The sequence below is a fragment of the Urocitellus parryii genome, chromosome 2 (assembly GCF_045843805.1).
Source record: "Urocitellus parryii isolate mUroPar1 chromosome 2, mUroPar1.hap1, whole genome shotgun sequence".
In the NCBI taxonomy this organism is placed as follows: Eukaryota; Metazoa; Chordata; class Mammalia; order Rodentia; family Sciuridae; genus Urocitellus; species Urocitellus parryii.
The window spans coordinates 123,498,506-123,642,684 of NC_135532.1; the positions used below are offsets into that span (position 1 = coordinate 123,498,506).

The 144,179-nt window shown below is 32.0% G+C and overlaps 1 long non-coding RNA gene across 1 annotated transcript; it reads right to left on the reverse strand.

Annotated features, from left to right (window-relative positions):
• Positions 1–35,156: 35,156 nt before the first annotated feature.
• Positions 35,157–111,914, reverse strand: LOC144250841 (uncharacterized). The gene is made up of 3 exons (XR_013342593.1): positions 111,859–111,914; positions 67,978–68,017; positions 35,157–35,278 (listed from the first exon to the last, which is right to left on the reverse strand). It is a non-coding gene; the product is annotated as an uncharacterized LOC144250841 (long non-coding RNA).
• Positions 111,915–144,179: the final 32,265 nt, after the last annotated feature.

The window sequence follows — 144,179 nt, forward strand, 5'->3', positions numbered from 1 at the left end:
CATTGTTTCCTAGAGGCAGTTGTGGATAAATATGTGGATGTGCTTTCTTAAGCACCTGTGGATGTACTTCCAGAAGTTCGATAGAAAAATTCATGCAGTACATCTTGTACCCAAGGCCATGTCAAAATGTAGGAACTTCACAGTTTTTAAGATCTGTTATGCCTTCATCAGTTATCTTTAACAATCAACTGCATCGTTTTGTGACCTTTACAGATCCAGCTGTAATAAGCTCCTGATTCTCTATACTAAAATTCTCATTCATTTCCCTAACCAAATTCTGACCAATTCCAAAAGTGACTCCAGAAAATAGAAGCTCAAGTTCTAGAATCTGCAACTTGTTCTCTGTTCTGAAAGATTTGAAGGCAGTAGTACTTGCATTGATAATGGAAAACAAGACTCTGGTATTTAGTGGCATTCACTAGCAACACTCTCTTAAACACGCACAGTGAGATGCCTACAATTAAGTACTTGCAGAAGCAAGGTAGTGTGAGACCTTCTGGATCATGAAGTGAACAAGAGGGAAAACAAAGAATTTAAGAACTCTGGGTTTGGGGTTTTTGTAATTTAAACCCTTGAATATTTTGCATGGAAAAAAATTAACAAACATGAAATTTTAAATTCTCAGCTCATGGATGGAGAGTTTTTTCTGATTACCCAGAGAAATCCCTAATTTCCTAAAGTTACAAGGCTGAGTTTTCTGATGCTAGATAAATTTGATCCAACCTTAGGCTAAACATCACTATGTATAAGTTTAATTTATGGCCTCCATAGATATTTTAAATTAAAGCAACCTTGTTGATCAGGAGAGATTTAGACTTGGAATTACAATGTGGACATATGAGTGGGTTCTGATGAATATTATGATCTTGAACTTACCCTTGAGTTTAATTAGCCAAAAGAAGTAGCCATTCTTCCCCAGTCTAAATTAGCTAGTCTTGCTTTATATCCCCATAATAATCTGACCTAACACATTAGCCTTTCCAGTAGATGCAAATTTTCAGTCTAACATTATTTTTGCCCACTTTTGGACTCATAACTAGATTCAAATTCCAACAGACCCAAAAGAATGACTACAAAAATTAACCTGATGGAATGCATCATATACACTGAAGAATGGTAGGTGGTTTTTTTTTTTTTTTCAGATATATCAGCACAGGCCTGATAAATATAAGTGAGAATAATTTCTCAGTGTATTATACCAAGAATGAAAAATAATTTATTGTTTGAACTGGTTGAATTTATTGATAATGGGACTTTCGTGGTTTGAATGTGTCCTCTAGAGTTGATGTGTTGAAAACTTATTCACTAATTAAGTGTTAATCACCAATTAAGAGAAGTTTGTATTGACTGTTGTTCGCTACAAGATAAAGATAAGAGCCAAAGATACTGTCATTGCAAGAGCCATCAGACTTGACTGTGATTATAAAATTCAGTGTTATAGGTATTTGTTAACCATCAGAAACAACTTGAGCTTGATCATTGTAATGGGCAATAAGTCTAGCACTCTAGCAGTAATCAGAATATTTTGACTCATGGAGATCTTTGGTAGTAGATAACTTCAGATTTGAAACAGATGAGCATTTTACTAAAATCAAGTGAGAAAATGTTGTGACTTACCCAATTCCCAGACTTGAGCAAATTCACTGACCTAGATTAAGAAAAGTGATTCAACTTGATTATTGGTTCAATTCTGAGTTTGTACTTCTATGTTAGCTTTAAAGACACCTACTCCAATTACAACCCTCTGTGGAAAACATGAATGCCTAAAGGAAATTTAGGGTCAATAGTTTGTTTTTTAAAGGAAGTTTCACATTTTGTACATTCTCATCTCTTTCATCTGAAGCTGATATCATTCTTGGAAATTGAAATCCCATCCTCGTTCCCCATGTTGAAGATTAAATACCCAAGAAATGCAGAGGCAAGCATAGAAAGCAAGTTTTATTTAAGAAAGAGAAAGAGACAGAGATAGCATACTTCTCCAGAGAGAAAGACTGGGCCCAGTGCTGAATGTCCAAGGGAGTGGCTGTGTCTTGCCTTTTTATAGATCTTAGATTTCCTCTTCCTCTCTCCTCTTTCTATCCTGCTTATGGACCCAAAGGCAGTAAAAGATCACCCTAGGTGTAATCCTTAGCAGATCCTTGTTGTTGGGAGGAGCTATTCCCCATTAACAACAGGTTGAGCAGGGAAGTGCAAGAAGGAGTTTGCAAACTCTGTTCCTTTCCTTGATAATTAGCCCTCATCTTTTAGACCCATCATTTACTATCTATGCTGACCTCTTGTCCTTTGCCCCTGTCTCAAAACTACTATCATGGCAATATCTGACTTAAAAAAAAATGGTGTAATTTATAGTTGAGAAGCTATGTGCTTTGTTAAAACCCCAAGGATTATATTACTAAATAAAATAAAAGAAAAATGGGTAATAAAGGAAAAATAGTAGCATCTACTGCAACTTTTATAGTACCCTTTTTAAAATTATTTTGGACTGAAATTAATATAGGTTAGCAGCTTTTTTTTTTCCTCCAGTAATACTTCCTGTTTCTGCCTGATTAATATGGGAAATACATTTAGAATTCCAAATACCAAATATTAAAAGATACACATTCTTTGCAAGCATATTCACAATATTTCCTAAAATTAACCATGATTTTTGCCATAAAGCAACTCAGTAAACATCAGAGGAATAAAATGATAGAAACTAATCTGTTTGATCATAATGAAAGAAGCTAAAAATCAATAATAAGAGATGATTGAACAAAAATATATTTTTTTCAAATTTAAAATCACCACACTTGAAAGAATAGCATGGTTCTAGAATAAAGAACAATGCCAACGATTCAGAAATATGCCTCATATCTAGCTAATGCAGCACCTTATAATACTGTTTGTATAAGGAGAGATGGAATTCTGAAGATAATGAGGTAGGTGCTCATCTAAGAAATTGGGAATAAACAAAAATAAAAGGTCAGTATGAACTTTGGTGTTGTATGATGAAGGATTTTCTTCAGTATGCTTTTATTCTTATTAATTTTTAAATAAAACAGCAAAGACAATACATACTATCTGACTTATTTTTTAATCATATCCCAAAATTTACATGCCTAAGTCTGAGCTACAGCCTACTGATCTCTTTGTTATCTTCATTTCAGCAAAGTTTAACTCTTTACTTCCAGGCACTCATGACAAAAATTTGAGTGAATAAATTGAGTTCTTTTCTCCTTCTTCATAGTTGATACACAGACAATATTTTCTTTTCTGACTTTTCATAAATACAGAATCTAGTCATTTTTCAATGCTTACATAAAAGTAACCAAGTACTAAGAAGAGCATTACCATTAATGTTTCAAATCTGAGTGTAATAACATGGAAGCAAAGCTCCACATACTGTGTGATCTCATTTATATTGAGAAACCAGCCTCTACCTCAGAGCAAAGCCTGTCCAAGGAAGGGGGCGTGACCCTTGTCCTTGGAAAAACCCACAGAGCACTCCTAGGCACATAAGCACCCTGCTGAGTTGTTTGTCTACAAATAATAGGAGAGATCTGTGGTGCCAGGTGTCCCTGACTCAGTTAGGCTAGATGAGGACCCATGGCAACCCTCCTAGCAACTTCCAATCAGCATGAGACAGGGAAAATACCTGGGATGCCAAATGACCCCTCAGTAGTTTATGGTGGTTGATAACATGTTGGGAAACCATGTAGTTTAGCACGTACACCCCTCCTGGCTTAAACTAATCAGCTCAAACAAATGCCCCTCTTGTACTAACCAATCACTCCTACCCAACGTGTTCCCTCCAGTGAATGTACTAATCAATGTTAAGAGTTGTTGTTTGACTTTCCTGCAATGTGAAATGTTTTGCTGTGTGATGTTCTGACACATAGAGTATCCCCCAAAAACCTATAAAATCTCACTGAACAAAGGACTTGGACTCACTCCCTGAGACCGCTGTGTCGGAAACAGTTGTGAGTCCAGGCTACAGCTTGCAATAAAGAATCTTGTGTGATTGCATCGGATTCGGCTCCTGGAGGTCTATTGGGGTCCCAGGAATCTAGCATTACAATAAATGTCTTAGAATTTGTGTGTGTAAAAACAAATTAGAATAATGTTTTTTAGTCAGAACAGTAACAGACAGGGTCATGAAGAAACTTTTGGGTTAGAGACATTTTATACGTATTGATAGAGTGTAGGCTATATGAATATACACATTACTGAAAACTCAGCGAACTGTCCTGTTAAGATTTTTTAACTTCACTATATCTAATTTTACCCAACACAATGGAAACAAGTGTGTTCCTAATAAGAAGGTTTGCTTTTTATGGTGGACAGCATAAGCATTTTTAAACCTACCATTTGCTGAGCAAATGAGTAAAGATGTGGAGAATAAAAAATTTCTCATTGTGATGGAAAGAGTTAAAAAATAGGGAAGGTCGAAGGCTAGAAGGAAATCTGTATTTCTTTGTATTTCATTGCAACTGGAGTTATCATTACAGACTTATGGTATGCATGCATGCTGTGTGTGTGTGTGTGTGTGTGTGTTCTCTATTTCTTACTACCTTTATTTCCTGAAGAAGCCTAAAAACAATCTTTGCCAATGACACTTGAGCATCCAGTTCTTGGTTTCTAAATATAATTCTCCACCAAAATGAACCAAGAAATAGCTGATATGGGTTATGTGTATATGGTAAAATAAAAGCTGAGCCTGGTGATTGTTTATGCACTGAAAATAAGGAAGCACATAAAAGATTATAAATATATGTTCAAAGGACACAGGACTAAGCTTACAGGTACTTCTGCTGGGCAATTTTGGGGAAATTCAAGCAGCACTATTAATATCCAAATAATCATTCACTGAATAAAATATAAATTCACAATATCATACAGGTAGCATAAATATACAAGTAGTATGAAAAAGAAAGGTATTTTTTATAGTAGAATGGAAACTAATAAGTGTAATAGAAATGTTGAAGTCAGAAAATAAGAAAGCGAAAATATTCAGTGATTTCTGGCTGCAAATTCTTTTAACTTTTGTTTATCATGAAAAATTTTTATTTTGTTGTCATACCTGAAGCTTAATTTTGCTGGATACAAAATTCTTGGTTGGCATCCATTGTCTTTCAGTGTTTGAAATACGTTGTTCCAGGATCTTCTCCCTTTCAGTGTCTGTGATGAAAAATCCGTTGTTAACCTCGTTGGTTTACCCCTGAATGTAATCTGCCTCCTTTCTCTTGTAGCTTTTAATATTTTCTCTTTGTTCTGTTTAGGGAGGAAGAGCATGAGAAGAAGATCACCATTAAACAGGGTCCAGAGGGGGGAGGGAAAGAGAGAGAGAAGGGAAATTGCATGGTAAATGAAGGAGACCCTCAGGGTTATACAAAATTACATATAAGAGGAAGTGAGGGGAAAGGGGAAAAAAAACAAGAGAGAGAAATGAATTACAGTAGATGGGGTAGAGAGAGAAGATGGACGGAGGGGAGGGGAGGGGGTATAGTAGAGGATAGGAAGGGCACCAGAATACAACAGATACTAGTATGGCAGTATGTAAAAAAGTGGATGTGGAACTGATGTGAATCTGCAGTATGTATACGGGGTAAAAATGGGAGTTCATAATCTGCTTGAATCAAATGTATGAAATATGATATGTCAAGAGCTTTATAATGTTTTGAACAACTAATAATAAAAAAGAATCAAAAATAAAAATATTTAAAAAAAGCAAAGAAAGAAAAAAAAAGATTCAGTGAAACTCTGATGAGAAATACAGTACTGAAATATTCTTATAGTTCTTTCCAGGAAGTGACTTTTAAAAACAACAATGTCAGAGAGAAACTTGAAAGATACTGCTTGAAGTGATTAATGTCATCATCTATAATGGAAATCATATGCTTTCTGAAATGACGCATGGGGGAGGGTATAATATTTAAGTGGTAACCATGTCCCAAATGCATAAGCTAAATGCAGTCATGAAGAAACATCAAAGAACATAAAGTACGAAATGTTCTACCAACCAACCTACATTCTGCAAAAATATTAAAATGAATAAATAAATGCTGAGAGACAAATCTAAGCTAAAAAATCCTGAAGAGATATGAAAATAAAATGCAATGTGGGATCTCAGATTAGATACTGATGAAAGATACATTAAGTACTGGCTGATCTTAGATAGTTTTGTTATATTACTACATTTTGGTTTTTAATAATTGTATTGTGATTAAGATTCCTAGGAAATCAATCATTAATTATTTGAAGTAAATATTATTAATACTTTGTATTTTTTTCATACCAGGGGTGGAACCTAAGGGTGCTAAACTGTTGAGTCACATCCCCAGCACCCCCTTCTTTTTTTTTTTTTTTTTTTGTATTTCTTAGTTTCATAGAGTCTTGCTAAGTTGTTTGGGCCTCCTGGAGTTGCTGAGGCTGAATTTTCCATTCTCTTGCCTCAGACTCTCCGCTCACTGTGAATAACAGGCATATACCACTGCCTCTGGCAATACTTGCATTTTTATTATCAAACTATTCATATGATAACATACTGTAGAGAGTAATAAATGGAGAAAATATTAAAAATTGGTGAGTTTGTTTAAAAAGGTTTTTGTAAGTTCTTTGTATTATTCTTGAAAATTTTCCATAAATTTGAAATCATGTTGTTTTAGAGTGATTCAGAGAACATTATCCTAAAAAATACAGAGATGATTATTAAAAATGGTTTGATGTCATCAAAGTAACCTGATAGATCTAACATTAGATTAGTGGAAAGAAGGCAGGTGTGTGAATAACAATCAATTAAAAATAGCAATATGAATAAAACTCATAATGCTTTGAATAGAAACAAATTAAAAGATTATTATGTACAGGTCAAGCTCAGTTAAGAATCTTAAGTACAGAAATGTTTATTATTCATGTAAAAACATGTATCAAAGTAATAATTGTGAAAGTGGATGACAAAACTGATTAAATAAATCAGAATAAACATGTATGCAGAAAGAGGTCTGAGGTTAGAGAATGAAGAAGGAAAGTAAAAATAAAAAATAATAAAAAATAAAACCAGTAAGTGGTGTTGCATAATATTATCACTAGTATCTATCATAAATCTATGGGTGTAGTTAATTAAAATTTCTTTGCATTTAAAACAATTTTGAAACATAAAGACAACAAAATGTGCAAATGTGTCTGTTCAATTGAAATAGATCACAAAAATAACAGGTTGAACATTTACCACAGAAGTTCCCCAATGTAGTTTCCTGCCTAAACTCCTCACTCATTCATACCCACTGCTCTGGATCATTAAAGAATAGCAAATAACCTCAATTCAATAAACACAGCACACATACCATGCTATGGATATTTATATGTAAATGCACCTAATCAAATGCATTGTTTCATGTAAGGTGACAAATAAATTGGCATCAAACATATTATTGGAAAACATTTTGGGCTAATAACATAAAATCTTTCCTAGGTAATAATGCAAAAACAATGATAAACTGTGGAAAAAATATTTAATTTTATTCAGTTTCCCTAAATTTCTTTAGGTGTTTCTTTTTTAAATTATTTAATAATAGTTAAGTAGATGTGGTTTCTTCATCTTGGAAATCTCTCAAGCATACTTAGGGGTCATTTTGTTGTCAATTCTAAATTTATTTGTATTTTAAATATATTTTGATAGTTGTAATGCAGCAGAATAGTGTTGGATACATTGTGAAGATCATTGTAAAACAATTCTGCAGGGAAAAGTATGTGGATTCACTGTACCTTGGTGACATGTGACAAAAAACAAACAAATCACAAACAAATCAGTCATCAATGACATTTTTATCCTGACCCAGCTTTTGTCAATGTTATAAAAATTGCAGAACATTGGAGACTTGGACCTCATAAGGCTGTGAGCATTCAATTTCTCTTTTGTAGTATATTTGTACCTCATTTTGATGTATTTTAAATGAACTATGTTTCAGTTTCCAACTGCTGGGTATCTTACAAGAGAGAAATTCTCATACAACGTTTTCAAAAGACTCAAACAACTTCAGTGATTATTTAGGCTTCACAGTTTGTGGGATAATAAGTTGGAGTTTATCACTGCCAGAATTTCAAATGAGTGAACTTCATTTAGGATTGAAGAGGTCAGTAATTCAAAATGTTCTGTTTCAGTTGGAGAAGAAAAGTAGATAGCAAAGAGAGTCCCTGTAGACTCTGTGATCAAAGAGAAAGCAGAGGATGAAAATTAGGAAGGCTGCAAATCTAAGGAGCAGTAGTAGCATTTCCAAAAAGAGAGAGAAATAAAATAAAATAAAGGTTGGAAGAAAGGCTGTAGTTTAAAGGTACCCAGGAGAAATTATCCTGGAGTTTTGAGTGATGATCCTTTCATGAGCAGCAGGAGGTTGAGTAATATACTTTCATTGGCCATTGTAACCATAATTACTAGCCTACCTACTTTCTGCATTCCAATAAGAGAAATGATGCTTAGATTATTTTTGTTAGTTTTATTCTAATTGTTACAGAAATCAAAGGGACTCTATACCAATGTTTCTTTGTGTAATAGGCCAAGATAAAGGCATTTAACTGTGATGAATAAATTAGGGTCAGGTAATTTGGTTAGTTGTGTTTTTAGCAAGACATATTGACAAATTGCTTGATCAAGAAGTGGAAATCCACCAATAACAACCCATATTAATTATTAGGTATCTTGACTCAAGCTATAGAAATCAGTTCAAAAAGAAAACAAAGAATTTATCACTTGGGAATTAAATGCTCTTAACCCTTATAAGGAGAGCCATAAGGGGAGTGGGATGGAGGAGATGACAAACACAGAGAGAAAACAGGATTTTGAATTGGAAAAACACTGGTCAGTGCATTATTTTTGTGTTTTAAGTTATGTTACTTAAGTAGTTTTTATTTCTTTGTTCAAAACTTATATGTTTCTACCACTTCTTTCATACTCATAAGTTCTGTCAAACAATGATAGATAACTTTTCGCTTTAGTTTAGCATTAGATAACCATTTTAGTTAGCTATTCTATTTCTGTGACCAAAAGATCTGATAAGAACAACTTTAAAGCAGGACATTTTTATTTCACCTCATGGTTTCAGAGATTTAGTTCATGATGGGCCCAGGCCATAGTTGGCTGACTCCATATCTCTGCATCCAAAGTGAGGCAGAACTTCATGGTGGAATATCATGCTGAAGGAAAGCAGCTCCAGATACGGCAACAAGGGAGCAGACATAGGAACTCAGCATGACACAAAATGTGAGCTCCAAAGGCATGCTTCAGGGATCTGCTTCCTCCAGCTATACTCTACCTGCCCGTATTATGCTCAGTTAATTCATGTAGTGGATTAATCCATGTATTAGTTTGCACCACTCATAACCTAATCATTTTGTCTCAGAAAATTTTTACATTGTCTCATACATGAACTTTTTAGTGGTTTCTAGGTAATGGAGAATGATTGAGATAACTTTATGATTTAAACTTTAATATAACTTTGCTGCCAATTTACTAGGATCTGTGGGGGTTTGAGGTAAATAACTTCCTACTAACATGGGAGGAGAAATTGTATAGCTGTCTTAACCTGAACACTTTCACTGAGGACCCCCAAGATTCAAAGAATAGAACTAATTTTAATTTATCCTTCCTATTTTAAAGTCTTCTAACAGTATATGGCATCGAAAGCTCTTCATTCTTGGTGCTTGAAAAACTGAATACCCACAAGCACAAAACTGAAACTTGAACCCTCTCTTACACCCTATTTAAAAATCACCTCAAGAAGGAACAAAAACCTTACGGTAAGACTGGGCACTTCAAAAATACTAGAGGAAAAAAATGTAAGAAAACGCTTCAAAATATTAGTACAGTACAGGCATTGATTTTCTGAATAAGACTCCATTTTCACAAGAAACAAAACCCAAAAATTAACAAATGGGATCATATCAAATTAAAAAAAGCTTTCACACAGCAAAAAAAAGCAATAAACAAAACAAAAAGACAACCTACAGAATGGGAGAAAGTATTTACTCACTAGTCAGAGGTTAATATATAAATAACTAAACAACAACAGAAATATAAGTAATCCAATTTAAAAATGGTCAATTTGAATAAATAGTTCTCAACAGAAAAAATATAAACGACAAATAAATTTATTAAAAAGTGCCCAATATCATTAGCCAACATGAAAATGCAAATCAAAACTACATCTCACTACTGTTATGTTAAAATGGTTATTATTAAAAAAAAAACAAAAATTAACAAATGCTGGTTAGGATGTAGAGAAAAATGAACTTGTATACACTGTTAGTAAGAATGAAAATTAAAATTGAAACTGTGAAAAATATTACAGACTTACCTCCAAGAACAGAAATAATCATTCAAAAATAAATAAATAAATAAATGAGCTGTTGGAAGATCTGTAGAGAAAGGAGAAAAGTGGGAGAGAGGAAGAAAGGAAACCAGTGGAGAATGAACTGAAGTAAATCAAATTCCATTCATGCATTATTTTGTCAAAATGAAACTATTATGTATAAATATAATTCTCTAATAAAAAAAAAACTGAAAGTAAAATTACCATATAGGTATCTTACTTCTGGGTATATATCCAAAGAAAATTAAGTCATATACAAAAGAAGTATCTGTATACCCAGGTTTCTTGTAGTACCTTTTAATAGTTAAGTTGTGAAATCAGCCTAGGTATCCATCAATGGACAAAGAAAATATGTTACATAGACACAATAGAGTATTATTCAACTTTGAAGGAGAAAAAAATCCTGTCATTTGCAGGAATACATGGATTAATACATGGATATTTTGTTAATTGAAATAAGTGAGACAGAGAAAGACAAGAATCCATGTTCTCTCTCATATGTGGAAACTAAAAAATGAAGAAGAAGAAGAAGAAGAAGGGGAAGAAGAAGGAGGGGGGAGAGGAGGAGAAGAAAAAAGAGGAGGGAGAGGAAGAGGAGGAAGAAGAAGAAGAAGAGGAGAAAGGAGAAGGAGAAAGGAGAAGGAGAGGGGAAGGGAGAAGAGGAGAAAGAGACCAGTAAGTAGAAAAGGGATTACTAGAAATTCGGAAGGACACCAGGAAGTGAGAGAACAAGGATAGGAAAGTATAATAGAAATGATCAATGCATGACTTACACATGAATAAATATATCACAGCAATTTCCATTAATTTGTGCAATTAATATGCATTAATAATAATAGAAATGTAAAATGAAAAAAAGAATGTTATCTATACAAAAAGACAAGGGCTACAGAACTATTGAAAACTTTAGTTTTAGAACACCTACCTTGAAGCCACTGATCTGTCTTTTTCTTCTATATGACCAGGAGAAAGTTTTTATTTTTTAAAGAAATAATACATTGTGAGTATTTGAGATGTATATGAGATGCAAAAGATGAATAATTCACAATTGATTAAACATTGTCCTTATTTTTAAGATAGAAAAATTGCATGCAGAATTCATATATATAATAAAGTTTTATATATATGATATGTAAATATATATAATTTTCATATATAATATAGATCTCATATATAAAGCTTTTTAGGTGAACATACAGATTCTCTTAGTTCTTGCTTTATTGTTGCACATCTTTATAGAATGACATATAAATACATACATATAAAGCTTGGTAACTTGATATTTCCCTAAACAGTGTTCAATGGATATATTTCCCCTTGGATTTATTTCAATTTTGGAAAACTTGCCTTTAATTGCATTTTGTGGTTTAAAACTATTTACCTTGTTATTAATTAATAAAATGTAAGCAGTTAAAATATTTCACTATTGTAAAAATGCTACAAAATATTTTTATGAGCTGGGTACCTTGGTAAATGGGAGGCTTGGACAGCGGAATTTCAAGTTTGAAGCTAATCTCAGTAACTCAATGAGACCCTGTCTCAAAAAGGATTATTGGTATAGTTCAGTGAGTGCTAAAGTGCCCCATACATAATCTAGATGTGTTTATATATATGTGTGTGTGTATATACTTTTAAGTATATATTTTTTAGATACTTTCAAATATTTTTTTTTTCTTTTTGATGGAGGGGGGTATCAGTTCTCTTTTTATTTTTTGAGATAGGTTCTTCACTAAATTACTGAGGCTGACCTGCAATCCTCTTGCCTCAGGTCCCCAAGTTGTTGAGATGACTGGTTTTTACAACTGTGTCCCACCATACTTTCAATTTTTAAAGGCATTATTATTATTAAAGCTATGATTATTCTGCAGATAGGTTATCAAAGCATTGATAGTGATAAAGACATAGTAATTGGTTTCTATAAATATCTGTAAAAATTTTGGATTATAGCCATAGGATAGATCCCTTGAGGTACAATTGTGTTGTTCTGATATTGCTAATGGATTCTCACAAAAGATTATATGAAGTTCTTACAAAGCTTTATGGAAATGTCGTCACACGCTTGAAAGACACATACTACCAATATTTTTGTATGTCAAATAATTTCATTTTTTGCAGTTGGTGCTAGTAAGAATTGTTTATAATTTCTGATTTGGAAATAATTTCTAACTTACAGAAAAGTTGTAATGATTTGTGCAATGCAAATGGCAAATGAACTATATAACTTTTACTGTATTTACTTATGGATTTCATTTTACACCCAGGCTTTTTCATTCTCTTTCTCTCTTATCTTCACCCTCTCTACTGAATCATTTGAACATAGGTTTTGTAGATCACAAGCTGTCACTTCTAAAGCATACAATGTTTATTTTTTAAGAATACAGATATTCTTTATTTCTGAGAATGTTAAAGTGTTAATTTTGCTTTTCCATATTTTCTAAAGTTTTTTTTTTATATCCTTGACTTTGGTTTTGAGTCATTTATCTTTTCCTTATTAACCCATGAAGTTTACTATGTGCTGGGGAAAAATTATTTTAACAAATTTTGTTTATTATTTTGTCTTTATGAATTTTGGGTTCTTCAGCATACAAAATTTTCAATACATACAAAAATTTCAGTGCTGGTAGTAGAGAAATATTGTCCCATGATGTTTAGTACATTTTATTTAATAAGTTTGGAGATTCATTGTCTGTGCTGTATGGCATAAGGAAAATATTTTAAAGGGCCAAATTTTATTATGAAAACTCCAGCTTACTTTTTGTAATTCTTCCTATAGCATTTGCATGTCAATTTATGAGTCTTACAATATCTATTAAGTGCCTAACATAAACTGAGCACTATGTGAAACTTTTTAAGAAGAAAAAGATATGGGAAATATCCTCAAAGATCCTTAAAAGGAGAAATGGCAGGCTTTCCTTCACTTTTTCTGCCAACAATGTTAGTCTTTTTACTATATTCTTAGATACATGGTATCCTTGCTTTGTTTCCTGATGTGAGACACTGTGGTATACTATCCTGTAAAGATATATTTCCTTTCCATCATCAGAATTATCCACCTCTTCCATACCTTTATTATAATCTGATAGGTGACTACCATCATTAATACCTTAATTCACAGGTTTAGTTCAAAAGCACCATACCATTGAAGATCAGAAGATCTCAGGTATGGCTACATTAGACTCACTCAAGTATTCTCAACAAATCCCTACTGATAAGCCATGCCTTACTACTACCCAAAGAGTATCCTGAGAAGTTTCTATATATTCCTTATTTTTGAGTTTTAGGGATCACAGTTAAGCTAGTAGATAAATCATTTAAGGAAATATTCAATGAATCAATTGTAATTACTCCCAATTAACACTAACAAAAATCATGGTTATACAAATAATATTATTCAATAATGAGTTTTGTTTATATAATCGGAGTGTTTAAATACTGTTTTGCATTTATATAATATATTTTGCTTAACTTGAAACATAAAAAAAGATAATAAATCATGAATCTTATTTTACTTTACTACAATCCTTGTGAAAATAAAAAAAGACAAATTTTTCAAAAATTTGGTCTTTTAGAAATATTTTTACTTCTTGCCTATGTCTCTGTGTATCTCCAAGAAAAATTATATTTGGTTAGTATAACTTGCTTTCTCCTTCATCTTTGCATCATCTTTTTTATTAGTGAATTATAGTTACACATAATGTTCAGATTCATTTTGACATAATTGTAAAAGTATGGAATATGATTTATTTCAATCAGTCCTCAGTACTTTGCTTTTCTCCCTAGTCCTCCCTTCCACTATTCACTTTTCTCTACTTTGGAAATATATATATATATATATATATATATATATATATATATACACACACACACACCACACACACACACACACACATATATATATATATATATATATACACACACACACACACACACATATACATATACACACACGCATACACGTATACATATATACACATATATATACACACACACTTATACATACATACACACATTTTTAAAAATATTTTTTAGTTGTTGATGGACTATTATTTCATTCATTTATTTATATGCACTGCTGAGAATAGAACCTAGTGCCTCATGCATGCTAGACAAGCACTCTACCACTGAGCCACAACCCCAGCCCCTATTTATAGTCATTTTTTTATTAGGCCTTTATAAATATACATAAAGGTAAAACTCACTCTGGTATATTCGTATATGTACATAGAAACTTTTGGTCCTTTTATTCTACCACTCTTCCCTTTAACATTCCTCCTTCATCTTTTTCAGTCCTCTTCCTCTACTGAACTGATCTCTCTCCTATTTTCATGGGATTCCCTTTTTATCCTTATATTTTCTAGCTTCTGCATATGAGAGAAGGGGCTCAACATCAGACTTTCTGTGGCTGGATTATTTCAATTAGCATGGTGTTCTTTGATTCCATCCATTTACCAACAAATACCATAATTTCACCCTTAATAATGGCTGATTAAGAAGTCCAGTGGGTATCTTAATCCATTCATCTATTAACAGTCATCTGGGCTGATTCAGTAATTTGGCTCTTGTGAATTATACTGCTATAAATATTAATATGACTATTACCATAGTATGCTGAGTTTTGAAGTTTATTTGGATAAATTCTGAGGTGTGGGATAGCTCAGTTTTATGGCGATTCCATTCTCACCAACAATGTAGAAACACAGCGTTTCCCCACATTCTTGCCTATCTTTCATCATCCTGAGCCACCATTTTAAGCAGGTAATTGAATCATACCCACCCAAGTTATCAATGCTAATTTCCCATCTGCAGATTATCAAAGTTTTATATAACATCTATAAAATATGTTCTTGGCAACAATCAGAAGAATGCTTCATTGAATACTTAGGGGTGCAGCCTGGCCAAGTTGACATATCAACAAGAATTTGAAACTTACTTGTCCAGAAAGCAACTCAATGATACATTCTTAGTTTGACTTTTTATATGTTCTTCCCTGACATACCACTCCTTGTCCCCAGAAGAATATCTTTACATAAAATAGCTGCACAAACCCTTGTTATAGACTGTGATGTGAGAGATCAGGAACAATCAAGTGATAATTGGAATCATGATTATTATCAAATTGAGATAGTATCATAGAGGTCTTAGAAAGATCTTGTTCAAATAAGATTCTAGAAGTGAATTACCCACAGATAAGATGGAAGTAAGGATTCAGTCAAATGGATTCCACTGTGATTGATGGAAGTAATATTGATGATACTAGTGATCCTTAGCATGAAGTAGCATAGACATTACCAAGAATTTCACTAATGGAACATTTCAATAAGTTTTGATTAATTTCCTGTGCCTGTCATGGTAAATTACCACAAATGTGTTTAAAACAGCACAAATGTATCCTTTCACAGTTCAGAGGGCAGCATTCAAAATCAAAGCACTTGAGAAGCTGTCGTTTTATCATGGGACCCAGGACAGAGGGTGTTCCATGTCTCTCTTAGCTTCTGATGCCTACCAACAACCATGGCCTATAGCTTTCATCTTCACATTCTCTTACGTCTGTGTGTCTCTCCCAAACAACATTTATGTGTCTCATAAGGACACATTATTTTAGTTAAGGCCCATCAAGTGATCCAGGATAAATCTTCTCCTAATTCCCTAATTTAATAACACATTTTGTCATATAAATCAATAGTGACAGGCTCAAGGGACTATGGACAAATATGTTTGAGGTAGACTTTTGGCACTCTATAAAGTAGAGGATGAAACATTGTTTTATAATATAATAATTATATTTGAACATTAGAGGAACAATAGAAATTATAAGGATTGAGTTGAATGACTTGAGATTGGTTTTAGAACATCTAAGAGGAAAAAAAAATAAGCTATAACAACAAACAGTCAATAAAAGACTGTGAGTTTGAGAATACCATTATGGGAAGATTTAAAGAGATCCTGGTCACCTATAGCCATTTAGCTTCAAAAGATAACAACTGCACATCTTTGTATATCCAAATTTAGGACTCTGGTAAAAATTAAGAATAATGCTGATATGTAGTATGGGGAGATTTGTGTCAACATAACTGAGAATTATGAATCACCAAATACCAACCAAACAAGAGAAAAAACTACCTTCTTCCTCTTATTAAGACAACAGTTTTCTCTCACCTAAAAGCCTTTTATGGCAATTGTTTCGAAGATGCTGCTAGTCCACCTTAACATTTTTATTTCCAATTTAATTTTGTCTGACAAGCCATAAGTGGATTAGATTGTTAACAAAGCCCAATTTAGGAATAAGCACAACTTCACTATGTTCCCAGGTTGGTCCTAATAGAAACTCTTTATATGAGGGTGATAATATATTCACTGATGAGGGTAAATGAAGACATTCATACAGCTCAGCATGAAATAAACACATAGGCCTATGAAATAGAATAGAGATCATAGAAGTAAAAGCATACATTTATAGTGAACTGCTTGTTCACAAAGGTGCTGAGAATAGACCTTGGAGAATGCACAATAAATGATGCTAAGAAAGTTGGATATCCACATGCAGAATGAAACTAGACCCCTATCTCATCAGTTACAAAAATCAACACAAAATAGATTAAAGACTTAAACATGAGATGTGACACTTTGAAACTACTGAAAGAAAGCATCATTAAAATGCTTTAGGTCATTGTAGTAGGACAGGATTTTTTTTGTAGAATACCCTAAAAGCACAGGAAACAAAAGAAAAATTATTCAAATGGGATTATATCAAACCAAAAAAACTTCTGTCCAACAAAGGAAATGTGTACAAAGACAATCTACAGAATGGGAAAAAAGTGCAATAAATACATAAAAAATGGGTTGATATTCAGGATATATAAATAATATATGTATCCAAAAAACTTGAAAAACAAACAAATAAAAATCAAATACAAAACCAAAGAGCTAATTTTTTTATAAAGGTATGATACCTTTTTTATATTTATTTTTTTTTAGTTTTAAGTGGATATAATATCTTTATTTTTTTTTTATGTGGTGTTGAGGATTGAACCCAGCTCCCCATGCATGCCAGGTGAGCATGCTACCACTTGAGCCACATCCCCAGCCCTAAACAGCTGATTTTAAAATGTTTAATACAGCTGGAGATATAGCTCAGTTGGTAGAGTGCTTGTCTTGCAGACATAAGGCCCTGAGTTCAATCCCCAGCACCACACATACACACACACAAAAAAATGTATAATAGATTGTTTCTTTTGCTGAGAACAGTTTTAGTTTGAATCCATCCCACTTAATGATTCCTGATTTTACTTCTTGAGCTTTAGGGGTCTTGTTAACAAAAAGAAACTATGTGAAAAAAGAGCCTATAGAATGGGAGAAAATCTTTACAACAAGCACCTCAGATAAAGCATTATTCTCTAAGATATATAAAGCACTCAAAAAACTTAACACCAAAAAAAAAAAAACACTCAATAAATGGGATAAGGAACTGAACAGATACTTGACAGAAGAAGAAATACAATCAATCAACAAACATGAAAAAATGTTCAACATCTCCTGCAATTAGAAAAATGCAAATCAAAACTACTCTGAGATTTTGTCTCACTCCAGTCTGAATGGCAATTATCAAGAATAAAGGCAACAATAAATGTTTGCAGGATGTGGGGAAAAGGGTTCAACCATTGTTGGTGGGAACTCAAATTGGAGCAACCACTATGAAAAACAGTATGGAGATTCCTTAGAAAACTCAGAATGGAACCACCATTAGACCCAGCTATCCAACTCCTCAGTTTATACTTAAAGAATTTTAAATCAGCATACTACAGTGATGTGGCCATGTCAATGTTTATAGCAGCTCAATTCACAGTAGATAAACTATGGAACCAACCTACGTGCCCCTCAATAGATTAATGGATAAAGAAAATGTGGTATATATATTCGTTGGATTATTACTCAGCTATAAAGAAGAATGAAATTATGGCATTTGCCAGTAAATGGCTGGATTTGAAGAATAGCATGCTAAGCGAAATAAACCAATCCCCAAAAGACTAAGGATGAATGTTTTTTGTGATATGCGGATGCTGATTCACAATAAGGGGGTGGTGCTAGGGAAGACTAGAGTTACTTTAGATTAGGTAGAGGAAAATGAAGGTAGGTTAGGGGATATGGGCATAGGAAAGATAGTAGAATTAAACAGAGTTATTATTATTATTATTATTATTATTATTGAATGACCAATGTGATTTTACAACATGTACACAATCATAAAAATGAGAAATTATACTCCATTTATGTATGATATATAAAAGTGCACAAATGCATTCTACTGTTATGTGTAACTAATTACAATAAAAATAATAACAGATATTTAAAAAAAGTATAATAGATTCAGACAGTTCTCAAAAGAAGTGGTTAGCAGGTCTATGAAAAATACTTGACATCATTAATCATCAGGGAAATTGAAATGACACCACAATGAGATCATCTCACTCCAAATAAGGATGGCTATCATCAGAAAGGGTAAAAATAACAAGTGCTGATGAGGATATGGAGAAAAGGAAACCCTTATAAACTGTTAGTTGGAACGTAAAATTAGTATGTCTAATGAAAAGATAATATAGAAGTTCTGTAAAATTTACATAGAACTACCATAGGATGCTGTAGTACCTCCCCTGATGTATATACAAATGAAGTCAAATTATTCTGTCAAAGAGACATCTGAACTCCAACGTTCATTGTGACACAAATGCACCATGGAATACTCTTCTGTCATAAAAAAAGAATAAATTCTTATGATTTGTGACAATATAGGTGGAACTAGAGATCATTATACTAAGTAAAATAAGCCAGCTGTGGGAAGATAAGTAGTGTGATCTCACACATATGTGTAATCTAAGTTAATATCATTGAAGTGAAGAGTAGCATAGTGGTTACCAGAGGCCTGGGACAGTAGTGGGAAGGAGGGACAAGGAATGAGGAAAAGTTGATAAATGGGTATTAAGTTACAGTTAGGAACAAAAAGCTCTGGAGCAGTTTTGCACAATATGCTGATTATAGATACCAATAATGTACTACACATTTAAAAAAAAAGCTAGAAGAATAGCTTTTAAAAGGCTTTACAACAAAGGAACAAAAAAGATTTGAGAAGATAAATATATCAAAACTAAACACTGCAATGTATATGTTACAATATCGCCTATTAATATGTACAAACTCTATTTTATGTATCAGTTAAAAATAAAATATAAAAGTAAATGTGATAAATGATTTTAAAAATAAAAGAAGCTCAGTATCCCAAGATTGGCAGTAGGAAACTGTTCTCCCTTTTATGAATGATATTTTATTTTCTGAACCCAAAGACCAAAGATAGCATTGAATCATAAGTTGGAAAGAATAAGAAAAAATATAATGTGAGGCTGGAGTGTCTTGACCTACAGGGTCACATTGTTTCTAAAAGTGAGGTATTTAATCAACTAGAGTTTTACTAGTCTACTATAAAAGACATACACCTACTATCCTTTTATAGAAAACTCTATAGTTTCAAATATCTTTCAAGAAATGGTAACTGAATTATTAAAATGATAGTATATAAAAGTAGAATATAAATTAATATTAAAGTTAAAATTATTTTATTGCCTTGAAATTATTTTATGCTGAAGACATGTACAGATAAGACTATATATGGAGAGTGCTTCTGCAATCTAATATGTAATGTGATTCTAAAGATTGTATGATTTACACTTCGTACAATTCTGAAGACAAGTAACTTTTTCTGTATCTCCTCTCCCAACATCCCAAGGAGTTTTCTGACATCTGTAACAATGAACCCATAAATCTTCTGTGAATTTAGCTACTGGCTGTTTAAGGAAAAAAAATTGCTGATAAAAGAATTTATTCTTTCAAAATTTGCAAGTAAAGAAAGGAAACATTTCAAAACTTTACCTTTAGTAACCTTTGAGAATGTTTATTGCTGATAAAAACCTTTTTTTAATCTTAAATTTATAATACATCTTAATCAGGTTTTTAAATCTTCTCAAAAATACATTTAGTACATTCAAAGAAAGGAAAGAGTAATCTAACCATAAGTTCTAGAAAATTTCCTACAAATAAATGCAGTTATACATATTTTGAGTGAAAATTACCTAAGCTTTGAGTAAACACTGATAATTTTCACATTTGAAAACAATTTATATTGCCTGGTATGTTAATTTTTATCATTAATGAGAAGAGTATTATGCTCTAATTAATTTTATAATTAAAGGGATGGTATTTAACATGTCAAATAATCTAAAAATATGAAAGGGAGATTTCAAATAGAATGTATTATCATAATGCAAATTATCTATCATTAACATAAGCTAACTCGGATCGGTTGATGCTTATTTAAGGTAGACATTTTAATTGCTGGAAAAGAAAATCCTCTTTGGGGAGAAACTGAATATTATGAAGTGATGCAGGAAATCAAAGGTAAGTGCATTAATGTTTTCTCCATTAAGAGAGATGCTCCTTAATGTTTGTGCTAGTATCTGTTTCTGAATAGATTTATAATCTGCTGCTGTGATTCTGGGCAATTCTAGTCTACAGGTCTTAGTATCCAGTGAAGGGATGATTGCTCCCAGATATACAATTATATTTACCTAAATTCAAACTAATATTGCTATATTACAATCAGTGTTCCCCACAGTATTATTGAAAAACAGAATAAAATGTATATGGTGACTGACTCTCACTAACTATGGCAAGAAAAAGGGCTGGTCTGAAGGAGGTCCAAATATACTTTTCAAAGACCAATTTTTTATGCATGTGGAGTACTTCATAGTATTTCCATAAATAAAGGCAAAGATGAGTAGAAAAAAACTGATCCATTAACATAGGAAGAGCATCTGCAGATTCGAGTTTTTGCTATGTAAGAAGACTAATCTCTTCTTCACTGTAATGTTGATAGGATTTGCTGGCTGTGGGAACTGAGGAACAGAGAGTGCCATGGCTGCGTGGCCCTGCACTTGGGTCAGCAATGGCAGGAGAGTATCCCTGGTGCTTTTTCTCAGTGGAAAAGAATAGGTCTATCTATTTTTTATTTATCTGACAAAGTTGCACATTACATGGGGCCATTTTCTAACTAACAAGATTGGTATGATAAACAAGCTGCAAATCCTCTTTGTCCTTTTGCTCTCTTTAATTCTTTTTTCTTTTTTTTTTTAACTTCCTTCCATCAAAGAGCTTCCTTTCTTCACTTTGTGTAAATCATGAAGAAATATAATTAGAGGATATTAAACTATAATTTCATATGTGCCACATAGATTGGGTTGGTTGTACTTTCTTCTCATGTCACCTGGAAATGAGCAGAGACACAGAGAATTTACAGAGGTAGCATCTTATGATGATAGCATTATAAACAGAAGATCCATAATTTCCTTCTTCTCAAACTCCTGGGTCAGCCAGCTCCATTTATTTTTCATAGTTCTAGTTAATTCCTCTTCCTTCAATCTTTTGACCATATATCCTATATCCAATGAGTTATTTTGTTCATGATTGATTGATTGATTCATTGATTTTTGTAGAGTTGTGTATTTCCCAATTTTGGTCTTAAGTTCAAAACTCTCAGTTCTAATTTTCACAGTAAGAAAAATTAAGAAAATACCAGGAGGATTGAGAGGTTTGGACAGGAGAATTGTGAGTTCAAAGCCAGCCTCAGTAATGGCGAGGCCCTAAACAACTCAGTGAGACTCTGTCTCTAAATAAAATACAAAATAGGGCTGGGGATGTGGTTCAGTTGTTGAGTACCCCTGAATTCACTGCCCATACCAAAGAAAAAAAAAAGAAAGGAAGAAAGGGAAAATTATTAGAAGAGTAAAAACTAGATAAACCTTAAAATAGTTAATGTTTTATGTACTATAATATTTATGTACTATAAAATAGAAAAATAATTATTAGCTCATATTATCTATATTTTAAGGTTATTATGTGAAGTAAGACTAATAGGAAACAAAATGCTTTATTTTTAAGAAAACATAAATAAAAATAATAAATAGTATTCTGATATGAAAAAAAATTATTAACAATGTTTAAGTTTGCAACACTAATAAAATGCTAAGAAAAGGTGTCAAATATTATAGTAATTTAGAAAATGATTTTTTTGTGTGTGTTTATGTGTGTATATACAGACAAACTCAAACTTACGGAGGAATAAATGGCTAATTTTGGCTTAATTCAGTTTATAATTCACAAGTCATTTCTATTTTCTTGTTAGTAATTTCCATGTAGAAAGCATTTTTAAGGTTACACCACGAACATTTTCTCATTTTTTGATATAGTTAAATCAAAAAGTATAAAAGGGTCTTATAATTTATCCTTGAGTACTAGTTTTTGTATCTATGGAGATGGATGATAGAAATTACATAGGTACTTAGATATATCCTAGTAGAAACATGGGGTTTCTGGGTCAGAGATTTCACAGTTGTATTTATTCACAACAAAGTAAGAGCAAGTAACATTCTAGCACTGGTTCCTGTGTTTGGGATTAATGAAAAAACAGAACCAGTATTGGCTCATGAGTTTATTTAGGCCCAAAATGCCTGTGACTTGCAAACTAGAGAGCCAGGAAACTTGGTGGTTCAATTCCAGTCTGAGTCCAAAACCTCAGAAACAGGTAAAGCTATTCTGTAAATCCTAGTTCAAAGGCAAAACAAGACCAAATCCCCTGTTCAAACAGGCCAAGGGGGTGAGTTCCTCCTTCTTCTGATCTTTGTTCTATTTAGGCCATCTGTGGATTGAGTGACATCCCCCACACATATGAGAGGACAATTTATTTTACTGAGTCTACCAATTCAAACACTAGTCTTATCTAGAGAAACCCTCAAAGACATATTCAGAAATACTATTCAATCTCAAACTGGGCACGAATATCCATATAATTTGTCACATAAAACTAACAATCACAGACACTGTGTGCTCAAGGAATTGATTCATTTTAAGTCATCAAATGCATTGGCACATGGTTGTCAATAGAATACCTTAATTGTCCTTTTGATTTGCATGATATTTGTAGCAATTATGCCCCCTATTTCTGATATTAGTAATTTATTTCTACTCACTTTTTATTTTTTGGTTATCCTGGATAGAAATTTTATTGATCTTTTCACAGAATCATTTTTTGTTGCTTACATTTGCTTTATTATTCCTGTATTTCCAATATCTTTTTCCCATATTCTATTTTGTTTCATCATAATATTTTTGTTGTTTTTGTTGTTGTTTTTGTTGGTATGTTTGTTTTTCTATATTCCCAGATTGAAAGCTTAGGCCATTTATTTTAGATATTTCTTGTCTTTTATTTCTGAGCTGTTTAGAAGTGTTTTGCTTTCTCTAATAAGCATTGTAGGATCTTCTAGCTATCTTTCTACTGTTAATTTCTTGCTTTATTTTGTTGTAGTCTCAGAATATGCTCTATATGATCCTTATTCTTTTAAGTTTGTTTTGATTAGGCTATGGCTTACCATGTAGTCCATCTCAGTGAATGTTTCTTATGAGCTTGAAAAAAGCTATTCATTTTTCTGTTTTGAATGAATTTTTCTGTCTATGTCATTAGAGCAAGTTGAATGATTGTCCTATTACAGTGATCTATATCCTTACCATTTTTTTTATGAAGTGCACAGTCTTATAGGATTTTTCTTCTAGGAGAATTGACACATTTTGCTGTATATAGTTGCTTTCTTTTTAAAATTAAATATTTAAAAAAATTCTCATGACTTTATTCACTTCTTTCTCCCTATTCAAATTAAACTCCTTTATCCTTGATATTCTTTCTTGTCTTTAGGTCTTATTGATTTATATTACTTCATCCTTTTATCTTCAACTTAACTTTTATCATTGTATCTAAAGCAGATTTCTTGTAGACAGCATATAGCTGAATCTTGTTTTTCTTATCCACTCTTGACAATTACTATTATACTTGTAACATTTTTATTCAGAGCTCTTATTTTTCTCCCTATTTTCTTCCTTGTTTAATTGTACTTGAGTTATTTATATTATTCTATCTTTCTTTAAATATATCAGTTTCATTACTTTCATGCTTAATTTTTTGCCCTGGCATTTACAATATGTATTTTAAACTAATATAAATTTATTTTCATGTACTTTATGACCTTTCTCAAGTAGTATAAATAATATTTTTAAGTTGAAAAGAAAATAGGTTTATTTTGGCTCATGATTCTGGTCCAGGGTTAAGGGCTTACATCTGGTGATGATCTTCTTGCTGGAAGATTTCATACATAGTGCAGAGCATCCCATGGAAAGAGACAGGAGTGCACAAGAGACCTAGTCAAATTGGCTTTTATAGCAGACCTTGTCTGTCTTTTTAAGGTATTCCATCCCCAGACATCTAAAACTTTTCTCCACATTCTTCCAGAAAGTTCTCTCAATTCCGCTCCAATCATTTTTTATTATTTATAAAACTTATCATAATATATCTCTGTGTATATGTGTATGGATTCTGTATGACAAAAAAATAATGTCTTTTACTCTACAAATAGGAATTTTTCCACACAGACCAGTGGTTCTCACTCTGGGAGCTATTCAAATATACTTGTGTCTTGGTCAGTCTAGAAAGTAATAGATTTCTTTCACAGTTTATAAAGAAAAGGACCAGAAACTACTATGTTTTTTATGAAACATTTTGGATATTAAAACGTGAAAGCAAAGTTATAAGTTGGTGTCATATTGCAACACGGGATTTCCTTGAAAATAAATACTTTATACTTCAAAAGATACTATTAGTGTCAGGGGCAGTGTTGTTACTGCTGTGGCTCAAGCACAAAAGACCACAAGTTTAAGGCCATTATGAGAAATTTAAGACCCTGTCTCAAAATAAAATAGAAAAGATTTGGGGTATTATTTCAGTGGTAGAGTTCTAGCCTATCTTGCACAAGGCCCTTGGTTCAATCCCCAGAATCACAAAAACAATGAATGAATATTAAAACGATACCATTAAGCATGCATAAAGGCAAACCACAGAATATCAATTATATTGGCAAATAATGTAACTCAAAAGAGACTTCCATTTCAAAAAGAGAACCATTGCAACCTAATAATAATGAGATGATCAAAACAACTAACATTTGACCAAACAATTTTAAAAATGGTTTCACCAAAGATATAGGAATGGCTAATAATCATATAAAAGTTGTTCAACTTTGTTTTTATTGAAAAGTAATTAAAGCATAATGAGGTAAAATCTCACACCAAAAGAGCTATAACAAAAAGTACAGATATAATAAAATATTGGCAAGATTTAGGAGAAAGTGAAACACTCATATATTGTTGATTTAAATGCAAAATAGCTCAGTTTCTTTGGCACATAGTTTAGAAGTTTTTAAAATATTAAACATGCACGTCATTTATGATCCAGCAATTACACCTCTACACAAGAAAAATGGCAGCATAGGCCCCCATAAATACTTAGATGTGATAACTGAGAAGTCTTACTCAAATAGTAAAGGAAGTAAGAACTGTCCATCAAGTGGAAATAGATAAATGTACTGTGGTATATCAGACAATGGAGGCATACTGAGCAATGAAAGAGTGAGGTATTAATACATGCTGCAATGTGGACAAACTTCAAAAACTCATTAATTGAATGAAGCCAGATTTTACAAACCACATATTGTATGATTTATAATACATATTGTATGATTTAAAATGTTCAGAAAATGTAAATCTAGAAACAGAAAGTAGGTTATGAATACGTTAATACAAAAGGCAGTGACTACAAATGGCAGATGAACTTATTTGGGGGTGATGAAGTCATCCAGAATTATACAGCAATGATGATTGCCATATGTAAGTTTACTAAAAATCACTGAAGTTTACACCCCAAATACCCAAAGTTTATCATGTGTAAGTTATTTTTAACAAACCTCTTACTGAGGAGTGGAGGCTTATGCTGAAAATTTGCACGTAGTATAATAATAATAAAACTCCACATGCCCATCAGATATATAGTCGATATAAAATCATTACTACAACAAAAATAATCCCCTATCGTATTTTCACAATCAGATACAAAATACAAGAGAAATTAACATCTTGGTCCCCTATATATGGCAAATAGTTTGTATAGAGATTTTGGAGGTACATGCAGCTACAGTCAACTACATATCTGCTATGTGTAATATGGGACGTCTGTGCAGTTCAGTTTATTTTTCTACAAATTGGAGATAACAATGTTCTTCACATTTATTATTGAATATTGGGATATAAAAGATTGACATAAAAAGCTACTTAAATGTAATAGGAAATCAATGCTAATTTTTTCATATTCTTCCAAAATGCAGATTTGTCAATTAGTTCCTAGAAGATTTCTTAGTGTCTTGAAACTGTGATAACAAATTAAGAACAATTGGGTGACTTTAAACAATGGAATTTCTCTGAGAATTTTAGAGACTAAAAGTTCAAACTCAAGTGGTTGGTAGAAGCATGCTTTCCTTGAAAGCTCTAGGGAATGATCTTTTCTCACCTCTTCCAGGATTCTGGTGGTTGCTGGAAATCACTTGCATTCCTTAGTGGACAATCATCACATCTCAGTCTGCATAATCAGACAGTCTTCTCCCTTCTGAGACTTTACATTGTTTTTCCTCTATGTCTCATATTTTCTTCTTTTTTCGAAAATATCAGTCATTGGAGTAGAGCACGTTCCGATAATTTTTGACCTTATGTTAACTTCATAATATCTGTAAGTACCCAATTTCTAAAGTAAATCATATTTGCAGGTAAGGAGTAAGGTCAGGAGTAGAATATACTTTTGGGGGAACACATCTCAACCCACAACATAGACTAAAGAAAAATAGTGACATAATATTTGACTTGAAAAACAAATTTCTCGCATTAAAACCAGTTTCCCAAAAGTAATCCATTGTGATCAAAATGATTTCCTAAAGGCCCTTTGAAAGTTATTCTCAATAAATTTTAAAATATATCAGAGTCATTAAAATTTGCTTTATAACCTTATATATGAACATTTCCTAAGGACTGGATTTTTTTATTGTTGTTGCTTCACATTTGGAGTTTGCAAAATCTAGTTATATAAAACAATAAATCTTTCTATTGTAATATTTAAATTATTTACATTTACCACAATATCAGTTTTCTGGAAAACATTTAAGAGAGAGGATTTTACAACAATGTACATATATTTAATTAATAAAATAAAACCTAAGAAGAATCAAAGAGTGTTAAGTTTTACTTGCTTCTAAGATGTTTTACTGTTTGCTTACAAATAAATTGAACATAAATACATGTACAAGACTGTATCATTAACTTAATAGGCAGGAATTTATCATGGTTTCATGTTTTGTATTTAGTTCAATGTAACTTCCATTTAGTTCCTAACATAGCTTTAGTTAACTAATGAAAATAAGGGTCACTGGATGATTTCCATTGAAAATTTATCAGAGAGAAACGCTATAGTTTTTAAAATTTCCTTTCAAGATATAAAACATTTAATTTGATTATAGATATGTCTATTTCTACAAACATGTCAGTTTTACACACTTTTCAATATAAACACATTAAGATCAATTTATGTAAGTAATATAACCTAGACAATGATAATTCCTCAAGTATATAAAAAATGAGAAAGTTTTAAATAATTAGAAGTATGATGGTATAAAAGCAATCACGCATTGATTTACAATTAATTTAAAAATGTTAACGTATTTCCCTATTTGAAGAAAAGACAACTCATGTACCTTAATTTTTCATTCCTCAGAAGGTCAGCACTTGAAGCCTATGTACACTATCTATTCCATATTTTCTCTAAATATTATTAAACTGACAGCTGACAAACTTTTAAAGTTTTTTGGCATTTATCCATTAAAATATATACCTCTAGTTTTGAAGTGACCATTTTAAATCTGCTAGACAAAAAGTCTTTATCTCTCCTGTCTGTTATCATTCTCAACATCACGATCCTCAAGTTTACTGGGAGTTGTTAAATTATGAAGCAATACACATGTAATGAAGCACATTAGGGACAGATGTTTAGAACAAATCACCAGTGGCTTTAGAACTCCAGCTTACCAGACTTTCTCATCACAGCAGCAGACAGACATGTGCACAGGCTTGGCTGCACATACTGCTGAACTCCTAGCTGTTCAAACTGAGCACATTCAAAAAAGACAGCTCTATTTTACCAAAGATAATGTTCAGTTATGGTTTCAATAGATTGTACCAAAATAGTTCTAATACATCTTTTATATATAAGGTAGAATGTTATTGATCCAGTAATCTTTCTGGTACATTTTGTAGACTCAAGTAAAAATCAATAGTTTATATTTAAAGAACATTGGTTTTGATGGATTTCTATAAAACATTGATGGGCCAATCTGCAATTCAGTTTTTCAGAGGCCTCCTGGAACTGCAAAAATCTCTTCCATGCAGAACATTTGCCTTATTTGCTGCTAAATATGTTTTTTTAAAACAAATTTTGTGCATATTCGTCATTTTGAATTAAATAAAAGCCATATTATGTAGTAAAATTAAAGACAAAGGAAAAGTAAACAATTGGAGCAAAATAGAATATAAAGAACAAATGTGTGTGTGTGTGTGTGTGTGTGTGTGTGTGTATGGTTTGTGACAAGAGTAGTGCTGGAAATATGCATGCCAATAAATGATTTTGTGATATAGATTTTCATGTAGAAAATTAAAAATAAGCCTGATCCTCTTCCTCTGTTCCTAGTATAAGACAGTCACTATTTTGGTAATATCTACTTCAGTTGAACGTAAGTATAGTTCTGAAACAGCACTTAAATTCCTAGATACATATCCAATAGAAATGCATGTATGTGTGTAATGAGAAGCACATACCAGAATGTTCACAGCTGCATTATTTTTAAAAGTTCAATAATGAAAACAATACAAATGCCCATTGTTACAAAAAATGTTACTTAAAATGTATTATTTATTTATTTACTTATTAATTTTATTGATAACCAGTAGATACAAAAATGTAATAACACTATGGAGAGGCAGAAGAAAGTGGAAGATATTGGTTATAGTAATAATAGATTATAAAAGTCAGGAGAGGCATGGCATGCCAAAGTGGGAAACACTAGAGAAAGGCCAAAGGAATAAGAGAGGACCTGTGGGTAAGCTACTTTATTGCACACCAAGAGGGACTTGAACAAGCAAGGTGGTTTTGCTCATGCATTTGAATGTTACAGTGAAAGGTGTACAAGAAAGGAAACTGGCAGAGACTAATCTTATCATGCTGCTAGTACCTGGGAGTCTGGACAAGAAGTTCCCAGCTTGTCACTGTAGATACTGAAGCATGAAATAGGAAATTTAAAAATTTTTGAATATATGTATCAATGTTAAATAGATAAGTCAATGAACGTGAAATTATATACAGGAACGAAAATCATTACACCTAAAATATATAAAAACATCACACATATGAGAACACAATCTACATGATTCTGTTAATATATAATCCATATTAACCTTCAAAAAAGACATGAGTACTTTTGAAAATAAAGGGAAATTAATGTTTCTGATTCTTGTAAGAGTACTTCTAGAATGCAGGAAACATTCTAGGATGTTGATCATATTTTATTTATTGACTTGGATGTTGTTCCACTTGTGATAATATAATAAACAACAAATTTTAGTGTGATTTTTTATGTACTGTGTTCTCAGTATAAAGGTTTTTAAACACATGTGACATTTTAATATTTCAGGTGCTCTAAAGAGAATAAACATTTTTAAATAGTTGGTTTTATTAACATAGTTGATATTTTTTGTCATATGTTGGTTTTCCTACACCTGCTAAATTTAAAATTAAATATTTTATTTTATATTATTAAATGATGTATTATTACATGTCTATTTTCTTAATATGAAAATTTAGAACATGATAAAAATATATACACTGTTACAATGATTCTAAAAATTCAGAAATAGTTGGCAATAATAAAATGAAGTAGCTAAGCAATTGATCATAATAGAAATAAATACAAGGAAACACCTTTCATAGATATCTATGAAAAGAAATGTGTGTCATGATATTAGAAGGGGTGGTGCATACCTGTAATCCTAGAGGCTCTCAAGGTTAAGGCAGGGGATCACAAGGTCAGGGTCAGCCTCAGCAAAGTAGCAAGAAGTTTAACAACTTAACAAGACCCTGTCTCAAAATTTAAAACATAATAATAACAAAGTAAAAAAGTATTGGTATATAGCTCAGTGATAAAGAACCACTGAGTTTAAACCCCGCCCCTAAAACTAAAAATAAATGGAAAAAAAAGAAATAAGAAATTTGTGGCATGAAATACAGCAAGAGCATCTGAGCATTTTATTTGATTTAGGGGACTCTAAAAATGATACCTAAAAGTTTTGCAGTGAGAACTAAATCTACAAACTACAAATGCATGTGATAGAATCTTTCATAGGAATTGTTTGCAATTTAAATGGGCATAAATCTAGTTAAACATTTTAAAATGTGCATGTAAATCTTAGAGATAAAAGGCCTTCATTTCTTGTGAGAACAATGAGTTTTTATTTAAAAATAATCAGAAAAAGATCTGAATTATTAATTAAAGCCATTTTATTTATTCAAGATTTGTCAACACAGTGAAGTATTTACATTAGCTTCATAGAATCACAATGTTGTAAATCTAGAGGATATCTTTTTATAAAGTCCAAGTTTCTTATTTTTAAATATTTAGAAATTAAAAACTTTTAAAATTGGAGGACAGAGGCATGATAGAAACCACAAACCTGTATTCGGGCCTGGAAACATGAATCTGTTACAGGGAAAGTACCTTGTATACATGAGGGCTTAGGGTTCAACACTCAATAGTACCAAAAAAAAACCCAAAAAGAATGTGTATTTATATGATGGAAATCAGATTTACTATTTCTCTCCATGTAGGGTAATCTTATTAAACTGATAAGACACACACATGCATAAACACATGATTTAAAAATTACTAGCAAATTAATTCTAGTCAAATACATTTGAGAAATCTGCATTCTATAGCATCCTCCTAAAAATTAGCCACGGACACTGATAGTGATGAATGAATCACACACTAGGCATTAGTGGGTAGTAAAGAATCACAACAATTTTATAGTTAAAAAATAATTAACTCAGATTGATTTTGAGATTATTTATCCACATAATGTATGCTTCCTTTCTCAAAACTCTTACCAGAGAAGTGTTGAGGATGAATTCCTTAAATTTAACTGGAGGGGTGAAGATGCAATGGTAGGAAATGTTTTCCCAATCCGCTGGGTAAAAAGATTTTACTTTGCAAGGTGTCATGGCACATAGCTGTAGCCTCAGGGACATGGAAGCTAGGACAGGAAGATTACAAGTTCAGAGACAGCCTCGGCAGTTTAGCAAAGCCCTTAGTAATTTAGCGAGAGATCTTGTCTCAAACTAAAAAATAAGAAAGATTTTATTCATATCAAGAAGAATGGACATAGAGAATGGGGCATGCTGGCCTAAAAAATTTGGAGAGAATAATTCACCTCTATATCTACCTAGTAAAATGTGAAAAATTACAAATAATAAAAACATGGAATTAGCTCATATGAAAATATGAAGGTTGAAAAGTCCCAATGTCTATAGTTGTGAAAACTGAAAACTAAGCTGATGGCACAAATTCCAGTCCCAAGATGTCAAGTGGAAGAATCAAGAGCTTTGTACAATACAGTCAGGTGTTTTACTTGCCATTTTTGTTCTATTAAGTCCTTAAATTGATTGCACAATATCTGCAGAGAGGATATTCTGTCTAATTATTGAAACATTAATATTATCAAAACCACTCTGATACTCATATCTAGAATAATGTCTGACCAAATGTCTGGGCACCCCATGACCCATTTAACATATAAAATTGATTGTCACAAAGTCTCTCTGTATTTGTCATTATTTCTCTTAGAAAATATCATCCTTCTGTTACCTTGCTCTAGTTATCCAAGTAAAGATTCAATTTTGAACTTCTTATAATTTTGGAAAGCAGGGACTGTTCATGGAAGAATTCTTCCATGAGAGAAATATATGATTATGCTTTGAAAAATTAAAAGTGTTAATTAAATATGTGTATCCATTCAACAAATTATTACTGCTTGTCTATTCTAGGCATAGCTTCTCAGTTACAAAAGAAATATTAAAAAATCAATCCTGTCCTTAAAGAATTCAAACATAGAAAAGGATTTTTGTAGGTGAAATGAATTATATTCATTTAGAATATCATGGACAATAAAAAATATTTCTAGAGGAACACATGTTAAAATTCAAGGAAGAATAACTTCAAGGAGAAAAGATTGGTCCAGGGAACATTTATAGAATAAAGTTTCTTCCCACTGTTTTAAAAGTAGGAAAAAACATCTGGGATGAGAGCAGTATATTACATATAGGTACTAGATATTTTTATCCAATACATAAAGACAGAAAAGAAAAATATTACTACGTATATTTACATGAGAAAAAATATTCTGTCACTTCCATGAAATTTTTACTCCTTAAAAAACAATACTACAATAAGCAATTTCAGTATTGGTTATGAAAATAAGAAAAACTAAGATTGAAATGGGGGGAAGGGGTTATTTTATTAAGTAGGATGTCACCAGAAAAAAAGCTCACTTAGTTTCAGCTTTTAAATACTATTATATTTAGTGTTCATATTGGATCCACTTTTGATTTCTGTATCAGGATAATAAAGTCATGCTGGATTAAAATAAATTTCTATTTGAATATGTCAATATTTTTGAAAAAGAGACAAATTCACTGAGTTAGCACAACAGCACTGAACAAAATTTGTAAAGAATATGGTGAAAATATTTCATTTTTGTTTTTTTTAGAATTAGAAGTAGCTAAATTCAAAACATATATCCAATTATTCTGTTTCTGTTTTCAATGTCTTGCCTTTTTATGAAATAGATATTCTAGCACTATTTTATGAAGAATATGAGAACATATTTTAAATGATATTATGATTAATTAATCACAACTCATTTATAAAGAAGTTGAAGGTGTTATTTTATATGAACTAAAGTTAAATACTAATTAGTATGGTATTATGACCTTCTGAGCAGAGTATATATTTGAAAAATATTTCAAAGTAATTTTATTTTATATTTGGAAGCCCTAAAAAAGAAAAGAAGAGCTGTTATCCACACAATCAAAATCCACTCAGCTAGAAAATATTATGGCTCACTTAAAACATTTTACCAGAAGAAGGAAAAAACAACTACTAACATTAAGGCTTAATGGGATATCAGCTGTCATAATGTTTGCAATAAAATAATGTTTTGTTTATTTGACAATCCACCATTTCAAATTCCAAAATAAATTCAAGAAAGTCTATATGCTGAATTATTAACATGGCTAGGCATCCTGGAACACAAAAATGAAATGAGTTTGAGGTATTCAAAAATTTTTACTTAGACTGTGATGTGATGATTAACAGTATGATTTTATGGAATTATATAGAACATACATTTTTCAAATAAATTGTGTAGTTGGAATTATGTGTATTCTATTATCTCAGATATTTGTATTGTAATGAAAAGCATATACAATGAATGCCATTATAAAAAACAAAATATGAATCTTTTTTAAAAGTCCAAGAGTTATTATTACTAGGCTGAACTTACAGAAGAGATATTTTAAACTAGAAAATTTGATTGCTCATTCAAGTTTGCATAGCTATTAGTAGTCAAAGCAAAATAAAATTTCAGGTATATTATCTCAAAATTCCAATTTATCATACCATGATAAATTTCCAATATCACTATTTGAAATTAGAGGGAAGTCTTTTTTTAGTATTTTGTTCTCTTTTATGTACATCACAGTAGGTTATATTTTGAAATATTATACATACATTGAATATAACTTCCCATTATTGTGGTTGCATATGATGTAGACTTACACTAGTCATGTATTCATAATGTTCATAGGAAAGTTACGTCCAACTCATTGTACTGTCTTTTCTATTCCCATACCCTCTCCCTTTCATTCTACTTTGTCTAGTCCAATGAACTTCCATTCTTTTCTGCCCCCATCTTATTGTGTATTAACATCTGCATGTCAGAACATTCTGCCTTTCTTTTTATGGAATTGATTTATTTCATTTAGCATGATGGTCTCCAGATCCATTCATTTATTGGCAAATACCAGAATTTTATTCTTGCTTATGGCTAAGTAATATTCCAATGTGTGTGTGTATATATATATAAGAGATTTTCTTTATCCATTTATCTGTTGATGGGCACCTAGGTTGATTTCATGGGTTAGCTATTATGAATTTAGCTTTTACAAACATTGATTTGGCTGCGTCACTGTAGTATGGTGATTTTAAGTTCCTTGGTATAGACTGAGGAGTGAGATAACTGGGTCAAATGGTGGTTCCATTCTAAGTTTTCAGAGGAATTTTCATAATGTTTTTCAGAGTTGTTGCAGCAATTTAAAGTCCCTTCAGCAACGTATAAGTGCACCTTTTCCCCCACATCCTCACCAACATTCATTATATTACTTGTATTCTTGATAATTGCCATTTTGAGTAGAGTGAGATTAAATCTCAGAGTAGTTTTAATTTTCATTTCTCTACTTACAAGAGATGTTGAACATTTTTTCATATATTTGTTGACCATTGTATTTCTTCTTCTGTGAAGCGTCTCTTCAGTTCCTTCGTCCATTTATTGGTTGAGTTATTTTCTTTTTTTGTTTTTAAGGTTTTTTTTTGAGATTTTTATATATCCTGGAGGTTAATGCTCTGAGGTGCAGTGGCAAAGATTTTCTCCCATTCCTCTTAGCAGGAAGTCTTTAAAAATGGACTGGATTGTCACAGATTCTTATCAATAAGAAAGGAGGCATTGAATTTTCTTCCACATAATTGGACAATCTTTGCCTATTGAGCTTCTGAAACGTCTTCAATTTTATGTATTGCATCTCACAGGCTAACCTAATAGTAGGATAAAAAATAACAGTTTTAAAAGTGCCATATAACTTGAATATAGAAAGTGTGTCTTGGATTATTTAGTGTTGCTATATCCAAATATCTAAGACAGGGTAATTTATAAAGAACATAAATTTATTTTATTCAGAGTTCTAGAGTTTGGGAAGTCCAGAAACATGACATGGGCTTCTTCTAGGTATCTGTTAAGGACATTTTTGCTACATCATAAAATGACAGAGGGGACCACAAGACAAGGCAGAGCAAGCATGTGTGCTTCAAATCTCTCTTCCTCTTCTGATAAAGCCACTAGTCTCATCATGAAGTACCATTCTCATGACTTTATTTAATCTTAAGTATTTCCCAATAGTCTCACCTTCTAATAATAGTAATATGTAATTTGGGGATTAAGCTTCTAGGATGTAACCTTTGGGAGACTTATTTAAACCATAGCAGAGTGCTAATGGAACACTTGTTCCAATAACTTTATTTTGTTTTATTCTGTATCAGTGATTCAGGAGTATTGTGTTGGCTTTGCATTCCAACATACATGGGATTTCTGTTGCTCAACATACTCCTATAATTACACTGTGCCTCTCTGTGTCAGGAAGAACGTTGGTAACATGAGTGTCCAGAGACAGGAAGATAATACAGTTCAGACAGAGCATGTGCCTTATGGAGTAGTTATATTAAAGGAAACCAATAAAAATTTTAAATTAGAACAAAATGACTACAGAGTCTCAAATCTATCCGAAACATACAAAGCTTTCTGCATCTAATTTTAAAAGAAGTTTTTTTTCAAATGAATTGATGGAAAAAAAAGACTATTCATCCTCATAATTGATGTACAGGACATGCTCTATAAAACAGAGAAAAAAAATGGTTAAAGTTATGAGGGAAAAGAAAAGAGACTAGAAGAATAGAAACAGGGGTTAGTACGTAAATAGTAGAAGTTGAAGAAAGAGAATAAAATATTGACCAAGTAATAGGAGTAAACTTCACTGAAATGAAAAAAGAAACAAAAAAGAATGAACAAAGAGAAAATGAATGAAAAAGAAGGAAAAGAATACTTGGATTTTCCAAGTGAATACTTTTACAAATTTCCAAGAAAGTTGATGATACCAAACTAATATTAACAACAAAAATGACAATATTAATAAACATGATTTAATAAACTATTCTTTTGTAAGGCTTACTATGTTCCAAGCACTGTTTTAAGTGTTCACAGTATATTGATTCATTAAACATTCCCATTAATATTGTAAGTTTAATGCTATTTTAATATTGACTGATCAGTGCCAAAGACATAAGCAGTATGCTCAAGTAGCTGAATAAAAAATCATGTTCTTAATATTTACTGACTCTTGGAGCAATACTTTGAATATCCTGTGATATATTTGAGTGCTAAGGTTAAAGAGAATTTCTTACAAACTGGGGCAGCAAGAACCACCAAAGAAAACCAAATTAGATGAACATCACATTTTTAACCACCATGTTGTAAACTAGAAGATAGTTGGGTGAATATTACTCATTCACATAGCTTATAAAAAGATTGTTCATGATATACAGAATCTAAGAATCATTGATTCACTGAGGCATCTGGTAAAAAAAAATATAATCAATCACAACTAAACAACAGAGAGGGTATGTATAGAAAAAGATTTTAAAAAAGAGGAAAGTAGATGCACACAAGCTATTTAAATCACAAAATGCATATTTAAACTTGTCATAAAGTATTTAAAGAAAATTTACATTAATTTTTTTGAGACCAAAAGGACAAATTCTGTGAAAATTTTATGGTTTGCTCAATAATATGAAAGCAGTCCTATGATATCAAAATTTGAGAAGAAGGCAGAAAGAAACTGAAACATTTTTGTGAGATAGAAGGAAGAATGAAGAATAAATTATTTTGTTGAACAGATATTGTGTGTGGATAGGGAAAACAGTTTATGCTGTTTTCCAATGACTACAGGAAAATATAGTTGTGAAACAGAAAATATTTAACACTCGATTAGAAAGTTTATTATTTAATTTCCTGTTTAACAATGTCTAATGGTATAAAAATTATTTTTAAAAGATATCTGGGTAACATATGTATTTATTTTGGGTGAAGATTGTTGTGATGGTAGAAGTTAAATAGCAGATTAATCAGACACCACATTAGCAGATGATAAAATTAAGTATAAACATTGATATGATTGATTGTAAATCATCTTCTGAGAAGTCTCTGTTCAGTTCCTTGGCCCATTTATTGATTGGATTGTTTGGTTTTTTTTTTTTTTGGTACTTAGCTTTTTGAGTTTTTTATATACCCTACAGAATGGTGCTTCATCTGATGTGTGAAGGATAAAGATTTGCTCTCAAGAAGTAGGTTCTCAAAGATTGTTTCTTTTGCTGAGAAGAAACTTTTTAGTTTTTTTTTTTTAGTTTGAGTACATCCTATTTAGTGATTCTTAATTTTAATTCTTGTGCCAAAGTAGTCTTATTAAGGAGGTTGGGGCCTAATCTGTCATGATGGAGATTAGGGGCTACTTTTTCTTCTTTTAGACACAGGGTCTCTTGTTGTATTCTTAAGTTTTTGATCCATTTTGAGTTGAGCTTTGTGCATGGTGAGAAATAGAGGTTTAATTTCAGTTTGTTCCATATAAATTTTCAGTTTTCCCAGCACCATTTGTTGAAGAGGCTATCTTTTCTCCAATGCATGTTTTTAGCACCTTTGTCTAATATAATTTTGTGGGTTAGTCTCTCTGTCCTCTATTCTGTACCATTGGTCTACCAGTCTGTTTTGGTGCCAATACCAGGCTCTTTTTGTTACTATTGCTCTGTAGTATAGTTTCAGCTTGGTATAGTGATGCCACCTGCTCACTCTTTCTGCTAAGGATTGCTTTAGCTATTCTAGGTCTCTTATTTTTCCAGATAAATTTCAGGATTGATTTTTCTATTTCTATGAAGAATGTCATTGTGATTTTGATCAGAATTTCATTTAATCTGTATAGTGCTTTTGGGAAGTATGGTCATTTTGATCATATTAATTTTGCCTATCCAAGAGCAAGGTAGATTTTTCAATCTTCTAAGGTCTTCTTTGATTTCTTTCTTTAGGGTTCTATAATTTTCATTTTATAGATCTTTCACCTCTTTCATTAAGTTTATTCCACGTTTTAAAGTGAATGCCTTCAATTTTATTTATTTATTTATTTTGATGCTCTTATAAATGGGGTAGTTTTTCTCATTTCTCTTTCTGAGAATTTGTCACTGATATACAGAAATGCCATTGATTTATGGGTGATGATTTTATATCCTGCTATTTTCTGAATTCATTTATTAGTTCTAGATATTTTTTGGTGTGACTTTTAGGGTCTTTTAGGTATATAATCATATCATCAGCAAATAGTGCCAATTTGAGTTCTTCTTTTCCTATGTGTATCCCTTGAATTTCTTTCGTCTGTCTAATTGGTCTGGCCAGTGTTTCAAGACCTGTGTCAAATAGAAGTGGTGAAAAAGTGCCTCCCTTTCTTGTTCCAGTTTTTAAAGGGAATGCCTTCAGTTTTTCTCCATTTAGAATGTTGTTGGTCAACAAATATGTGAAAAAATTTTCATCATCGCTAGCAATTAGAGAAATGCAAATCAAAACTACTCTAAGATTTCATCTCACTCCAGTCAGAATGACAGCTATCATGAATACAAACAATTATAAGTGTTGTCAAGGATGTGGGGAAAAAGGTACACTCATACACTGCTGGTAAGACTACAAATTGGGGCAACCAATATGGAAAGCAGTCTGGAGATTTTTTGGAAAATTAGGAATGGAACCACCATTTGACCCAGCTATTCCTCTCTTCAGTCTTTACCCAAAGAACTTAAAAACAGCATAACTACAGGGACACAGCCACATCAATATTTATAGCAGCATAATTCACAATAGCTAAACTGTGGAACCAACCTAGATGCCCTTCAATAGATGAATGGATTAAAATGTGGCATATATACACAATGGAATATTATTCAGCAATAAAAGAGAATAAAATCATGGCATTTGAGGTAAATGGATGGAGTTAGAGAAGATAATGCTAAGTGAATTTAGCCAATCCCCAAAAAACAAATGCCAAGTGTTTTTTTTCTGATATAAGGAGGCTGATTCATAGTGGGGTAGGGATGGGTAGTATGGAAGGAATGGATGAACGACAGAGGAGTGGAAGGGGGAAAGAGGGGGGATGGGGTTAGAAATTATGGTGGAATGGGTTGGACATTATTATCCAAAGTACATGTGTAAAGACATGAATTGGTGTGAATCTACTTTGTATACAAGAGATATGAACAAATGTGCTCTATATATGTAATATGAATTGTAATGCATTCTGCTGTCATATATAAATAAAAATAATAAAAGAAATTAAAAAAATTATATGATAACTGATCATGAATTTAGTGGAACAGAATAGATACTTCACAAATATATCTTTGAGAATTTATTATTTACTTATCAGAACAGAGTAGATGGATTATTTAATAAGGTTGCTTGTTCAACCAGCTAATCATCTGTAAATACAGTATAACAAAAAACCCTGAATGGATTCACATTTTGAAATGATCAAATTTAGTATAGTATTAGTCAAGGTTCTTCAGAGAAATAGAGCAAGTAGAATCTTTATTTAAGGAGTTTTAAAGCTGAGCACCATGGCACATGCCTGTAATCCCAGAGGGTGGAGATACTGAGACAGGAAGATTGCAGGTTTAAAGCCAGCCTCAGCAAATTATCAAGGCTACAGCAAATTTTTGAGAAGTAGTTGTCTCAAACTAAAAATTAAAAGAGGTGAGTATGTGGCTCAGTGGTTAAGCCTCCTTGGGTTCAATCATCAGTACCCCCCCCACAAAAAAAAGGAGTTTTACTGTAAGTATTGGCTCCTACTATTAAACAAGTTCATAGAACAAAATATACAGTGTAGGTGGTGTAGGTGGATACCCTGGAGAGCAAGGAGATGAAGCTTAAAGCCAGTCAGCTGAAGAATGTCCCCTTGCTTAGGAAAGTCTGTCTTTGCTTTATTCAGGCTTTCAGTTGACTGGATGAAGCCCACTCACAGTATGGAGAATAAACTTCTTGCTCCAGGTTTACCCATTTAAATGTGGTATCACCTCACACAAATGACATCCAAGTTGGCACATATAAGTAGCCATCACAACTATGCAACACAAGAAGAGTAGGAGGGTAAACATTGAAATTCTGAAGCAAAAATAAAAACAGTGCTGATTAAGAAACCACACATCATTCTTCTGCCTAGAAATTGATGTAATTGGCAGTAAGTGGAGTATTTCCTCTCAGACCATCAGCAGAACACAGCTGAAAGCATATCTTTGATTGTCTGTTCAAAGGTAGGGACAGGGTATTAAAGAGGCAATCCATGAGGCATTGAATAACAGGCATTGAACAATTCTTTCTCCAAAGTTGTTACTGAAAAAGCAGGGAGTTAGTTTTATTGAGTCGTTTACTCTTGAGAAAGCTGCAAAAGAAAAAGCTTAATTTTTGTAGTTTGTGGTCACAATAGCTTTCTCCCCTTCTTAAAAAAAAAAAAAAGTGTAGTCATTCTAAAAAAACAATGTTTTTTATGTCTAGGTATTGGTCAAAAATATAATGCTTCCTCTAGTTTATCTCCTTTTATGTCCCTAAAATTACATGCTTAAATGAGCAATTCCATGCTTCCCTCATGAATCAAATACCAAGAATATTCATGTTTTTCATTGTTATATTTTTTAAAAATATTTTTCTTATATGAAAATTGATTCAAAATTAGAATGAATAATATGTTCACATTTTTTCTAACCTACCAAAAGAGATAAGAAAATAGTACTTGACATTACAATATAATTATTTATAATATTCACTAAAACATTATAAATGGTATCAAAACTCAGGTATTTTCTAAAGGTAATTAGAGCTATGGAAAAAAAGAAAAAAACCTCCTGATGAATTAGTCAGATTCCATGGCTTCCATTAAAATTGTTTAAAAAATCATTTACCTTAGCCTGAGAAAAACATTCATCTTAAATTTGCTTGAATACAAGAATTATACTAGGGATTAAAAATTGTTAAATTGCTAGTTGTAAAGAGAAAGTAATAATTAAGATTTTGTTGAATTCTAATAATCTTTTTTGATAATTAACATTGTAAAATTTTTGAATTTTTAAATTATTACTTTATCTTTTCAACTAGCATTTTAGTTGTGTGTGTGTGTGTGTGTGTGTGTGTTAGTTACTGTGATGCAATACAGATCTGTGTGCATTCTAAGCAAGCCCTCCGTCACTAACCCCTCAGCCCCTGTTAAACTGTGTTTAATCCCTTATAAATTTCTTATTCTAGAACAATCTTGAGAGGAATATGCTTTTCTGACTAAGACAAATTATTTTGTTTTTTTTAATGTTATGGTTTAAATATGAGGTGTCCCCCCAAAAGCTCATGTGTGAGACAATGCAAGAGGTTTTAGAGGTGAAATTATTGGGTTGTGAAAGTCTTAACCCAATCAGTGCATGAATCCCCTGATAGGAATCAACTGGGTGGTAAGTGCAGGCAGGTAGGGTGTGGCTGAAGGAGGTGGATCCCTAGGGTTGTGCCTTTATGGTTTATTAATATAAACCAGTCATGGCTTGATGAGCAGAGCTGTCTCTCTCTCTGCTTCCTGACCATCATGTCCTTAGCCACTTTCCTCCACTATTCTCTTCTAATGAGGTGTTCTGCCTCACTGGAGACCCAAGGAGTGAAGCCAGCCTTTTATGGACTTAGATCTCTGAAACCATGAACCCCAAATAGAATTTTTCTCCTCTAATTGTTCTTGTCAGGTCTTTTGGTAGCAGCAAAGAAAAAGGTGACTAAAACACTTTATAAATTAAAATATAGATTAATTGGTTGGGATCAATACAAATATTTCTTACCTTATACGTGTGCAAAAAAAATAGAGGCATTTTATCACTTAGAAATATAAAGAGTACAGAAACAAATATCTCAACTGACTCATCACCCCTTTATGGTTGTTTTGCTGACTTTGGCTATAGCATTCTGCCACAATCCAGCAGCTATGCTAGTTCTGTTATGACATCACCTAGAGTAAATTCTATTTGTTGGACATTTTCCCAAACTTTGAATTAAATTGAACAAATAGATAGCAAACAAATGAAAAGCAGAGAAAGACTATCAAGTTGAAATGTGTCCTGTAATATTTCTATGGTTTATCCTTACCTGCCTATTATAGATAGGCATTCATCATTGGTGTTTTGTAACTTTCTGAATTTGCTTCTTCTTTTTTTAATGGTGTTCCATATGTGGCTTACTTCAGTTTTTCTTCCAGAGTTTGTACAGATGGATTCCCCAATGTGTTCTCTGTCTCTTAGTTTCCTGTGTGGCTTTCTCTATACATGCATGCAAGTGTTGCTTATCTCTTAAGATGGGTATACATTCTGAGAAATGAATCAATAGGCAGTTTTACTCTTAGGCAATTTCATCATTGTGCAAATATCAGTGTGGACTAACACAAACTAAAGTGGCTACAATGTCACTAGATTATATAATCTTATGGGATCACCCTCATACATATTATTTGTTGTTAACCAAAACATCTTTATGCTACTTGTGGATGTACTCTGCATACTACACTTCTATAGAGGTCTCTCACACTTAAAGGTTGTAAGAGGTACCTTTGCTATTTTTATAAGAAAATCTCTTCAACCAGTTCCTAGAACTTCATACAATCATGGAATATTCTTCACTAGATAATAGCTTCAATTTTCTTTTCCTATTCTTTATTCAATTATTTCAATTTAGATAGATTTTCCAAGTTTCATTTATTTTTTGTCCTGTGCTTAAGCACTGGGATGGAAAATGAAATATATTTGCCTTGCTGCTTGAGCTCAATTATATTCCTTTGATATTAATTAAATTTTATGTGTCAACAAACACATATTATGCTGGGAGCATGCATCTTTATGGTGTCTTTCATAGAGGGTAATTATAAAATGATAAAATTTAAATGAAGCATATTCAATTTAAGTATACCATGTATGGAGAAAAACAGAAGGGAACCTCATTTGTCTCTTTATTGACTACCTCCTGTGGAGAAAGATGGATGTTTGCTCCAGTATTCAGGTATTCCTGTTTCCAATTTATAATCCCAGTAGTGAGGTGATGAGTGCATATTCATTCTATTCATCCCTAATTACCAAATAAATTATGATGAACAAACATTTATGGAGTGCTTTAGACGTGAAAGAAGAAAAATAATACATACGAAAGGATTTGTTTGGTAGGAGATTTCTGCTTCATTCATAATCTGATTAGGCCAGATTTCACAATGTGTTTTTGTAAAAGCACCAAGGTGAGGATTCTATGAATTGCACAATTTAGTATTATAAAGTTGTGAATGCTTCTTTAAGCAGATCTGCAGGTTTAATTCAATGTTTCTCAAAATTTATATTAATAAGAATGTATTTTCATGGAAATTGGAAAACTGGTCCTAAATTTGATATAAACACTATGGGTCAAAAAATGGCTGAGCAAATCTGAAATAAAAAATAAGTAGAAAGATTTATACAAACAGATATAAAGATTATAATAAAATTATATCAATTAAGACAGGTTAGTATGGGTTTTGAAGACAGATAAATGATTGGAGTGTAATTCAAACAAATGTACACATATTCAGTCCTGATTTACTGAATCCAAAAGAAAAGGATTTTTTCATTAAGTTAATAAATATCAATTTGGATACACAATATGGATATGGGAAAAACACTAACCTGTATGTCATGAGATACACAAAACACACACACACACACACACACATTCATTGTAGATGTAGATGTAAATAAAACAACATAACTTCTAGCAATAACAAAATAATGGCCTTGGTTTGAGTATTTTGGAAAGAAAACATACATGTATGCACAAAACATACAAATATACTAATCATAAAAAGGAAATACTGATAAAATGAACTTCAAAAAACCAAAAACCTTCCAATCACCAAAAACAAAAGCAAACAAACAAAAACAGGAACATGATTGATTCTGCAAACATAGAACAATGATGGTAGGTGATATTTGCATTATACATATCTGACAAACTCACAGCCAAATGACATTAAAAAAACTAAAAATTCTATTTATTAATATAAGAAAGCAGAAAATAATTTTCACTGAACAAGAGTTTTGACCAAGCACTTTAAAAAAAGTGTCCATTTTGTAAATTAACATTTTAAAACTGGTCAACATCACTAATCAAGAATAAAATGCAAAATAATGCTTAATATATTTTTAACATAACTCTATATATCTACTTATTGTTCTGGAAGCAAACAATTTTCTAGATCAAAATAGACTATTATTAATTACAATAGCCAAATACATTTCCACACTCATTGATTCCCTTTACAGTAATACAATGGCAGCCGGATGATTACAAATGTGCATGCAATAAAAAGTGTGTCTTAAACCATAGGAAAGGAACCCCAACATTATTAGATTGGGAGTTTATGTAGGTTGTTGGATGCCCTCTTCCTATCTTGATGGAAAGAGAAAAGTCTTTGTTTAGTAATGTTTCCCAGAGGATTGAAGTGTAAATCCATGTTTCCACCGAACAAAGAGTAAAGCAGCACAGAATGACAATTAGCTCTGTCCTTACAATATGTCCATTTTCTTTGCTCAGGAAGCCCTAACCATAAAAGAATTTAATAGAATGCATAATTCACATGAAACATGGATGCACAGACATCAAAATGAATGTATTTAAAAAAGCAAATAAAACAAAATCCAAAACCTACAATTAATCAGCATTGTTAAGGATGTGAAATAATTAAAACTCATATAGTGCTTATGGGACAAAAATGATTATAATTACTTTGGAGAAATATTTGGCAGTGTCCACTAAATAAATTACAACTTCTAATATACTCAATGGAGAATGTTTATATATGTTGATTAAAAACATGTACTAGAATATTTGTAGCATCATTTTTTACTATGATCAAAATTTGGAAAGAGCTCAAGGGCCTATTAATAGCAGAATAGATAAATACATTGTGCTATATTCATATAATATAATATTTATTATTATTTTATATTTAAAAAAAAGGATGCAAATGAATGAATTATTTCCAAAGGTAACAATATGGAGGAATCTCAGAAATGTAAGTTTGATGTACAGATTCTCATACATCATAGTAGTGCATTAAAAATATATTTATGATATTATTTCTTATAAAATGAAAAATTATGCAGCCATTAATACAAGAAATAAAGTCATTTAAAATATTTGCGGGATATACACTGTAAACTTCAAACAATTAAATGTGCAGTTGGTGTTATGTGACACCTGAGAATTCAATATGATCTGAGAATTATGTCTGCATGTCATGTATTATCTTTGTTTTTGACAAGCTGTTGCTTGGGAGGATAGATGCAGGACAATATTAACAGGCAGTATGGTAAAATGGTTAGAAATATTGCTTTTAGATCGATAGTACTTAGGTCTAAACTCTGACTTCAACATTTATTTCATCTATGAAGTAACTATTTTCACATATTTTTCAACCAGTTACCTTAACTTTCAATTGCTTGGTTCAAATACAGGTATGATGAGAATAATCCAATTAACTGTCATTAGATTTGGGGGGTAGTTGGTAAAACACAGGCTAGAATCTGATACAATGGAAATTGTAATAATAAGAATAAAAATAACTACAGGCTGAGAACCTCTTATTTGAAATGTTCCAAATTCTGAGACTTTTAGAGAAATATAGTACCGTAAAGTGAAAAAATTCCTCAAGTGACAGGCCATAGCCAAATATAGACACATTAAAAGTATTATTTAAAGTTACTTTCAGAATATGTATATATTATAGGTTTTATATATATACAAAACCTAAATGATGAATTTTATGTTTAGACTTTTTTCCCATCTCCAATATATCTTATTATGTATATGTAAATATTCCAAAATCAGGAAAAATCCAAGATCCAAAATGCTCTCCTTCCTAATCCTTTTGAGTTACCTTGCATTACATCTATATTAAATATATTCTATATTTTATAAGCTAATTATTATTGCTACTTTAGTAATAATAGTAACTTATTCCTAGGAAATTTAGTGGAGCCAGGAAAAGTTAAGGCTCAGGTCCAAAATTAGATAATCAGAGTAGCAGAGCTAAATTTAAGGTGGAATTTTCAACTTCTGGTAACAGGCCTTCCTTGGCCCCCGGGGCCCAGCCCCCAGTTCCTTGTTCTGCATGTCAAAGTGGCCAGCTCACAGGGTCGTGACGCAGGCTTGTGGTTTCATGTTTATCTGCCTCAGACATATGTGCCTTTTTTGGAAACATCTTGGCCTTCTCGGAGCTTCCTGATAAGGGACGGTCACAGTAACCCAAGAGTAGCAGGTGTTATTCCTCCCCTGTTTTGGCTAAATTTCCACTGCAGTTATATAAAGTATATAAGGGAACAAAACTTTGATAATAAAGCGCACACACGCCTCCTCCTGCATGAAGAACCTTGGTGTCCTGTGTATTTCTTAACCCCGCCGTCTCTCGCCGGACTCGGCTCCCTTAGCCGGACGCGGCATTCAACTGTGACATTCTGCTATGACAAGGTACAGACTTGGGAAGAGAAAATTTCTGAGACTTGGGACAGGGACTGAAAAACCTTGAACTCTCAGAATCCCCTAAATGCCCTGAAAATACTTAAGTGGCCCACTTCTTTCACCCTGATGGGAGTTAATATGTCTCTTTAGTTAAAGAAGGTGCATAGGCAATTACTTGTGTCTCTCTCAGGATCTATACCCTATTCCCTCCTGCCTTGCAAATCAGCAACTAGGACCATTTAATAAATAATCTGGGGGAGAAGCAGTCTTGCTGTGTGAACAAATGGCCAGTATGATGGACACATGGTTAATAGCAAATGGTTGACTAGTTGATCAGGGTCTTGGAACAAAAAGCAAGAACAGACTAGGGACAGAAGGTCTTGGAAGGAGACATGTGGATCCACATATGTGAACACATTTGTATTGCACATTTTGCTTGAGATAAGAAAACTCAAAGCACTTTTCTGCTCTCACACACTCAGAACTCACTACTTCACCATTAGTCAACAAAATATGTAGTTGGGATCAATTCTTGAAGTCAGTTCTTCTGCAGATACTGACTGTTTTGCAATTTAACTCAATTGACACTAACTTCCTGGAGAGAAGGTCAGATCCCACAGGGTGAGGGTTCAGTCTCATAAGATTGCTCCCTACTTCACAAGCCCTAGGCTGCAAATTGTGTTTTTGAACAGTAGTTTTTAAAGCAGAGTTCTCACCATTCCCTGCTAAGTCTTGACTAATTTGCTAGAGTGCTCACAGTAGTTGAGAAATCACTTTACTCAACTTTTCCAATTTATTATGGGGGTATTTTAAAGCATATAAACCAAAAGTCAGTTGAAGAGATACATAGAAGGAGTTCCAGTAGTGTCCCAAATGCAGGAACTTCCATTCCCTTGAAGTTGATATGTACCACCTTCCTGGCACATTGGTTCTTGCTTACCATCTTTGAAACTCTCTGAACTACATAGTTCAGTGATTTTATTTTATTTATTTTTTGGTACTGGGGACTGAACTCAGGGCACTTAATCAGTTCAATGATTTTTTTAATATTTATTTTTTAGTTGTAGTTGGACACAATACCTTTATTTTATTTATTTATTTTTATGTGGTGCTGAGGATCCAACCCAGGGACTCACAGATGCTAGCTAGGCAAGCTCTCTACTGCTAGGCCACAACCCCAGCCCCAGTTCAGTGATTTTTTGATAGAGGCTTCATTCCATAGCCATAATCAACTATGAACTCCATTTCTATCCTTTCTCTCCTCTCTGGATAATGGAAAGAGGGCTGAAAGCTTTCAAGCTTATCATTATGCCTTGATCTTACTGGTGACTAAAAATCCCACCAAGATTGGGAAAAGAAGAAGAAATATTGTCCTAGAAGTACACAAATCTTCAGTGTTCAAGCTTGTTTCTCAAAGAACAAAAGTGCCCCCAATGTATTGTACTTAGGCACATAATATTGAAACTGTAGAGAAACAAAAGCAAACAGGGATTTTAAAAGCTATCTTTAAAGTGTCAAAAAGAAGACTGCCAGCTGACTTTCAAACAGGATAGATGGAAAAAAGAATTAAGTGAAATACTATATTTTAGTGCTGAAAGAAAATATACCCATGTAGTATAGATGCCAAGGGAATACAATAAATAAATGTGAAAATAAAATAAAATCATCTTCAGAGAAGCATGAACTAACAAATTTGTTGTCATAAACGTTTACTAAAATAAACACAGAGAGTGCTTTAGGGAGAAAGATGATGACTCCAGACAGAAACCCCAAAGTTCATGGACAAAGAACAATAGAAATTGAGTTAAATATTTTAGGTTCCTGCTGGGCATGGTGTCACAGGCCTGTAATCCCAGCAATGTGGGAGGCTAAGGCAGGAGAATGGAAAGTTCAAAGCCAGCAACTTTAAACAATGAAGCAAGATCCTCTCTCTCTCTCTCTCTCTCTCTCTCTCTCTCTCTATATATATATATATATATATATATATATATATATATATATATATATATATTAAAGAGCGGGAGTGTTGTGGATGTGGCTCTGTGGTTAAGTGCCCCTGAGTTCAATCCCAAATACCATAAATAAATAAATAAATAGAATCAAATCAAATCTTATGTTGCATGATCTTGGAGTCCTTCTCTTTCAGGTAGTGAATTAAAAATTTTAAAAAGCATATTGATATAGATATTTTTTACTTCTCAGCAGCTCAACCTAGAAGGGACATTTCCAATCACATTGCATTGGTAAGAACAGTCATATAGTCATATAGATTTAAGAAGACTGAGAACTGTAGAGAGCTACCAAAAAGGATAAAACTGCTTCAAAATTACTCCTTAAGCTCACACCATTCATTACATTCACCTGTCCCAAAGTAACACAAAGTAGTTGTGTGAGGATAAAAATACATGCTTTTGTTATAAGTCCTAAGATTTAAAGTTTTATCTGTTTTACTATTTAGTATCACTTAAGTTGACAAATAGCTCATGAAAAAAATTTAAGCACATTTATCCTTCTGCATAATAGGATGAAAACATTATTTAATTCCTTTTTTAAACATTTGAAGGTTTTATTAGTTGACAAAAGCACCCAATTAAAATGACAATTCTGAGGATTGAATGGTGTACAAACTAGTGAAGGATTTTCATGAATGATGGTGATTATGTCCTCTTTGCTTTTCATGAATTTATAGAAGAGTAGTAGAAGAGGATAAAAACAGATAGGTATCTCTAATGAAAGGAAGAACAAAATGCCATCTACCACAATGGTTCAAATTAATTTAAATTGGGAACTGATTTCCAAGTAGTGTCCAGTAGATGGGGAATGTCAGATCAGGTATGTCAAGTCTGGAACATGCTTCTTATAAACATTTAGTTGTATTTATAAATCCATATAGACAACTATTATCTATTGATTGATTTGGATTCAGTGATAGTTTGTGTGGGATAAATATCTATTTTTTATGTCAACTTAAATTGAATAATATTTCAGTGTTATCTTTTTTAAAAGTTATTTTTTATCTTTGAAATTAAATAAACTATTTTTATATTTCTATTTAAATTCTAAAAATAAGTTATGGCAGGGTAAATCATAAACATGAGATTAATGAGGACTTATCCAAAAGAAAAAACAAAACTATATGTATTTTTTGGTTTGGTAAATTGAATTTTATCAGTGAAGAATGTAATTTCTCTTGTTTAGTTCCAACTTCTTTTTTCAAGTAAAACAAAAACAATTTAAAGTGACTGATGAACCTGATGTGAAATGAAAGTTGGGCATAGTTTGGGAAAACAATATAGTTAGTTACAATACAATGTAATGTTCTCCCATGCAAGTCTGCTAAGCAATTATTTGCTGGCAGTAAATATCATTAATCTCTGTTAACTTTTATGTTTGGTAATACTAATGTAAAATCTAGTACAAGCAACTTTTTTCCTGTTAATTTTTTTTTAAAAATATTTTAAAATTTTTTCTAATTACAGTTCTGGGTAACATTTTAAATATAAAAAATTATTGAAATTTCCATTATTTTAGTTTGCAGAAAATATACATTTAAATAAATACCTGTTTCTGCAACATTTAAGTTTGAGGGAAAATTTTATATTTATTTGATTAGCTATATCTGGCAACATGTTGCTGATATTAGGAAGAAGCCTCATAATGTATGCTGATTTTAGGAAATAATTGAATGATAACTTTCCAATAGATCATTAGAAGTTGGAGATATTATGTCATAATGAGTGTAAGTTCTGTCATTGCTTATAGTGACTAGCATTCTAGTGACATAATTGCACTGCAAATTTAAAAGGAGCAATTAAATTCTTCAAATATAATTTGCTTTGTTTAATATAATTTTTGGTTTGGATTTTTCTAGAATAATATCATTATGTATATTTTCATATAAAAATAATTTTAAAAATATTTTCACTTTTAATTAAAAATTTAAATAAAAGCTTAAAAATATGCTTAACATTAAATCAACTGAAAAGTTACATACAAAGTTAAGAAATTATGTGCAAATTAATATATTTCAAATACATAAAATTAAACCTAAAAAGATATGCATTGTTTTTAGCTATGAGATAATTTATTGAATAGAAAAGTTATGCTTGTTTTATTTTTCTTCATTTCCAAGGGTTAGGAAGTACTTCAAATATGGTATGACAATCTTCTAGAATGGTCCAAATTAAATATGTTGTGTAAAATGGGATTTCTCCATTTTATAAGCATCTAAAATATTGTTATTGAACTTCTGTTTTCCTGAAATACATTAATATAAAAATACATAAATGTTTACTATATAACTTTAAATTTTTAGTTCTCTCTGTTTTTTTAATAGAAGGAGTCTAAATATATAAATGTGTTAGAAATAAAATTATAATTTTCATAAATTTAGTCATCAATTTTTCTATAAATTTGAAATCTATTTTTTTGAGAATATTTTAAGTTTGCTGATTAAAAATCATGATTTTGAAAAGTTAGTAAGTACCATATGTATTTGAGAATTTTTCTTCAAAGAAAACTGACTAAACAGCAATATGCAAGGGACAGGGAACAGAGAGTGGCAGGAAGTGCAAGAGGAGTTTACAGTCATCTGGTCAAATATTTGAGGCTATTTCTACCTGATTAGTGATAGATATATGTTTTATATAATATATAATATATTATATAATGTTATATAAAATATATATGTATTTTATGTATTATATATTTTTCTGATTTCTTATTTGTAAGTAAGATGTTTGAATTATATATCCTGTAAGTTTCCCATTAAATTTCTCTTGTGCAGAAAAATCATAGAAGTAGTCACTATTCATTTGGTTATAGCACTATATGAATGTACTATTGCTCGTGAGAAATTTTGGGATTTAAAGACACACAACTTAGTAGCTGACTTCTATAGTTCAGAACTTCAGAGCCCAGTATACCACTGAGGCTCTCACAAGATGTGTTCTAACTAGGTGTTGACTGTGCTGTTTCTCATTTATAATTAGAGATTTTCTACCAAATTCAGTTGAGTTGATGGTATAAGTCAGTTTCTTTCCATTCCAGAAACAAGGTCCCTGTTTAGTCATTTTCACTCCCAATGCCACCCATGTCCTTACCCTATCTTTGAAGCCAGCAAGGAAAAATTTCCCTCACATCAAATCCATCTTGTGCTTATAATCTCTCTGAATTTGAATCTCCTCACCAGGAAGAGTTCAAACTCTTTTAAGGGCTCACCTGATTAAGTGAATTTCATCAAGGGTAATATTCCTACATTAAGATCATCTGATTTGGGGCCTTAATTACAGCTGAAATATCTCATCACAGCACCACCTAGAATGTTGTTGAACTGAACAAGTAACAAAAGGTATGAATTCCCCAGTGGGTTTAGAATCATAGGAGATATTTCAGAATCTTGCCTGCCACAATAGTGAACAAGTCAAATATTATCTTTTCTTTCTTAATGTATGGAATTAAATTTGGGAGAAAAAAGTAATGCCCAAATAACAATTTAAGTGTGAAGGGTCATGGAAAATAATGTTCCTACAAGACACTCTCCTCCCCACCACAGAGAAAAATGGAGACATGGTGTGGTTAAGGAGGAGGAAGGGAAATTAGCCAAACATTAAACCTCTCCCAGTACATCTTTCCTAGTAACTGTGGGCCCCATGGGAAAAAGCAAACTTTCATTTCTCTCCTGATTCATCTCCACCATCTCCACCAAAAGCAAACATTCATCCCTTCCTAAACACAATAAATCCTGAAGGAAGGTGGAGGATACTGAAACACTGGGTCCTGAACTTTTTATCCTTTCCCATTGCCTGTTAGTCCTGGAAGGAGAAAAGCAAATAGTGAAGTTCCAGGTAACAATGAGTCCCAGAAGAAAAAGAGAAGCAGCAAACACCTAGTTCTGAGCTTTTCCCAATGATGATGAGTTTCGGAGTTTTTACAACTTTTTTCCTGACTGTGCAAACTGACACATTCTGCCTCAGCCTCCAATAATTAAACCACCCCCATTGTAAACTGTAAAGGTCAAACCCCTTCTGTAACCAACTGCAATTTTTGTACCCATAAAATAAGTCCTTCAGTGCTTGATTGATTGACTTTGCTGCAGAATAAACAAAAGCCTGCTGATCCCTTTGAGACCTGCCTCTGTCCAGGTTATTTGTGTTTTTATAAAGGTGCCAAAACTGTGTTGGTTATTTTTGCTTACAAAGTTTATATTTAAAAAGAATTAAATAGGATAAAGTTTAGGTTGTTTTTGGTGAAATTAACTGAAATCATCTTACATGGACAATCCAACTGCAATAGCTAAAGCATAATCATTCCATAGGTTTCACTTGAAGACATGTATCTCCCTCAATGTGTCTTTGGTCATCATTTCTTCCTGTCTTAACAAGGTATTTGGATGTTGCAACAATGGTTTTTCATTTGCCCTTCCAAAGCCACTTCTTTCATTCTGCTTCATACTTTACTGCCCTTCCCACCTCCCTCAGGATATGAAAATATACAAAAGGTGTCCCTCTCCATTGTTTTCTGGTTGGATTTGATAAGTGGCAGACATCAGCAACAGCTCACAGGTGGCAGGATAGTGATTTGGGGGTACCCATTTTCCTTCCCTGCTAGACTGAAGATTGACAGAACTCTTTGTCCAGGAGACCTGGCATACAGTTTTGGTTCTGTTTCTCTGGGCAATAATTCTTTTCATTCTTTTTCTTCCAGTGTGGGCAAGGTAAGAGCTCCCTGATTTTTCTGATATTGGAATTCTGTTTTTCATTTCTCTTATCTAAATATTGTAAATATCCCCCTTCTCAATTATCCTATTTTAGTGTGGAATGTTTCCGGATGCCCTTATACAAATTATTTTATCACTACATGGTATTCTTTTTTTGCCAAAATACTCCCAAATTTTGTGGTGGCCATGTGCTACAGGAACTATTTGACACTGTAAAACATAACTAGTCACATGGGCATTTCAGGGAAAACATCTGATTTCCATCAGGGAAGACAATAATTCCTCATTCTTCCTTCCTGCTTCCTCCTACCATAGTGGCAAAAGATGTAGCCTTAGAAGGCTGAAAGTATGAAAAGGTAGAATTCTTGATGATAACTTTGAGACACTGAACTTCATGAAACAAACCAACTCCAGGGTCAATAGGATTTGTTGTTTCCATCAGACAGAGGCATGTATTTTTTAAATACCTTAATTTTACTTGTTTATTTATATGTGGTGCTGAGGATTGAACCCAGGGCCTCACATGTGGTAGACAAGGGCTTTACCACTGAGCCACAACCCCAGCCCAAGGCATGTATTCTTCACTAACATATCTACCCACTCGGCTCCTCTCATGTTCCTTTCCACATAGTGATATCATCAGAAGGTTCAGTAAGGAAATATGTGGTTCTGGAGCTCTACAGTTTATTCTACCTAAGGGTGGCCAGAGGAGGGACAGGTAAAACAGGCTCCCCAGAGGGCCCTAAATATTAAGCTCAAGTTAATCCTTTACCTCCTGCTTTTCTCTTGTTTCTTTCTTTTAACAGAAACCCATAGGACTCCTCCTACTTTTTCATAATCACCCTTTGTTTTGGCCCACCTCATACTTTATATTGCTGTTGGTAAAATGACAAACCATTGTTTCTCCCTGTTTTTTTTTTTTTTTAATTCTCCAAATCACAGGAAGATCTATGTATTTTGTCCTCAATTTGCTTACTTAACTCATAGTGTTTCTGTCAAGTATTCCAGAGTTTTTTCCTATCACATGATTAAGTACACTCCGATTCTTTTTCAGATAAATTTGGCTCATATCACATTTTATCTTTGTTGTGTAATACCTGATAACTTTAATGACTTATAGAAATGAGATGAACAGAAAATGTATTTTCTATATTACATTGGTGTGCTCTAATTATAAAAGCATATTTTAATATGTTTTTATATTTAATATAAATATTTAAATTTTATATATTTAAATTTATCATATATTTAAATTCCATATAATTTCTATATATTCATATATACTTATAATTTTTATATATTTATATAATTTAATATATAATAAAAGATAATCACATATAATTATATATATAATTGTAGACATATAATTACACATATATATATACACTATACATGTATTATATCAATTATATATATACATTTATATAATTTCCAGCAAACCTTTATTTTTTTTACCATAATTAAGGCCAAATGAGAAATCAAAGATTTTATCCTGTCTTTATACACATTTGGTATAATTAAGCCTGAGAAAGGTGTTTTTTTTTTTTTTTAATATACATGGGAAAAAACAAGTTTGAGAAGTAGCAAAAAGAAATAACCAAGATAATAATAAGTTGGATTTCAAAAAAGATAGGAGGGAAAGGAATTTCATAGTACATAATGCCTGATAAATAGTAAATATTTAATAGAAAAGAATATGCTTTAATCCTGAAAAAGATATTTTGAAATTAGAAGGCTAACCAGTAAATGCAACTGAAACTTTCGTTTATGTGATACTCTTTCACATAATATTCATGCGATTTCAATTTCTGAGGCCAACATTTGCTATGCACTATTAGGTTTTGAGTGTGAACTACCTATATGAGACAGGAATAAGATTAAAAAACAAAAAAAAATTAATGTGAGAAATTGACATGGTCAACTTATTGAACTTTGTTACATTTTATTAACATCAATGAATATAAAACCAGTTGCTGAAGTGCAAAGGAAATGAAAGATATTGTTTTTATAAATTGTTAATTTTCTGTCTCATTTTTATTATGGTAACAATTAAAACTGAAATTGCATTACCAGCATTATTGTTACTACAGTGATATTTCATAGATACTATTTGGTGTTTTAGCGCAGAAACATTAGCATGATAAAGGGAAACAATACACATTTTATGCTTTTGTGTAATAAAGACATTTCATGTTTCTCTTTAAAATTTGAGATTACTCTCATTAACAAAATTAAACAAAACAATGATTTGGGGAATTCTGTCACTGCTTTTCTCTGGTTTATTTGTACTTTGCATTTATAGAAAAGTTTATTAAAGTAATGTAATAAAGTACAAAATCCAACTTTCTTTTCTTTACAAATGTAAGTATTCCCGTTTGTCATATCCTGAGTCATTTTCAGAGGATTGTAGTACCAACATAAAAAATACCCCCATTTGTGGCTTCTAATTTTTTATTGACAACATGCATTTAGCACTTTGGTGTCAGAATCAAAGATGAAACAAAAACACAGAGAATAAATTGGAAGTGATGCCAAAGTGGCCCCAGAGGAACCAGGGCTTGGTGATGAGATTATAATGTATATTCTGAGACCTAAGTCATAACCTCAGACCCCCAAAAGGCACGGGCTGAACCTTAGTTGACTAAATCCACTCCACTACCCCTTCTAGTAGGCATAAAGCATGTGGTGCCTGGTAAAAAGTGGGATAAACACTCAGATCCACAAGCACTTGTAAGCAATAACAGGAGTGGGATTGTTTCTATCTTTCTGCCTTTATCGATAATCTAAGGCATATCCAGGAAGAGCAGGGCAGATGCTCAGATAGCTATGTGACCTTGAGGTCAGGATTTTATTTGTTGTATTTCCTCAATCACTTCAGTGACTTACACAGAAATAGGTGTTCAGTAAATGTTTACTAAGTGGTTCTAGTTTTCCATGTGTTTTATTCTTCATATAGCACATATTATATACAAAAAGACAAATATAGACATACTAAAAAAGCTTTGCAGGAATGATATCACATCAAACAAACAAAATAAAGGTGACTCAAACTTCCTTGCCACATTTCAGTATTTTTAGCATCTAAATATGTAGAAAGGAAGAATTACTATTATTCATCTTATATACAAATGTTAATTGAAAGATCATTTAACTATAAAAATTAAGACAAACTTTCATATCACAATTTTGTTTTTCTTGAAGGACTTACACAAATCCAATAATGATTTCCATCAAAATTATTTCAGTCCTGAGAAAAAATGAATTTTGTACCACATATAAGCTATTTTTATGCATATCGACTTAATATGGTCACTTCAGCATCTCATTTTTTAAGATTTTAAGTATATTTTTCAATTCATTCTTGATCCATATCTATCAAAAAATAATTTAAAAGTATAAAACTAAAAGCTAATTGTACTTTAAATTTCAGTCTTAAATACATATTGTTAGATATTTTCCATCTTTTTAACTCTATTCTTGTAATTAATTTGTAAATAGTAAATAAATTTAAAATTCTGAGAAAAAAATTGTAATAATAGGGAAGGATTTTTAAACACAGAATTATCCTCAATAACTTATTGCAATTCCTAAAAATAATTCATGGAGAAGACCTAGAATCTTAGGAAAAAATTATTATTTTAAATCATTATGTTAATATGCTTGCTCACTCAGGCACATATTTTCACTCGAATGCACTCCCAGTATAAAAGTTTGCAAAATTAGAACATTTATTTTACTGTTATTTTTGTTATTTTAAAAAAATTCTAGAAATAAAGCAGCAGGAAATATTGCTTTATGATTGGGGCATAAATACACACCATTACTTCAATGAATATGTCATGATTTAAATTAAATATACTTTACAAAATTAATGCAGAATCATTACTATCATGGCTCATTTTTGCTACCTATTCTCAATAAGTCATTCCAAAGATATTAATTTTACCAATTAAACTGTTCCAGTTATGAATAAGCACAATATCTATCATCTATGCCTCGGGTTTTTACAATCATTAATTTAAATATTAATTCATTACTTGCACACACATATGTCCATGTTTTTCCCATCTATTTTTCACTGGAACAGAAACAGAACCCTGGCTCCTCACCTTTAAAGTCAAAATCCCTTTTGTTATGACATGTAGTCATTAAAGTTCACTTGTTTAAATCAGTACTTTTGCCCTTTAAAATTTTTTGATCAATAAAAGTATCATGAGAAGTATTAATATAAAAAGCCATTTTAACTCAAGATCATTTTAGTAAATTGAATATGTGTTGTACAATCCCTTCTCTTCTCCTTTCTCTCCTTCCTCCCCTCTTTTACCTTGTTTTTCATCTCCTGTCTTTGTTTTTAATCAATAATATCAAAATATGAAACTGTACTCATTTTTGTTATAAAATAAATTTCACATCCTAAGAAAATAATCCTTTTGAGATAGTAACTTGAAAATGCAAAAGTAGGTATCATTACTTAATATAATATTTTATCAGGGGTTAAAAAGAATTTCTTTCAATACTTCATGCATTATAGCTGAAGGGTCAATCTTTGTAATAGACTGTATTAGTTATATAGAAAGTATTACTTTGGCTAATAATCTAATATAAAATGATTATGTTTCAATTTTTTTCCGAGGGGGTTGGAGCTTCAATCCTCTCAGCTTCAATCCAAGTTAATTATGAGGTGAGAATATATCTAGCTCCTAGCAATATCTCATGCTTTTGCCAGTAATATGACTTTGGGAGAGTTATTTAATGTATCACAGCTCTTAGTCATATATTAAGATATGCATTTTAAGGTAGGGTTTTTCTCATCATTAAATATTGAATCATTCTGTTGTTCTCAACTGTTCTGTATTACTGAGAATGCTATGTATCAAAATTCCTTTGGGCAATTTATTTTTAACCTACACTTTCTAAATTAAACTATCTTTGTAATAAGAACTGATTTCAGTTAGAAATTGTTTCCCTTCATTCTTAGTCTTTAGATGTTCCCTGGCTCTTCTTTGCATTGGCTCATAGCTTCCTGGGATCACCTATAAACTCATTGTTAGTAATCATTGGAGAGTCATTTAGTGTGTTTCATCAGCCTTTAGAATTTGGTATGGGATAGTTGAGGAAAAGAAAATAGAAGGATGATCAAACAATATATTTCACTCAAGTGGAACTTTACTCTTATATTTTTTGCATATGAATCCTCAGTTTGGGCTCTAGAGGACAAGTTCTGCAATGAACTGGGAGGCAACAATTGTTCCAAAGAAAGAAGAGAGGATGTAAAAGATAATTTAAGGACATTTTGTCTGACCTTTGTTCTACCTGTCATAATAAGCAGCTTATTGACTAGATTATAGCCTTTTCCAACACAAATATATTAGTGAAAGATGAGAATTTGCTCCAAGGCTCAATCCTATTGTTTAAGTTTGTAAGATCCAAAATTCTCCTTAAAATTATCAAGGTGACTTGGTAGGAAGTGGTGGTAGTAGTTCATTCTAAGTCCCCAACTTGATAGAAATTAGGAAAAGTTCTATTAATCCTTTTCCTCGGGTCATTCAATAAATGCACTGAGACACATATTGTTTCTTATTTATTAATTTTGCCTATGGCATCAAACATTTCTTATGAACTATTCTATATCTTACTGCCTTCCATTTTTAAAATTAATTTAGATGTCGGCTCCTGTTAACTATGAGTCCTTACAATTTCATAAGACCTCCCCCAAATGCTAGAGAATTAATAAACTATAGTGCAAATTTTTAAACAATGAGCAATAAAATCCTGTGCATAAATTCTACATTTTCTGATGGATGGGCTGAATTGAAAAAGACTATTTAGTTTATTAGAAGATTCCACTGAATGGAGCATTTAGTGGGGGGAAAAATCAATAACACTTGCTCATATAAACCTTTCCTCCTTATCAGCCTTACTCTTGTTTCCTGGGATTTTCCATTTTCATAATGTAGCACATAATGTAGCACAAAGGCTTTGACTCAGAGTCTTGAGTTTCGAGCAACACAGTCTAAGATTTCTACTGCATGTTGATCACATATCATCTAAAATATACATATTCTTTAATGCATAAATTAACTTTACCATATGTTTACATATATATTACATACCATATAATTAATAATGTATATGCATGTATTAATAATTAATAATACATTGCATGTATCTTATTACATATTATAATATATAATATATTTATAAGATTTTCTCTAAGAAAATATATTATTTGTGTACTGTCTGATTCTATAAGCTTTAGTTGAGCAAGAGATGAAACTATTAGTAATAGCAATTTCTGCATGTGAATGATTCTTATAAGTAATGAAGGACATTAATATACCAAAGATACTGCTTCAGAAAACCAAATTTGTGATACAGAAGGCAGGTTTAATAATATCACAAGAAATGTAAAAGAAGAAATATTATTTTCTGCAATAAAACTTTGTAAATGTATCTATTATCTCTGAAATGCTAGATTAACCTAAAACTTGCTGTTTGGTGTCTTAAAATTGTTTTTCTAGGAAGAAGCTATCAATAGAGCAGTTATTCATTTAAAACATGCAAATTAATTGTTTTAAGGCCCCTTTTTGTGTGCTTGAACATTTTAATCAAAACTCAGTGATAATGATTTATATTATAATTTCTGTCATTTACTAAATTGACAAAAGTGTAGACAGATCTGAAGTGATGGAGTGCAAAAATTAATCTTTATATTATTTTGAGAACCTCAAACTTGAGATTTTCTTATCTTGCTGTCTCTTTTAGTTGACCTAGTCTTTAAATAGTCTCTCTCCTTGAGCTTGAATTTTTTATCACAGGTTCACTTTAAGTTTAAATTTTTTAATTGAGTTAAAATTTGAGCATAAATCATCAATAACTGCATTTCTAATGAGATAAATGGCAGAATTTTATTTACTTTTCATCTAGAGCACTTCTAGTATGTTCACACAAAAATGTAACTGCTCTAAATTTGAAGTAATACCATTGCACATCATAAGGCAGTGTTAAAAGTACATGGCTACCTATAACAAATTATTTCACAGATAGTGAAGTACTAGTCTTTTTTATTGTTACTATTGTTACCAAGCATGTAAGTCATAATACTACTGTTAAAATATGAGTAAAATATGTGACAAGTTATAAAGTATGGTTGATATTCAAAAACTGCATTAAATTCTCAAACATATATTTATGCTGCACAATATGGAGCTTGAAAATAACTATCATGTATTGAACAAACTGGGAAGTCACAGTTTATCACTTTATTCTTTAAATAATTGAGCTACTTTTCCTTTGAAGTTAAATAACATAACACTTTTAAACTATGCCTAATTTTAGTATTTTGACCACTGATTAGAAAATTTCTAAGAATTACAATGGAATCAATTTAATCTGTTTTTAATGCACATTAGAGATTCAGAATTACCAGGAATGGAGCATGTACATCATCTCCCTCATCTTGATTGCTTCCACACAAATTACTTAATAATATCAAAAGACACTAGAGTGACTATTAAGTAGAGAGACTGGAAAATACTTAATGATCAAAAATAACAAAACTAGTAATGGACAAATATGTGTAATGTGCCTAAACATGTCTGAGAAGAATTATCAATTTTATATTATTGTAGCCAAAATACATAGCCTGAAACAAATAATGAGAAAGAAAGGCAGACAAGAAAAATCACAAATAGAAATAACTGATGCTGAAAATTCTAATAAGGATAAAAAAATAATTGGGGAAAGTTTTCAGATTAAAGAAGAATAAGTGAGCATAGCAAACACTAGCAAGCTTTTGTTCTTCCTGGATTCTTTTATCAAACAAACACAATCTTATACAGGACACTGTAGTAAAATATGATGAATAGCAATATATACTACAGCAAAAAATAGTGTGGCATGTTGCATTGTCTAGCCATAATAACAATGGCATTGTTAAACAAATCACTTTGGTTTAGTAAATATGCCTGTTAAATATTAAGGGGCATGTTATAATTTGTTGAATCTGGGCAAAGTGTATATGTGACTTCATATGTATTTTTTCAGCCTTTTTAGATGTTAAAAGATATAAGTATTCAAATAAAATAAAGTGTATACCCAAACAGTATGAAAGTTCTTAGCAATTGAAGTATAAACATCTCAGTTTGGATTATTTATTTCCTTTTTAAAAGTATGTGCATATTTTGAATTTTTAAAGATAAATATGGCAGATTTATTCAATAAGCTTTAGTAGTACCTATCTTATTCAAGAAATGTATGCATTAAATCATTCAGATATCTGTAAGGATATTATAAAAAAAATAAAAGAAAAGGTAAACCAAAAAAACATATGAAGATATAGAAAATAGAGAAAAACTATTGTAAATAATGTAAAAAAAAGAGTAAAAAATATCCAGGTAACTCCAATATGGTTGTTATAAACTATGTGCTTTAAAATAATTATGATTATTTTATTCAAGAAAATAAAGGGAATCTGGGCTAAAAATATACAAAAAAATTGAAGAATTTATACAAAAATAGATATATATTTTGACAACAGTATAGAGATTAATGGCAGTCCCCAAAGAGGAAAGTGAGCATATCAGAAAACCGGTGTAGTTCTGAGAATTCCACTATTAAATGGACCATTTTAATCCAGCTTCTTCTATTGCACCATAGTATAAATATTGACACCTTTAGGAACAGGAAAATAAAGTTATAATAAAAGAAAATTTCCACCTTTAAATGTCAGAAAGTGGGCACTAAAGCAGGCAGACTAGAATGACTCTACTAAAAAATAAACAGCAGAGAATCAAAACCAAAACAGTCACAAACAAAAATAATGGAGAAAGAAAAAGTTCCTTAGGTGGAAGCTGTGTGCCTCACATTGTCATCAGCATGCTCTTATAATGTGTACTTGGTTCTCTTTCTTTCTAAGTCCTCTGTTTTTGAGACACATTTAAGAATCTATAGCTTGATTTCTCACTAGGATTAATATACATCACAAGAGTGAAAACTAGTGTTGTGTTCTCAGCTGAGGGTTGGGAACACAGGACCCTACTTCCTGTTGAGTAACTACTATGCCAGTGGTTAAACACATATGTTAAAGTCTCTTCTACTTTAAACACAGCACATTTTTTTTTGTCTTTTCCAAAAGAATGAAATATTCAGTTTTTCAAGGATGTGAAGTCTACTTGGAAGGATCCTAAGGAAAGAAAGGTTGTAATTGCATGAGGTTGAGAATATTTCATGAGTCCTTTCAGTACTTTATTTTATTATCCTGAATTAATGTAGAGTTCAAAATTGGGGGAGAAATAAAATACTTCAGAGAATACCCCCTCATAAGTTTTCTTATGAGTATCGATAATTCTTGAAAATCAGAAGATACAAAGAAAATATGATTGGTTAAGTAGGCTTAATTGTGTATGATTGCTTGCACAAATTTAAAATGGTAGTGGCTCTCTCTTCTTTTCCTAACCTTTTAGGTGAAGGGATTATAACATGTCTTCATTGTTTACATGACTTTGAAAACCCCTTCCTATATTCTCAACAAGATGGTTGACTTACTTTTATACTTTTCTAAGATTATCTTGTGATATATGTGACATATATGAGAGATATCCCCTCCAATTTTGTCCATTGATGTTGATTGAATATAGTGTCAATTCATTTCACTCATGGTACATAATTAGTTGTAAATTCTTTTTTTGTAATATTTTATTTGATGCCCTCTTGTGTTATCAAAGTTATCTTAAAAGTGCCACAGAGATATTGAGAACCATAATTTCCCAAATTCCTAGATTCTAGAGAAAATTGAAGACACTCCATAACTAGTTCTTTGAAACTCTCTAAGGGGAAATTTCCAGTATTGAATGATAAAATATTACTAAATGCTGCCTGTCTGGCACAATTATCAGGCAAGGAAGCCCTCTCTCTTATTCCTTATTGTGTAGTCCTTTAGCTTTATAGATATGGACAACACAACACTTAAATATCTTTAATCTTAGTGAATCTGCTGAGATCAAGAAACTTCATGGTTTCCATAACAGCTCAAATTATGGACTAACCCCCCAACATTGCTGCTATAATAAATATTTTAGCTCTTTATTTCTAGAAATGCAGCAATACCCCATGATGCTGGAATCTGAAAAGTCTGTTTTGGTAAAGAGCCATATCCTAGGGATAAGTTAAGGTCTATTCTGTCATGGGCTGATGTTTTCTTGATGCTGTCATAAATTGTGATTTCCTCAAATCTAAGGCAAAAATAGAAATATACTAGACAATGAATTTTTAATAAATGTACTTGAAATATGGATTGTATGTTAGAAAAGATGCTAGGGCACTTATGAGTTTTTACTTCTTTTGGTAGTAGTAGAATTCTACAGAAATGTGTGAAGAGAAAAATGGTATAAGAATTACTTCATAGTAGATTAATTTTCTTTGATAATATTAAAACAAAAACTTGAAGCTTAAAATTTTGTCTTAGTTAAAATAGCAGACAGATGATTACAATCTGTCTTAGAACTCACATCAAATTGAGTATGTATCCAGAGGTCATTTGCATGTTTGAATTAGAATAGAATTTTAGGAAAATCTGGTACCTTACATTCCTGGCTAAGTGTTGGAGAAAGTATCAGTTACTAAGCTTCTGAAGCATAATCTCCTGATATATTGCTATGTATTCTAGAAAAAGAAATGTGGATATTTACTTGTCTGTTGTAAAGAACACCATATGTAAGATTATAGGCTGGGCCATGGAGAGTATCTCTAGGTTACTAGGAACAGACACTTAACAGAGTTTAAGTTAAGACTGTCAGGTATTTAAGGTTAATATTGCATGCTTCTATCCATCCAAAAGCCATACGAATTCTTACGGAAAGCACCTTTGTTTGTGAGCAGCTGAATTTGATTCCTCTTTGGGTTTCTTAGTGAACACAGCACAATTGTTTGATGCTGTTTTCTACTTGTAACTTCTGCAAGGGTGTTTTTTGTTTGTTTATTTGTTTGTTTTTCAAAAGGCTCTCTTGCCTGGTACTTAGGGACCTAGATGATTTGGTTGTAAGGCAATCGGTATCAATTTTTCCTGAATCTTATGCTGCTTTTATTCTAAACTCTTTCAAAATACACAGAAATTAGTTGGAGATGTGGCAACTAGTTCCCATTCCATATTTGTTTTTCTGTGTTTTCAGTTCTATTTCTGACTCATGGCTTGCAACTAAACATGAAGAGAAAGACTAAAGAGATCTGTTTTGGATTTGTACCTGATTATTGCATAAAGGAATTAAAGAAAAAAAAATTCCTTAAGTGTTCAAAGAAATTATCTTATCTTTGCTTGTGGGGCTATAATTAAATATAAAACATTTCACAGTAAAGAAATTAGAGGTTCTAAAGAATATTTTCTAGCTTTTTGAAACCAATCTAATTCCCTATACAGAACAAGTTCTCTTAAATCTGTCTTATCATCTTCCCGCTTTGTGTTTTCTATCCATTGTTTGCATTTCATATTATTAAATTATATTCCTAGAATTATACTTTTTCTATAAATTTCCATTTTTCTAGATTTGGGGACATTGTTTACAATACCTCTGATCTCTTACCAAGATTAGGGTTTAAAAAAACAGATGTAATGAACTCTTTGTATTCTGAGTGAATTGTAAGAGCCAATTGAGCAGTGGAGTTTCTTCTGGGTGATCAGCAGATTAGGTGATTAGTCAGAAGGTATAGTATGTAAGATAGACATGTTAGCATAAGAACTATTATGTTCAGAATATTTGGAAACAATTTAAAAGAGAGATTTAAGTTTTTCTGCATATTTTTCATGACCTCAAAATAGAATTTTTTGAAAAAAATATCTTGTAATCCGAATTTCTCTGGAAGCATTCTCATACTAATCATATGTATCATTGGATGCTTGAGATTTTTCTTTTTTTCTCACTGTAAGGTATACTTCAAATGCATACTTTAGTTTACATTATAAATTTATAATTCGTGAGCACAATATGAAAATGGTATTTTTTGAAAAGTCAGCAGTTTTTTTCTTTTGAAGTATGCAATTTATTGCTCAATAAGACAGATATTGCCCAAATGAGAAAACTGTTTTCTGGATAAATTAGTTTTCAGAAATTTGCTGAAGCAAATTATAAAGCTATGTATTGGTCTACACGTGTATTTTCTGGGCAAGAATTTATTGAATTAAACATGTGAGTTAGGTTGATGAGGATTATTTGTGTACCAATAGATGAATTACATTCATGATCTCAATTTGACAGAAAAGCCTTACACATCTTTTCAATTAAAGAAGATTATTAATAACATTTGACCTAAATTTTTTGCAAATCAAAGGCAGAATATGAATGCTCTATGATTGAAAACTTTTGTAGATATTTTACCCCCCCAACCTAAAATGTACATGCATTATGTAGTAAAGAAATTAACCTTGCCCAGAATTAGGTCTACCTTTGTCCTCAGCTCCTAGGGAGCAATCAATAATGTTTTGGAATGTCCTGAATGATAAAAGTATTTGCTTACATGGTGGCCTTGGGACCACCACATAAAATAAGTATAATTTTTGGTAGAGGCCTTGGGTTGTGTGGTATCAGGAAACAAATGGAGGACCTGGAGAACAAAGTCATCTGTGTGGGAGCCAGCCATGTCTGTATGATAGAGCTTCCCTAAAGATTCTGGACTTCATGCCTTTGGTGAGATTTCCATTGTTGCTAAAACTATGTACATATTGTGACACAACTTATGAGGAGGAGTTAATATCATTTATGACTCCATGGAGAGAAAACAATTGGAAACTTCTTGCTTGGAATCTCCTTAACTCAGGCCAGATACCTCTTCTCTTTGGTGATTTTCGTCTTATTTTTTCATTATAATAGAGCATAATCACAAGTGAATTCTGTAAGTACCTCAAGTGAATATTTTTTTTTTTGCAAATTACCAAAAGGTTTGTTTTGTATAAACAATATTGACAAATTTGTACAGGCTTCCCTTTTGTACATGTTAGACTCCATTCCAGGACTATGTTAACATTTGTGTGTTCTTTTCAGGTTTGATTAAGGATCAACATCATGGTTACTCTTTCAGTATCATATTTCTTCCAAGGACGTTTTAATGGCAATATTAAAAATTTTCCTTTATATATAGCCCTTAAATCTCTGGCATTCTTAGGACCCCATGAATTTGTTATTGGATTATAATTGGTTAGAAGTAAAAGTGGTCCTATGGACTTCTCTTTAACTTTTCACCTAGAATATGCCTTCACTTGAATATGTACTTGCCTTCTCTACTTCTAATATATAAGATATGTAAATCAAGTTTTCTTGCCATAAACTACTTATTTTTCATGTATATTTATCAGGAATTCAATAATGGATATCTGATAGTTCTGCCTTCATAGTTCAGTCTTAACAGAACTTTTTATTGGAAAATGAATACTAAAACATTCATTATTATTCCTCTGAGATTTTCTAATTTGTGTGGGAAAAAAAGCATTCAATGACACTTGCTAAAGCATGGTAAAGCCAGAGCATCTCAACAGGTTCTGGACTACTGCAATGGGATTCTGGTGGGACAGAGATTTGGGCTCTACTTTTGAATTCGGAAGGCACAGGCAAGGGAGAATTTATAACCAAGGAGCTCTGTGGAGATAGTGAATAGATTAATCACAAAGTGGAAGTATCAAGGGTAAAAGGGAATTCTGATTCCATTGACTTCACAGTCAATTTTTGATAAAGGTAAGTCAGGATGATCAGAAATAAGCTGTGGAATGGTGCATGTCCAAGAATAGGGAATTATTGCTGACCTTACTTAGCAGGGCTCTTGTTAAATTCTATTAGGTGCATAGCCTAGGAGAAAGTTCAGGAGTCTGACTACAGTTTGTTCAAGCAAAGAATATTTATATTCTTGTAATTGAAGCAAAAACATGTAAAATGTTGTTTCAATGCTTTGTTGAATGCCTGTACCTTGTTAAATTTCTATGCATTGCTGCTCCTCTACCCAATTTAAAAACTTTCCCTGAATATTTTTTATATTTTCCTATCATATTATTCAATGTTTTATGTAAAAGAAATTCTTTCTTTAGGTAAAAAATTCTTTCTTTAATTAAAAAAATAAAATAAAAACCATTCTTTTAACTCAAAAGTTGTGTAATTGTGTCTATAGATATTTTTGTAGTTGTTTTATTTTCTTTAAATTAGGAAAATTTGATGGAATTTCATAATTCTTTTTATGCTGTAGTTCTATAAAATTGAGTCAGATGTAAAACATAAAATCCAATGTAAAATGTAATAACTTCAAACAGATGCTGATTTAAGCTTTGAAAATATCTATGTATATTAATATTATCCCAAATGCTAGCAAAAGATTTTGAAATAAAGCAGATCATGAATTACTCACTACAAATATTGCCAGAGGACTGCTCCAGAAACTCAGGAAGCTGAGGAAAGAGGATGATAAGTTTGAGGATAGCCTAAGCATCTTAGGAAGACCTTGTGTCAAAATTAAAACAATAAAAAGGACTGGGGTTAGAGGGATGGAGTTCATTGGTAAAGCACTCCTGGATTAAACCCCCACTACCAAAAAAAGAAAATACTGGCGAGGTTTTCTGTACCATAATTTTCCCCTCCCTGGTTCATGTGATGAGAACTATGTACATTTAATACCAACTTTGTATATAGGTAAGGTATTATTCCTAAATGGACTGTGTGTTCATAAGGTTGGAAGGCAGCTCCTATGTGCCCAGTTTCCCTTCTGAGTCTCTTTAGAAGTATAATGAGAAAAAGATTTTTATGTTTTGGAATGTAAATAAATCTCTTTGGGGCCATATAATAGAGGAGATAAATGAAACTAGACTCTCCAGTTTTACAACCCAGAAATATTTCCAGGGTCCCAGAAGTCTCATGCCCCTTTGAAAACATGAACATAATACCCCTGGAGTGGTAACTCTCTTTGATGTTTTTATTGATTCCAAAAAGGGTATTCAGTCACAAATATACTTCTAAGTCTTGCCTTTTAGCCTTCATAATAATTTTAAGTAAAATTTATCAAAAGTACTTTTATATGCAAATATAAAATATTTTATCTACAGTCCTCAAGTTGATAACATCTGCATCTCCTCCAATATTTGGTTAGCTTTATTTTTGCTCTGATAATTATATGGCTTAAACTTTTGACTAGCAGTTACAAACATTTATAGATAAATAGATCTTCAACAAAACATCATGCAGGTGACAAAATAAATTTTGAATTAACTTCACCCCAAATATTTTCTTCAAATAATCAAAAGATCTCAAAAACTTCAACAACTTCATAACAAAGATTGGTGTTTCAAGGCATAATTTCAGACCTTTCGACATCTATAAATATTTTAAAATATTAAAAAAATGTTTTAAAATTTAAATTAAAAACTTTCAATTTCAAGACAGTTAATGGATAGGCATGCAATTGTAAGAAATAATACAATTAGCCAGGTGTAGTAGCACATGCCAGCAGCTCAGGAGTCTGAGGCAGAAGAATTACAAGTTCAAAGCCAGCCTCAGCAATTTAGTGAGGCCCTAAGCAATTTAGCAAGACCCTGACTCAAACTAAAAAATAATAATAAAAAAAGTGCTAGGGATGTAGCTCAGTGGTTGATGCCCCTGGATTATATCCCTCTTTCCAAAAGAAAAAGAAATAATACAATGAGGTTTGACGTCTGGTATACCCTTTAATCAGTCTACCACAATGGTACCCTTTTGTAAAATTCCACACTATCAGAAACAGAATATTGATACAAATGCAGTCAATATCAATATCATGAACAGGATTTTGATAATGAAGAATGATATTGACTGATGTTGATAGAAAAAAATTATCTCACAGGATCTCTTACACTGCTCTTTGATAGCCACATCCAGTTCCCTCCTGCCCCTACTTCCTAGCTCTTGGCATTTCTATAATATTGTCTGTCTGTCTATAATGTCATCATTTCAAAACTCATTTGTAAACATTTAAATCAAATCATATAGTATGTAATCTTGTTGATTTACTCTTCTAGAAGAGCATAAGTTTCTTTCATTCCTCACTTTTTAAAGTTTTGTTTAATAAGTTATATGTGACAAAAGAATGCATTTTGACACATAATATTTAAATAGAGTATAACTTCTCATTCTTCTGGTTGTACATGCTGTAGGATTACACTGGTCATGTAATTATATAGGGTCATAATGTCCAATACATTCTATTATACTTCCTACCCCATATCCTCTCCCCTCTCTTCCCTCTCATCTGTTTAAAGAAAAGTACCTTTATTCTTCCCTAGCCCTCACCACCTTATTGTGAATTAGCATTCAAATATAAGAGAAAATATTTGGCCTTTGGTTCTTTGTGATTGACTTGTTTCGATTGGCATGATACTCTCTAGCTCCATCCATTTACCAGCAGATGCATTAATTTCATTCTTCTTTAATGCTGAGTAATATTCTGTTGTTTATATGCACAATACAATATGCAATATAATTTCTTTATTCATTCATCTTTTGACAGGCACTTAGGTTGGTTCCATAGTTTAGTTACTGTAAATTTAACTTCTATGAACATTAATGTGGCTGTCACTGGCATATGCTGATTTTTAGTCCTTTGTATATAAATCTAGGAGTGGGACAGCTGGATAAAATGGTGGTTCTATTCCAAGTTTTCTGAGGAATCTTTACACTGCTTTCCATAGCGGTTGCATAAATTTGTAGTCAAACCAGCAAAGTATGAGTGTACCTTTTTCCACATTCTCGCCAACATTTATTGTTGCTTGTATTCTTGATCATTGCCATTCCAACTGGAGTGAGATAAAATCTTACTTTTGATTTGCATTTCTATAATTGCTAAAGATGTTAAAAAATTTTTCATATATTTGTTGATTGATTGATTGTATTTCTTCTGTGAAGTATCTGTTCAGTTCTTTAGCCCATTTATTGATTGGGTTACTTGGGGATTGAAGTATCTGTTCAGTTCTTTAGCCCGTTTATTGATTGGGTTACTTGGGGATTTTTTTATTTTTTTTTTTGGTGTTAAGTTTTTTGAGTCCTTTTATATCCTGGAGATTAATGCTCTCTATCTGAGGTGCATGTGGTAAAGATTTTCTACCATTCTGTAGGATCTCTCTTCACTTTACTGATTATTTCTTTTGCTGTGAAGAAGGTTTTTAGTTTGATTTCATCCCATTTATTGATTATTGATCTTACTTCCTGTGCGTTAGGAGTCTTGTTAAGGAAGTCAGTTCCTAAACTGATATGGTGGAGATTTGGGCCTACATTTTCTTCTATTAGGCACAAGGTCTCTGTTCTAGTTCCTAAGTCTATTTTGAGTTGAGTTTTGTGCAGGGTGAGAGAAAGAACTTTAATTTCATTTTGCTACATTTGGAATTCCAGTTTTCCCAGCACCACTTGTTAAAGAGGCTCTTTTCTCCACTGTATGTTTTTGGTACCTTTGTCTATTTTTATAGTGCTAAGCATTGAATTCAGTGCTTGCTCCTGCTAGGCAAACACTCTTCCTCTGAGCTGAATCCCCAACCCCACTGCATAACTTTCTGGAGATCATTCCATGTTGTCATATGTGTCAATAGTTAATTTATTTTTATTATGAAAAATAGGATTCCATTCATTATATAAAAGTACCATAGTTTCTTCAACCATTCATCCATTGGAGTACTTTCTCTCTGGCACATTGTTAAAACTAAAGCAACTATAGGCATCATACTCATGTTTTTCATGTGAATTAATTTCCTTTCTGTAGGATAAATGTCTCAGAGTACATTGTCTTGTTTATAATAAATTATGTGCTTAGCTTTATGAGGAATCATTAAATTGTTTCTTGAATGTTGTAGTAGTTTACTTTCTTACAGGAGATGTGTGAATGATTCAGTTACTATGTATCCTAGCCAGCTTGGTTAAGATTTCTTTTGCTAAGTCATCTGGACTGGAGATTTTTGTTTTTATTAATTTTATATGGAAGTTTTCCTAACTATAAATTTATTTTCTTTACTAGGTTTGGAACAATCTGAGTAATCTACATATTTGGATGTATTTGTGGTAAGCTGTTTTGTCAACCACTCACTTCAATTCATATAAGTTGCCAAATTTTTGCATGAAGAATTTTTCATAGTATTCATCTAGTATAATTTTGAGATCTCTTTTAGTTCTCCTAATATTACTTTATGTCTTTTTCCTTTTTTTTTCTTTGTTGTTTTTGGAGATCTGCCTAAAATTTTATTGAATTTTAAAGAAACAGCACTTTTTAATATAGTTCCTATTTTAAATTTTGTGATTTCTACATTCAACTTCATTGTTTCCTTCTTTCTACTTGCTTTGAGTTTATGTACTTTGTTTAGGCTCCTGAGGTAAAAGCTTAGATTATTGGCTTATGATTTATATGCTTTATTCATGCATACTTTAAATCTCCCCATCCATTCTCCATTTTTGTATTTTTTTAATTATCTCAATTTTTTTTTCTCATGAGAATTCCCTGATGTCTCATGAATGACTCAGATGTACATTGCTTAGTTTTCAAGTGTTTGGAAATTTTCTCATCATTTGTTGTTGTTGTTGTGTTGTTATTGCAGAGCTTGGAAGTAAACCCAGGACCTCATATATACTAGGCAAATAAACTACCACTGACGTGCCAGTCCTCATTACCTTTGTGTTATTGATGTCTGTTTTAATTCTCTGGTGAATGATGATGTACCCTGTGGTTCACATTTTTGTAAATGTATTGAAGTTTGTCTTAGGATATGGTATACTTTCATGTCTTGTGCATGCTTGGAAAGAATGCTTTATCTGTTTTGGGGTGGGATGTTCTATCAATAACAATTATGTTTGGTAGTTGATGATATCTGTGTTTGTTTCTTATGTCTTTTCTAACACACTACCACAAATTTGGTGGCTTGAAACAACAGAAATGTATTCTCTCACAGTTTTGGAAAGCAGAAGTCTGGAATCAGTTTCACTGGACTGAAATTATGGTGTGAGCGGAGTCACATTCCCTTTGGGACCTGATGTGGAGAATTTGTTTCTTGTTTTTCTCCAATTTGTAATGCTGTGGGCATTCCTTGACTTATGGCTGTGTCACCTCAGGCCAGCTTACTCAAACCTCTTGTTCAAACCTCGGAATTAGCCTTTATGTAAATAAAATCTTCCTCTCTTATCTCAGTTACTCAAAATTAGGTATGAGTGAGGTTCTGATTATAATTCACCTTTGAGAAAAATTTCTCTCTCTGTGAAATTATGAAGCTAGAAAGTGTGTTGTCTGCTTCCAAACAATGGCAGGTATACTAGTCATCTTTTTATTTTTTTCAGGATAATGAAATACCTAGATAATTAACTTATACAGAGGAAAAGCTTCAATTTGTCTCAGTGTTTTAGAGGTTCTAATCTGTTATGATTTGTCTCAGGAATGTTCCCAAAGACTCATGTGTTGAAGTCTTGGTCCCCAAAATAGCAATATTCAGAGGTGGGAATTTTGGAAGTAATTGGATCATAATGGCTCTGACCTCATTAATCCATAAATTGGATTAAGGATTGATGGCTTTATTGGAAGATGGAGGTGAGGGGACTTGATCAAAGAATTGGGTCCTTGGAGGCATGCTCTTGGGGACTATTTCTTGTTCCAGTCCCTCCCCACCACCTCTTTCTTCCAGGCGGACATAAACTCTGCACCTTTTTTTCTGCCACACCTATCTGCTATGATATTTTGCCTTGCCTCAGACCCAAGATAATGGAGCCAGATGACCATGGACTGAAACCATATGATTTTATTTTATTTTATTTTGATTCCAGGGATTGAATTTAGGGGCACTCTGTCAATGAGCTACATCCCCAGCCCTATTGTGTATTTTATTTAGAGACAGGGTCACACTGAGTTGCTTAGTGCTTTGCCATTGTTGAGGCTGGCTTAGAATTCATGATTCTCCTGTCTCAGCCTCCTGAGCCACTGGGATTACAGGTGTGTACCACCTCACCTGGCTGAAATCTTATGATTTATGAGCCAGAATAAATCGTCCTTTTTTTCCCTTTGTTATTGTCAGTATTTTGTCATAGCAATGCAAGGCTGACTAACACAGTCCAAGATCAGGCAGCTCCATTGCTTTGGTCCTCTGTGAAAATGCTGGATAAAAATGGAAAGTGTATGGCACAGTAAAACCACTTACATCAAGAACCAGGGAGCCCAGGGAAATAGGAAAACATAAGAGCCCCTAATCTCCCTGAAGGTATGCCTCTAGGAACCTAAGGACCTCCTACAAGGCCCTGCATTTAATACATGGACCTTTGGGAGACACTCATGCAAACCATAGCAGTAGGTAAGGTTTACAGCATTCTACTATCTCGTGCCAAATGGAACAACACAATATAAATACAGGTGTTACTATAATTGTGAAATCAAGGAAGAAAAAATATATTAGATTTTAAGATCTAAGAATAACAACTTCTAAATCACACAGCTGCTCCTTTGGCTCATAATTCTATCTTTAGACATTTAACTTTGCCATCTGAGTGACACCCCTTTTTGCTTGAAAGGTGACAAAGGTAACTACATTTGTTAAGTAAGTTTACTGTATTCATTTTTGTTTTGTGATGGTGGAGATTGAGCCCAGGGCTTCCCTTTTTCTCATTTATTCCTATTTCTATTCTGCTTTTCCTTTCATTACAAGTAATGCTGCTCCTAATATAAAATTCTCAAAATCTTTTGTGGATTTCCCATGTATGTCAAAAGGAATTCCCATCATTAGACAAGAGGATTCTCCACAATTATTATATATATATATATATATATATATATATATATATATATATATATCTTCAACAGTAGCAAAAGGCAGTCAAGCACAAAGTTGTTTTCTCCTATATCATATCTAATTCTTAATTTAATTCTTGAGAATAAGTGTCAAAATCTACTTTAATTATGGATTTTTAAAATCTATGCTTTCAGTTCCAGCTGTTTCTTTCTTTCTTTCTTTTTTCCTTTTTCTTATGTTTCGCAGCTCAGATGTTTGACAGGTACACATGTCAGATGGAAATGTATTTTTGGTGTGAAAAGCTTTTTTATGTTTTTATTAGTGCATTACAGTTATACATGATATTTGGGGTTTATTCTGATATGCCCTTTTAAGCAGGAATACAATTTACTCCACTTCATTCTCCCTTATCTCTAGTCCCCTTTCTCTACTCTATTGGCCTTCCTTCTACTTATAGTTTTTTTTTTAAAAATTATTTTTATAGATATACATAAATGTGGAATTTACTAATTATATAATTTCTCATTGTATCTGGCACTTTGTTCTAAAAAAGAACACCACTATAGCCATGCCCACTTTCTTTTTGCTAATGTTTCAATGATATATTTTATCCATATATTTTTAACTTGCCTGTATTCTTATATTTATAATGAGTGTCTTGTAAGCAGTATACACATGTGTCGAGTTTTAAGTCCATTTTGAGGACCCTCTCTTCTCATTGGTATATTAAGTTTGTTTACATTTAATATAATTATCGGTATGTTAGGACTTAAGTCTGCCTTTGTAATTTTTTTCATGGGTTCATGTGTGTGTGTGTATGTGTATGTGTGTGTGTGTGTGTGTGTGTATGTACTGGGGTGGTGGAGTCCCTCTGTTTACTTTTCCCTGTCTTCCTACAGTATCCTTCAACGTTTTTTAGAGTTCTATTTTGATTTATTTAGAGAAGACCTTTTATTTTATCTAATGGTTGCTTTAAATATTACATTATGTCAGATTCTGTGTGTAGTAAATACATTGCATTATGTCATATTAGATTCTATTAGTGTCATCATTTTAGAGTTTAAAGCGTAGAAATCTTTGTTTTCATTTATTTTGTCCTTCTTTGTTTATATTTGTTTTAAATATTTCAGCTAAATACATTTAGACCATATCAGGAATTTTTTTTTATCATCAAGCAAAATTTAGGAAACTCAAAGAAGAAAAGCCTGTTATATTTATCTATATTTTTACTTTTTTCCTGTTCTTTATTAGTTTCTGATTTTCCAAGTTATTTTCTTTACCGCTCTTTCAGGGTAGGTTTGCTTGTGAATGATTCTCATAATTTCCCCCTATCTGAAAATATCTTGACTTCCCTTTAATTCCTAAAGATTATTTTATATTGATACAGGACTCTGGAATGTCAGTTTTTTTTTCTTGAAAAACAGTATATTTCTTCTTTTAGCCACCATGGTTTATGATGAGAAAGTCATTGTTGTTTAAATTGTTTCTTCCCTGTAGTTAAAAGCTTTCTCCACTCATTGTTTCCAGCTTCTTTCCCCTGGCTGATAGCATGTGGGAGAGTTGATATCCAGTCACTCTATATGATCTTTTTTTGAAAGCGGTGACAGTGACTGGGTGACCAGTGTCTGACATTGGAGTCTCTGATGACTTCATGGCTGTGGCATACTTGGTGACTGGGAAAGTTTCTGTGCAAAGTCATAGGATGCCCAGTTGCTATGGAGATGTCCTCCATGCTAGAGTCTTATCAGCTTCGACTTTATTCTCAGGCACAGAAGCTCCTGGGAATAAAGGAACTTCCTCGCTAAGGTAACCACAATGTTACACCAGTTTGCTGCTGCTCCTGAATCTGCCAGGGAATTAGTAACTTTAAACAATGGACTTTCTTGAGAGCTGAAAAATGCTTCTAACATTGTACGTTGCAACTTAGAATGTAACTGAGCAAATAACTGCATACTATTGCTAACTCTGTAACTTTCATGAATACAAAGAATAATGCTTGCATAGCCTTTTACCTGATTTAGAGACATATATAATAAAGATTGCTGGTGTAATTCTTTAGTCCTGCTTCTCCATCAGAGAGCAGTGCTCCATCTGACCCTAGCTTTATCTTCAAGATCTGTGTATGTGAATCTTATTTTTTTCCAATATCCCATCACTCCTTCCCAGAACCTGCTAGTTTGGCCGACTGGCAGCGGCAGTCTTTCATAATACCAGGAAATGGATGACCTTTTATCACTTTTGCCCTGACATCTTGCATTGCCTGCTAGGGGATGACAGTTCCAGCTCCCTACTTGGCCTACTCTGACACTACCTGAGAGAGGGTAGGGAGTGGTTGGGTTCTGCATTATATTGTGAGAATGGAAATCTAGCCTCTCTACCAGTTGGTGATATGGATTGGGGTAGGGAACTGTTTTCCTGTGATATCTCTCTGTGTTCTAATAGTTTTAGTCTGAAAGTTGTCTTTCTCAGCCTGGCCTGTATTCTCAGGTACTTAGCAAGCTAAACCAGGAGAATCACAAATTAAAGGGGCAGCCTTGGGAATTTATTAAGGACCCAAGCAATAGAGTAAGACTCTATCTCAAAATAAAGATAAATAAAATAAAAAAGGCTTGGATGTGATTCAGTGTTAAAATGCCCCCAGGAGTTGGGCTCAATGGTACTTGCTTATAATCTCAGGAAGCTGAAGTAGGAGGATCACAACTTCAAAGACAGCTTTAGCAACTTAGTGAGAGCCTAACAAATTTAGTGAGACCCTGTCTCAAAATAAATAAATAAATGAATGAATAAATAAAATAGGAATGGCTGGGGATGTGGCTCAATGGTCAAGCACCCGTGAATTTATTCATTGGTACCAAAAACAAACAAATAAACACACACACACACACAGAACAAAAAACACCTCTTGATTCAATTCCCAGTAAAAAAATAAACAAATAAATGAATTAAAAGTTTTCTGTCTTGCTAGGCTCTCAGATCCTAAGGAACTTACTCATGTCTTTCCTGTGTAAGTTACCTAGTCAGTATGCCTAATTGTCTACTTACATTGGTATAGGATACCTAATATTTAGGACTGTACTTAATGACATAAATGTTGAAAAGTGTGTTTTCTCTATCTTTCTGGAAAGGAAATCCTACTGTTGGTTTGTAAATGTTATTATGGCTGTCTGTCTACCTATCTATCTCATCTCTTACCTATCAGTTTCAAGATGTACATTAGTGTTCTATAATAATTTTTGATTAATTATTTTACAATGACTTACACATTTTCCTCAAAATTGTCATTTTAAGCAGAAATTCTATGCAAAAACTTTTCAAGAAAATCTTGATATAGATGTCTATTATTTTGAGTTTATATTCAGAACAAATTATATTCAGTTTGCTACTCTTCTTACATAGCATACAAATAACTCTATTTATTTATAGTCTATTATTTGCAGAATACTTTAAGCACAAGAGGGTTAAGTGTTCAATGACTTCCAAGGTATATCTAGGTAATGTAATCTAATAAGATAACTAAGATGTGCCCTCCAGCAAGAAGAGTATATGAAACTGTTGACCTAAGGTCAGAAATAATTTCAGAGGAAATGATTTCCAATTAAATGTAATTCTTGTCTCAATGTAAGTGGAATCAGCATTGTATATGCAATTTTCTGCTCTGTAGAAATAAAACATCATCAACAAGTAATCAAAGATTATAAAGCCTCTATGACCTTTTTTGTGTCTTTTTCTACATAAACTATGTTTAAATCTATTTAAGACTTTATGATAACATGAAAGCTTTACTAACAGTAGTATCTATGATACTAGACCTGAATGACTTATGGAATCAGCATATTATCAGAGATTCAATAGTCAGGACACTTGCAAAAAATAAAAAATGTCTTTTGCCAGAAATACTGTGTAAACAATGCTGCTCATACCGTGGTTTGGTAATGGTGACCAGCTGCACCTACTGAACAATCTCATTTGCTTTTTATTACTTTTCATTTTTAACTTTAGTACTAAAGTGCTGAGGCAGCTAAGTAAGCACAGAGGCACTTTTTGAATACTAATCTCTTAGACAGCAACCTCTGTGAGATCAAATGCATTTTTATGGGGAAAAAAAGAAAATAGAAAGTTTCAACACTAACTTAATTTAGAATTTAACATTTTTTCTTATGAGATGTAAATTTCCACCACATGATTATTCTTTTTATTACTTTAGTAGGGTAAATGTCATTTGCAGAACTCCTGAGCTGCTACAGAACACTATTTATAGCAAAAAAACAACTGCTACTTTAATCATATTGACACACTTTATAGCTATGCTGTAAAGTATATTTTTATACCTGACACTTATGACAGAAAACCAAATCAAACTAAGCCTTAATGATTGCTGTTCTCTCTGAATATATGAAGCAGAAGAATGTAATAATGACTGAAATATATTTGCAGGGATATTTTTTAAAGAATCAATCCACTATTCAGGAATAAGAGAATGAAATGCCTAAATTCTATCTGAAACAATATATGATTAGATAATAAAAACTCTATCAAGGATGTATGTGTGCCTTACATTTCTTAATACTAATTAACTTTGAAGTAGGGCATATTTTCAATATTTGTCTCTTAATAGAGCACGATAAAAAGACAGAATTAACCTAAACATCATCAAAAAGTTATTTTCTTTTTCTTCAGGCTTAACTGAAATTAATGATAAGTTAATTAGTGCCTATGCTATTAAAATAACACTCAAAATGTCCAATTATATTAACTCTAAGTGTTCATTAGAAATAAATCTAGCAAACTTTTCTCTATTATTAAGATTTGTGTAAATTTCCTAAGATTCCTAATACTTGACAAATCCCCAAAATTTGACCATTTTTTATTAAAATTGGTTATGAATATTTGTCTCTGTGATGTGTATTGTTTTAGTAAGATTTTTCATTGCAGCCACCAAAACACCTGACAAGAAGAAGGTAGCAGAGGGAAACTTTATTTGGGGCTCAAAAGAGACAACACATTATGAGGAAAGGCCCAGCTGAAGAAAGTTGTTTAAATCAAGGTGGAGGTCAGGAAGCAGAATGACAGAAAAACAGGAACTGACTGAAGAAAGAAAAACCCTTGCACACCATGGCCCCAATGACCAGTCTTCTCCAGTCATTCCCCCTGCCTACAGTCTCCACCCAATCAGTCCATTCAAACTAGGATAGACTGATTAGTTTACAGCCCCCATAATCCAATCATTTTACTTCTGCATATTGCTACACTAACAGGAGATTTTGGGGGAGATATATTTAAACCATAAATTATCAGTGTATAATTAAATGGAAACTGAATACATTCAAATGTTCTTCCCAATAATTGATGTCATTTAATGATGAGATATATGGTTGGCTGAAGGGAAAAAAAAATTTCTACCAAATATTCAATGTTGCTCTCTAGGCCATCATTTCTTATGAGCAATCATATTGGTTGGGAGACACAAACTCTTTTGAACATCATATTGTATTTATTAGTGAGATAATTTATATGTATCTTTTGATATCTATAGGGAGAAAGTGTAAGTTTTTATTTTGATCATCAACACATTATTCAAATTCTGAAATTAGTGTTACAATGTATAAAACATTTCATTGTTATTATTACATGTTATTATATATATTACATTGTTATTATATTACCACAATACACTTATATTATTTACATTTATTGTAATTTCACATTTGTTTTGAAATATTTTAATATGCAATATGTACTATATGTGTGCAAGTTTAAATATTGTAATATGTATTTATATCTAAAAGTTTCAATTTTAGCTTTTATTCTGCATTAGTGAATATAGATTTTTCTTTAATTCTCTTTATAATGCAGTCTAATTTTCACATAAATAATATTTTAAATTCAATATATTTGCTAATAATACTTTTTATAAAGCACATAACTTTAAATAAATAAAAGAGATAGTGTTTCAATGTTTATTTTTGTTACACTGATTATTTCAGTTACCTAGTTCCTGGATCTTTTATTTTTTCATTTTTTTTTTTTTGTTGTTGTTGTAGGTGGACACAATACCTTTATTTTATTTATTAATATGGGCTGCTGAGGATTGAACCCAGGGCCTCTCATGTACCACTGAGCCACAACCCCAGCCCTAGTTTCTGGGTCTTTGAAAGATATTCTAATTGGAAATTTCTAGAAAATGATTGCCTATTTTGCAGTCAAGCAATAATGGAAGTAATATATGCATGCACATTTTTTTTCTTTGTTAAAGTTTTAAACATTTTATTTTGAAGTACTTATTAGACTTACAAAATGTAAAAAAAAAAAAAGGTAACAGAAAATCCTAATATATCTTTCACTCAGTTTCACCATGATTCAAAAAGAAATATGTACAATAGAGAAACTCATGGAGCATGACTTCATCTCAGAGGCAGCCTTAACCTGGATCTTGACACCATACAAGGCCAAAGCTACAGAGCTGAACTATGCTGCATGATTTATAGCTTTGAAAAGAAACTGTATGGCAATATAATTTTGTCTAAGCTATTTTTCAGGGTGAATTTTTCACTAGCCCAAGTAATATTTTCACTTCATTTATTGTTCTAGGCATGATTAGGGAATTGAAGATATATATGACTCCAGATTAGAAGGTAATGTGGTATTAGTGTTGTGAAACTGCAAATTCCAAAAGAAAGAAAATTCCTCACACTTCCTTCCTCTTCTTGGTCAATTTATGGGCATTCATAGTTCAGAAATTTTCTAAGACCTACCTAAAGAATTTACTTAGTTTATTAGAGTTCATTAGAAGCTATTTTTTTCCTATTGGATTTTTTAATACAACTGTAATGCATTTTATACCAGCTTGTAATAATACAGAGAACATAATTTTACCAAAACTTCAATTAGTTAATATAATTAGAATATGGGTGTTATTTTAAATTGCAGTATCATTTATTTCATTAATACTATAGTCATTAAAATGATAAATTCAAAGCATGTCTATTTGAACCATATAAATATTAATTACTATTTCTCCAACTTGTGAAATCTCACATATAAATAATGTGTACTATGCAAAACTCTTTAGCATAGTACACTTTTCTTCTGAGCCCAATTTTCCAATCATATTTTCTATTCTTGCATGTTCCTTGGTATTGCATCAACATGTGCTTTTCTCTTGTCCTTGCCTCCATAATAACATATGCATATTGTGCCACTATCCCCTTCCCCTCTATTGTAGATTTAAATGTTCTCTGTTCTCTACTCTGAAATTACTTTGGTCATAACACAGGAAGAGCACTTATCACATTGTATTATGTTTAGTTTTATGATCTTCTTTTTCATCTGTTAGATAATGAATTCCATCAAATAAGGGACATTTAAGCATTTTTGTATCCACAGAAGCACTGTGTAATTTCTGAAATGCGCTAGAAGGTTTTTGATTCACTAAATGAATAAGTGATTTTATTACTGAAATTTAAGGCAAAAATGATGGTCAATGTACAGTTGTTTGGCAAAATTAGCATATTAAAAACTTAACCAATTCAATGTTACCCAAAGCTAGATGCTCAGTTGGGAGTTTGACAGTATATTTTATATGTGGAGGTTACCTGGAAGAGTGATTCTTTTTTTTTTTTTCCTGAAGGATTTAGTATTATGTTCACTCTCTTGTGTTGAAAATATCAAATAACACTGCATAAATTAGAAATAAAGAAGTGTCAGCATTGGATATCTTTGTTCTCATTCTTGAATTAAAATTATGCTTAACAATGATACAGTGTTTATACATTAAAAAGTATTTATGAGTATAAACTTTTAATTCTCACATGTTTTAAACTGTTATATGACAAGCATAATGAAAAAAATATTTAACAGTATTGGGAATTGAACCCATGGGAGCTTTATCACTGAGCTCAATCCACAGCCCTTCTTAATTTTTTATCTTTTTAAAAAGGTTTGACTAATTAATTTGTTCTAATTTATTACACATGACAGCAGAATGCATTTCAACTCATTGTCCACACATGGAACACAATTTTCATTTCTCTGGTTGTACACAAAGTAAAGTCACACGATTCTTATCTTCATACATATACCTAAGATAGTGATGTCCATCTCATTCAACCATCTTTTCTACCACCCTGCCCCCTCCCTTCCCTTCCTTCCCCTCCTTCCACTTTGCCCTATCCAAATCTCCCAGGCTAGCCTTGGATTTGAAATCCTCCTTCCCCAGCCTCACAAATTGCTGGGATCACAAGTGTATACCCCTTCTCCTAGCTAATAAAAATACTTTAAGTATGATTTTTATCCTCAAGTTTTATGAGTTTCTTTGATTATGATTCAGGAAGCACTAAATCCAGAAGTACTTAAACTGGAAGCACTAGAAGGAAAGTAGTTTAGGCCTCTGTTGAAGAAGTACAAATAATTTACTCTTCTTATGGGGTAGATACAGAAGCAAACCAAAGCAAAGTTTTGATTGGTTACAATTATACTTAGTTCCACTTCGATAGACATTCCCTGATTTTGTGACCATAAGTCAGTTGGCAGCTTCTGACTGATTAAGTTTACTTTTTGTTTTTGCTTTTATACAGGTGTGTACAGAAATTGTTCAATTTAAAGAACCATCATTTGACCCAGCTATTTCCCTCCTTAGTCTATACACAAAGGACTTAAAATCAGCCCACTATAGTGACACAGCCACATCAATGTTTATAGCAGCTCAATTCACAATAGCTAAACTGTGGAACTAAACTAGATGTCCTTTGATAGATGAATGCATTAAGAAACTGTGAGATACATACATACACACACACACACACACAAATATTACTCAGCATTAAAAAAGAATAAAATTATGGCATTTGCAGGTAAATGGATGGGCATTAAAGAATATCATGCTAAATGAAGTAAGCCAATCCCAAAGAGCCAATAAGTGGATGCTGATCCATAATGGGGGTGGGGCATGAGAAAATGGAGGAACTATGATTGGGCAAAAGGGAGGGAGGAGAGAGGAGGGGGTATGGGGGTAGGAAAAATGGTGGAATGAGGTGGACATCATTACCCTAGGTAGATGTATGACTTCACATATGATGTGACACTACATCATGTACAACCACAGAAATAAAAAGTTGTATTGCAATTGTGCACAATGAATCAAAATGCATTTTGCTGTCATATATAACCAATTAGAATAAATAAACAAATAAATTTAATAAAAAAATAATGGTTCAATTTAAGAGTTTATTTTTGCTAATCAAAGACATTTAGAGTCAATGTGAGGCACAATTGGCTTTGTTTGTTAGATTCTTTAGGTCCATTCTTCATTTTATTTTAGTTTAACACTTTGAAGAAAATACTATTTTTAATCCAGTTTAAAATATGCTGAGCAAAGCAGGGTATGGCAGCACACCATGCAATCCCAGTGACGTTGGACGTGGAGACCAGGGGATAACAAGTTCAAGGCCAGTGTCTGTAACTTAGCATAGCACTAACTCCAAATAACAGAGGAAAAGGGCTGGAGATGTGGCTCACTCAGTGATAGAGCATGTCTGGGTTCAATCCCCAGTACCACCAGAAAAAAAAAAAAAATATATATATATATATATATACACAGAGGCATATAGAAAATAAACAACGTGTCAAAGGACACACTCACCAGAAGTTGTTGAGCTTAACAGCCCTGGGATCTTATTTTAGGTTCTATGCTGTTGGTCCTATAGTACCCAGCACTGAGAGCATCAAACTGTAGAAGCAGCAATGCATAATAATGTATAAATGTCTAATCTTATACATTTCTGTAATTTCTGAGGCAAAATAAGAGTTTGAATTATTAGATCTACTACATAATTTTCAAGTCTTTTCTATTTTGAAAATTTTAAAATCTTTCATTATTATTTTCCATTTACTCCCCTTAATTCTCACTACAAAAGAGATTAATCATTGGGAATATCACTTCCCAATGCTGAAGAGAGGACTGGTGTAAGTTCTATGGACTTACTGTAAAATCTTATGAGTATTAGTACTAGGTGACAGTCCTATTTCAAAGTTTTTGCCTTCTCATAGCTCACTGCCATGCTGAGATCTGTTCTTTTCAGTGACTGGCGGGTATTTCAACTCTGTGTGTACCTCTTGCAAAAGTGCTAATTTTCTTGGCAACTGAAGAAGAGAACATCTGTTTATATTGATCCTCTAGTTGGAAAACAATAAGAAAAACTTTTTTTTCTTTTCTTTTTCTATACTGGTGATATGATTGTAATGCCCTGTTGCATATTAATGATCTTGAGATGCATTCTTCTTTGAATTTCAATGGTCAGAAATAAAATGAAGCAATATTGAGTTATAAAAAAGAAATAGACCATATTTGCTAAATACTTTCTTTACCACCAAATGAAAGCATATACATATGTTATAAAAGTAAAATGAATGAAACATTTTAAAAGGAAGTTGTTCTTGCTTATAATCTTCTTTCCCTAGTAACATGACAGCTAATGTAGTATTCATGGTCAATTTTAACTTTTGAGACCATCTGCTCTATGCAAGATGTCATGGAAATAAAAGCTGTTTTGAAATGAAAAGAGAACAAAAATCTTATTCAAAGAACACCTCCCAGCTGTGTTACCAGTTACTGTGTAATCATCTTTCATTATACATGCTGTATGGGGGTATGGAGGATGATTAGAAATGCAAACCTGATGTTCTGAGTTTGTACATCTCTTTTAAGGCCAGATCTGCTCAGCAAGAAATTTAGTCTCAGATTCCAATTGAATCTTATGAAATGTTTTGCTAAGTCACTTAGTATTAACTTACTGATCATTCTAGTATTCTAAAAGATACCCTAAAGACAAGGATAAATACTAAAACTCTTACGTTTACAGAATACTAAGGTGCTAAGCAATGCAATACCAAGGAAACTCAGGATCATACTATTATCACTTGTGTTTGCGTTTCGGTTTTTCCTAACATTTATTTCTACTAAAAAGGAAATACAGCATACAAAAAAGTTTGTGGCTATAATCTTTTTTTCCAGCCTAGCCTCCAAAGATATTCCCTCCTAATCCCCAAAGCTGAGCTTTTTTCCAAAATTCAAGAGCACATTTTAGGTATTGCATTTCTTTAATAACATGACTATAATATATAGCTAGATAAAAATGCTATCTTAAGAGAACCAATACACATGACAGTTCATAGTTCATTTTTGTATTCATTTTATTTCATAACACAGGTAATATATTTTGACATAGTTTGATACTTAATTTGTTTTAGGGATCATCCCATACCTGGTAATGAGAGCTGACTCATTTGATTCATAGTTGCTTATTATTCCATTATAGACACACTGTCTCCAGTTATTAATTGCTGTATAAAAAACTAGCCTAAAACTTATTGGTTAAAACAGCTGAATAAGGAATACACACAGGGATCACCTGAGTGATTTTCCAGCTCCACATTGAGTAAACTAGGGTTACTCTATAATTTTTGAAGGCGGCCAGACCACACTAGATGATAAAAAGTGGATGCATTTGCCTGTTTGGGCTTTGGTGAGGACAGCTGGTAAGGACTAAACTGGCCTTTCTCCAAGTAGTCCAAATGCTTCTCCATATAGTACCTTTAACATGGTAATTTGCTTTCTTACAAAACAACTCAAAGCTCCATGATACTAAGGTTGATGCTTCCAGTGCTCTTTAAACTTTTCTCAAACCAGTATAACATCATAAACCATTGATTAGAGCACCCACAGGCCAGCACAGGTGGGGATAAAGGGGCAAGTTCTTAATTAGGGGAGAGTTAAAGGATCTATGTTCATGTAAAATGTACTATGCCAGTCTCTGTCTAACAATAGACTTCAGTAATTATTTCTGTGTAGATATATATATGTGATTATTCTTGTAGAAAACATTCTTAGAAATGTTATTAAGTCAAAATGATGACCTGCACTTAAAATTTTAATAAATACAGACAAGTATTTTGCAGAAGTAACATTCTACTGTATCAAATTCCTCTTCATTTCAACAATGCTAACCCCCACCAAATAAGGTGTTCTAAAATATTTAAAGAAAGAAGAACATAGAACTGAAGAGGTATTGTGAAAGAAAGAAAAGAAGAGTAAGAGAGAGTAATAGAAATTCAGAAATAATAGGGCCGAATGGAAACCTAATGTTGCATATCTAATTCAATTTCTCATATCTGTTTCTTGGATAAATCACAGAGGTAGATCCGATCATTTTTCACCCTCATTCTTCTGCTAATGTTAAATAATAACATGATTGCATTTCTTTTTAATTTTTGAAAATGTTTTGCTAAAGAGCAAATTTAAATTATTTTTACAGTTGGCATTTTAGAAAGAACATGCGAAGAGAAAAGACCTAGAAGAGTTTTGATGTCCACCTCTCTGTAACAATAAATCATTTAAGTGTAAAGGAACACTATTCCTGTTTTTGTCAAAAGCTTAGCAATTAGATCTGTTTAATTTTTTTATTATCATGTGTACAAAGCCAAATATGGAAAAAACTCCTCTTATAGGTTAACAGCTATAGTTTAGTTACATTAGGATTTGTTTAAGTATTGCTTAACTATTGCTATTTATCATAACAATCAAAAGTAAGTCAGTCAAAAGTAAGTCTGAAGAAATCAGCCCAATCTAGAAAGTACTACATCTTGTCCATAGCTAACATTACTTCATTTAAGCTAGAGAAAATTTTTAAATATGTGAATTTCAAATAAATATATTTATTTTATATATCTGAAGTTGAAGCTGTCAGGATAAATTACAAATCACTACTAAATTATCATATGTATTCAAAATAACCCAAAGGAAATTACTTGAATATAAGTTATCATATAATTTTAAAAAATTTAAAAAGTCTTCAAAATTCCTTACAATAATTGAAGTAACAAATGCGAACATAAATCTTCTGAAAATAATTGCTATGTTCTAATTTTGAGGAACTATTCAAGGAAACATCAGTTGACACACTATCAAGTAATTATGAAAAGGACCTCATTTCTGAGAATTATTTACCAGTTAAATGCTATTTTATTTGTTTAATGCATACATTGATAAAATATTATGTAAAAATGAAATTAGGAAAAGTTGAAATTGAAAGTTGCAAAAATACTGATTATCCTGCATCTCCTTTAAGTTTTATTATTTATTTTAAATGGAATCTATATTATTGACATAATCTAAGTTGTATTTTGGAACGTTCTTTTGTATTGGTTTATTAAAATGAGGGAGTAGGGTAAAGGGATAGGCATGATAGTATTATTGGGTAACTGAAATTACATTTATGAAAACAATATTATTTTAGAAGTATCTAAAAGTTTGAAGTTTGAAAATAACAAAAATTATATTACTTTTTTCCCCCTTGCTCACCTATCCTAGACTTTGTCTGACCCCACCACTTTTCTCTCCAGCATAAACTTTACTTGAATTCTAAAAGCCCCCATTGACTTAGAATACAGTTGTTTCCCACTGTTTATCAACTCTCACTGTAGCAGGAACTCCGACCACCTTGCTGACTGAGTAGTTCACAACTGACTATGATCATTTATACACTGATGTTCCCCAACATGCATCACCTTTAGATGGACATTCATTCAAGGATGACTCTCAATTTTCTATTGTATCCTTCAGAGCAGAAATTAGCCTTTTTTATTTTAAAAGAACACCTTTCTCAAATCTTTTCATAGCAATGACAAAATGATGTCATCTATGGCTTTTTCATTATATGCAGATTTTCATTGTCTTTCATATAGCATGTCTTCAATTATAGTCTCAAAAGAAATTAAGATAGAATGTTTCTTGGGCTGGGGTTGTGGTTCAAAGGTAAAATGCTCACCTACCATGCATGAGGCACTGGGTTTAATCTTCAGCACCACATAAAAATAAAATAAAGTTATTATTATAACTAAAAATAAATATTTTTTAAAAAGATAGAATGTTTCTTTCATTATTTTTCCCCTCAGGAAATTGAGACCACAAACAGCTAACTGATTTGGCTGCACACACACACACACACACACACACACACACCTATATAAGGAAAAGTTGAAATTGAAAGTTGCAAAAAAATACTGATTATCCTGCATCTCCTTTAAGTTTTCTTATTTATTTTAAATGGAATCTATATTATTGATATATATATATATATATATATATATATATATATATATATATATATATATATTATATATATATATAAAGAGAGAGAGAGAGAGAGAGAGAGAGAGAGAGAGAGAGAGAGAGAGAGAGAGAAAGAGAATATGAATGGTGAGGAGAATAGTGATAGCAACTGGGAGACCAGTGTCTGAGATTGGGGTCCCTGATGACTTCATGGCTGTGGCATACTTGGTGACTGGGAAAGTTTCTGTGCAAAGGCATAGGATGCCCAGTTGCTATGGAGATGTCCTCCATGCTAGAATCTTATCAGCCTTGACCTTATTCTCAGACACATAAGCTCCTGGGAATGAAGGAACTTCTTTGCTAAGATAACCACAATGTTTCTCCAGTTCACTGCTCCTGAATCTGCCTGGGAATTAGTAACTTTAAACAATGGACTTTCTTGAGAGCTGAAAAATGCTTCTAACATTGCACGTTGCAACTGTAGAATGTAACTGAGCAAATGGCTGCATACTGTTGCTAACTCTGTAACTTTCATGAATACAAAGAATAATGCTTGCATAGTCTTTAACCAGATTCAGAGACATATATGATAAATATTGTAAGTGTAATTCTTTAGACCTGTTTCTTCATCAGAGAGTAGTGCTCCATCTGACCCCAGCTTTATCTTCAAGATCTGCTTGTGTTGACTCTTTATTTCTTCCAATCTCCCATCGCTCCTCGCTGAACCTGCTAGTTTTGCTGTGCTGGTGGCGGTATATATGCTTATATTTAAATTACTAAACTCCTATGGCCCTCAATGCTGCTGTCAAAGCCAACCACAGTTTCTATGACAGCTCTTCCATACATAGGCCTTTCTCTAAGCCTACTGTATTTCTTACATATCCTTACACTGAGATGATGATTCTAATTCCTACTAGAGTAAAAATTTATTTTCTAGAAATGGAAACTTGTGAAAATTATCTTCAAATAGCTATATTAAAGATAATTTTTGTAAGCTTATACTGCTGTATCCTCCATCCAAGATCATACTATACTATTCTCTCTTCTGGCTACACAGACCCACATTCAGGGCAGATGGTACTGATGACATATCATGAATCTCCTTTTAGCTTCTCAGGAACATTGCTCCCCTATTCTTGCCCTTTCTTCCTGTCTATCACTTTCTCTTTTCTGCATAATCAATCATATCAATCTGTTAACATGAAATATGTTGACTTTTTTACCTCACATCTTAGAAACAAAACCAAGCAAAAACTCTTTTTACCCCATGTCCTCTTTCAATTACAAACTATTTGTTTCTATTAAAACAAAAGCCTTTTTAGGAATTTTTAAATTTGTTTTAATTAGTTACATGGGACAGTAGAAGGCATTTATGCACTTTGATATATCATACATAGATAGGATATAATTTCTCAGTTTTCTGAGTGTGCAGGTTGCAGAATCATATCATATCGGTCACATAATCACATATATACATACAGTAATAATGTCTGTTTCATTCTACTATCTTTCCTATCTCTACATCCCCTCCAGTCCCCTCTCATCACTTCTCTCTACCTAACCTAAGGTAATGTTATTCTTCCCACATATTAGAGAAAACATTTGGCCTAACCAAAAAAAAAGTAATAAGCTCTAAAGACTCTCTCCAGTTTATTCTGCTCATGTTCTCTTAAACCATTTTATTCATATCTCATATCTTGTGGCTTATATCAAATTGAGGTCCTGAAAAAATCTGGGTCTTTATTTAATCTATCAGCAACACTTGATATGTTCGATGTGTTTTTGACTTGAAATCTGTACTTTTTGTTTACCTCTACAACCATTTGGATTTTCTACTCTCTATCTGGCTGCTCCTTCCCTGTCTCATTTGTTCATTTATCTAAGATCCTTGAAGTCTAATTATTAGTACCATGAAGAAATATAGTTTGACTTCTCTTTTTGATCCAAATATCTACAGTGAATCTATATTGTTTCAAAACTTTAATTGTTATTTGTACACTGATGGTTCATGATTATGAATAAATGTTCACATCTTATCTGAATTCTTTCTCAAAAATGAAATTAGTTTTTAGCTCATACAAAATATAAAAAAAATTATTATTAATAGGGTGCAATATAATGCTTCAATACACATATGCATTTTTAATGCTTAAATCTGCTTGAACATATCTATCTCAGACATTTGACATGTCTTCATAATAAAAACTTTTAAATTTATCTATCTTTTTGAAATGTATAGAATATAATTGTTATGTATAGTCACCCTACTGTATAATACAGCACACTAGAACTGGATAACACAGCACGCCAGAACTTCTTGCTTACATCTAACTGTAAATTAGTAGTTACTGATCAAATTTTCTCCATTCTTCCCTGCTCCTTTTTCTCCCTAGATTTGGTAGCCATCATTATACTCATAACTTCTATGAGATCAACTTTTTAAAACTCTATATATGAATGAAATCACGAAGTGCATGTCTGTCTGTACCTGGATTATATGATCTCTAATTCTATTTGTGTTGTTGACAAAGAGAGGATTTCATTCTTTTCTTTCTTAACTTTATTTTATTTATTTAATTTTTTTATGTGATGCTGAGGTTTGAGCCCAGTGCCTCACACATGCCAGGCAAGCACTCTACCACAGAGCTACTGTGACTGAATAGTATTCCATGGTATGTCTAGATATACTATTTTCTTTATACATTCCTCAGTCAATGTACACTTAGTTTTCCTAACTTGGCTATTAAAAATAATGTTATGATACATATACAAGTGCATGTGTCTCTTCTCCATATTGATTTTAATTCCTTTGGATATGTACACAACATTAAGATTGGTGGGTCATATGTTCTATTATTAATTTTTTGAGGAAGCTATTTTCCATAACAATTCTACTGATTTACACTCACACCAACAGAGTGCAAAAATTCCCTTTTCTCCAAATCCTTTCCAGCACTTGTTGTCTTTAGTTCTTTTGATATTTGCCATTCTTACTGAGATGAAGTGACATCTCATTGTGGTTTTGATTTGCATTTTCTTCACAATTAATGACTGTGAACATATTTATATGCATTTATATGTATGATTTCTTTTGAGAAATATAACCTAGAACTTGCCCACTTTTAAAAAAGAGATCTTTAAAATTTTAAAAAATTTATCAGAAGTGATATGGGTTTGGATGTGAGGTATCCCCTAAAAGCTCACATGTGAGACAAGACAATGCAAAAAGATTCAGGGGAGAAATGATAGGATTATAAGCATCTTAAACCAAATAGCAATTTAATCACCTGATAGGGATTAACTACGGGGTAACTGAAGTGGTAGGTTGTGGCTGAAGGAGGTGGGAATTGGAGCGTGGCTTTGGGTATATATTTGAATCTGGCGACTGGACTGTCTTTCTGCTCTCTGATTACCATGTGCACTGTTTCCCTCTGACACATTCTTCTGCCATGATGTTCTGCCTCACCTCCAGCCCCCAGGAATAAAGCCTGCTGTCTATGTATTGAGATCTCTAAAATCGTGAGCCTTCAAATAAACTTTTCCTCCCTATACAGTTGTGCTGGTTGAGTCCTTTCAGTCACAGGAGTGAGAAAGCTAAAAAAAGAAGTATAATTTGTAAATATATTTTTCTCCATGTTGTAACTATATCTTCACTCTGATGATAGTTTATATTGCTGTGTAGAAGCTTTTAAATTTGATGATATCCCATAGAATATTTTTTTTATTTTGCTTTCTGTTTATTTAAAGTCTTGTTCAAAATATTCCATGCATTCCAGTGTAATGAAAAATAGTATTACTGCTATTTTCTTTCTTTCTTTTTTGGTTTTTCTTTTTTTTGTACCAGAGATTGAACCAAGGGGTGCTTAAAGACAGCCACATCCTGAATTCTTATAATTTTTCTTATTCTGAGACAGGGTCTTGCTAAATTGCTTAGGGCCTTGGTAAGTCACTAAGGCTGGCCTTGAACTTGTTATTCTTCTACCTCAGGCTCCTGAGATTCTGGAATTATAGGCATGTTCCATCATGCCTGTAATATCATGGTTTTCAGTTCTACTCTTTAAATCAATTTTTGAAACTAGCAGATGATGGGGACCTCGGTAGATTCTTCTGAAGTTTTCCCATCACAATTAAATGTTCTTTCTTGAAAACATGTTCTTAGTACCTTTGTTGAAAATCAGTTGATTGTAGATTTGTTTCTGGGATCTGTTCCACTAATCTATGTGTCTATCTTTATGTCACTGTTGTGCTGTTTTGATTTGTACAGTTTTGAAGTATATTTTTAAATCAAGTACTATAGTTCTTTTTGTTCAAGAGTGCTCTATTTGGGATATTTGTGTGTATTTGTGTGTGATTCCAAAAATATTTAGGATTTTTTTTCTAGTCTGAGAAGAATATCATTATTTTTTGATAGAGATTGTATTGAATTTGTAATTGTTTTTTGTAGCATGAACATTTTTACCAATATTGATTCTTTCATTCTATGAATTCAATAATTTTTTTTCTTTTTTTATAACCACTTCAATTTTTTTTCATCAATATTTTATAGTTTTGGTTCTAGATATCTTTCCCCTCTTTGGTGAAGCTTATTTCTAGGTACTTTAGTAACTACTGTAAATGGGATTATTTTCTTCATTAATTTTTCAGGTGTAAGTATCTTGCAACTTTGCTGTTTCTGTTTAATGACTTGGAATAATTTGTGGTGAAGTCTTTGAGGTTTTGTAAATATATCATGTCATCTACAAACAATGAGTATTTGACTTTTTTTTTCCCTTTCAATTTGGATGTCCTTTATCTATTTCTTTTATCTGATTGCTCTGGCTAAGACTTGCAGCACTGTGGTGAATAGAAGTGGTAAAAGCCAAGATCCTTTTCTTGCTGCAAATATTAGAGATCAAACTTTCAAATTTTCCTCATTCAGCATAATGTTAGCTGCTGACTTATTATATGTGGTTTTAATTATGTTGATGTATGTTCTTTTATAACTAATTTCTCAAACTTTTTGTCATAAGGAAATGTTGATTCCACAGTTTAGCTATTATGAATTGTGCTGCTATAAACATTGATGTGGCTGTGTCCCCATAGTATGCTGTTTTTAAGTCCTTTGGATTTTGACCAATGAGAGAGACAACTGACTCAAATGGTGATTCCATTCCCAATTTTCCACAAAATCTGCTTTCCATATTGACTTCACCAATTTTCAGTCCCACCAGTAGAGTATGAGTGTACCTTTTTCCCTACATCCTCACTAAGACTTATTGTTGTTTGTCTTCATAATAGCTCCATTCTGACTAGAGTGAGATGAAATCTTAGAGTGGTTTTGATTTGCATTTCTCTAATTGCTAGTGATGATGAACATTTTTTCATGTATTTGTTGACTGATTGTACATCATCTTCTGAGAAGTGTCTCTTCAGATCCTTGGCCCATTTATTGATTGGGTTGCTTACTTGTTTTTTTGGTCTAGCTTTTTGAGTTCTTTGTATACTCTAGTGATTTGTGCTCTATCTGATGTGTGAGGAGTGAAGATTTGCTCCCAAGATGTAGGCTCTCTGTTTACATCACAGATTGTTTCTCTTGCTGAGAAGGCACTTTCTAGTTTGAGTTCATCCATTTATTGATTCTTGATTTTAATTCTTGTGCCACAGGAGTATTATTAAGGAAGTTGGGGTCTGATCCCACAAGATGGAGATTAGGGCCTACTTTTTTTTCTATTAGATGCAGGGTCTCTGGTTGTATCCCTAAGTACTTGATCCATTTTGAGTTGAGTTTTGTGTATGGTGAGAGAGAGGGTTTTGATCTCATTTTATTTGGATAAAAAAAATGTGGCACATATACACAATGGAATATTACTCAGCAATAAAAGAGAATAAAATCATGGCATTTTCAGGTAAATGGATAAAGTTAGAGAAGATAATGCTAAGTGAAGTAAGCCAATTCCAAATAACCAAATGCAGATGTTTTCTTTGATATATGGAGGCTGATTCATAGTGGGATAGGGAGGGGGAGCATGGGAGGAATAGATGAACTGTAGATAGGGTAGAGGGGTTGGAGGGGAAGGGAGGGGGCATAGGGTAATTAATGATGGTGGAATATGATGACCATTACTATCCAAATTACACGTGTGAAGACACGAGTTGGTATGACTATATTATGTATATAACCAGAGATATGAAAGATTGTGCTTTATATATATGTGATAAGAAGTGTAAAAAAAAGAAATGTTGAATTTGATACACTCATGGATTTTGTCCTTTATTCTATTGATTTGGTATATCACATTCATTATTTTGCATATGTTAAACTAGTCTTGTATACAAGGATGAATTATACTTAATCAGAGAAGATAATGGCAAATGATCATTTTAATGTGATCATTATATTCAGTTTGCTAGTATTTTTTGGAGGATTTTTTTATCTATATCCATCAAGGTTATTGAATTTAATTTTATTTTTCCTTTTTAAATGTGTCTTTCCCATGGTATTGAAATAAGGTCTATGCTGGCCTTGTGCAGTGTATTTGGCCCTACGTAGATTTGTATTGCTTGTCTTGGATATTCAAGTGTCTAGAAGATGAAGAATGTCCTAAATAATTGGTCTCCCCTCGAAAAATTCTTTATTCTTACACCTTCCTCATGCCTATTACTGTTTCAAGAAACATGAAATATGTACGTACAGTTAGTACTAAATATGTGTCAATAGGAGATAAGACAAAAGAGAATTGAAGAGTAATTTTACTAATTGTATATATGATACTATTTAACCTGTCAAGGTGAGAATGAAATGGCTGCTTGCTTCCATGGTAGATAGGCAGGTACATAGAGTGAAATACTTCTTAAGGCCATTCTCACAAAAGAATCATATGTTTATATAATCAAAATACTTCTTAAAAACATTCTCAAAGAAAAATCATGTTTATATAATCAAATTCTGAACATAATGATGCTCTTTGTAGCCTTCTTTAACAAAAAGAACAAGTATCATTATACAATAATCTGTTTAAGAATGTTAATATGAGTGTAAAACGAAAATCAAGCAAATATTTATTTAGACAACTTGAGATGGGTCTGCTTATTTAGAAATTTGTGTATTATTAGAGTCACATCCGCAGAGTATTTCTACTTACTTTGCAAAGTGTTTGATGTATGATACTCAGGTCATGGCTGGGCACATAGTATCATCTGTAGTCCTCATGTGAGAAAACTGGTCAAGTAGAGGTTTTGAGGATTCTATGTTATTGGTGTTCGAGTTATATTCCCCAGACTATTAGTCTCTGGGCAACAATATTCTCCCCGAGAGTAAATCTGATTGAACCCAGCAATTTATCTTCTGTAGGTGTCTGTGTACCAGATACCTACTGATGTGGAAGACTTTTTGATTATGAATGAATGACTCTTCTGCTAGTTTCTAGAAAAAATATACAAGAACCAAGGCCCAAGGTAAAAACTGTTTGTTCAGTGAAGAATAAAAAATAGTTTATAACTGTAATAATCATTTACTTATTCATGGACATATATTCAACTGAAATAAATGCCAGATTGGATTTGCTTTTATATATAAGGTAACAATGCAAGCTGCCAGAAGGGGGAAGAAAGGAAGAAAAAAAGTCATTTCCTTGCTTGTGAAATCAAAACTGCAACATCTGCTTGGTTCACCTGCTGAAGAGAATACTCCAGCTTGTACTTTATTGTTAACAAGGCTGAACACTTTTAAACACACTTCTTTAGTCACCCAACCTGTAAATTAAATGCATCAGCAATGCAATTATTGCGTTGTGCTTTTTTCAAAGATGTAAATCACATATAAAGGAGTCGCAATGTTAAGCAACAAAAAAAATTACAATTAGCGTTTTACTGTTTAGTGCCTGAAACTTCACAATGTGAACCAGTGTTGCTAAAGGTGCAAATAGGTTTAATGGCTGCTATGATGTGTTAAATTTAGGACTAACAAAGAAAATAATGCTAGAAAGCAATAACAATTTAGAAAAACTCTTTTTTTTTATAACTCTGTGTGTGTGTGTGTGTGTGTGTGTGTGTTTTATGTACCTTTAGTAGAATGACTGTATTCTTTTCTATAGTTTAAAATACTGGATTATATATTTATAAAGTTGTAAAATGAAGAAACAAAATCATATGACTGTCAGTCAATTCTAATGCTAGAGTGGTTAACATTGTTAACAACAATATGATACATACAGATTTCTATATGCAAGTTAAAATTACAGTTTTACTATGTTCTGCACAAGAAATCATTAAAAAGACAAAGTATATAAGTTTAGAAACAAAGAGCTTTCACACAATTACTGAAAGTCAAAATCTTTCATTTTGACATTTATTTCAAATAACTCAAAGTATATCTCATATTACTTAAATAATTATGGTAGAAAATATTTATAAAGGAGTTCATGAGAACTAATTAACCAATATATGAATGAATGAGTTATGAATGAATTTATATACACATATTTGTGTGTGTGTATTTGTGTGTGTGTATATCCATAAGTACATGTATAGAGAGAGAACAAAATAAAAATATAGAGGTAGAATGAATTCACCTTCGGAATATACTACAATACATTATCCTGAGATATGAGAAAACATTTGTGACTGATTGGAAACCTCAATTCTAGCTTGCCATGGCTCATCTGCAGGAGCCAAGTTATCACTAATAAAGGAAAAGCTGTTTTGGTGGATACCATGTGAAATGGCTCAAATTGATGGTTTAGAATTAATGGCTCATACTCTCTTACAGACAAAACAACAAATCAGCTAGACTCTTATGTCTTCCACAAGAAATTATTCTTATCCCACCTCTACTAGGTAGCTTGGTAAGGCAAAAAAGACACTTTTTATAGAAAAAAAATGAACAACAACAAAATAAAAACAAAACCATCCGAATAGCAGACAGGACAAAAAGCATAGGAATAAATTACTTCCTCAAAGATTGAAAGTGTAAAAAGTAACTCATAATCTTTTTCTTTTAGTTTTGTCACCAATTGCAAGGGGTAGACAGGCATAGCTTTGCACACCTTTAATCACAGTGGCTTGAGAGGCCAAGGCAGGAGGATTAAAAATTCAATGCCAGCCTTGGAAATTTAACATGGTCCTAAGCAATTTAGTAAGACCTTATATCAGAACGAACAAACAAACAAACAAACAAAAAAGGATTGGGGATGTAACTCAGGGGTTAAGCATCCCTGGGTTCAATCCCTGGCACCTAAAAAAAAATAATTGTGAGGTTGTGAGGGGTCTAAGATTTCCTATTACGTGCAAGTTAATAAGTTAAACTTTTCTTAGGATGGAAACAAAAGATAGAGACTCTTTGATGGTCAGAAACAAAACAATTTATAACTCATAGCAATAGCAGTAACCAGAGAAGCAGAGGTGAGATATAAGGTAGATGAAACTGGGCTGAAATAGTCACGAAATGACCACAAGATAAATTTTCACAGCTGTGAGTAACTGGGACTCAACATTTCTCAAATATTCACATAAAAATATAACTTATAGAATTGTCTAAGAATTGAGAGAAAAGCATTTATTTACTAGTTTCCATACCCCATTGTTTGAGAGTTTCCTGTGTGGATGTTAATGCACCTGAACTTTCAGATTCCTGCTATCATCCCATGTAGAAGAAGCCCAAGGGATTGAAAGTACATTCATTAGGCTTTAGAGGAAAACACTGTCAACATAAAGTGCGTTAAAGTCTATCCAAAAGTGATAGCTGCATCCCTGGTGCTGGTTGCTGGTGTTGTAAATGGTGGCCCAAGATTCAAGGTGATGCACATGTGGCATCCAATATATAAAAATGTGGGAATATGCACATACATGAATGCATATCTGTATGTTACAATCAAACAGGGAACCCTGAAAAATGTTTACTAAATTTTTAACATTTATTTTCTGTTGAATACAGTGACAATGAGTAAGTGGATGTATTAGTTATCTTGGGCTACAGCACCAAGTGCCACAATCTGGTTTAATTAAAATAACAGAAATTTATTATCTCAAAGCTCTAAATGCTAGACATGATGATGATGATGATGATGATGATGATGATCATAATAATAATAATAAGAAGAACTAAGAGCCACTCTCCTCCAGTGGGCCTCTTTCTAACTCAAAGACCCCAAAGGACAACAGTAGTTATGCTGGCAATTAGATATGCCAGACATGCTGATGGTCTAAGGTATGCATGTACAGAAAAAAAATAGTATATATAAGAATTGTTATTATCTGTAGTTTCAGGCTTCTAATGGGAAAGGGCTGTTGAAATGCATCCCCTACAGTTGTGAGGAACATTACCACATTTATTTACCTAGCTCCCCTTGCTACTATCAGATCCCTGTGACATAGCCATGGTTAAAAGACATATACTGGTTAAAAGTACTGACCCTTCTTCTCCTTCCCTTCTTTTTCCTTTGAAAGAAAACAGGATGCCTCACATTTTATGACCACAGAAAGAGCAAGTTTACCTACACAAACAAAAGTAAGAAACTAAAAAATATATTGGTTCTAGCAGAGTAAGATATTCTATCAACCACTAATTTTAAGATTTCTTATTACATGTGAAAGAAAAGAAGCACTATTAAAATCATGGTTATGTGTGTTTTATATTACTTGGAGATATACTAGTGCCTATGTGTGCATGTTTCTGGTGAATCTTACGATTTTTCAGAGACATATTCCAACAAAAATTGGTATTTATAGTATAAATATTGATATAAAGTTTGATAAGCACAAATATCAACATGCTCTGACTACATGCTGCTAGATGCATATTTCTATATTTGAAAACACATAAGATAAATTTGAGTTAAAAAAGAAAAACCTACATAGTAATTTTCTGTCAAAGAATGACATATTTACTTATTATTTCATTTCATGTGTACTATAGATCATTTAAACTTATTTTTAATCTACACACTTTAAATTGGGGTTATTTTGCTGCATTTTATTTTAAACTTTTTATCCTTGGATGGTTAAATCTAACATTTTGAAATACTATTTTAAAAGAAAATAGAACTATAGAGACATTTGAGTCCACTCATGATGTTATTACCCCAAATATATTGGGCACTGAGAGTTGTAAAGATCACATTGCAAACTTGCTAGGAGTATAGATAATGAAAAAATATTTTCTATAAAGTTGATTTTAAGGCACACATGTGGCATTAAGAGATGATTCCTGAATGTATGAAAAGTAACCAATTAACTGAGTTTTTCCTTTTTATGTATTTAAGATAAGATATTTCCAATCAGATTTAAGTATTAGACTATATTCAGCAATTTGACTTTATAAAATATATGATTAAACTGTTTTTTGTTATATATTGATTTTTGTCCTCTTTGAAACTAGAAGTCCATGTTTAGAAGTGGGACAGTTTGGTTTCTTATATTAAGAAAGCATATTAAGTAAAAATCAAAATTAACTGAAACCAGTGATGGGAAACAATTTCTATATTTCTAAAAAATAAAGTATCCCTCAAGAAATAATGTTTATTTATGTGTATAGATGCATTCATTCAAGAAAACTTCAATAATTTCTTTTAGAATTAGCCTAGAGCTCAGTAAACTAATTTAGAAAAATATTTGCTTTGAAATTTTACTAGAGTTCCATAAATTAATTTGCCTATGGTTTAGTAAATTAGTTTTGAGATGTTATTGTCCTTGTTAATTTTAGTTTTCTATTTTTAAATCCTGTTTTTTAAAAATATTTTAGCCTTATAGTGTTTGGTGTTGGCTGATTACCTAACTACAAAAATATTTATTATTAACTAAGCATATTTTAAAATTACCTTCCAAGTGGGTATCTACAATATCATAAAAGGAATAATGGAGACACTATCCCTTTATTGAAATTTTGAAACTCCTAAAATTACTTAACATTTCTTTAAGCATCCGATTAAACTTGAAAGTATGCCTCAACTATTGATGACATTGTAATAGGAAGATCATTTCTGATAGTAAACAGCTTTGCATTCATAAGATCAATTTCCCACATTTCCTTTGATTGACTTGACTGTAATCATAAAAAGTCAACAATATTATTATTATGTATATGTAATGAAATAATAAGTTATTCAAATCTAATATTTCTTAGATATAGATAATTCTAAAAAGATAGCTAAAAGTATCTGTTAGAGTCTGTAAACAAGTCTGGATGGCGCCTGGCATTTTGCAGAGGAAGTGGTTTGTGAAGTAACGCCAGCGAGCCATTAAGTGTGGCGATTCCTTACTGGTTGACTGTTGTATCTAGTTTATGTTAATTAAGATAAGCTGTGTGGAATGTATAAATACCTCTGTTGTCCTACAATAAACGGCTCCTGCTCCTGCTGTATCAATCTACACAAGTTGCTCGTCACCCCCTGGTTATTTTGCCCAGCCAGCTGGGCTGAGGCAAGTATCTCTAAAAATTTGATCTTTAAAATCTAGCATCTCCTGGTCCCTGAATTGCAAATATGAATTAATTAAAGTCATGGTGCTCAGGTACTATGTAAACTCCAAGTTTATGTACTGATATTTGATGACCAATGTGATAGTATTAAAATGTGAGGGCTTTATGAGGTGATTAAGTCATGAGGGCAGAGCGTTTATGGATGCTCATCTGCTCTATTCCACCCCTTCTACTATATGAGGAGAGTACATTCCCTCGAGGGGATGCAGGAGCATGGCACCATCTTAGAAGAAGAGAGCAGACCTTCCCAGAAACAGAATATAAGAATATGCCAGCACATTGATTTTGGGTTTCCCAGGCTTCAAAGTTGTGAGAAATATTTTTCATTGTTTATGAATCACTCAGGCTATTCTATTTTTATAGCAGCAAAAATAGACGAAAACATTAGGTAATAACAGAACTATAGTCAAATAGTTACACTTATTACAGAAAATAATAAGTTACTATGACTTGTTGATGGTGTTGCCCACTATCTTTCTTGTTCTATGCATGAAAAATATTTGGATATTTAAAACAATTGAAATTTGAAATTGACACAGTATAGATAGACTGCATTCCTGTTCATGAATGGCCCAAATGGTCAAGAGATTATCAATGATGAACAGAAATTTAATGTCTTATAATTAAAACCAGAATGACTCTCTCAGTTATTTCATGGAAATTTAAAATTTGATTAAATGTATTTATCTTATGTGTATTATTCTCCTTCTGTAGCAAGTGCTCCAAATACCAAAAAAAAAAAGGTAAAGTACTATGTTACCATATCACTTTTGGCAGTTCTACATATAGCAATTAAAAATACTTTATATATTCTATAGCAGAGATCAATGTATCATTTGAAACATCTAAGATAAAATATGTGCTGGCAGTTGTTTTTAATTGGAATAATTCATATTATTACACTTAAGTTGTCTCCAAATCTTTATGATTATTATCTTCCTGCTAAGAATTCCTTCTGGAGAGTCTGGCTTCATGGTCAAACATACTTGCTTAGTTCGCTATGGTTAGATACGCTGTAGTTTCTCTTCTATTCAAAAGTGAGTATTGAATATAGGGAAGTAAGATAATTTAAAGTCTGTGTAATAAATATATGAGCTTGCTAACCAGGGAAGTCTTGACTTTAATGAAGGCCAAATACTTTCTTTCAAAAATCAGGCACCAAATTTGAAAACTCAAAATTGGGAGATAATATTAGCATTTTAATTATGTAAACTGTATATAAGATTATAAAATTAACTATGTATATTGATATACTTTCTAAGACTTAATGTTAACATTTTCTTTTTGAAAACCTGTAGATTTAAAGTAGTCTTCAAGTTTCAATGCGATTTTTATATTTATGACATTTTCATCATTTTCAATGAATTCTGAATGAACTCTGAAGAATATGAAATGCAATTAATTTAAACCTAAGAAAAATTTAATGACAGTATTTATTTATGTATGCGTGTATTTATTTATTTATTTATTTATTTATTATTTATTTTTGGTTCCAAGAATTGAACACAGGGGTGCTTAAACAGTGAGACACATCTCCAGTCCTTTTTATTTTTAAAAAAAATTTATATAAGTTGCTGAGGCTGGCTTTGAATTTGTGATTCTCCTGCTTTAGCCTTTCAAGTCACTAAGATTATTTTATGCAATTTTGTTAAAAACATTAAAAAGCATGCAAGATTATGACTGCATACAATAAAATAGTAATAAAGTGTTATTTATTTTAATACTTGCTTAGTGATATGTATAAGTAAAGGAAGGCATCGGTAAATATTAAGGATATCAAATAAATGAGTGTGGAAGTTCCAAAAGTTAAAATACATTTCTTTCCTTTTTTATTTATTATATTACTATGTTAAAAATATATAGCACCCACTCCAAAGCACACCAAAAATAAAATAGATACAAAAATGAATATTAGTTATTTCCTATTCTTCAGATTTCCATATTACACTGAAAAAGACAGACAAAAATTAAAATCATTTGTATTTACACATTTTCTCATTGATGGAGGATGGGAATGGAATCATAAGAAGAAAGAAAATTGCCACTATTTTAATTAGGAAAAGAATAAATTACTGTGTTACTGTGTTTCTGTTTGTTTGTTTGTTTGTTTTAGGATTTTACTAAATTACGCAGGCTGACCTGAAACTCTGGATCTTCTTTCCTTAGCCTCCTGAGTATCTGGGATTATAGGCACATGCCACTGTGCCCATTAATACATTTAATTTTTCTTTCCATGTGTTATCCCTTTTCATGCTTTTGTGTCTTAAGTAAAAATTATATTCATATTTTAACATAGTTATTACTTATTCTTTGCATGTTTATGAACAGTTTCCATACAAGGGAATAGAAGCTTTTGGATGATAGTTTGATTTTCATATTAGTCATAATTAACTTCATGAACAAGGCAATGTCCATTCGCAGGAAAAGATTTTATTTTGTAAACATTTTAGAAAGATATTTTGGATAAAGAGTTGCATTTCCTTATGGAGAATTGAGTTTGTAATCAACAAATCAGCTGTCAATACCTACAAATAACACAACATAAAACAAAGTTCCAGACTTACTAACACATTTTAAATTTTATTTTTTCTTGAGTACTAGCCACAAAAAAACATTAATTGTTGAGATTTAAGGAGAAACATCTAGTAGATATAGAGTATTAAAGAGTAGGAAATGCTTTTAATAGAAAGAAAACTTTGTTAATATGTAAAGTACAGTTGAATGGCCTTATTAAACATTATATTTTTCTGACAATGTAGAAATTAGAATTTGGCATGGCATACAGAATTAGTGTTTCTATAAAGGATTCTGTGCATATATCATCTTAAGTATTTGTTTTTTGTTAATTGCTTCTTGCTTTATTTTAATAGTTTGAGTTTAATAGTTTATTTTAATTATGCTTATTGCTTTAATATTTCAATAGTTTAATTAATAATCTATCAATTTAGTTTCATTTGCTTCATATAAAATCTTTATCACAGATAAAATGTGATTAACATTAAGTGATTTTGTAAGCCTGAAATTTTAGATCAAATTAATTGCTAAAACAAGTGTTCTATTCTGTAAACTCTGACAATAAAGTACACCACTCAGATATCCGTGGACATCATTTAATTTTACAGAGAGTTAACAATAGAATTTTTAAAATATTGTAATCTTCAAATTATAGCTTTCTCTTTCTGGTGAACTTAGAAAACTTGACCACATCTCTGAAAAGTACCAAAAGTTAATATGTTGATATAAATATACACAAACCAGCCAGATGGTGTTATTTTTTAAAAATTGCCATTTGATTGATAGAAATAATTTTCCTTTCTTCATATAATCACATGCACATTTTACTACAGATTACATAATAAAGAAAACAGAAAAGGCATTTTATCTGTCCTAAGAAAAATAAAATATTTTAGAATGTGTTTTTAAACTACTTATATCACCAATTCTCATTATATTCTTGAGCTATTAATAGTTTACTCATGTCAGAAAAACTAAGTCATGTGTAGTAATATAATTCTTTAATATTTTGTTTTAGCATGCATATTGATCCATCTGGACATGTCTCACTATGGTGAAGTATAAAGTGTATGGTTCTCTTTGTCAAATACTAAAGGGCATCACAATGTAAATGTGATGTGCCATATGCCACACAGATGTGCCATCTTGGAACATTTTGAGAAAGGTAAGGTATCTTTAATTGCATCTACCAAGTACAGAATCACCTGAGGAAGAGTAACATCAGAAGTTTCAACCCACGCACACACTCAGATTGTTTCTTCTCATCATTATAAGTAATCAGTCTAACCAAATTATTTCCATAACATTTTACATAGTAAAAAACATCAACTGCTTACATGTTTATCAACACATGAAAAATTCTGGCTATCTTGCCCAAACCAATAAAAAATTGTCTACTTTTATCTAAATTTTATCTAAAGAAAGGACTGATGAAATTGGAGTAAATATGCCAATATTCTAAAATGATTTAGGATTCAACAAATGAATATACAAAGTTTGTTTTATCTCTTCCAAGTTTACAATTTTTTTTATTTCATGCCTTAGTGTTGCCCAAATGGTATTTTCCCCCAATGATAAATTAGGAACAAACATATTAAGGTGTTAACCATTTTTAATTTTTTTAATGAAATTAGTGTTTCCTCTTTTTGAAATCCAAAAATAGGTAAGCATAACTATCAATGAACATTTTTGATATCTTCTCCATTTTACCTCCTTTTATGAAGGAAAATAACTGTTAAATAAAACATACAATTTCTTTGAACCAGCTAATGCAGTAGAGTAGAATCTAAATGGAACTACAATTTTTTTTTTTTTTTTTGGCATGGAGGTGGTATATGAATGCTTACCTTGCTGAAGATTGGTCTAGGGTATGACCAGAGCTTAGCTTCCAGGATACTATAGCAATAAGCAAGCTGAGGAAGTAAAAAGACTGACTAGGAGCTTTTATGTGAATACTATAAGTAAAATGAAGCAAAACTATTCTTTGCCTAAAAATGATTATAGATAAATTTTAAAACATTCTGCAATTTTATATGATGGATTATTTTAGAACACAATAAGATTTCTAAATTTATTTTGGCTAGATAATAACTTATTACAAAATTTATGACTAAATAAATTTAGTATATAAATAATTCGTGCTTTATTTATGTAAATAATATTTTTTTCTCTTGGGATTCTCTCTTTTAGTTTTATTGATTTTATTTTATTTTTATTTTTACATGACAGAAAACACATGCATCATTTAAATTAAGTCAGGCAATTTTGCTGCCTCATATAAACAAAGCAGGAATAAGGATCCCTTATTAATATGATATATCTAGAGAGATAGACATATATTTTATGCCAATGTTTAAAAGAAATTTTTTATACCAGTTTTTTTGGGGGAGGGGTAACAGGGATTAACTCAGGAGCACTTGACCATTGAGTCACATTTCTCACCCTTTTGTTGTATTTTATTTAGAGACAGGTTCTCACTGAGTTGCTTAGCACCTTGCTTTTTGGTGAGGCTGGTTTTGAATTCATAATCCTCCTGCCTCAGCCTCTGAGCCCCTGGGATCACAAGCGTGTGCCACTATGCCCAGCTACATACAAATTTGAGAGCAAAAAAGACTGAGAAACAAAACCACACATATAGATCTTTTTTAAGCTATGTTAATCATTTTGATCATCTTTAACATCTATGAATTATAGTTATCTCTAACATATATGAATTATTTTTGGAAAGATTTATTCCATAATTTATAAAACTGAGAAATCTTTAAAAATGAGAAAATACATTTATGCAGGGATGAGTAATAATTGACTTCTCAGTAATTAAATTCCTCTTATAATTTATATTATATTGTTGTTACCAGCAGCCACCAAAAATGGACATTTAGAAATATGTCATGGTTATTAATGTATGTTATAATTACATTAAATCACATTAAATAAATCAAGTATTTTCAAATATATTTATTTTAAATAGCATTCATAATAATGGTATTTTTCAAGTGATTCACTTAGAACTTGTATTATTATTCATCTCTGAGAGTTGTGTAAATTGCATTTTATCATACATAGAGATGGCTATGGATGTAGAACTATATTGGATTGTTTTATTTGGAGATATCTAAAAGAATTTTATTCAAATGTTGACTTGAAAATCATATTGAATAGCAGTGGTGAATGTGGAATTTTTGTCTAGTTACAGATTTTTTTTTAGAAAAAAATTTCAGCTTTTTCACATTTGTTATAACGTTAGCTGTTGCCATACATCTACAGCCAAATGACTTTCAACAAAGATGCTAAGGACATACATTGGACAAAAGACTCTATTTTCAATGAATGGTACTAGATAAATTGGAAATATACATTTAGAAGAATGAAATATAAGCCCTATCTCTCACTATTTGCAAAACTCAACATGAATTGGATTAAAGATTTAAATGCAAGACCCCAAATTATTAAGAAGAAAGCATAGAGGACACAGTCAGCATATTAGAATTGGGAATGATTTCAGACAAGACCCCAAAGGCACAAATAATGAAAGCAAAAATGGACAGTTATGATTACATCAAACTAAAAGTCTTTTGTACAGCAAAAGAAACAATCATAACAGTGAAGAGATAATTTCAATGGAATAAAATACTTGCAACCTATATATCTAATAAGGAATTCAATGTCTTGAAAGCAAAACTACAAACAAACCTATCAGAAAGAAAATATATAAGTAGACATTCTCAAAAGAAGACAAATAAGCAGTAGACATATTAAAAATATATTCAATGTCTGTATTCATTAGTAAAATACAAACAAAACCATGAGTTACCCCCTTACTCCAGTAAGAATGGCTATTCTTAAAAAGACAATAGATAACAAGGATTGGCAAGGATGTGCAGAATAGTGAACACTTGCACATGATTGGCAGAAATGCAAATCAATACAACCATTGTGGATAAGAGTATGGTGGTTCAGTGGAGTGAAATAAGGTGGGCACAGAAAGTCAAATACATGTTCTCCCTCGTGTTTGGAATGGTGATTACCAGAGGCTGGGAGGTGGGGGTAGAGAAGAGTGCTATATGGGAAAAGATTGATTACTGGGCACCAAATTAGTGTTCTGGGTATGCTATTGCCTGATAGGGCCACCTTAGATAATAATAACATAGATTGTATTTCAAAAGCTAGAGTAAAGATTCTGAATGTTTTCACATAAAAAATCAATAAATGTTCAAAGAGACAGATATGTTTACTCTGACTTAAACACATTACATAGTGTATAAAAATGTCACATATAATTCCATTAATATGTACAATATTGCTTTATGTATCAGCTAAGGAAATAAATATGAAGCAGACATGAAAAAAATCTTAATCCTTTAATTTCATGTAATAAACCATAAATAAATAAGTAAAGATATAATTTAAATAAATAATACTGTAAACCTTCTTAATCTTTTTATAAAATTTGCTATCAATTTTGATGGGTACACTTATATTTCTCTTTCATATGATATGCTTAGTTAGCCAGTGTGTAATGAGTCATTGTGCTAGATTTTTCCCCCTTGATTCTTAATGTCTCTGGCCTATTGCTGCCATGCATTTGACTTTGGAATTCTTTTATTTCTCACCACATCTTCCAGTTTATTATTAAAATAATTTTTATCACAATCCTGATACTCCATGTCTTTATGAATATGTGTGTGTGTGTGTGTGTGTGTGTGTATGTGTGTGCGTCTGGGTGTATGCCTATGTGTATATTTGTGTGTGCATGCATATAAAGATAGTGAGTGAATATATTGCTATTAAAACGCATTTCGGTCCTCTTGCTTGGGTGGTTTATTAACTTGGAGAAAAAGAAACATAATTGTCATAGATGAGTACTGAAAGAAGGCTGACATTGTCTTCCTAATTACACCGTAAACTTTTTGTAAGCTTTTGTTTTCTGGATCATTTCTGAGCCTGTGGTTATTCAAATATATGTGCATATAAGATAATTTGACACAAAGCATTATAACAACAGTCACCAATTCCTTGGAAGACAGTAAGCATCAGTAGTGTTTCCATATTATTTGCATTTGTACAGCATTCTTGTACTGCACATACAGTTTCACATCTGTGGGGTGAATGCTGAATAATTGGAGCCAAGGGATACAATGAGCACAATGCCTCCATGTTTGACATAATGAGCACCAAATTAGTCAAACAGTACGAACCACTAGTTCTTCATCTGTGTGGTTGTCAATAATAGAGTATGAGGCAGTAGAAATGTTCACAGTTTGGGAGTTAGAGTGGTGGCTGGGGTCTGATTAGACTGTATATCTGCATATATCTGTATATCATCCTGGGCGGTGATGATGTGTGGTTGGGCCTTTCTGCAATGTATAGAATAGTGTTTTGTTTTTTTTTTTTTCTTCATGGGCAAAACCTACTCTCTGTGGACCTGATCACTTGAAACATAGGGATAATAATGCATTGTTATGATATTTGTAATATATGTCTACCAGAAGGTATTTGAGAAGATTAACAAATGTGACCTGGCATAGAGAAGTCCCACTATGCTATGGGGATTCAGTGAATGAATCTCTGCCTTGCTGTATATCTGAATGTTAACATATAATTACAGAGGAAATTATATGGAGAAAATTTATTTGAAATAAACAGTACCTTGGTACTATTTAAAATATTGCTCTGATCTTTCAACAATGATTATTAAGTGCTACAAAACTGAAGCTCCTCTTAACTCCCTTCAGTTCTCCTAGGCTGATTCAGTTTTCATAATCAAACAAACTCCTAGATTTTCCCCTTCTGTTTCTTAATTCATGCTACAATATGTCCAAGTTTATTTGCAATGTTCCTCATAACCTTTGATTAGGGAATTATCCCTTAGAATAAGTTGTAGAAATTATACATAAAATGTTAGGATAATTACTTCAAATGGAGCAGAAAATGACATGTTTGGCAAATGCAGTTTAGTTCTCTAAGATTTTCAAACCAAATATCAAAAATCTAAATTCAATTCTATCACATGTATTTTAAACTTCACTTCTTGTGTATAAATTCTTTGTCGCATAAGTGTGCATGAAAAAAATTAAAATTTCAGCCTTCTACAGTTAATTTGTGAAACGCAGATTCAGGGACAGTTCTAAAATGAGGCTCCATTAATCATTTGTCAGACTTTAAGCAACTTTCTTCTCTGCAGTCTAGTGTTCTCATCCATAACATGAGAAAATAATAGTAACTCATTACTAATTAAATACTATTACATATTAAAGCATATGAGTTATCTAAAGTACTAATGGGCATCATACTAATGGATCCTATCTTATTAGGGTTACTTGTTCATTTTATGCACTTTTACCTAAGAAATATTGAAAATATAACACCATGACTCACCGAAGTATTCCATTTGCATAAGATACTTTGGTAGGTTTTCCTCTAAGTATTACACTCAGTGTATAAAAAAAATTAATTTGAACTAGTCAGAATTGATTTATTGGCAGTTTACAAGTCAGACTTGTACATTTTTTTCCTGAAACATTTGTTAGGTTCACATTCACAGAACATCTACCCATGGCCCACAGAGGGAATTATTTACAAATGTCAGCAAGAGAATATCCTAAAAGCATCAAGGATTCACCTACAAAGGCTATAAAGTTCATGTAGGAACAACAGTTACATTGTGTTTTTTAGAGTAACATTTAAAGCTCCTTAAGGGTGATTTGGGGATATTTAATCTGTACTTAAAATATCTCTGTGAAAATATTGAAAGCTTGTTGTAGGCACATGTGTATACAATTCAACTTTCTAATTAAAATATAAATCATGCATATATATCAAGTAAGCTTTCTTAGAATTTGGTGCAGTGGAGCTAGTCAATCAGCAGCTAGATTCTCCACTTAAATAAAGGCCTAGGGATGCAGTTCAAGGGAAAGCATCCCTGAGTTCTATTCACAGTACTACAATAAATAAAGGAGTGCTTAAATAAAATAAAATAAAATAAGCCTAAAATAGCATACCAGAAAAAAAACATGGGATGGAATATGGATGGCTAAACCAGGAAAATTTGAAGACATGCTCCAAGGATCCTTGATGAAATCTAAAATATTTGGATAAGGAAATCCAGTTAGGTACAAAGCAATTGGAACATGAGCATGGGGGATCCACTAGGATAAGCAAGGATTCTGGAAGGAAACCTATGAAAAACCTACTTCCATCACTGAAAATTTTGGTTTCTCTGTCTTGCATAAGCCAAAATACCAGTTTTAAACATAAATAGGTACAAAGAAGGCTGTTTTCTCCATAGCAGTCAAGGTGAAGACCCCTGGTTCTTGACTTCCTCCCTCATGACTTGAATGAATTTTTTAATATCAGAATGAAGAGTCACAAATACAAGGTCTTCAACACAGAATATCCTTGGAAGGAATGCGGCCCTCAGCTCTGTGGCTATTCCCGACACCAGAGATTACAACCCACATTTTTCTCTCCCATCCCAATATGACCAATAAGGAAACAAATGTACAGATTCACATAGGAGGCTCCCTCTGGTATTGGAGAAATTTGAGGTCACAAAGAGTAAGCAATTGCTCATTCTACAGCCTTTCAAATCTATTTATAACTGTCGGCCCATGGTAAGAAGTAGTCTGTCACTTCCAGTCTAAAAGATTGCCACTATACAAAGTAAAGCAAGAACCATTCCTGAGTTCCAATGGGTCACAAAGAACAGGTTCCATATATCTAAGCAGGCTCATTAATTAAGAAAAGATGTCACAAATTTTGCATATTAGAGAAGGTAGGGAAGAATAAACAAAAACAAAACTTAAAAAAGCACTAAAAATTTTTTTAAAAAATAACACTAAAGGAAATTCTGAAGGTCAAACCTGTATTATTCTTCAAACATGACATTCATTTAATAAAATAAAGCATGGTCAGTTTTATCACCTAAATTAGTTTCTTGGACATATTAAAAAATATTGCCCACAGCAGAAAAAAATATAAATTTTATAAAGCACACAAAATACACAAGAAAGGATAATTCCAAATGAGCAGTAAACATAAAGTTTTGGAAGAAGAGATAAAACAACTATTTCTAACTGTTGCCCTCTGTGTAGACAGAATTATTATTGCTATTAAAGACAGAGTTCACAAGTGTAGGTTTAAATCCAAACCATGAGAAACACACTTAAAAACCAATAATAAAGAAAGGTTAGAAATAAAGTTGTCATATAGGCACCTAAAAAAATGAAATAAGAGAGATTGCACCACACAGACACATAATGTAGTTTAAGATTAAAGACATGAGACAATTAAGTGTTCTGTGATGACAAAAAAGTTAGGTATAGAGAAGGCAGAGCAGCAATAAACATGTTTGAACCCATCAGCTTAGCAGCAACATTCACAAAGCAGAAATCATTCAACCTATAAGGAGAAACTCATGGGGAGAAAAGTTTTAAAGGAAAATTTTACCAGAACACAGGGAAGTAGACAGGAAAAGTAGAAATCCCCTGAGAACTCAGCCCAAGGTTCCATTATAAATGGGGAGGAAGCAGTCAAAATTATCTGCCAGTTCAGATGATCAGTATGATATCCTCTGCATAAAATCACTTCAGTGATGACAGAAATAGAAAGCCAGTTGCATAATGTGCCAAAAGCAGAGCTGCAGAATGTACAGGGACAGCCCTGGTAAGGACAGAGTAACCTGTGCTGTCTCAAAACAGACGCACTCTATCCCTTTATCATAGGAGAAACATTTATTCTTTCAAAAAGAAAAGTGTACAGAATGAAGAGATATAGTGTATTCCTATCATAACAAAACTTGAAATGAAAACATTCTGAAATACTTATTTGCTTATCAGAAAGCAGAACTTAAAATCACATTAGACTTCTTACTTACCTTCATCTAAACTTAATGTATATTGGCCATCTTACTAAATAATCTGGAAGATAAAAAAAAATGTATATGACATTATGTTTTGGATGACTTCTGAGTTCTAAAGGAATGAGAAGGGGGGATGATTTATTTCAATAGTCACTAAATCATACCAAGAAACAGATTGGAACAGGAGGAGGAGAAAGTAAAGAAACATCTTATTGGTCACTGTCTTAAAAAAAAAAGAAAAGAAAAGAGATGCCCTCTTCAATATGATATGAGTAAGGTAGAATGTACAGCATAGGAAGCCAAAGGAACATTTTTTTTTTCTGATTGGAATAACATCAGGAATGGACTTGGTAGGACATCTATTTGTGCTACAGATTGGAACAGAGTAACTCATAGGAAAAGTGCCTGCCTTCTCCTGGTGGAAATGAGCCTGTAAATGAACAGACACGTTTCAATATCCAGGGGACAGAATTGACAAGTGCAGACAATTTATTAAATTTGTGAAAAGATACAATTAAATGAGACCATGAATATGTTACTGAAGAACTGTTGAAAAGTAATGTGAGTAGTATATTGAAACTTCTTAAACCCCCTCACCTTTCTCCAATGCTTCTTTCTCATAAATTATGAGAATCACAAGTGATTCAGCTCTACCCCAAAGTTCTGGATCCTGCTTATTTTCTGAACTTTTATTGTTTCTGCCCCCACAGATGTTAATTAAATAAATGATATTTTAAGGTAACAACCCAACCTAAGAATACCTGTTTTTCACCAGAATAAAGCATCAGGTCAGAGAAAATAGACAGTGATACAAAGCAGTAATCATAGTATTTGTAGCTTTTTAAATCAATTTCCCAATGGCTCTCCCACAGGGAAAAAGTGAAGACTTCCTATTATATATAATATAATATAGATGATCTATATTTACAAAAGAAATAGTAAAATCTACAGAGTTGTCAGAAACTATAAAATAGGAATTTCTTTAGTTTTAATATTGTTAATAAATGGATAATTTAACATAATTTGAGATATTCAGATTATTTTCAGCATAATAAGTTATCAGAGTATTTTATCAATTTAAATAAGTCAATTTTTGTTATGGTTTGGATGTGTGATGTCTCCAAAAGTTCCTGTTGTAATGAAGAAATGTCCAGAGGTAAAATGATGATGTTATGAGAGATAAAACTAATCAATAGATTAATCCACCTGCTGTATTAATTATGTGAATGGACAAACTGGATAATCCAGGTGAGCATGGCTGGAGGAAGTAGGTCTTCGTTTTATATTTTGTCTCTCTCCCTCTCTCTCTTCTTTTCACTCTCTCCACCTCTCCCCCTCTTCTTGGATGTCATGAACTGAGTGCTGTCCCTCTGCCACACTCTTCTGCCAAAATTCTCTGCCTCTCTGTGAATCCAGAGCAATGGAATTGACTGACCATCAACCGAAACTCCGATACTGTGGACCCAAAATAAAATTTCCTCTTCTAAGTTATTATCTTACTCACAGAGGTGAAAATCTGACTGATACTATGTTATAAGAAGAACAAGTAATAAAAGAACAAATAATTCTATATGAAACTGTTAATATATCAAATATATTTAACTATTAAAATCATGTTTATATGCTAGTTTTTAAACCCAATGCTGTTTTGTTTATGAGACACTTTAATTAAATTATACTATAAATTAGGAGGTTTTTTCCATGTTAGTGTTGATGAAAATAAGACCCAAATTAGTTAGCTATCTGGTTTTAAGTAACAAAAATAGTAAATGAATTATCTAAGATTCAAACCTCCCCCCCTTCATTGCAAAGAAAATGTTATTTACTAGTTATCTGTTACTCATTTACAATATTGGACTTGGATCCATGCACATAATAATATAGATTGGCTTTCTCAAGTAGGTGGAATTTTCTATTTATAAACAAATGAGAAATTAAAGGAATAAGTATAGGAAAAAAACCTAAACTAGCACTATTTGCTGATGATATGATTCTATACCTAGAAGACCCAAAAAATCCACCAAAAAACTTCTAGAACTAGTAAATGAATTCAACAAAGTAGCAGGATATAAAATTAACACCCATAAATCAAAGGCATTTCTGTATATCAGTGATAAATCCTCTGAGAAGGAAATGAGGAAAACTACCCCATTCACAATTTCCTCAAAATAAAAGAGAAAAGATACTTGGGAATCAACTTATCCAAAGAGGTGAAAGATCTATACAATGAAAACTATAGAACCCTAAAGAGATAAATCAAAGAAGACCTTAGAAGATGAAAAGATCTACCTTGCTCATGGTTATGCAGAATTAACATTATCAAAATGACCATACTACTAAAAGCACCAAAAATATTTAATACAATTTTTATCAGGCATTCCTCATAGAAATAGAAAAAGCAAACATTAAATTCATCTGGAAAAATAAGAGATCCAGGATAGCTAAAGCAATTCTAAGCAGGAAGAGCAAAGCAGGTGCTACCGCTATACTGACTTTAAACTATACTACAGAGCAATATTAACAAAAACAGCATGGTATTGGCACCAAAACTGGCTGTTAGACCAATGGTACAGAATTGAGGACACAGAGACTAACCCACAAAATTATGATTATCTTATATTAGACAAAGGTGCCAATAACATGCACTGGAGAAAAGATAGTATCTTCAACAAATGGTGCTGAGAAAACTGAGAAATCCATATGCAACAAAATGACATTGAACCCCTAGCTCTCACCATGGACAAAACTTAAATCAAAATGGATCAAGGATCTAGGAAATAAATGAGAAACTTTGCATCTAATAGAAGAAAAAGCAGGCCCTAATCTTCATCATGTGGGTTTAGGCCCCAACTTCCTTAATAAGACTCATATAGCACAAGAATTAAAAACAAAAATCAATAAATGGATGGATTAAAACTAAGTTTTTTTTCTCAGAAAAAAGAAACAATCTGTGAGGTGAACAGAGAGCCTACATCCTGGGAGCAAATTTTTACCCCTCACACATCAAGAAGCTAACTAAGCACCAAAAAAACAAATAACCCATTCATTAAATGGGCCAACTACCTGAACAGACAATTCTCAGAAGAGGATATAAAATCAATCAACAAATATATGAAAAATGCTCATCATCTCAAGCAACCAGAGAAATGCAAATCAAAACTTCTCTAAGATATCATCTCACTCCAATCAGAATGGCAGCTATTATGAAAACAAACAAAACAAGTGTTGGTGAGGATGTGGGAAAAAAGGTACACTCATATGTTGCTGGTGGGACTGCAAATTGGTGCAGCCAATTTGGAAAGCAGTATGGAGATTCCTTGCAAATCTGGGAATGGAACCACCATTTGACCCAGCTATTCCTCTTCTCAAACTATGCCCAAAGTTCTTAAAACAGCACACTACAGGGACACAGCCACATCAATGTTTACAGCAGCACAATTTACAATAGCTAAACTGTGGAGCCAACCTAGATGTCCTTTAGTGGATGAACAGATAAAAAAAATGTGGCATTTATATACAATGGAACATTACTCAGCATTAAAAAAGAACAAAATCATGGCATTTGCAGGTATATGGATGGCGTTGGAGAAGATAATGCTAAGTGAAGTTAGCAAATCACACAAAAAAAATGCTGAATGTTTTCTCTGATGTAAGGGGGGTGACTCATAGTGGGGTAGGGAGGATTAGATTAATTCTAGATAGGGAAGAGGGGTGGAAGGGAAAGGGAAGGGGATTAGCAAGGATGGTGGAATGTGATGGTGGTCATCATTATACAAAGTACATGTATGAAGTCTTGAATTGGGTGTCAACATACCTTATATACAAACAGAGATATGAAAAATTGTGGTATATATGTGTATTAAGAATTGTAATGCAAAAAGAAGTACATGTATAATGGCATAAATTAACATGAACATACTTTATATACAGAGATATGAAAAAAATGTGCTCTATATGTGTAATAAGGATTGTAATGCATTCCACTATTGTCGTGTATTTAAAAAAATAAAATCTATAAAAAATAAAATAATGAGTTACTAGAGCTTAGGACAGTGACTGGCTATTGTCATGATAAATATTAGTTGAATGAGTAAAAAGTTAGTGTTTTAAAATTATAGTATAATGAGATATTGAATATTAAATAATAATATAGCTGAACATTTTAACCTCCCCAGATGTAGGTTTTATAAATGTAAATATAAATCTTTAGAACCTATGGCAGATTCAATACTTTTAAGATTTCATTCTTTAGTACTTTCTAAATTCAGCTTTAAAGTACACATTTTAGCATACAGTATGGATAAAAAGTGGAAAAGTGTGTATATGTAAGGCTTGTGATAGCTGACAGTAATTATGATTTCAAACCAATATATTCCAATAGGTTATTTTTAATATAAAGTATTTCAAGTATAATTTTACCACATGCTGTTTTTTTTATTCAGGCTCATTAGAAATCCTGAAGGATATATCTTCCTTAAACTATCCTTGAAGATAAAGAATCAGAGGCACCCTACTGATGACTAAGAAAAAAAAAATGTTTAAAAGACTTTAATATGTTTGTAGATCCAGTCCACTTCAAAAATAAAAGCAAAACATTATGCAAAAGCCACGTTCCAAGAAGTAGGAATCTAAACTGATATATTTTCTCCTCATATGTTTTATATTAAAGAAAAAAAATGCTGTTTTCCCATCATACTCACAAAGGGCAATCAAATGCACTTCAAAGAATTCTTATATCTTTATTGCTTTGTTCTTAGTGACACTGACAACAGCTGCTATGTAAACTGGATAAATACCTTGGACTGTAGACAGGAGGCTGGAGGAATATATCCCTGGGGTTTCTTTATTTCTTGGCTGCCTTACTGATTATCTGCTCTGCTGAAGACACTTCTTTAATAATTGATATTCCTGTGTGGGGTTTGTTCTGGAGCAGAAGCATCATAAATGCAAATAGAGCTGAAACTTAGAGACTTGCATATACATTTATATGGATCTCAAAGCCCCATAGAATATTAGATACTTAATGAAATTTGTATTTTATGGATCTTTGCATAGTGTGTTCCTTAAAGTTTGGGTAGATATGCCTCTAAACAATAACACCTAACTTTTGAGAACTGAGGCAATAGACTCTCAAATTACTACATAAATAGAATTTTCACAATAAACTTATATGCCTAAACTTTTACAACTTTATTTTTTTAATATTTTTAATTAATTATACATGACAGTAGAATGCATTTATGCACTTTGATATATCATACATAGATGGGATAGAATTTCTCATTTTTCTGAGTTTACATGCTGTAGAATCATATCAGTCCTGCAGTCACATACACTTTAGTTTAATTGTACAAGTTGAAAATTTTTGTGCTACATTTGACATCTTGAAATAATAAGAAGGGAATAGTAGATATTATGAACTTTATTTTATAGAGAGAGATTAATATAAATCAGCATGCAGTAATACAACTCTTTTATTAAGCATATTAGTCTCAATATGCAAGTTATTTATTTTCTCACTCCATTCATACTTATTAGTCTGATTCTGTGTGTTTTAGGGATAAATTTATTGGTGGTTTTTCAGGGATTTCCAAACCTCAAAATGGGTACATGTAATGAGGTGAAACCCTGAGCTACAATGCTTCCAGAACTCTGCATTTCAATTAAATAAAAGCTTCCCTTCTGTGCTCACTAAATGCTGCATCAAGATTGGTAGTTTTCCCTTCTTGAGAAGAAAATGTCAGCTTCTTCCTCTAGATTTTCAACTTCTCCCACATTCCCTAGCTTCTTCTCAGCTCCAGATTCTCCTCGCAGGGTTCACTTAGAAGAGAGCTGATCTGGGGCAATGGATGCACCCTAATCCCTTATTGATCAGCTGCTGACCCATCTTTAACTTGGCAGATACACAACACTGACTTTTTTAAGAATGTGAATTTTCTCTGAGTTTTTCTCAAAATCCCTTCTCACTCTGCCAGGAAGCTCTTACTGCAGCTTCCTTGTTATTGCTGTCTCCTCCAGCAGACCATTTATGACTCCCTTCATTGTAATTCAGCTTGAGCTCTTCAAGGACACCCATGGAGTCTTCTCAATCCTCATTCAGCTGATTAATAGCCTTTCAAGAACTATTTTTATAATGCATATCTCCTCCAAGAGAAATATGCCTCTGTCCTGCCTTCAGTTCTGCCACTTCATCCAAATAATGATATTCCTGTTTTTCAGATATGTTTTAGACTTGCTTCTGTGGGCATATCTCTAGAGATGTAGGAAGGAAGTTTTGCTAGTGCTTCTCATGAAGCTCTTTCCATTTGGAAAGGTTAGGTAAAGATGAGCAATGCCACAGCATTCCAACAATTTTTGTCAATGTAATTCCATTTGCTTCTTTAGTGGCACTCTCCATTTAACAGCTAGCCACCCCACACATATCCTCAAAATAGATAATGAATTTTAAAAGTATGCTATGCTTCTCCTTTGCAAATTTCTTATCTTCTAGTACATTCCATTAGCATATGAGTTCTTGGTCTTGAACCCTCAGTTGGTTGATCAGTGGTGGACCCTCTCACAAGATGTTCACAATTGGTAGCAGTGGCACCAATGCAGCATTTGCTTCCATTGTCACGGAGCATGCTGGGTTCTGATCTTCACAAACCCAAGCAAGATCTGTTTTAGCCATTTTAAGAAGATGACACTATTGTGCACTAAATATTTGCAGTACCCAAAATTCATGTTTTGAAGCTCTGATCTTCAATGCTCTGCTCTTTGAAGATAGGAATCTTTGAAAGTCAATTATTGTTAGATGGCATCATGTGTGTGAGGCCCTCATGATGGGATTGTTGCCCTTACAGGAAAACAAATAATAAAAAAAAAATTTCTCCCCGTGATTCATACACTAAGGGAAGACCATTTGAGGATGAGGCTGGAAGATGCCTATCTACAAGTCACAAAGAGAACCCACACCTGGAAGTGAATTGGCTGGTGCCTTGATCTTGGACTTCAAACCTGCAGAATTGTAAGAAGCAAATCTCTGTTAATTTAGCCACCCAATATGTGGTATATTTTGAGGGCATCACAAACTCTCTAAGACAGATACAAACTCTTGAAAATTTGCTAAAAATTTTCAAAGTAAGTGGTTGAGTCTAGATTCAAACTTATGGCTACTTGAATGTAAACCACATTCTTTTGGTAAAACTGTCACCTCCTGCAATTTTAAACTCCTTGAATTTTTTTTTTTTTGGTAAATGTTTAACAACTTTTTTTCTTTTCTTTCATAATCGCATTCATCCCATTGTATACATTTCCCAGCACCTCAAGTTTTAAACTTGGACCCACTGCTTGTCCCAGCAGTACCCTATTTACTATTTATTTGCACATACATATTGTTTCAGTCAGCAAATATGCATATATACATTATGTGTATAACATGCCTATATGAAAATATATTTTTATTTAGACAGTGTTAAAATAATGATTGTTAGATTTTATTAATTAATAATACTTGAGCCATGAGGTTGGTGTCTACCTATTCCTTTGTAAAAAAATTTAAAAAGTCCACATTTGTAATCCTTCTATTAGCAACATGAACAGACTTAAATACATGATCTTACTGTTATTTAATTTGGCTTTTCAGAGGCCTTCAAGGACTCAAGATTTGGGGGCTAATATATGCTGAATCATGACATTTAAAAATATGTGAAGGTTTATATTTTGTATAAATATAGGAGAAGCCAGAAATATAACACACAGTGATTCTGTGTGAGTCCCAACAGGTTATCTCCACTGGTTTCCATATTTGAGAAGTCCTCTTTCACAAACAGTGAATGGAATGGACTAACAGAAACCCATTCCTAATATTACAGCTCAGCAAACTGCATAGAAAATCCATTCAAATTGTCTGAATCCAACTCAGTTGTTCACATACTTATCTGATCATAAACAGTTTAAATTGCTGCTGAGTGATTTAAATAATCCACATATCTGAAATCATTCAAGTATTTCCATATTTATAACTTTTAAAGATGATATTTACTTGGCATTTATTCAAGTGTATGAGGAAGAGCAACAGAAACGTTGAAAGAGCTTGTACATACTGATCACAAAGCTTATTATAATTAAAATATTCCTCTGAAGATCCTAGTGGGATGTTAAACTTCAGAATATGTAATATATTTCGGTTTTCTTTTGATCATGCTCATGTTAACTAACTAAAAAGTAAGAAAGTACTTTTTTTCTAGTCACCTACTTCAAATCATTTGAAAAAAATAACTGATATACATTTCTTTTCTATAAAACAGTTGAAATTAATCACAAAAAGTTATTTCTAGCTCAAAAACTATTCCTAGTTTTAATTCTCTATACAAATAAGAGTCTTTCTATAAACCCAATTCATGGTTTTTGGAAAGGAGACTAAACTGGCAAAAGTCTGTATAAATACAAGCTATATATGACACAATATGGTTACAAAGTCTCATTTACCTGAGCAAGTGCTATTCAAAAGAAAATACTAGACTTCAGATGAGGAGTCATGGTTATTTTTAACATTTTTAAAGGACTGTATATTTGTGTCTTATAGTGTAGACTGCACACATTTCATTGCTAAAATTTAGGTGATTTATATTATAGTATTACACTGGATAAAAAGCAGTATGAAAAGCAAGCTATCATTAACAATAATAGAAACAATGATCAAACCCCTGACTCAGTGCATGTATGATATCCTCCTGTGTTTAAAATTTTAAAGCAGTGTTTATTGTCCCCAAGAAGTTTGAGAAATAGAGGGACCTGCTGCTGTTGTTCCATATTAATATTCCATTAGCAAGTGGCATTATTCAAGCCTCATTATTGCTCCTAATGAATCAACACAACAAAGCTAAAATTTTAGTGAGTATAAAATATTTGAATGAGTTCCTGCCGTGCACTGAACTTGGTGAGAGAGCTTTTGAGAAAAGGGCAAAACCAGAGAAAAATCTTTTAAGTATCATAATTTTAATGATAAATGATCACCCTCCTGTTTTAATATTTGTGCTTAAACTGATATGGATATAAATAACACAAGAGCTATTTGAAGGGCCAAGACTTCTCTGGCTGTTTTTGCAAACACCAAAGTCTAAGATACAGTTTGTGGGCAAGGTGACACACAACCAAACTGTTTTCTTGAAACTTAGAGATCACCAGGTAGGTGTAGCTGTCAGGAAAAACAATGGCAAAGACTTTGCTGATAACTATAGATGCTCCTCAACTTATTATAGTTCAATTTACAACTTTTGGACTTTATGGTGGTATAAATGAGTACCCATGAAATACTTCTATTTTTTTATGGTTAGCACAACAAATTACACAAGCTATTCAACATTTTATTATAGAATATGCTGTGTATTAGATGATTCTGCCCAAACGTAGGTTAAAATGTTATGATCTCCTTTAAAGTATCTTAGGTTAAGCTAGGATGATTGGTAGGTTAGGTATGTTAAATGCATTTTTAACTTATATTTACAAGACACAATAGGTCTATTGGGATATAACTCTATCACAGGTCAAGAAGCATATTGCATGCAAGTTAAGTTTCCCTGGTTAGAATTTTTACTGTTTAAAAATTCCATTATGGAGACAAATATGAAAAGTGCCATTTTCATGTGTCTCTGTGACTATATGTGAAGGAAAAAACAATGACCTAAAACATAAAAGTAAAAAATGATTCTGATATCAAATTTTAAAGTAGAGTTAAACTATGTTAAACAGTGATTGCCAAGTACCAAAATTAGTAAGAACTTTTCATTTACATACATACTGCTGTTTCATCAAACTGATTGCATGTAGAAATATGTATATTTTATATCTATATAATATTTCATTGCAAATATCTCACAATTATTAATCCATTCTTCTATCAATGTACATTTTGTTTCATTCAGTTATTTTGCTAATACAAACCATTTTTATTATGTTTTCTTTAATATCTGTGTAAGAGTTTTCCTTGAATAAACATGTCAGGGGTAAAATTCTTGGGTTTTATAACATTTAAATGCTTGATAACTCCAAATGCTTTTTCTAAGACTCTTTAAATTATACTCCTATATGTAATGTATAAGGAATCAACTTTCTCTCCAACTTGGTGTAGATTGTTTCCATTTGAGAGTTCACCTGGGGATGGATGATTGAACAATTTGACCCCTGGGAAATATTTAAAGCGGTAATAAATATTAATGTGATCTCAGTATTTGGAGCCTGATGTAGAGTCTGATCTTGTTATAGATAAGTTTTTAATACAAAATAACTATCACAGTTCTTGTCAGATCTTGCTGATATAAGCCACATGAAATCACTACATTAATAAGTTAAAAAAGTCCAAATATTAGTTATTTCATATGATTTAACCTAAGAGTTACCTAAAATATTTAGTAAATGTCTCTATTCCAACATTCTTAATTAACTTTATTAGTCATATATATACTTAATATGTATCTATATCTGATATATATTTGATATATATGCACCTATAATATACATTTATATATGTATAGTTTCAATCATTTTCACCATAAACCTATTTCAATTTATTTTTCATATTTATATAAAACATTAGTGTAAGACATTAATTTAAAGATCTTTAACATTCAGTAAATGTGTCTGATTTTGTTTTTAGCAGTGTATTTTTATTGTTTTATGTCTAATTCTGAATTCTTTAGTTTGTGATTTGTAAACGTATTTGAAAGCCAGAATTAACATGACTTTTTGCTCATTAAGAATTCTAAATATGGAGTGTAGATCCCAGTGGTATAGCACTTGCTTATTTACCAAATGAAGACCCTGGATTCAGCCCACAGAATTGAGGAAAAAATCTCTATGGAATATCATTTTTAAAAAAAAAAATTGTTTCATTTTTAATTTATAAGTTAAAATTGTATGTACAGATGTCTGATATACAACATGTTTTAAAATATTTATACATTGCTCTATGGCCAAATCAAGCTAATTAACATATAACTTACCTCAAATAATTAACATGATTTGTTTGACATGTTGTATCATAGCTTTCTTGGGTTGATCCCTTTTGTTTAACTGAAATGTTGTATCTTTTGACCAACATCTCCCCAAAACTCTCCCTGCTCTTGTAGTCCTTGGTAACCATAATTCTACTCTCTGCTTCTATGAGCTTAAGATTTTACATTTGACTCTAAGGAATTATATTTCAAATACATCATAGACGTGCTGGTAAGGAGTAAATTAGTCATTAATGAGAAAGGGCAAGATACATGAACTTTTAAGGATAGACTACTTTTTAAACTAAAATCACAGTCAAATGTAACTACATTTTGACTCTACAAATGTTTTTTTTTTTTTTTTGTGCTGTGTGTAAGTGTTGGAGGTAGGATAAAACATGAAACGGGGATACAATTTTAGCAATATATTTCAATATTTTATTCTGGATAAATGGGAAAATAATTAATTAGGAGGAAGACAAAGGATTAAAAAATACAAAAATTAGTGGCAGCTTTTTTTCAAAGAAATAAAAATTACATTACTTCCATATTAAATTTTACTTGTGCTATTTTGAAATTGTTCAGGGAATCATCGATGAATATACAGATGTTGGTCCTATCGCCTTGTATAAAATCAGGTATCCAGGGTTTTATTTTTGATAGATCCTTCAGATTCGGGACACATTATTTACTTTGTTATACAGCCATGCTACTCTCCATTAAGGCTTTGGTACAACAGGATCCCACTGACAAAAATTGAATTAAATTAAATCAGTGTACCATTCCATAGATGTTGTCGGTACAGTTTTCAATTTAACTATTGACTTGTGAAAGAAATATATCCAGTTTTAGCAACAAGTTGTGACTTGTTGGTATAAATCAATTTTGCTTTAGCATTCACACTGCAGTCTTCAAAGTGCTTTTCCCTGTGATCTATTGTTTTATAATGTATGTCAGTGCCTTAGGCACTTGATGGAATGATAGCATTAATAGAAAGAAAAGATACTGTCTCTAAAAGTAAGCAGTGCCTCTATCCAATAGAAAATTATGTTTTCTGACATACACACTATAAAGTTGCATTTTTACAATGAAATGAGGTTCTAAAATAATACAACAACCCTGACAAATACTAAATTGTTAGTTTATAAGTATAATAAAATTTAGAAGTTCTTGAATTTTTTTTGCTCAGGGGATCAACAATGTCTGTAGTTTTTTAACCATTAAACAACCATTTTTAGAACACCCACTCCTTATCAGGAATTGTGAAGCTTTAATCTCTGAAGAGCTCAGAATCGAGTATAAGTAAGTAAGCATGCACAAAACTTCAATGAAATGTGACAGATGGCCAAATGAAGGACTCAGCTAAGGAAGAGTGGCTTGTGATGCCTCTTCAGATAGTTTTCTTAGGAAATGAAAAATTATTTTGCTACTTTTAAAAAATAAATACAATATCTCTATTCATAAAATATTTTCAACAAAGAAGTTACTTATCTATTCATTCATTTCATTTATAACACACTTCTCATTCATTAAATATATGAACCAGATACAGTTATAGAAAAGGCTTTTATGCTCATGGGACATATCTGACAAAGGCTTTATTTGGGTAAAGAGGAAATATTTTTCCTTAAAATGTCATAATTTGAAAATAAGTCCCCAATTTCTGCTCACATCACAACTTTATTTATTTATTTTTTGGTTAATATATTTGTTCATTTCTTGCCTTTATACCATTACCCTCATGAAAGCAAGAGCCTTTTATATCTCTACATCTGTCTCAAATATTAAATGCATGATGGCCTTATTTAGTGTTTAAATGAACAGACATTTTCTTTCATTTATAAAATAAGTTTATATCTTGAAAAATATGTACCTAATATCAAACAGTATTGAAAATATTTCTCTAAACTTGGCAACAACAATATGCAAAATATTTTAATAAACCCCTCAGGAAAGAAAATATGTAAAAATCAACAAAAGCATGAAAATCGCTCATGATCATTACTGATCAGAAATATGTGAGAAATTATGCCACCATTAGAGTGACAAAAAATGAGTTATAATATCAAATTTTGGCAAAGATGAGGAGAAAATAGACTTCTCTTATTTTTGGAAGGTGTGTAATTTATAAACAAATTGAGAAAATGATTCAGCTATGGTCTCATAATGTTAAATATACAATTAACCCATAACCAACAACTCCATAATGCATACTTTACTCAAGAGAAATGAAGATCTATAGCTACACAACTTGGACAAAACTTTAGGAATATGTTTCTGAAATGAATGACAATTTAATAATGTAAAATTATCCATTAAAGAGAATGATGGGTATTTGAGATATATGTGTACAAAGGAATACTACTTAGCACTAAAAAGGATGAACTAATGATGATATAAGAGAAAGGATGAATTACACAAACTATAGTGAGCAAAAGAAAGAACAGATAAGAGTCATTTCTGTATGAATCATTTTATGTAAATTTCAAAACAAGTAAAATAAATGGGTGATAATAGAAACTAAAACTGAGTTGACTATGGGAATGGAGGCCAACTGTAAGGGCACATGTGAAAACTGGAGTGATGAAAAAGGTGTTATGTGTGCATTTTCATTATAAGTTTCTATAATTGGACAAACATCTTCAATGTATACATTGAAGGTACATGTATCTTAATGTGTGTAAAATCTCACACATACACTCACTGGACACATTTTATAGCAGATACAAATATGACATGTTAAAAAAATATACTAGAGAAGTATTTACAGAGGATGTTAAATGAGGATATACCTGAAAATAAATAATAGAAGTTAAGCAGTGGAAAGGCACACTGAGAAGATTCAAAATACATGTCAATGGACACAGAGTATAATAATAATAATAATAATAATAATAATAATAATAATACATAAGTTATATTTAAAGAGATAAAGACTGGAAATTTTCTCACACTAATGAAATAAATCAAATCAATTGATAGGTTATAAGAACCAAACAATATGGGGTGAATATAAATTATCCATGTGGACCATTTGTATTTCTTCTTCTGTGAGCTCCTTTGCCTATTTATTGATTGTGTTTTTTTGTTGTTGTTGTTGTTGTTGTTCTGTTTTGTTTTGTTTTTTGGTGTTAAGTTTTTGAGTTCTTTGTATGTCCTGAAGATGAATAGTCTGTCTGAGGTGCAGGAGGCAAAGATTTTTCTCCCATTCTGTAGGCTCTCTCTTCATGTTTTTGATTGTTTCCATTGCTGTGACAAAGGGGAATCAAGAAAAGGGAGGGGAAATGGGAAGGGGAAAGACAGTAGAATGAATTGGACATAATTTTCCTGTGTTCACATATGAATACATGACCAGTATGACTCCATATCATGTTCAACCACAAGAATGGAATCCTAATTAGAATAAGTTATATTCTATGTATGAATAATATGCTCTAATGTCATGTCTATCTAGAAAAAAATTTTAAAATCCATGTGGAAAACTCAAAACAAAATAATAGAAATCATAGGGTAAAAAGAAAATATTTAAAGATGCTATACAAAGGACAGTTTGCCTTTAAAAACATAACAAGCAATCTGACAGCTGACTTCTTAAATCATGACAGCCCAGATGACAATGTTCTGATTTCTTCAAGGGATTGAAAGAAAACATATGACAGCATAAAACTAAAAATCTCCAGTAAAAGAAAAAAAGGGCGCTTCATGAAGAAAAGTGGGAAATACATTTTTAACAGATTGTAGTCAAGAAAATGATACCTGTGGGGTTTTTTTTTTCCTTTTTTTTAGAAGCGAGCTACATTAAAGGAAATGCAAAAAGAAGTTTTTGGAATAGAAGTTAGGACATTAGATATAAGGCTGGAGATTTATTAAGCAATAAAACCTAAGGGAAAACAGATATTTGTAGAAGAATCTAAATTACCCTTGACTACATAAAATAGAAATTTTAGCATTTTTATATAGCTTAAAAATATAAAAATTGAAGTTTATATATTACAGTTTCCAAGAGGAGAAAAAGAAAATTAATGACCTAATCTCTTATACAACTAGTAAAGATGGTAAAGTAAAGACATACTATTATACAAGTTAAAGACAGATGTTGGAATTCTAGATCAATTATAAAAAGGAGAGGAAAGACAATTTTAAAAATCTACCTTAACATACAAATGGAATAATAATAAAATAAATTTTTAAAGAATGTAAAAAAAAAGATTTCTACATGGCATAAACCAGTTAGAACAAACAGGAGACATTCTGTAGAATGTTAGTATTGAAATCAGTCATATAAATAAGTGCACTAAAAATAATGGGACTAAATTGTCAAATTTCTAAAAAGTATGCTTTGTCAGATTGGAGTCAGAAATACCTAAAAAACAAACATGTAAGTTTTCAGGAATAGAGATTTTAAAGAAAATAATATTGAGAATTATATTTAATGAAATCATGAAACAAAAGAAAGCCAGTATAAATATGTATTCACCTGAAAAAGTAGATTCTTTTTTTTCCCAGTTGCTCATTGATGTTCTTATTTTATTATGTGGCTTCATTTACAAATATTAAAATGTATGTTATACAGTTTTTAAAATTTTCTTTATTGCTTCTAAAATTTTAATTATAGTTTAAATAATGTTTTTGTTCAGATTATAGAATTATTTGTTTACACATTTTACTAGTACTATTATTTTGGCTTATCTTTTTAAAATTTCTATTTGTTCTTCTTAGTTATACATGAAAATAGAGTGTATTTTGACATATTTATACAAACATGGAGTATATCTTATTCTATTTATGATCCTACTCTTAAGGTTGTACATGATGTAAAGATTCACTGTGGTGTATGCATATGGGAAAGTTAAGTCAGATTAATTTCACTATCTTTTTTAGTCCTATTTTTCCTCCCTTACCTTTATTCTCCTTTGTGTAAATCTGACCTTCTATTATTCCTCTCCCCCTTTTTGTATGTTAGCTTTCATATTTGACTTTTGATTGGGGGGGATTAGCTTATTTCACATAGCATAATAGTCTCCAGATCCATCCATTGCTTGGCAAAAGTTATAAAGTCATTCATTTGTATGGTTGAGTAATATTCCATTATGTATATAGACCACATTTTTTTTTTTTTACCAATTCATATGTTGAAGGGCACTTAAGTTGGTTCCATAGTTTAGCTATCGCGAATTGAGCTGCTATAAACATTGACATGGCTTTGGGTATAAACCAGAGACTAAGATAACTGGGTCAAATGATGTTTCCATTCCAAGTTTTCTAAGGAATCTCCTACTGCTTTCCAGAGTGACTACACTAATTTACAATCCCACCAGCAATGTATGAGTGTACTATTTTCCCCACATCCTCACCAAAATTTGATTGTTGCCATTTTGACTAAAGTGAAATGAAATCTCAGTGTAGTTTTAATTTGCCCTTGTCTAATTGCTCAAGGTATTGACCATTTCTCATATATTTGTTGAATATTTGTGAAGTGCTTGTCATTCCTTTGTCCATTTATTGATTAGGTTATTTGGTTTTTTAGTGTTAATTTGTTTGAGTTCTTTGTACATCCTGGAAATTAATGACCTATCTGAAGTGCAGGTGGCAAAGATTTTCTCCCATTCTGTAGGCTCTCTCTTCATATTCTTGATTATTTCCTTTGCTGTGAAGAAGCTTTCTAGTTTGGTAACATCCCATTTATTGATTCTTAATTTTACTTCTTGGGCTTTAGGAGTCTTGTTGAGGAACTTTGTTCCTAAGCTGACATGTTAAGAGTGTGGGCCTACATTTTCTTCTAGTAGGTATAGGGTTTCTAGGTCTTTTATCTGCTTTGAATTCAATTTTTGCAGAGTGAGACATAATGATTACAATTTTTTTTCACTACATATGGATTTCCAGTTTTCCCAGCACATTTTGTTGAAGAGGCTATCTTGGAAAAAGTAGATTTCTGAATGCACCACTTGAGTTAAAAAAATTTTTAAATAATAGAAATCACAAATAATGAAAGCTAGAAAAATTTGAAATGTGTCTGAATTATAACATTTTAAAAACATACCAGTTAAAATATAATGAATTTATAAGGAAAAACAGAAAATTCACGATTGTTGCATATGTTTTCAAAGTATCCCTCCTAGTAACTGAGAAAACTATCAGACAAAAATCAGCAAGGATATAGATTATTAGGAAAACACAAATAATAAACATTGTCTATGGACATATATAGATCATGCAAACGCTGCATGTTCTTCCAGTAAATGTAAAAAGGTTGATAATAGGGACGATATACTGTATCATAAATCAAGTCTCCAAAAATATCAAATGTTTGAAAACATTCAGAGATTCTCTAGACACAAAAAAATAAACCCAAAACTCAACAAAGAAAATAATTAAAATATGTATAACATACATATATATATAAATAAAATGTGTGTGTACTTGGGTTAATTTATGTGTGTATTTGGATAAATGGATTATAGATAATTAAGAACAGCAATACCAATGGAAATTTCAATAGAAATTAAAATATTTTTAATTTTGTGATAATAACTACATATAAATATTTATGTGGCTTCAGGTAAAACAGTGGTAAGCTTCAAATTTGGATGCTTAAATTCATTTATTTCAAAATGAGCAAAAGCATTAATTAAATATTTAAGTATACATTAGTTTATTAATCATCAACTCAAGAAATTAGGTAGGAAAAGACCTATAAACAGAATGTATTTCTTCTGTATATCTTTTGTCATGAGATACATGACCAAAAAAATGAATAAAGTAATGAAATAGAATGTAAAAGTGCTAGCAGAGATAAAAATACAAAATTTAGTCCTTTCAAGAAACAAATAACTTTGATGAACTTCTATCAAGACTGAATAACAAGCCATGCATGGTGGTCTATGCCTGTAACCCCAGTGGCTCAGGATGCTGAGGCAAGAGAATTGCAAGTTCATAGCCAGCCTCAGCAATTTAGTGAGGTCAAATGCAACTTAAGAAGATCCTGTCCCAAGATAAAAATAAATAAATAGCACAGGACATATGGCTCAGTAGTTAAGTGACCCTGGGTGCAATCTCTAATAACAAAAACAAATACAAAACACCTGAATAACAAAAAGAAAACAATCTAGAAGCTAGAAATAAAAATTACTGAGTTAAAAGAGTTAAGATTATGAACTACTAAATAATTTAAACATTTATATGCACTATTAGATTCCTAAAAAATTGCAATCTACTAAAGTGATTTGAGAAGAAACAGAAAGTATTCATTGTAAAACACAACAATGATGCAGACATCTTAAAAATTTTCTAACAAATTTTCTAAATATTATTATAATTCCAGTGAGCTTGACCAAAGAATACCTGTCATACACATTTAAGAAAATATAAAATAAGAAAACACTCCAAACTATTTTAACAAAACCATTCATACCTAATACCAGAATCTAAGAAGTAAATTATGAGGTGGAAAAAGTACACAACACAATCTATGAATATAGATGCAAAAATACTTTACCAAATGATACCAAATCTAGCAATATATAGAAAAAATAATGTGACACCATGACTCATTTTTTTCATTTTATAGAAATGAAAGTTGGGCAAAAAAATGAAAATTTAGTGATGAAACTAGTTTCATGAACAAAGTAAAGAAAAAAATGACTACCTAAATAGATGCAGAAAGTATATATAGTATGTGATTTCATGAACTACTGTGTGATTAACTCATATGGAAGTAGAAATAGAAAAAGACTTAAAGTGACAAAGTTACCTACAAAGACTTTAATGTTTCCTACCAATGGTAAAATTTCGCTCTGAAGTTGTAGATAAAATATGGCAGTATATTTTCATCACTTCCATTAGTCATTGCACTTAAGGGTTGAGTGTTTTAATAAGGAAGACAATAAAATCTATACCAGTGGAATGATTGATCGGTTGCAGCAGAGATCACACCATGGCTGTGAGGAGGCCCCAGAGACTCTCTTGTGTACCCAGACTGTGAGCTGAGACAGGGACAGCTTTAGGTTTCAAAGAAATGGCAGAATTTATTCAAGGTTAAGGACTGGCAGTCCCTGGAGGAAGGACAGTTTTCAGATTTTCATTCCTGATGGAGTCAATTTGAGCATTAACATGGAGCCTGATAATAGACTCATTTGAAGGACGTAGTAAAAGCTAACTTTAGGCAAACTTAGGGAAAATTACATAGTACAACATTGGTTCTAGAAAGCAGCAGGGAGTTCTTGGGTCTTTGAAGGGGAGGGAAGATTCAGGTTTTCTGGTCTCACTGTAGGAAAAAAAAAATGAAGATGAAGAGTCCACAGAGTGGAGTTCTTTCTAGGGCTGAAGCAATGGAAATATCAACTGCTATCTGCATAGAGTTGCATTATTCCATAGCACAAGTGACAATCACCTCCACATGTCAGTAGACACTAGCTCCAAGTGCAAAGTATAACTGGGAATATTGTAGCTGGGCACAACAGTAACACATTGAACAAAGTCATTCAAGTTTCATCCTGATACTGAAATAAAAATAAAAGTTCCCCCAGTCACCATTTGGGAATGGGCAAGGAGGAGGAAAATCCATTGTAGAGGAGATTTGAATAGCCTGAGAAGAGCTATAAGATTCTCAAAATTTATCCTAAAATGTATTTCATTGACACTGTACTATTGGGGTTATCTTTAATAGGCAAGATTATATGCCTTTCTCTTCCTTACTATCCATAATTAGTGATAATGGAGGCTCTAAAATAAGATGTATCTGTAACCTGAAACAGGGAAAATAACATTCTAAAAAAGGCAGTTTAGAGTTTTAAAGTTCTGACCTCAAATCAGTAAAGGCAGGTGAATGGTGATTAGTAGTGGAAAATTGGTGAGGTAAATGGTATGGCTTAATGGGTGAAGGAACTAGAATTAGTAAGTTGGAAGGACTAGATGAAAGTGTCAGACTGGAAATGATGTTAGCTTGATTGGGTTGATGATAATAGCTTTCATGAATATTTATTGAGCATTGATGTTTGCAACTTTGATAACTGCTACAGCTATTGAAGTAAAAAGAGTATCCAATCAGATTCTGGGAAGCTTATATATGATCTCAACACATAACAGTGTTAAGAAACATAACAAAAATATATTGTCTTTGAAAACCAGAGTAAAAATAAAAATTGGAGAGCAGGACATGTAGATCAGTGGTAAAATATTTGCCTAGCATACTCGAGGACTTGGGCTCAATCTCCAATACGGCAAAATAAAAAAATAAAATAAAATAAAAAGAACAGCATAACCATGAAATTCCAAAAATGGTTTAATATGCAAAGCACTGGGTTCTATCCACATTTCCAAAAGTAAAAGGTATTTCTTGAAAAGATCAAGGTGGACAGACCAGTATTGCAGGCTATTGGGATTTTATTGTTGAAGCCCAAGAAAAGTATTGTATTAAAAATAATAGTTTTTTATACTCATTTGTGAACTTCATCTCAAATAGTATTTGTTATTTATTATTAGAAAAAATGGAGGTGGATATATTATTTAAATCCTTAATGGATGGCAGTAGGGTGGCATTATTATGGGGACAGAATGAAAAAAGAAAAGAGACATCAATATTTCACTTTACTGGAGGTCAATGGTTGAATTTGAAAATATGCAATTTGGTTTCTTTAGATTAAGGAAATTAATCCCCTGTTTTATCAAATATGTGCTTAAATTTTTCTTTAGGTAATTTTTTGTAACTAAGGACAAGTACACTTTTATTAGTTTAACTCTATTTTGTGTGATTATATATCTCTCAAAAATATTGTAGGCACAATTCTGCTGACTGGGAAACAATACTGAGCCAAACCACCAAAATCCCACGTCTTTGTAAATTTATGCTCAAGCGATATATGCATGGTTTTCTTACTTCAATTTTTGTAAATAAACTTTATCAGTCTTATAAACTTAGGAATATTTCTTAGCATAATGGTAAATGCATAATTACTAAAGGTTAATTATAATAAGCAGTAATAAGAATAACAAATGTCAGGGCTGGGACTGTGGCTCAGTGGTAGCACACTTGCCTGGAATGTGTAAGGCACTGGGTTCTATTCCCAGCACCACGTTTAAATAAATAAAGTTATATCAACAACTAAAAAAACCTTTTTTAAAAAAGAATAACAAATGTTGAAGTAGATGATAATTTTAAATCATATATGTGTTTTTATTTTTTTTAATTTTCATTTGATCTTTTTAGTTTTACATGACAGTAGAATCTATTTTTATATATTTATACAAACATAGAATATATCTTATTCTAATTCAGTTCCCAGTCTCGAGGGTGTACATGATAGTGAGATTCACTGTGTGAATATATACATAGGAAAGTTCGGTAAGATTCATTCCACTGTCTTTCTTTTTCCTTTTCATGTCTCTTTCCTTCTTTCCCCTTTGTGTAATCCACAGAACTTTTATTCTTCCATATCCCCTTTATTTCTGTATTTTCCCTTCAATTATTTTAACAATTTATGAGTTAAATAGTATTAACTTCTTTTTTTCTCTTTAACAATTTGACTATGATGAGATTTCTAGTGGTCCTTTAATTTTTTACAGTTCTTGTAGCAAGTGACAAAAGTAGTAGTTAAATGCCAGAATATATGTTTTTTTCATTAATTAATTTTTTAATTTATATATGACAGTAGAATGCACTACAATTCTTATTACACATATAGAGCACAATTTTTCCTATCTCTGGTTGTATACAAAGTATATTCACACCAATTGGTGTCTTCATACACATATTTTGGATAATAATGTCCATCACATTCCACCATCATTTCTAACCCCATGCCCCCTCCCTTACCCTCCCATCCCTCTGCTCTATCTAGAGTTTGTCTATTCCTCCCATGCTCCCCCTCCTACCCTACTAGACATTAGAAGATGAAAAGACCTACCTTATTGTTGGATAGGCAGAATATGTGTTTTAACTACTTTGAAATACATATGTGTCTCAATTTTCTAATTTGTATATCTAGGAATGACCTATTGCTAAGTCTTATCATGTAGCAGTCTGTTATATGAACTTCTGTTATGAAACTGAAACTCTAATAAGAATAAGACATTGATGAAGGTGTGGACAAACCCAGACATAAATTTCTTAAATACCTACTTGTTCAAGTTTTTCTGTTTATTTTTACCTCATTTTTAAAAAAAACATCACATTGGGGCTGGGATTGTGGCTCAGCGGTAGAGCACTTGCCTAGTACGGGCGGGAATGGGGTTCGATCCTCAGCACCACACAAAAATAAAGGCATTGTGTTGTGTCCATCTACACCAAAAAATAAATATTAAAAAAAAACACATTTATCAATGCATCTTAAATCTTAATTGTATAAAATAATGGTGTTCATTGTTACAGTTTCATAGATGCATGTGACCTATTTTTATTTATTTTTTATTTTTATAAATTTTGTTACTTCATGTGACATATTTTGCTCATCTCCACTGTTCCTATTTCCCTCTACCCCAGTCCACCCTCCTGCTGACCTTCTTTTCCTTCCATGATAGTCCCCCTTCTACTTTTATGTTGTTTTTCTTTTTGGTCTACATTTCACACATGAAAATGCAAAGAAAAATGGAAAGCTTGTCTTTCTGAGTCTGAATTATTTTGCTTAACATTATAACCTCTAGCTCCATTCACTTTCCATGCATTTTTCTTCTTTTTTGTAGTGTTTATCTATAGCCACCCTCATTCCATCACTTGGCTATTGTGAATCGGGTTGCAATAAATATGGATATCCAGATATCATTTTTATCTTTTTATTTTTTGTGGTACCAGGGATTGAACTCAGGATCGCTCAACCACTCAGCCACATCCCCATTCCTTTTTTGGTTTTTATTTAGAGACAGTGTCTCACCGAGTTTCTTAGTGCCTCACTTTTGCTGAGGCTGGCTTTGAACTCATGAGCCTCCTGACGAACTGCTGTGATTACCACACCTGGCCTCCAGCTGTCTTTATAGTATGGTGACCTTGATTCCTTCAGATACATATCTAGGATTGATACTTAGGGGATCATATGTTAGTTCTATTTTTGACTTTTGAACAACCTTCATATTGCTTTCCTTAGCAGCTATACTAATTTCTATTTCTACCAACATTCAATAAAAGTCCCTTTTTCTCACAACCTTGCTAGCATTTGCTATTTTTGTTAATTTTCCTAATAATAGACTTTCTGTTTGGGATGAGATGGAAACTCAATGTAATAGTTTTCATATGTGTGTGTGGTTGTCTATATAAAATGGTAGGTTTATTACGTTGTATTCATATGCACCAAAAATATAACTTAATTATTTTCACTCTCCAATGTCTCCCCCACCCTTCTATTCTTCCTTCCCCAAACCCCTTCCTCTACTCTATTGGTAACTCTTCTACTTTCATGACACCTCTTTTCTCCCCCGTTTTTCTCCCTCTTTCTTCCACATATGACAGAAAACATGCACTTTTCTGAGTTTTACTTGCATATCTCAATACTATGGCCTCCAGTTTTTTTAAATTTCTTGAAAATAATACAATTTTATTCTTTATGCCTGAATAAATTCCTAGCTAAAAATAGAACTACCATATGATCCATGTATAGTATTCCTTGATATTTTTTCTAAAAGAATTAAAGTTAGCATACTGTAGAGATGCATGCTAGCCCATGTTTATCACAACAGAATTCACATTGGCCAAGTGATAAAATCAGCCTAGATGTCCATCAGGAGATGAATGAATAAGGAAAATGTGATATATATATATTCAATATGTTTTTTAAAGAGACAGAGAGAATTTTAATATTTATTTTTTTTAGTTTTCAGCAGACACAACATCTTTGTTTTTATGTGGTGCTGAGGATTGAACCCGGGGCCGCATGCATGCCAGGCGAGCACGCTACCGCTTGAGCCACATCCCCAGCCCCAACATGGTTTTAATTTGTATTTTCCTTATGGCTAAAGACATTGAGCATTTTTTCATGTATTTATTTACTATTTGACCTTTTCCTTTTGAGAAATGTCTGTTCATCTCTATTACTGATTTATTAATTGGATCACTTCTTATTTTGTTTAATTTTCTAAGTTTTTTTTAAATGTTTTGAATATTATTCGTCTTTCAGATGAATAGCTGGAAAAGATTTTGTTGTTGTTGTTGTTCTGTAGGCTGACTCTTCACTCTGTTCATTATTTCCTTTGCTATGCAGAACATTTAATTTGATGTAATCTCAATTGTCAATTTGTGCTATAATTTCCTGAATTATTAGAGTCTTGTTCATGAAATTTTTGCCTTTAACTTGAATTGCTTCCCTTATGTTTTGCACTAATAGTTACAAACTTTCATGTAATACATTTTGTCCGTTTTGATTTGATTTTTACATTGTGTGAGAAATAAGTAATATGATTCTATACCTAGAAAACCCTAGAGTCCAACAAATGTCTCTTTAGAACTGATGAAAAAAATTCAGCAACCCATTGCTCGACTCCAGATAAGAACACAGCCAAATGATCTTTTGACTTTTTTCTCAACTCTCAGATCCTAAACTATTCTTTGCTATGCTATAGTCTTTTAATCTCCAAAAGTTGTGATGACAAATTGACAGTGTTTTGCATTCTCTGAATGTGTTGTAATTTGAGTTACATAGAACAAAATTACTTTTTTTGTACTTTTACAATTTAGAAGAAAAAAAAACTTTTTATACCATTAATTAAAGAAGACTGATTATAGTTTCTTCACAATTTATGAAGTTTACAAAAAAATCTCTATTGCCATTGTAAGACAATTGAATTATAAATAGAAATAATTTTGTGTATTTCAAATATACCTTGTTTATTGTTTGACATAATCTTTTTTATTAAGTTATGTTTACATGCCACCTATAGAGTTTTAAGTTTTGTGAACTATTAATGGATATGTTTGCTATAAGTGTATACTGTGATAATGACTTTAAAATATGCTCTATGTTAAACAGATGGTTTTCTGGTATTTGTATGACTCTGTGATGTCAGAAGAATAATCCTGTTAATAATAACTCTTCAAATAAAGCAATTAATAATTATGCCCTCAAAAAAACTACTTCTTTCCAAGGCACTTTATCTAAAGAATTTAAACTTCTTCTAAATTCACCACCTGGATATCAGTTAATTATATGCATCTTATTTAGGCTGTTACATTAATTCTTTCACTTATAAATATGTTAAATATGATGATTTCATGTGATTCTTAAGAGCACCACATATTTTCAGTTCTAGCTAGTCAAGTGAAAGTAACATGAAATTAAGCTCATAATATTTTTATTTCCTGTTATATATATATATATATATATTTAAACAAGCTTTACAATTCTATTTCTAAGAGCGTTATGTGCAAACTGAAAGTACTAGAAACGTCCATACATTTTCTTAAGTGTCAAATATAGGTTTTCTCTAAAATCAAACAAAACTTCTAGTTAAAGTGAAATATGTAGGAAAAAAAAATTTAAGGTATTCTGCTTATGTTAAATAAGAGAAGAAATCTTCTCACTTCTCTGTTATGCAACCTTGTAATACTTCATTACCTGCAACCTAAACTGTGCTAGGAATTTCTCTTTGAAAGTACTATATTATGGCAACAAGGCAGGGGGTGATTTACATTATTGTCATATGCTGGTCTTTATAAAAATTATTGTCTTTTTAATTTGAATTTCAATCTATTTTAATTTGAGAGTTTCAAAAGAAGTCAAATAGAATTGAAATTAATTGATACAACTCATTGTATCTTCTATTAAAGTTCTTGGCATAATTGCTCACACTTAAGTCTGATCTCATTTAAGTCTGTATTTATTATTAACTTTAAATTGTATGGTAATTAGGTTAACAGCACTAGGGCTGGACAAATTAAGATACTTTCACTGCAGGTTTTCAACCTGTGCCCCACTGTGTGTGACTCAATTCATTATTCTTTTTGATTAAAGGGAATATATCAAGCTACTGACCCATAGGTTTTTAACTAAAGTCTTAGCTGAAATCCTGCCTCCTGATGCTTAAAATAAATATTTTATTAGATATGATATTAACCAGCATAATTTATTAACCAATGACAAATATTTGGAAAGGCTTTGCATATTTATAAATTTTGCAGAATGTCAACCTGCTGGGAGGATAGCAGCTCTGAAGATTTGTAATGAGCTCCATATTCACATATCTCTTCCCAGAGAGAAAAGCCATTAGCACATTGTGATTGTTAGGCAAATTTTTATATTTGGGGCCCTGAAGAATTAAAAATGTTTTAATAAAAAGCAATTCTGAAATGATCTGTAACTTGTCACTGTTGTTTTTAAATAACACTAAATCTTAAGTTAAAACCTCACTTCACCTAGGACTACAAGACAGAAACCTTAAGTTAGAACAGGATTGCTGTAGTTTGCATCAAATGCATATTTGCACCAAATGTTCCTTTCTAAGGTTGCTACTACACAAGCTCTTACTTTAAAAAGCCTAGATTTAAGAGACAGAGAAATTAAGAGACAAGAGAGAGAGAGAGAGAGAGAGAGAGAGAGAGAGAGAACTCAACAAAGAAATCAGTGCTCAACAATATTTCTGGATAAGGATATATTTATTGAATTACAGTTTCTATTTGAAAAATCCTTTTATTTTAAATGGGAAATTAAATTTGTTCATTATTATCATTAATATAAAATCTAAATACAGTATTTGGTATATTCGAATAGTGAAGGTTTCAGTTTCAATACAGTTGGCTAAATCCTGCCCTGCATTTACTAACTTAATAGCAAGGAACAGATCAATTATACCACTATACAAAGGAAGTATAAGTCTCAATAATGCCCTTCCAGTGACACGGAAAGTCAAGAGTGGAAAGAATCACACTGTCCCAAGGAACAAAACTAAAGGAGATTCTTCCTGAAATGAAAAATGTTTGACTATGCTACATAACAGAACCTCAGAGAGGTTATCATTAAGTATTATTATGAGGCATGGAAAACAATAAACTAAATTGTGTTTACTCTGACATATTTATTGTCATTACATCATTTGGAAATTAACACCAGAACCATGTGGTACATATAGGCAACATTTTATTTGCTTTATTTCATTTTTATGTAATTATTTAAAGGAACACAGGAAAGATGTATAAAGTTCTAATTTCATAAATAAATTAATTAGTGTATAATTAATCACTCTTGTTACTATAAAGTAGAAAAATTCATTATCCTGGAGTGCAGTAAAAAATTCTACAAAATAATTATAGCTATAATGTGGTAGCTACATTCTAAACAATCCGTTGGCTGATTATCATGTCCACTTATTTCAAAAGCAATTGTGCATCTTTTGTCTAATCTGTGTCACTAAAATCTTAAATAACTGGTTTTACATTGGCTAGTTAATAATATTTTACATTGATATTATATCCTATTGAGATTTTTGAATCATAAGTCAATGGCAACCTATGTCATTTTAACTGTGTATTTTAGAATTTATACTAAATACTATAATAATAATTTTTGTTTTCCATTGGATTTGTGTTGAAATTTCCTAAGTCAAATAATTTTACAAAATATTATAAATCATCATCATGGTAGAATTTAGTTTGAACTAATTAAAACGATGGAATTTGCTTTACTGCTTTATTTCTAGTATTATTAATTGAAAATGTTCACAATTTAATCAATTTGCTTACTGGTAGTCCTATCGCTCACAAATGGCTGAATTCCATCCATATTCTTTTTTTTTAATTACACAAAGTGATAGATTTACTTTTGGTGTTGTACATTCTATGTGTTTGGAAAAATTTATAATGGTATGTAGCCACCATTATACTATCATTCAGAATAGTTTCACTGCCCTAAAAATCCTCTGTGCTCCAACTATTTATCCCTTCCTTCACATTAGTCCCTAATAGCCACCATTTTTTTTAAACTGTTTCCTAAAGGTTGATTTGTCCAGAATGTCATACAATCGGAGTCATAAATATGTAGTCTGTTCAGATTGACTTTTTTTTTCCCCCCACTTACTAACATGCTTTTTAGTTTCCCCATGTCTTTTCATGGCTTTATAACTCTGTTTGGTCCTGGGGATTGAACCCAGGGGCACTAAACCACTGAGCCACATCCCCAGCCCTTTATTTAATATATATATATTTAAATTTATATGACAGCAAAATGCATTACAATTCTTATTATATAGAGCACAATTTTTTCATATCTCAGGTTGTATACATAGAATATTCACACCAATTCGTGTCTTAATACCTGTACTTTGGATAATAATGATCATCACATTCTACCATCATTATTAACCCCTTGTCCCCTCCCTTCCCCTCCCACCCCTCTGCCCTATCTAGAGTTCATCTATTCCTCCCATGCTCCCTCTCCCATTCCCACTATGAATCAGCCTCCTTATATAAAAGAAAACATTCGGCATTTGGGTTTTTTGGGGATTGATAACTTCACTTAGCATTATCTTCTCTAATTCCATCCATTTACCTTCAGATGTCTGGCCATACTCTTGCAATACCAAACTGTGATCTTGAATCCATCTTTTCATGATAATATAACATGCTATTCTCCTTCTGAAGATTTTTAAATAATATTTACCTTACTCATTTATATATCAATGTTAAATGAGTAAGAAAGAAAAATCAAAATGACAGAAAAGAAAAGGGTCATAAATAGTTTATTCTTGTCTCTTAGAATAATCAATCTTGTGTTCTTGATATTGCCTAGAGGCAAGTTGAGGTTTTTTTTCATTTCTCTCTTTCTTTCTTTCTTTCTTTCTTTCTTTCTTTCTTTCTTTCTTTCTTTTCTTTTCTTTTCTTTTCTTTTCTCTTCTTCTTCTTCTTCTTCTTCTTCTTCTTCTTCTTCTTCTTCTTCTTCTTCTTCTTCTTCTTCTTCTTCTTCTTCTTTTTTGACATGAACCACAGAAAGCAAACTGAATTGAGTTGTGTACTGGAGTTTGATATACATGTTTATTATGCTATTCTATACTTTAATAGTACTAGGAACAGCTTCAAGAAATAAAGTAAACCAAGGAATCCAACCATTTTAACCCAGATGATAGATATATAGAGTATTTGGGCTGGTACAGACTAATAATAAATAGGACTGCAAAAATTTAATTCCAATATTTTGGTCACCCAAGGATTTTTCAAGGTATCCAAACTATTTAATCTCTTCTTTTACTTATGCAGCCCTAATCAAATTCTATTATTTATTCGCAACTTTTCCCTCAATCAATTCTAGATGATACGTTTCTCTTTGACATGCAAGTATTTGCAAGTATCTATTTCACTCTAAGAATGTTCAGAGATGTCTTTAATTGCAGGCAGACAACCTTTGGACTATTTCATTTTCCTCTAAACATCCTTTGTATTTCTATTCCAGTACATTCCTGCTCTAAAATAATTAAGAAACCTTCAATTCTAGGGTTCCTCTAAGATATTTTAAGGTGATTATTTGGAAAATATGTGTTAGAAATGCAGAAAGTAAAATTTCTGATATTCTGATACAGCACAATATTAATTATTTATGGCAATAGTATGTGAGAACCAGAGATTCTCTTTTCTTCTCCAGCATAGTTTTTTTTCCAGATGATTTCTTTGTTTATTCATGCTTAATAAAATGAAACTTGTTTCAATTGAACTGTGAATCAAAGCTATAGCAGTGGATTTTTAATTAAGGAAAAATAAGGTAAACAAAGTATCTTTAAAATATATCCTAAAATTAGTGTTTTAAATATCATAAATTAGATTAATGTCACTTGTGTATAAACTTCCTAAAGCTTCCTACTAAATTCAGAAAAATTTAAAATCCCTGGCTGACAAGCATTACATTTCACTGCCTGTTTTTTTTTTAAGTCTCTTATCCTGCTATATTGAATCATTTTATACAAGCTATACTGAACTTACTTTCACTCCATAAAAACACAATCTCATTTTTGCCTTTGATCCTATTTCTTCTACCTGAGGCACTTTCCCTTCTTATTTGCATGGATGACCCTTGTCATTAAGCTGCCGATTTTAATGCATTCTGCTCTAAAGAGTGACTCCATTCTCTGGTTAGGCAAGTGGAATATAAATATCCCACTTTTGTAGGGATGGGATATAAATTTGTGAAATTTCAAATCTCTTCCATTGGTTACACCAAATTTGAGAACCCTTGAATTATAATTCTTTTTTCTTATGGATAGTCAGTTTCTGCTCTGCACATCTTCTCTCACTAGAATCCATAAAGCATTGAAACAGGCATTCAGGCTTTCTTTACTTTCACCAATAATTTGCCCAGAAGAATTCTTGTCAAGAGCACACAGCATAGAAATATTTAATCGAAGAAAATAAGACTATTTCAGTTTTAACAGTTATCTATACTTTGGTGATTTTAAATGTTCGGAATACTCTGCCTCCGATTTGTAGTTTTAAGAAACTAATTTTATTAAGAATCCAAGGGATACCCATATTCACATGTTAACTAGTTTACAGTGATAGTTTAAACAAAATAGCATTTAATTGAATTAGAGTGATAGATCCTGTTAGTTTTGAACTACTTTCAGGAGCACAATAATTCACAAGACTCTTGATAAGCAAGAAACCACATCATAAATATTTGGGTAGTGTCATACTTTTGATTTTATGATAATGTTGTGTTTCTACACTTATAATTTCCAAATATCTTATGAAATTAGGTTGAACTATAACATTTAATTGAACATTTTTATTGAAATCTATTCATCCTTCATATATTTTATTTTTATATACCTTGTCATTATGAATTTTTATGGGAGGGTTATAAATAGTAATAAATCTTGTTAAAGTAGACTGGAAATCATAGGCTGGTTAAATCTTGCTTGTGTGAGTGTGTGATATTGGGGACTGGGGATTGGACCCAGGTCCTCAAAAAATCTAGGTAAGCACTTTACCACTGAACCACATTCCCCAATCCTTAAATCCATTTTTAATCACTAATAGTAAATACCATATATTACTAGATGCACAGTGGAAACTAAGGAAAACTTCTTCAAATGACAATTTTAAATAATCTGCAGAGTTTGTTATCAGATATCATGCTTTGTATGACTCACATGCCAAGGGGCTTTTATTCAATTTTGGAGAAAAATCACATGCACTGTACAGTAGAAAGAAATGCTCTTATCTCCCCTAATAAAATCTTTTATCATTTTTCTTCCCTCAGGAGTAAGATATATATAATGATGAACTTTGGGGAATATTTATGGCACTCTTCTCACTGTTACCTTGAGTTACTGCTTAAAGCAGGATTTGCAAAGTCAAATGCCTGTAGGGGTTAGGCAAGTAATATGAATGTTTGAAATATGCCAAGTTGAAAAATATTCTTCACTTACAGGGGGAGAAAAGAACTCCTTATCTTTTCTTGAAACATGTAGCCCTCTGGGTCAATTTTTACTTTCCCCACTTGTGCAATTGATAAAAGTAGAAGTAGTAGTTTGCTTTCCTCTTCACTCTATTATAAAAAGAGTAAAAGTGAAAGGGTGATGCCCACAGCCCCTGCCACTTGACTTAAGCTCTGCTGTGACAACAGGGAGTGGTGGGAAAAGTAGCAAATTGGTCTCTCAGTTCCTTATCCAGAAGTACAATAGTTGTTCTTTTCTGGGAAACTGTGCATGCTGACAGGCCATGTTTCTAAAGTGTGAAGACTATTGCAAAGTGTGTTGGTTTACACTAAAGAGCCTATTTTTATGGAAATTGCTATGTCAATTTTGCCTTTAAATGCTTGCAATGTAAATAAAGCAGAAGTGCTCTGTCAAGCAAAATTAGCTCTTGACCCACCGTTTTGTACCCTCCATGTCCAATGTTTAAGTTTTATAGATAAACACTACTTTTAAAGAAAAATTATTATCATATTTTAGAGCTACTCCATCTGATTACTTGCTCAATTTGGAGAAAAATTTTAGATTAAATTTAGTAAATCCCTTTCCTTTTTGACCTTTAT